Genomic DNA, 144,179 nt, shown 5'->3' on the forward strand with positions numbered 1-144,179 from the left:
AACCCACGCTACCGAATATGGGGATCCAAGTGTCTACGGCTGACTTAAAAAGCCTAAGCCCTGTTTGGCGAAAGTACAAAATTGCATCAGAGTGCGAGGTAATTTAAATTCCTTACTTCCTCCCAGCGGAATCCACTGTTCCACTATTTTCAGCTTAGAATTTTGATCTAGAATTAGTACAGATGATTGACGACCGTGGAGGATGGAGTCATGTGTAGAAGTTCACGCAAGTGAGAAAAGCTCTCTGATCGCCATTCACTTGGGAGTGGCCAGAAACGATTCTTTTACATATGACTCAAGCAGCTCACGACTTCCGGTCTTTGACCAAGTATCCTCTGGGTAGCCTAAGAACATCCGTTCGAAGGCGAGCTAAAGTGAGAAGGCGAAACATCCCCATAGGGTTGTGCGTTGGGTTTAAGACCCCCCACGTAAAAAGCTCACCCCAATAAAAAACTACCAACAGCCTCGGATGAGAAACCCCCCTTTTGATGACGACCATGGCAAACGAAATAAGGAAAGCTGCCCCCGCTACGATGTCAAAATCGTGCTTAGCGACTTTAATGCCAGGGTGGGTAAAGAAGGTATATTTGGCACTACGGTTGGTAAATTCAGCCTCCACGACGAAACATCCCCAAATGGGTTGAGGCTGATCGACTTCGCTGGGGCCCGAAATATGGTTATCTGTAGTACTAGATTCCAGCATAAAAAGATTCATCAAGCTACCTGGCTGTCTCCGGATCGAAAAACTACCAACCAGATCGATCATGTTGTGATAGACGGAAGACACGTCTCCAGTGTTTTAGATGTGCGTGCGCTCCGAGATCCTAACATCGACTCGGACCACTATCTTGTTGCAGCTAAGATTCGCACCCGCCTCTGTGCAGCAAAAAGCGCACGCCACCAAACACAAGGAAGGTTCGACGTCGAGAAGCTGCAATCACAACAGACAGAGGAACGATTTTCTACTCGGCTTGCACTCCTGCTCTCTGAGAGCACTAGTCAACACCTCGGTATAAGGGAACTGTGGGACGGCATTTCAAATTCCTTACGTACAGCTGCAACCGAAACCATTGGTTTTCGGAAAGTGCAAAAGAACAGCTGGTATGACGTGGAGTGTCGTCTCGCAGCGGAGAGAAAACAGGCTGCCTACCTCGCAATGTTACGATCGACCACAACACGTGCGGGATGGGATAGATACCGAGAGTTGAAGACGCAGAACACCAGCAGAAGGAGAACCCGATTCCCCAATCGATGACGATGGAGCAGACGTTCCATTACCCGACCATGAAGAAGTTCGAATAGCAATTGCCCGCCTGAAGAACAACAAAGCGGCAGGGGCCGACGGACTGCCGGCCGAGCTATTCAAACACGGCGGCGAAGAACTGATAAGGGGCATGCATCAGATTCTTTGTAAAATATGGCCGGACGAAAGCATGCCCAACGGTTGGAATTTAAGTGTGCTATGCCCAATCCATAAGAAAGGTGACCCCACAATCTGCGCCAACTACCGTGGGATTAGCCTCCTCAACATCGCGTATAAGGTTCTATCGAGCGTATTGTGTGAAAGATTAAAGCCCACCGTCAATAAACTAAATGGACCTTATCAGTGTGGCTTCAGACCTGAAAAATCAACAACCGACCAGATGTTCACCATGCGCCAAATCTTGGAAAAGACCCGTGAAAGAAGAATCGACGCACACCACCTCTTCGTCGATTTCAAAGCTGCTTTCGACATCACGAAAAGGAACTGCCTCTATGCCGCGATGTCTGAATTTGGTATCCCCGCAAAATTAATACGGCTGTGTAAACTGACGTTGAGCAACACCAAAAGCTCCGTCAGAATCGGGAAGGACCTCTCCGAGCCGTTCGATACCAAACGAGCTTTCAGACAAGGCGATTCCCTATCGTGTGACTTTTTCAACCTGCTTCTGGAGAAAATAGTTCGAGCTGCAGAACTTAATAGAGAAGGTACCATCTTTTATAAGAGTGTACAGCTGCTGGCGTATGCCGATGATATTGATATCATCGGCCTTAACACCCGCGCCGTTAGTTCTGCTTTCTCCAAACAGTCAGTCTTCAAACAAACAGTCGTCGCACACTCACGTCACTGTTGACAGTCATAACTTTGAAGTCGTAGATAATTTCGCCTATCTTGGAACCAGCGTAAACACCACCAACAATGTCAGCCTAAAAATCCAACGCAGGATAACTTTTGCCAACAGGTGCTACTTCGGACTGAGTAGGCAATTGAGAAGCAAAGTCCTCTCTCGACAAACAAAAACCAAACTCTATAAGCCACTCATAATTCCCGTCCTGCTATATGGTGCAGAGGCTTGGACGATCTTAACAACAGATGAGTCGACGTTGCGAGTTTTCGAGAGAAAATTTCTGCGAAAGATTTATAGTCCTTTGCTCGTTGGCCACGGCGAATATCGCATTCGATGGAACGATGAGTTGTATGAGATATATGACGACATTGACATAGTTCAGCAAATTAAAAGACGGCGGCTACACTGGCTGGGCCATGTTGTCTGAATGGACGGAAACACTCCAGCTCTGAAAGTATTCGACACTGTACTCGCCGGGGGAAGCAGAGGAAGAGGAAGACCTCCACTCCGTTGGAAGGACCAGGTGGAGAAGGACCTGGCTACGCTTGGAATATCCAATTGGCGCTACGTAGCGAAAAGAAGAAACGACTGGCGCGCTGTTGCTAACGCGGCTATAATTGCGTAAGCGGTGTCTACGCCAATTAAGAAGAAGAAGAAGATTGACGACCGTTCAGATAATTCATGGTACATCTCTTAAGCCCTGGAGGGTGTGTAGATAGACAAAATCGGGTCGATACTATCTCCTATTTCTATATTCTAACAAGTTTTATTCCGAATATGTCGATATAAAATTGCTTCAAAATATGCTCTCGAGTATACGTGAGCAATGACAAAATTAATGCAATCAGCCCATCCCTTTCTCTGCCCCAATATACCCCATAAAATGATTTCGGTCTTTCCACCTGTATTTAATAGCATAGACACTGCTTAAGCGGTTATAGCCGAGGTAACAAGCGCGCCAATCGTTTCTTCTTTCAGCAATTTGGCGTCAATTCGAGACACCAAGTGCAGCCAGGTCTTGGAGGTTTTCCCCTTTCTCTGCTTCCCCCGGCGGATACTGCGTCGCCACTGTCTTTTAATTCGCTGAGCTATGTCAATGGAATAATGAGTGATTTATTTTGTTTTTGTTCGTTGAGATAGGACTTTACTTCTCAATTATCTACTTAGTCCGAAGTAGCACCTGTTGGCAAGAGATATTCTTCGTTGGCTTTCGAAGCTGACGTTGTTGTTGGTGTTGATGCTGGTTCCAAGATAGACGAAGTTATCTACAATTTCAAAGTTATGACTGTCAACAGTGACGTGGGAGCCAAGTCGCGAGTGCAACGACTGTGTGTTTGATGACAGAAGATATTTCATCTTGCCCTCGTTCACTTCCAGACCCATTTGCTTTGCTTCCTTGTCCAGTCTGGAGAAAGCAGCACTACCGGTGCGTGTGTTGAGGCCGATGATATCAATATCATATGCCAGCAGCTGTACACTCTTATAGACGATTGTACCTGCTCGATTAAGTTCTGCAGCTCGTATTATTTTCTCCAACAGCAGATTGAAGAAGTCGCACGATAGGGTGTCGTCTTGTCTGAAACCTCGTTTGGTATCGAACGGCTCGGAGAGGTCCTTCCTGATCCTGAAGAGGTTTTGGTGTTGCTCAACGTCAGAGCCGTAGCTCGCGGGGCTACCGAATTCAGATAACGCGGCATAAAGGCAGCTCCTTTTCGTGCTGTCGAAAGCAGCTTTGAAATCGACGAAGAGGTGGTGTGTGTCGATTCTTCTTTCACGGGTCTTTTCTAAAATTTGGCGCATGGTGAATATCTGGTCGGTTGTTGATTTGCCAGGTCTAAAGCCACGCTGATAAGGTCCAATCAGTTTGTTGACGGTGGGCTTTAACCTTTCACACAATACGCTCGATTGAACCTTTTACGCGATGTTGAGAAGGCTTATCCTACGATAGTTGGCGCAGATTGTAGGGTCTCCCTTTTTGTGGATTGGGCAGAGCAGACTTAAATTCCACTCGTTAGACATATGTACTTTCGTCCGACCATATTTTACAAAGAAGCTGATGCATGCTCCTTATCAGTTCTTCGCTGTCGTATTTGAATAGCTCGGCCAACAATCCATCGGCCCCCGCCGCTTCGAGACGCCGCTCTTCAGACGAGTAATTGTTATGGCACATCCGCCCATCGTCATCGATTGGGGAATCGGGTTCACCATTTTCTGGTGTTGAGCTCTCACTGCCGTTCAGCAGGCTGGAGAAGTATTCCCTCCATAAATTTTGTATTCTCTGGGCATCAGTTACTAAATCACTTCTGAGGGTTCTAGAAGTATGCTCCGGTCTTGAAGCCTTCTGTCAGTCACCGCATTTTTTCGCAGAATTTTTTTCTCGTTATGTATCCCATCCCGCACGTGTTTTGGTCGTTTTTAACGTTGCGAGGTAGGCAGTATGTTTTTCCTCCGCTGAGGGACTTCTCGTCGTACCAGTTGTTCTTTTGAATTTCCCGAAAATCAATGGTTTTGTTTGCAGATATTAGTAAGGAGCTCGAAATGCCGTCCCACAGTTCCCTTATATCGAGTTGCTGATGAGTGCTCTCAGAGAGCAGATGTGCAAGCCGAATAGAAAATCGTTGGGCTGTCTGTTGTGATTGCAGCTTCTCGACGTCGAACATTCCTTGCAGCAAGAGTGTTTAGAAACCTCGGAGACACATAACATGATCGATCTGATTGGTGGCTTTTCGACCTTTAGTAAGCCAGGGGGCCTATTCTGTAACTCGATTCGAAAAACAATTTACTCGAATTCGGATTTTTCATATTCTGTAATTCGATTTTCGGATTGGATTTTCAAGCCAATTTTCGAATAAAATATTCGTTAGCTTTTGAGTTGTAGAAAGCAAAAACGAAAATTGTACGTATTTACTCTGGCACAGGGTGGTACAACTTTCGGATAATTATAAAGTAGATCCGAATTTCGAATAGAATACATTTTCGAATCGAGATACAGAATAGGGCCCCAGGTAGCTTGATGAATCTTTATAATGCTGAAATCTAGTACTACAGTGAATTTACCGACCATAGTGCCAAAGATACCTTCTTTGCCCATCCGGGCGTTAAAGTCGCGTAACACGATTTTGACATCGTGACGGGGGCAGCTCTCATAGACGCGCTCCAAGCGCACATAGAAGGCATCCTTGGTCATATTGTCCTTCTCTTCCGTCGGGGTATAGACGCAAATCAGCGATATGTTGAAGAACTTCGCTTTGTTGCGGATTGGGGCTAAACGTTCAACCACCGGTGAATGCCAGTACTCGGCGATGGAGCTACTCTCCTACAACGAATCCTACACAAAATTTGCGCTCCTTTATACACCCGAGCTAGTCCTTCGTCAATTGTTCTCTATTGTGATTTAATATATAAAATTCGAAGTTAAGTTATAAAATTTTAAATTATGTCTTTCAAAAGCTGATAGATTTTATTTCCTTGATTAAAAACTTAAAACTTACCGATCCAAACATGGTTAGATGGTCCAAATAACAGCCCTTGGCGGGATAAAATTCGAGTCAATTCCGGTAACACGAATTGTTTATATCTACATACTATATATACATAAAAAAGAGTCGTGTTAGTTTCACTATTTATATCTCAAGAATGGTTTAACCGATTTGACTGGAAATTGTTAGGGAGATAGTTTAGAATCAGGTGATGGACTTAGAACACTTTTTATTTTTTTATGTTAGAGATCAATAGAGATTTGAATAGCTGAAATAAAGAAAGCAAACGACCACAATTGAACGATTCAAATTATTTACAAATAAATCAATTGGAAAACAACAAAAAAATAGAGAAAACAATTTTGTACGGAAAAGTCACTTTTTGGATATTTACGCTCGTTAGTCGGTTAAAAATGAACATTTTCTGATTTTTTATGTTAGAGATCAATATAATTTATAAATTCAAAAAATATATTTCAAATCATAAGCATGTGTTCAATATTCATGTGAGAATAATTTAAATAGTTTATTACTAAATAATAATAAGTACACATACATAGCTAATGCAAGAGTGCAGTAATTTATGTATACATATAGTATGTATCTGGATTATTCTGATTGTTGCTACCATACAAGGCGGTTTTCTACGAAATTAATTTCTAGTTATAACAGTTGTTGGCAGGCTATCTGATACATTTTAAATCATTCGCTTTTGTTGTTGATGAAAACTAATGCATAAATTTTCTAGATATTCGGAGAATGACATTACACAACCTTCGGTTGAAAAATTTTCAACTATTATTATTCAGCTTAATTGCAATCCACCTCAATTATGCAACGGTTCTCGTTTGCTAATTAAAAATATTACAGGAAGTATTGCGGTAGCAACCATTTTGGCTGGAAAATTTAATGGAGAAATGTTCCTCTTGCCTCTTGCTGAATTATATTGAACTAGCTGACCCCGCAGGCGTCAAGCCTCTCCAAAGAATTTAGAAATTCCACTGGATAATTCACGGTTTCGTCTTCATTGTCAAGAGGATCGATGGATTTGTATCAGCGCAAATCTCCCGTAATTTGAGTTTGAATCTTCCAGTTGACTTTAACATCGGTATTTTTGGCAGCTAAAATTACGCGTGCACTCAAACAATCGTAGTTACGATAATTTGGACAATGTTCGGACAAACATTCGTGATGAGTTCATCTTTCGTCGATGTGAATTGACAAAATTCAGCTGGAGTTGATATCAAACCACTGAAAGTATCAACCGAAATTTGCCCATTTTCAATTCTTAGCGAATACGATGTAAAATGTCTTCGGCAATGTCATTTTTGTTTGTATCCCATTATTGCCGCGGATTGCTTCTCAAAAAGTTGCACACACCGTTCCATTCACAGTACGCAATGACTCAAATGAAGTTAAAAACTCGTCAATTTGGTTGCTGACGGTGTTTCCGCTGGCTATAATGTATTCTCTGGGTTGAAATACACTCTTTGGCCTTCTCCAAATAAACCGCGACATGCACAACAATCGGAAAACGTTCATGAATTGTAAAAGTAAATACCATACAGTCACATATCATTGCATTTGATATTTGCTCACCTTATCCCGATCAAGGATATAGCATTTATTGGCGGTTACGTCTTTTCATGACAACAAACGTATTTGATCGATTTCACCAAACTGCAATATTCAACATTAATATGAGTTTTGAATGTGAATTAGACAATAGTGGCGAATATGATACGATCCATGTGTTGTCAACTTCGATATTCACTCCTCTAAATTGAATGCTGAATGTTCTGCCATTGTCGTCTGGTGAGTAGCGCCGATAGGGTGGATATCCATCATTTCCAGTTTGCGTTTCCGAAAGAAAAGCATTTTGGCTGGAAAAAGAAAAGCATGTGAATAGTGTTTCGTGCATTTGTCAGACATACAAACCGAAGTGGGATTGTGGCGTCCACAAGGCCCATGAACTATATTGGTTTCCAATACTACGTATAATTCTGTACTATCTCCAGATCAGGAATTTTCGCAGAATTGATTTCATCAATTTGATCTGGTGTAACCACCATCAACCAACCAGCAGCTTACAGCATTATATATACGTTGCTTCAAGATAAAGTCCATCAAACATCGTAGGTGTTGTTTGAAAAGTCGTGCTGTGACATCGTGGCGATCTCTTGCTGATTGACCGCGATTCAATAATTCCGTAATCTGTGACCATTTTGCATTGCAAGTGAATGAAACAAACAAATCCGGCCGTCCATAATTGCGCACGTACATATGTATGTCCTCGCATCGTGCGAGTACTCGTACAAGTGCTTTGAGCTGCCAATGTATGTTGATAGCAAAAAGAATGCCGACCGATACTCTAACAAATTTCAATCTGTAATTGATCACTTTGTATGAAACAAGCATAAAGTTTTCACACATGTAAAGAAAGCAAACGACCGAAATTGAACGATTCAAATAATTTACAAATAAATCTATTGGAAAACAACAAAATAATAGAAAAAAAATTTTGTTTGAAAAGTCACTTTTTGGAAATTTATGCTCGTCAGTCGGTTAAAAATGAACATTTTCAGATTTTTTTTTACAAACCATCCTCATTAGATCAGCTATAGCGAACAGACAAAAACCCAATTTATTTTTTTAAATAAGATTTGAAAATGTTTATAATTCTTCTTCTTTACTGGCGTAGACACCGCTTACTCGATTTTAGCCGAGCTAACAACAGCGCGCCAGTTGTTTCTTCTTTTCGCTCCAATTGGATATTCCAAGCGAAGCCAGGTCCTTCTCCAGATGGTCCTTTCAACGGAGTGAAGGTCTTTTTATAATTAAAAACCATAAATATTATTGTTAAAAATTAAAAATGATCTACCCTCTTTTGTTATGTCAATTTCAAAATTACTAATATGTTATAAACTTGAATATAAAATTAATAAAAAAAATATATAATTATAATGTAATATAATATATTTTATTTGTGCTTTATAACAAATCGAAAGAAATTAGTATCAATCATTTTCAAATTTGGAAGTAATCCACGCTGTTATTCTAACACCGGAAATACAATCTTACTGTATTGAATAGTTTTTAATTAATGTATAGTATAATGTATGTTAGCCACACCAAAGGAATGATGCAGTTTTTCATTTTAAATAATTTTGGAAGACAAAAAATACAAATTATTTAGCACTGGGGTTAGAAGACTTACCATAAGATAATTATTAACCAGTATTAAGTAGAACTTAGGCACTTACTCTATGCAAACAATAAGCATTTTATTTAATATTTTTCTATATGCACATATTACTATTGGTTACACAAATAATTTTGAAATGAGTGTAATTGTTTATTCAGCGCAAATTGCATTATAAAAATTGAAGCGTATTACAGAATCAACTTTTCCAACTATAAAGAAATATAAAAGTATATTTACTTAACTTATGTGCTTGTAACAGATAAGTTTGTTGAGAGTGTCGCATCCTGGTCTGGTATAATAGAAACTGCCTCTTTCACATAGTCGTATATGTGTTTGCGAGTGTCGTTGACCACATCTCGAACCATTGTTTTAAAAAAAGCACTATGCCGTGGTGCTTCGGCATATCGCTCGTACTGGTCAAGCGAATCTTGGAGTTTAAGAGTGAGATCATAATTCTTACGAACCACATCTAAAATTTGGTCTTCTGTTGGCGTAGAGAGGCCTTGTTCCGCCAACCACTCTTTTATTTTATTTTGGAAATGTTTTACTATAGCCAAAATATTTACCAGCGCATTCAATAGTTTTATAACATCATCTTTATATTCACAATCTGCCATTGTGGTATAACGTAAAACTTTGGCGTAAATAAAAACACAAAATATATTAAATTGTTATTAGTAACAAGCAAATAAAATCAAAATTTCACATAAATTTTCAATAAACCTCTAAATGTGTGTGTGTATGTACCATTTATATAATTATGTGTATAAATATATATAATTCATCAGCCTGATAAGCTAAAATTGTGCAAATGTGCTTTTCTTCCCAAGAAGCTAGTCGTTTGTCGAGACCGCCGATATCAGCCTATAAATATTCACTACGTAACCTCAAAATAGTTCGAGCTGCAGAACTAAATAGAGAAGGTACCATCTTCTATAAGAGTGTACAGCTGCTGGCGTATGCCGATGATATTGATACCATCGGCCTTAACACCCGCGCCGTTAGTTCTGCTTTCTCCAGGTTGGACAAGGAAGCACAGAAAATGGGTATGGCAGTGAACGAGGGCAAAACGAAATATCTCCTGTCATCAAACAAACAGTCGTCGCACTCGCGACTTGGCTCTCATGTCACTGTTGACAGTCATAACTTTGAAGTTGTAGATAATTTCGTCTATCTTGAAACCAGCGTAAACACCACCAACAATGTCAGCCTGGAAATCCAACGCAGGATTGCTCTTGCCAACAGGTGCTAGGTGAGTCCTCTCTCGACGAACAAAAGCTAAACTCTATAAGTCACTCATTATTCCCGTCCTGCTATATTTTGCAGAGGCTTGGACGATCTTAACAACAGATGAGTCGACGTTGCGAGTTTTCGAGAGAAAATTTCTGCGAAAGATTTATAGTCCTTTGCGCGTTGGCCACGGCGAATATCGCATTCGATGGAACGATGAGCTGTACGAGATATACGACGACATTGACATAGTTCAGCGAATTAAAAGACAGCGGCTACGCTGGCTAGGTCATGTTGTCCGAATGGACGAAAACACTCCAGCTCTGAAAGTATTCGACGCAGTACCCGCCGGGAGAAGCAGAGGAAGAGGAAGACCTCCACTCCGTTGGAAGGACCAAGTGGAGAAGGACCTGGCTTCGCTTGGAATATCCAATTGGCGCCACGTAGCGAAAAGAAGAAACGACTGGCGCGCTGTTGTTAACTCGGCTATAATCGCGTAAGCGGTGTCTATGCCAATTAAGAAGAATAACCTCAAATCGACGTGAAGGTTGTTTATGTATGTATATCGAGCAATATGTCTAGAAAGTACTAGAAGAAGAAATACGTTTTATATTGGTAAGGTTCAGAAAAGTTGTCATTAAGGTCATCCAACGGTAGACCTAGGAAACGTGTTGTTTCGACGGGCTCGGACCATAGGGAGAGAGGTGTCAGATGTATAGGGTCAGCTAGATAAGCAAAGAGGTGGTTAGAGTTAAGCGGGGGATCGTTGCATGCTGAATAAATAGGCGTTTAATCTTGCTACAGTATCCAGAGCGAAGCTGCACAAGGGTCAGTCAAGATTCTAACGGCAACTTGAGCTCGTTGTCTGACGTTTTACAACAAACTCCACTTCGTTTTATATTGGATGCAATATACTTGATGTAAGCCGAATTTAACGTTTTTTCTTATTATAGTCTGATTTTGCTCATGCTCGCAATGTTTATTGGTAAGTGGATCTAATCCAGTTATCGACACGCCATTGCCCACGAGCATTCTAATATTCGCCAATGTCAATTAGAAATGAATTTTTCGGCGATCTAAAAAAAAAAGCATTCTAATATTGAGTGGAATTTAGATTTTTTCTTTATAGAATATACTTTTTGTTAGTATGAGATAGATAAGTAACATGCAGAGCTTATAATGTAGAAAGTCATTATAGAAGCTTGCACATAGAGTTGGAGAGGTATAGGGAAAGAGACAGAGAGCTTTATTTAATGAGTTTAAAAAAAAAGTAAGGCAAAAAAAAAATGAGAAAAAAAACACCTTATGAATATATGGTAGCTGTTTACTATAAGCTATCCAATATTAAAACAAATAACACATTATCCGAAACTGAATTGGTAGAGACTTGCTGAAATAATTGAACAGGCTCGGTTCCATTATCAGCCGGAACAATAACTTAAAGCACGCTTACGGAGTGCCCACAGGCAATGGGCTGCCGATCAGTGATGGTCTTATTTATACTTGAACTCAAAAGGGTAGAGAAACAGTAAAACATAGCACTAGACAAGCTTAAAAGCTCTCTCACAAACACACACTGTTAAAAAATAAAAAGTTTGAATATATAGAATGCCGACCACTGTTCTACTCTATTAGATAGCATAGTCTATTTATCAAACACCTACCTAATGCGTGTATCTCTGAAAAAACTTTTTCTTCTCTATTTAACTCGTAGTACAATTCATCGTAGCTATTCGTTGTTGCCAAGAAAGTATCTCCATATGTAATAAATAAGTTAAAAATGTTTACCACCTAAGAGAAAGGAATAAATTATTTACAAAAAATCCTTTGATTTGAAATAAGTAACAAATTTACCTGAACTGATAAATAAAATATATTACATTTCTTCACAAGTGTTTGCTCCTGATTGACAAGAAAGCGAAGTAATCCGATTAAAGCCGACCACAGCTCTTTCCATGGATAATTCAAGCGAACTCTGCACCGTTTTTGGTAGCAAAGTATTCGATGAATAACGCCAACGCAAAGTAAATATAACTCCATTGGGAATTTCTTCATTAAATGTGAAACAATAAATTCAACCAATAGATCGAGCAATGTGGCTGCCAATGGTTGAGATTTACCCACCCTATCAACATTTAATTTGCGATGACGCATTTGAGCACGATGTAGCATGACTTTAAATGTGAGGTTGCTATCATGCATCATTGAATTTGCATACTGATCCTCCGATATACATGTTAAAATAAGGAAACAAAGCTTAAGATTCGCGACACTGGATTCATTTTTGTTATCTTGCATTACAATTGAACTGTAATGTATATAAAAAGAGCACGATGAGAAAAACCATTATAATTATCTGATATAAAACTCATACCAGTATTGAAAAACTGCAACTAGCAAGTTAGTTGGATATTGTGTCATGTCTATTATCGGAGCAGTAGCCAAATCAGGCACAGGTTCTGCTAAATTTAAGGTATTGCTAGGAGACGGCGGTGCACTGGTTTCAGCTTGCGTGTGAGCTAAAGTAGTTATGAAATTACGATTTAGATGAACCGCTTCGTATAAGGCTAGTAAAAGTCCATTGTTTGCTTTAATTTGCTGCACACGTTCACAGCCTTCGTCTGATACAAACATATTTCCAACAATGTTTGATAAAGATGAAAACCAAGATGAGGACTGAACATTTGATAAACTCTGCATATACTGTCGACAGAAATCAATCAGAGATTGTGATATCATCTGGCCATAGCTAAAAAAATAGTTATATCATAAAATTAAAATGATCGAATATAAAATAAATTAAATATACAAAACCGTGTACATTTGAAAAAAACTATAATGCTTAGTTTGGCTGATCTTTTAAAACTCTTGCCACTGTCTTAATCGAAACCGAACGAAATTTTATAATTACTTCATCAAATGCTCACTGATTCATATAATTACATCTATTTTTAGATGTAAAATTTTACCCGTTTAGAGCCATTTCGTCAGCTAATATAGATAACTGAACCACATATGGATTAGCCGCTTCATGTTTTCTATAATTAACTAATACAGTCAACAAAATAACAACGTCATGGCCATGCTGTGCCCGTAGTGTAGAATCACTCAATAAACGTACAAAATCATCAAACAGGGTATACGTTGTCAAATACTCCAGCAGAACATTTTGACTGATATTGTCAGTACCAGTCACAATTATTAGCAGTAGTTTCAGGCACATAAAACGGGCTCTCTCAGCTACTTCGCCTAAAATGGAAAATAAACTAAGAGGGTAAAATTTTAAAATATTTTTACCTCACCTAATAATATTTGGTTACAGTTGTTCATTAACTGTCGAATACTTTTATCCATTCGTTCGTTACCAAAAATTTCATTTAAACAATTAAATGAAGAATCTGTTGATGATTTTTTATAAATTGCATAAAATAACGAACAGAGCGTTTGCAGGCTATTAAACAGTCGCTTCGGATGATCTGGAAGATAAATGGTGTCAGGAGAGATATTTTCATTTAATTCACATATGTCAACAAAAATGACGCTGTAGCCGACCTGTTTCCATCATTTCAATGCTTTTCTGAAATACTAAAGTCAGATTTTTGTTAACTATGATAAACTGTTCGGATGTAAGTTTTGTTATTTCAGCTTCAAGTGATTCTACATTGGGTTGTAACAAAAAAAATTCATTCCAGAATTCCGTACTCTCAGTGGTTGGATCTTCTCCACGAAAGAATAATTCGTAAATGTAAACAACTTTTTCTTTAGGACGCTTCGAAGATCCACTTCCGCTTCGTTTACGAGAAGTCATTGCTCCACTATAGTTGTGTTTGTTTGCACTTTTACTATACGAAGGATCCCTTCACTCAAATGTGTAATAATATCTGTGATATCCTGTGTAATATTTGTGTAGATTTTGTAGACAATCAGCTGTGTAAATATTAGGGTTTCATTGCAGTTTTTATGATTATTTATCGAAACAATAAGTACCTAAGCACACCAAATTACTGTTTTAAAAAAATTGGAGAAATAATATCGTGGCAGAGAATGAAGAGTTATATAGAACGTTCATGATGTGCCAATTGTCAAAACGTTCCTTTTTTGGAGCAGTACTCGTCACGATTAGAGGATTTGAGCATGTTCGGAGTTAAATGAACAAAATGATGCTAATTTCAATGTTTAGATATGTATGCTTATAGAATCGTGTATTTACGAGGATGGAGTCATGTGTAGAAGTTCACGCAAGTGAGGAAAGTTCTTTGATTGCCATTCACTTGGGAGTGGCAAGAAACGATCCTTTTACATATGGCTCAATCAGCTCAAGACTTCTGATCTTTGACCAAGTATCCTCTGGGTAACCAAAGAACATCCGTTTGAAAGCAACCCCTCCTCAGGGTTGTGCGCTGGGTTTGGGAACAGCCACGTAAAAAACGCACCCAATGAAAGAGAACAACAAGCCTCGGATGAGAGACCCCCTTTTGATGACGCCCATTGCAAACGAATTAAGGACTACGATTAAAGGGTATGCACCTGGAATATCGGGTCCGTTAATTGGGAAGATACCGCTGCCCAGCTGGTTGATGTACTCGTGAAAATAAAGGCTGACTTCACCACCGTCCAAGAAATACGATGGACGGGACAAGGACTCAGACGAGTAGGTCGTTGTGGTATTTACTACAGTTGCAATATAAAGGAGCCCAAATTTGGTGTGGGATTTGTGATAGAGAGACTCCGTCGCCGAGTACTATTGTTGTTGTTGTGTTGTTTTAACGGAAGTCTAATCCCCGTTGGGATGGTAAATGTCATTTGTGTTGTCGTCGATGTCATCTAACGGTAGGCCCAAGAAACGTGCTGTTTCGACGGGGTCGGACCAAAGGGAGAAGGGTGTTAGATGGGTGGGGTTTGTGGGGCATGCAAAGAGGTGGTCAGTACAATTCCCACGAGAGCCGGTTCTACGCACCGGAATTGACTCGGATTTCATCCGACCAAGGGCTGTTCTTTCGGCGATCTAACCCCGTTTGGATCGGTAAGTGTTAATTTGCCGAGTACTGTCATTCACTCCGGTGGATGAACGTCTAGCCACAATCCACATCAAAGCGAGGTTCTTCAACATATCGCTGATCTGCGTCCATGCCTCGACGGAAGAGAGTGCTTGACGACTTTAACGCCAGGGTGAGCAAAGAAGGTATCTTTGGCACTATGATGAAACAGCCCCAAATGGGTTGAGGCTGATCGCTTTCGCCGGGAACCCGAAATATGGTTATTTGTGGTACTAGGTTCCAGCATAAGAAAATTCATCAAGCCACCTGGCTGTCTCCCTTTCGAAAAGCCAGCTCGATCATGTTGTGATAGACGGAAGACATGTCTCCAGTGTTTTAGATGTGCGTGCGCTCCGAGGTCCTAATATCGATTCGGACCACTATTTAGTTGCAGCTAAGATTCGCACACGCCTCTGTACAGCAAGAAACGCTCGCCAACAAACACAAGGAAGGTTCGACATCGAGTAGCTGCAATCATAACAGACGGCCAACGATTTTCTACTCGACTTGCAGTTCTGTTCTTCGAGAGCACTCGTCAACATCTTGGTACAAGGGAACTGTGGAGCGGCATTTCAAGCTCTTTACGTACAGCTGCAACCGAAACCATTGGTTTTAGGAAAATTCAAAAGAACAGCTGGTACGACGAAGAGTGCCGTGTCACAGAAAACAGACTGCCTACCTCGCAACGTTACGATAGACCATAACACCTGCGGGATGGGATAGATACCGAGAGTTGAAGAGGGAAGCGAGACGCATTTGCAGACATAAAAAGAAAGAAGCCTAAATGCGTGAGACATTCGTCGACAAGCTGGTAGACAAGGGTAATGCTCAAAATTCGACGAAAAAATGCGGCAACTAACAGAAGGTTTCAAGACCGAAGCATACTCTTGTAGAACCCCCAGCTTCTCTGTAAAATATGGTCAGACGCAAGCATGCCCATGTAATTTAAGTGTACTCTGCTGAATCCACAAAAAGGGAGACCCAAAAATCTGCGCCAACTACCGTGGGATTAGCCTCATCAACATCGCATATAAGGTTCTATCGAGCTTATTGTGTGAAAGATTAAAGCCCACATTCAACAACTGATTGGACCTTATCAGTGTGGCTTTAGACCTGGAAAATCAACAACCGACCAGATATTCACCATGCTGTCTGAATTTGGTATCCCCGCAAAAATAATACGGCTGTGTAAACTGAGTTGAATAACACCAAAAGCTCCGTCAGGATTGGGAAGGATCTCTCCGAGCCGTTCGATAAAAACTAGGTTTCAGACAAGGCGACTCCCTGTCGTGCGACTTCTTCAATCTGCTCTTGGAGAAAATAATTCGAGCTACAGAAGTAAATCGTTAGTTATGCTCTCTCCAGACTGGACAAGGAAACAAAGAAAACGAACGAGGGCAAGACGAAATATCTCCTGTCATCAAACAAACAGTCGTCGCACGCGCGACTTGGCTCTCACGTCATAACTTTGAAGCTGTACATAATTTCGTCTATCTTGGAACCAGCGTAAACACCATCAACAATGTCAGCCTGGAAATCCAACGCAGGATAACTGGTTGGTAACCAACAGGTGCTACTTCGGACTGAGTAGGCAATTGAGAAGTAAAGTCCTCTCTCGACGAACAAAAACCAAACTCTATAAGTTACTCATAATTCCCGTCCTGCTATGGTGCAGAGGCTTGGACGATGACAACAAGTGATGAGCCGACGTTGCGAGTTTTCGAGAGAAAGGTTCTGCGAAAGATTTATGGTCCTTTGGGCATTGGCCACGCGAATATCGCATTCGATGGAACGATGAGCTGTATAAGATATAGGACGGCATTGACATAATTCAGTGAATTAAAACCTACGTTGGCTGGGTCATGTTGTCCGAATGGACGAAAACACTCCAGCTCTGAAAGTATTCGACGCAGTATCTGCCGGGGTAAGAAGAGGATGAGGAAGACCTCCACTCCATTGGAAGCACCAAGTGGAGAAGGACCTGGCTGGCGCCACATTGCGAAAAGAAGCAGCGACTGGCGCGCTGTTGTTAACTCGGCTATAACCGAGATAAAGAAGGAGAATTATGTGTGCATGTAAACAAATTTCAAAGAACTATTCGCATAAGGTCTGTAAATTTATCTACACATAACTTTGTACGTAAATAGCTTGTTGGTAGGGAAATTATGGCATCACTGCTGTAAATTCGAATGGGTTCATGAACTGATCGTTCATCGATACTCTCGATATTCGAGACTGAACGAGAATTGGTAAAAATGAGAAATACATAATAGAAAAATTTATAATTCATTATTATTGTAGAAAGAAGAAGAAGTTGGACACAGAAGAATTATGAATGCCGGGGTGTTGGACCGGCCCGGGTTATTTTTTATCGAGCGCTCGAATTAATTACATTTGTATTTATTTATGATTATTTATGGCAGTTAGCTTCTTTTTTTAGGTATCGTAAGTATGATAGTTATATTAAAAATAGAGTTGGTATACCTAATACCACTATGTATGTACATACCTACGATCTAAAAAGGTTATAATCGATATATAAAGTATAAAATACATACATATATTGCTAATTAACGTTTCATTGATCACCAAACATTATTGTGTACAAAGGTTTGCGCTTGGCTTCTGCCTCAGTTATTCGTTGGCCATTTTCATGTGGAGAAAATTCATCTGATTCTTCGCCGCTATCGGAAACTATATTGTACATATACGTATTCAATATCATTAGAAGTAGTTCGTAAGATGTAATGCAATACACAGCAAACAATAAACCAGTTAGAAGATAGAATATGACTTTTTCGTCCTGAATACGTATTCCTAATTTTTTGAGGGTGCCAAAGAGTTCTTTTAGAATCCCAAAGCAATGTTCAATCCTCATGCGATATATGGTATGACGCAAGTTGAAAGATTTACGCTTTGATCGCGAGATAAGAGTGGTCAGCAATGGGTAAGCAGAATCTCCTGCTAGCCATTGAGAAGAAGAAAAAGAGAATCTTTCTGAGTGGAGAGACACTAGTACGAAACATGCGAGCATCGTGTACACTACCAAAGTGTCCCGCCACTACATGCCGAATCCTTTACTGTTAATCCTGTACAATTTGTGCCTTTATGGAATAGATTCGGCTTTTTGAAAAAAAAACCCAATGGTTAACAACTAGTGCTTCTGCAAGTTTCAATTCAGTACCTTCAATATATATGTACATATATTGTAAAGCGTTTCACCATAACCTACACCAAACAGTGTAGCTACTTTACGAATCGCCGCACTTTCAGCCCATGAACGCAAACGATATAAGGTTATAGCTAGCTGTAGATCTACCGAAAGTTTCCTAATGGATTGAGCGATGTTAAACTGTGCACTGTCTTTGATCAAGGACAATAGCAACGTAAATTGATCTCTTGAGACTCGGAGCATTTATTGGACACGGCTTTCGTCTAAATAGTCAAGAAAATTAGATCTCCATTCCGAACACTTAGGCACATTTTGATAATTTCCGTGATGGTTCGATAAGATAACTGTAAGACTTTCATCCAATTCATCCATAATTTTCCAATAGCTATAATCGTCTAAAAAGTTAAAACTTTTGATTTTTTAAAGCTTAAAAAAGTGAAATAAACAATTATCATCCAGATGTAGTAGTACATATGTATATTAGAAGCAGCTTTTTCAATTATAAAATTAACACTTTTTTTTTCTCAGTAGTGTGTAGCATTTTTAAAAAATAAATTCTTTAATTTTTCGCAATTTGTTTTCTTTTTTTTTTATTTATTCATTCACAATACTCGTTAAAATAGTAAGCCATAATAGTCATTCATAGAAGTTTTGCACAATAGTAATTCACAATAAATTTACCGAATCAGCTGCTCTTATATCAATAGATTCTGCAATGGGTGATCTTGTACTCTTGTATATTTCGGTATAGGATTTTTGGATTTTGTGTCATCATGCAATCTTGCAAGAGCAAGAGAACCCCCTATTGTAAATTTTAGTAGAATTGCTTTCACAAGATTTGTCACATTAGTAAACAGCTGATTCGAATATTAGTTTTGCGTATGTTCGAAAAGACGAAAATCCAAACAGATTCTGTGACATCATTGAAAATCACAATTGGTTTGCAATTATGAGAGCTAAGCAAATAAGTCTTGGATTCCACAACACCCTATATAATTACTGATTTCTCGTACATAAGTACCCAAAGATTGGGTATCCTTTTTACCTCCTCTGTAAGTGCTATTTTTGGTTTGACAACTTTGTTTTCATTTTTTTTATTTTTTTTTCTGAACCATCAACAGCTCATGAATATTGTGTTAAAGTTTTAGGTCATTCGGAGAAAAACTAATGAAGTTACAGCAGGTTGAATAACGGTACCTCTAACTTAGGTTTGCGTGCCTTCCAGCTACCTGCGCTGAGCGGTAAAAACTTTGAATCGATTTTCCCAAATATGTAATTTTTAAAGTCGGTGACCAGCCTACAGAAAAAACTACTGCATCGATCGTTTTGAAATTTTGTACAAATATTCTACATATATGTACATATATTGTATCGGATGATGTCGAGTTTTTCAAAAAATTTTAATTACTAACAATTTTACAATAGCAAATAGGTCGATTTTTTCGTCTAAAATCGTCATTTTGGCTTGAAAATGGTACCAAAAATTGAAAAATTAAAAAGAAATCGACGTCAATTGAAAGATAGACTAATAAACTAAAGAAAGCATTTTGATTTTTTGGTTTTAGATGATCCAGTGATGCTGTAGGCTGGTCACCGCACAAAAACTTCTTTTCGAGGTGCCTGCAGAGATCGCTTATAAATCCGTTATTCCTCGCTATTTTTCGATCAAACTTTTTTTGAGTATCCTGCAAATGTTGTACTTTCATATAACAATAAGTAAAATAAACCAACAGCAATAACTTTTTCTAAAAAAATTCATGAATAAAGGTCTTTTTTCGACGAAACAAACCTTACTCCACCTCCCTTAATGATAACATTATATTTATTCTTATATGTAATATATTCAGAAGAAGATATGTTTATATTTAGCAGACCAAAAATTGCCGCAGGCTAAAATCGATGTTCTTGTGGAAGCTTCCTAAGAGCAAACAGCAATACTGAAAGGGATGTAGAAACAGCAAGGACAAATGCAGAAGGTGGCCTGCAAGTTTCCCATTCAGATCGTGAGTGATCTAAATGAATTAAACATGGAAATAAACGCCACAAACCGAGACCTCTTTTTATGTAAGAATACAATCAAGATTGTTCTTCTAATTCAAATTCTTATTTATTTTCTTCACAGTTCGATGCAGTAAATAACTTTACCATCAATGGCGGAATTTTAAAATACCTTAAAAATATTGTGGCCAGAGCTGTGATAATACCGTTGGCGAATTAACCCTATTTGCGGACATTTCATACAAAAACGGAAATGATAAGACGCATTGTTTATCTCTAAGCTGCTTTCATATTACCCTTATTTACACTGAAGAGCAAACTGGAACAATAATTCCTTAAATAAACTTTGCACTGCATTGTATATTTGGATTATTTGTTTTATCAAAAAAAAAAAATTAAAAGTATGGAAAAACTACATGTTTCCACTTTTGCACCCACTAAGTAAACGGAGGATGGAGTCATGTGTAGAAGTTCACGCAAGTGAGGAAAGTTCTCTGATCGCCATTCACTTGGGAGTGGCCAGAAACGATTCTTTTACACATGGTTCAAGCAGCTCACTACTTCCGGTCTTTGACCAAGTATCCTCTGGGTAGCCTAAGAACATCCGTTCGAAGGCGAGCTAATGTGAGAAGGCGAAACATTCCCTACATAGGGTTGTGCGTTGGTCTTGGGACCCGCCACGTAAAAAACAATACCAATGAAAAAGTTGAAACAGCCTCGGATGAGAGACTCCCTTTCGATGACGACCATGGCAAACGGAATAAGGACTACGATTTGAGGGCATGCACCTGGAATGTCCGGACCCTTAATTGGGAAGGTGCCGCTGCCCAGCTGGTTGATGTCCTCGCAAAAATAAAGGCTGACATCACCGCCGTCCAAGAAATGCGATGGACGGGACAAGGACAGAGACGAGTAGGTCCTTGTGACATTTACTACAGTGGCCATATAAAGGAGCGCAAGTTTGGTGTTGGATTCGTAGTGGGAGAGAGACTCCGTCGCCGAGTACTATCATTCACTCCGGTGAATGAACGTCTAGCCACAATCCGCATCAAAGCGAGGTTCTTCAACATATCGCTGATTTGCGCCCACGCCCCGACGGAAGAGAAGGCCGATGTGACCAGAGATGCCTTCTATGAGCGCTTGGAGCGCGCTTATGAGAGCTGCCCCCGCCACGATGTCAAAATCGTGCTTGGCGACTTTAACGCCAGGGTGAGCAAAGAAGGTATATCTGGCACTACGGTCGGTAAATTCAGCCTCCACGACGAAACATCCCCAAATGGGTTGAGGCTGATTGACTTCGCCGGGGCCCGAAATATGGTTATCTGTAGTACTAGATTCCAGCACAAAAAAATTCATCAAGCTACCTGTCATGTTGTGATAGACGGAAGACACGTCTCCAGTGTTTTAGATGTGCGTGCGCTCCGAGATCCTAACATCGACTCGGACCACTATCTTGTTGCAGCCAAGATTCGCACTCGCCTCTGTGCAGCAAAAAACGCACACCAACAAACACAAGGAAGGTTCGACGTCGAGAAGCTGCAATGACAACAGACAGCCGAACGATTTTCTACTCGGCTTGCACTCCTGCTCTCTGAGAGCACTAGTCAACACCTCGGTATAAGGGTACTGTGGGACGGCATCTCAAACTCCTTACGTACAGCTGCAACCGAAACCATTGGTTTTCGGAAAGAGCAAAAGAACAGCTGGTACGACGAGGAGAGCCGTGTCGCTGCGGAGGGAAAACAGGCTGCCTACCTCGCAACGTTACGATCGACCACTACACGTGCGGGATGGGATAGATACCGAGAGTTGAAGAGGGAAGCGAGACGCATTTGCAGACAGAAGAAGAAAGAGGCCGAAATGCGTGAGTACGAAGAGCTTGATAAGCTGGCCGACAGGGGTAATGCTCGAAAATTCTACGAAAAAATGCGGCGGCTTACAGAAGGTTTCAAGACCGGAGCATACTCTTGTAGAACCCCAAAGGTGATCTAGTCACTGATGCCCAGAGCATAGTTAAATTATGGAGGAACACTTCTCCAGCCTGCTGAATGGCAGTGAACGCACAACACCAGGAGAAGGAGAACCCGATTCCCCAATCGATGACGATGGAGCAGACGTTCCATTACCCGACCATGAAGAAGTTCGAATAGCAATTGCCCGCCTGAAGAACAACAAAGCGGCAGGGGCCGACGGACTACCGGCCGATTTCAAACACGGCGGCGAAGAACTAATAGGGAGCATGCATCAGCTTCTTTGTAAAATATGGTCGAACGAATGCATGCCCAACGATTGGATTGGATTGATTAAGTGTGCTATGCCCAATCCATAAGAAAGGTGACCCCACAATCTGCGCCAACTACCGTGGGATTTGTCTCCTCAATATCGCATATAAGGTTCTATCGAGCGTATTGTGTGAAAGATTAAAGCCCACCGTCAACAAACTGATTGGACCTTATCAGTGTGGCTTCAGACCTGGAAAATCAACAACCGACCAGATATTCACCATGCGCCAAATCTTGGAAAAGACCGTGAAAGGAGAATCGACACACACCACCTCTTCGTCGATTTCAAAGCTGCTTTCGACAGCACGAAAAGGAGCTGCCTTTATGCCGCGATGTCTGAATTTGGTATCCCCGCAAAACTAATACGGCTGTGTAAACTGACGTTGAACAACACGAAAAGCTCCGTCAGGATCGGGAAGGACCTCTCCCAGCCGTTCGATACCAAACGAGGTTTCAGACAAGGCGACTCCCTATCGTGCGACTTTTCAACCTGCTCCTGGAGAAAATAGTTCGAGCTGCAGAACTAAACAGAGAAGGTACCATCTTCTATAAGAGTGTACAGCTGCTGGCGTATGCCGACGATATTGATATCATCGGCCTCAACACCCGCGGCGTTAGTTCTGCCTTCTCTAGGGTGGACAAGGAAGCACAGAAAATGGGTCTGGTAGTGAACGAGGGCAAAACGAAATATCTCCTGTCATCAAATAAACAGTCGTCGCACTCGCGACTTGGCTCTCACGTCACTGTTGACAGTCATAACTTTGAAGTTGTAGATAATTTCGTCTATTTAGGAACCAGCATTAACACCACTAATAATGTCAGCCTGGAAATCCAACGCAGGATTGCTCTTGCCAACAGGTGCTACTTCGGACTGAGTAGGCAATTGAAAAGTAAAGTCCTCTCTCGACGAACAAAAGCTAAACTCTATAAGTCGCTCATAATTCCCGTCCTGCTATATGGTGCAGAGGCTTGGGCGATGACAGCAACCGATGAGTCGACGTTACGAGTTTTCGAGAGAAAAATTCTGCGAAAGATTTATGGTCCTTTGCGCATTGGCCACGGCGAATATCGCATTCGATGGAACGATGAGCTGTACGAGATATATGACGACATGGATGAAAACACTCCAGCTCTGAAAGTATTCGACGCAGTACCCGCCGGGGGAAGCAGAGGAAGAGGAAGACCTCCACTCCGTTGGAAGGACCAAGTGGAGAAGGACCTGGCTTCGCTTGGAATATCCAATTGGCGCCACGTAGCGAAAAGAAGAAACGACTGGCGCGCTGTTGTTAACTCGGCTATAATCGCGTAAGCGGTGTCTACGCCAGTTAAGAAGAAGAAGAAGTAAACGTTGGAATTTAGTATTCGGATCGAAATTTCTCACAGAAATTTTCAATTCTTTCTTGTAAGGGAAGAAACTAAACAAAAAGTTGAAATTTATTTAACTGCTGGGCAATCTGCTCGCGATACTGGCAAGAAGCTTAAAATATGCCACATAACAGTTTTGCGAGTGGAAAAAGTAGCAACCTGGTAAAGGCCAATATGTAGCAGGGGTTTGCGATCCATAAAAATTCAATTGCAAGAAGCTAAACGTTAGACCACAACTTACACCCAATAAATTAACTATCATAAAGCAAGAATTACCGCTTTTAACGCAAGCGTGGGGGCATTGTTTGGGATGAATGTTTAAAGATTTGGGTGTTTTACGCAGTATAAAGTCCAATCGTAAAAATCGATGACAAGATAAAAAAATAGCAATATCTGGACATTTTAAAATAAAATTTACCGATTGCCGGATTATATTCCAACATACCAATGATTCTATACTCTTCGATGAAGCAACTTGCGCAATGCCCAGACATGAACCACATAGAGAACTTATGTAGTTTTTGAAACCGTAACCCACTAAAAAGCATAAAGAACGGTTTCGTCAGATTCTAGTTTTGCTCTTCAGTGTATTTCTCTGAAAGTTGCCAAAAATTAAACATTTGGACAATCTGAGGTACTTAATGCTACAGAACCTATAACAAAGTTGCAAATTTATTCAAATCTATTTAACCCCGAAAACTTTAAATAAATTCGATTTTATTATTTTATTTATATTAGGAATTCTTGCGCAAGTCTGATCTTTGTGGTCAATTACTTTAAAAGCGATTCAGAAATATATCCGCTGACAGCTCCATCAAAAACCGTCACGGGCGTATCGTTTGCAAACGTCCTAAAATCAGGCCTAGGAAAACCCACAACAACAGCAACAGCGAGTCCTATTGAGCCGCAAGAACAGCAGCCCCACGTTCAATCAGATAATCAATCGAATATAGAAGCAATGATAGCGTCAATGCAACATAGCATGATGAACTTCATAACATTCATGCAGAACACAATGCAAGAACTTATGCGAAATCAAAACACATTGCTGCAACCGCTTGCTAACCAAAATTCAAAATAATGAGCTCGCTTAAAATTGTTTTATGGAATGCAAATGGTATACCTCGCCATAAACTGGAACTGTCAAAATTTCTCAACGACAAGGAAATTGATATAATGCTTCTTGCAGAAACTCACCTAACCAATAAATACAACTTTAATGTATCGGGATATACCTTCTATTGTACGAATCATCAGGAGTCGCATTAAACACCATTATTTAAATGGAATTGCTGAGAATTATTTGCAAGCGACATCAATATGCGTGCAGACAAAGCAAGGTGACATTACTTTGTCCGCCGTTTATTGTCCCCCACGCTTCCCGATCACAGAAAAACAATTTATAGATTTCTTCAGCTCGCTGGGAGAGTGCTTTCTTGCTGCAGGTGATTATAACGCGAAACACCCTCACTGGGGTTCCCGGTTATGTAATCCTAAAGGCAAGCAATTATATAACGCCCTTATATGTAAAGGAAACAAACTGGACTACGTGTCTCTTGGAAAGCCTACATATTGGCCGACAGACCCGAAAAAGCTGCCAGATTTAATTGACTTCGCAGTAGCTAGGAAAATTCCTCATAGCCTTATTACTGCTGAAACAATAGCAGACCTCTCATCAGACCACTCACCAGTTCTCTTCACTTTGCGGCATCAGTCACACTATAAAGAGCTACCCTATATGCTCACGTCAAAAGCTACAAACTGGTTAAAGTACAAAAAATACATCAGCACACACATAGAACTCGAACCAAATTTAAATACATCGGTCGATATTGAAAACACCATCGCAGCATTCGAATCAACCATTATAACAGCCGCCAAAATTTCAACTCCTCAAAAAGGTTATATGGAAAACAAAAAGCAAAGCGTAACTAATAGGGAAATTGAAATACTAGTATTACAAAAGCGACGCCTACGAAGGGAGTGGCAGGTTCATAGATCACCAGCCTCAAAACAACTGTTGAAAGCGGCCACACATGCACTGACGAGAGCCCTCAGAAGCGAGGAACAGCGTGCGCAGTACCAGTATATTCAAAAGCTGTCACCGACTAGTACAAAGCACCCGTTGTGGAAAGCACATCAAACCCTAAGTTCGCCAATAGAATGTGAAATGCCAATACGTGACAATAATGCAAATGGGCTCGGAGTGATGCAGAAAAGTCAGCAACCTTCGCTGCTCATCTAAAAAATGTCTTCCAGCCAAACCCAGGAACTAATGACTTTACACTTCTAACCGTACCTTATTTGATGGAATCTGAGCCAGTGAAATTCGTACCTGAAGAGATATCAAAAATAATTATGGAGAAATTGAAACCAAGAAAAGCTCCTGGGCACGACTTAATTACTCCAAAAATGATTATTGAGCTACCAAATTGTGCAATAATCTGTATCTGTATGTTTTTCAATGCAATCACAAAACAAGCTCACTTTCCTCAACAATGGAAAAAGTCAACTATAGTGGTGATACCTAAGCCTGGAAAGGACAAAACGCAGCCATCCTCCTACAGACCCATCAGCTTGTTATCGTGCATGTCGAAATTATTTGAAAGACTTCTTATGCTCCGCATTAAGCCACATCTTGAAACCCACAACATAATACCATCTAATCAATTTGGCTTCAGGGAAAAGCATGGAACGATCGAGCAAGTACATAGGATCACATCTGAAATTCGAACCGCCTTTGAAAAGGGGGAATATTGTTCTGCAATATTTCTTGATGTCGCGCAGGCTTTCGATCGAGTATGGTTAGATGGTCTTATGTACAAAATAAAAACGCTACTCCCGCAAAACACCCACGAACTGTTTAAGTCCTACCTTTATGATCGAAATTTTGTAGTTCGATGTAACACCACTACATCTGAAGCCCAAACGATTGAAGCTGATGTACCACAAGGCAGTGTTCTTGGCCCAATGTTATATGTTTTATACACTTCATATATCCCAGTATGCGACCGCTTGACTATGTCTACCTTTGCCGATGACACTGCAATAATCAGTCGCTCCAAGTGCCCAATTCATGCAAATGCGCTCCTAGGAAATCATATTGAAGCTGTGGCCAACTGGCTCGCAAACTGGAGGATAAAGGTAAACGAGCAAAAATGTAAGCACGTTACATTTACCCTAAACAAGAGCAGCTGTTCGCCTTTGACACTGAAGAACGTACAAATACCACAAAGCAATCATGTTACTTACCTAGGGGTCCATCTGGATAGGCGACTTACTTGGCGAAACCACATAGAGGCTAAAAGAACTTACCTTAAGTTAAAGGCATGTTCTTTGCCCTGGCTTATTAACTCTCGCTCAGCCCTGAGTCTGGAGTATAAAGTCATTATATACAACACTATTTTAAAACCAATCTGGACCTATGGGTGTGAGCTGTGGGGCAACGCGAGTAGCAGCAACATCGAAATTCTTCGTCGTGCGCAATCAAAAATTCTTCGTACAATCACCGGAGCACCGTGGTATATCCGAAATGAGAACATCCAATGCGACTTAAGAATTCCCGACGTACGAACTGAAATAGAGCAACGATGCGCGAAATATGCATTGAAACTTTCAGTTCACCCAAACCAACTAGCAAGATCGTTATTGCGTGTGAACAGGAGCTCAAGATTACGTAGAAACGACTTACCAGCCCAGACGTAATATATTTTAGGCCCAGTTTAAAATAATAATCACCCATGTAGGGTGTAAATTAAGTGAGTAGTTTAAGATTCGAAAACTTATTGTTAGGCTCTTAAGTAGGGTAGATTCAATAAATAATAGCAAAGTTAATAAAAAAAAAAAATATATAAATTCAGTGCTGTTATCTGTGCTCTAAATTATGCGGAGATCAGCACACGTAATACAAAATCTTGATATACAGGGTGTTGTGGAATCTGATAGTTGTCGGAATCAGAATTGAAACCGATCAAAAAAAGCAGTAGGTGTCATGAATTCAGACATTATTGGTTTGATATTCAAAACAGAATTTGTATCGGTTTTGGGTGTCACGGAAACCAATTTTATCGGTTTTGCTGTCAGAAACAAAGCAAGAAGATATTCGCACACAAATTTGAAATGTAAGTTTCTTAACTTCATGTTATTTTATTGTTATGAATTAATTTATCTTTATTTCTATAGGAGAAAACATAAGAATAAAACACGAAATGTCTTAATTATTGAGTTTTAAGGAGGAGCCTGCTTTAGAGGGTTTAAAAAATCGATTTTTTTGGGATAGAAAGAAATAATTGATTAAAGCGAAATTTCTAGGGCTTATAGTTATATATTTAAACATCATCCGAAAATTTTTTGGATACGAATTCTTTGATATTCTGTCTTAAGTGCCCTGGAGACGATTAAATAATTGCGTCAAACAGTGCATATGTGTTAGTGATGTTCAATCGTGTTTTGCCCGCAAACGTTCAAATTAACACGTCAAACATCAGTTTAGTTTTGAGGTCGTAGCGAATGGTTTTATCATTCCAGCGTCGGATGATTATACATATGTTATTGACATGTGTGTTTGTTATTTTATTTTATTTTATTATATTTTATTTGATTTTACTTTATTTATTTTATTTTATTTTATTTATTTATTTATTTGATTTTATTAGATTTTATTTATTTTAAAATTTTAGACTTATTTCAATTCACTTAATTTTTCTGTGTCCTCTCAGCTTGAAATCTTCATTGCAAATGAGCTCATGCTTGTCAAACATGAGTGGAGACGATCAAATTATCGTCCGTCAAATAGAAAAATCAAAAATTTTTCAGTTTCATCAAACAGAGCCGACAACAAGTCTGTGTAGCAGAAGTAGCGACGACACCAACACACTTAAAGTGTTTGACGCAATTATTTGATCGTCTCCAGGGCAATTTAGGGGAGCAATTGTCCAATGCATCTCGCATGTGCATTTGTCGGACGGCGGGCAGTATGCAGGTCGCAATTTCTATCGGAAACAAAAAATTCAAAGAGATTCATATTTGTTAATAGCTTTGTCCAAGTTAAACTAGGAAAATTTCAAAAAATAAGTGTAAAATTCTAAAAATTTTTAAAATTTGAAGAAACAAGTGATTTTTGACCAAAAAAATTTTACATATGTATGTTTAAAGTTAACTTTTCTTAGCTTTTTTTGTTTAAATAGAAGATAATTTAATGCCAAAGATAATAAACTTTGCCCCAATTCCATACGTTTAGTTTTTTCTATCCTGTCCGCCAATTAAGAAAAATCGTGAGAATGAAAACCGAGAAATCGCGCGTCAAAGTTTTCACTTTCTGCCCAAGCGCTCATATACATACATACATATGTATATACATATCTACCAGTGCTCGGTCACTATTTCCCTTCTAGCTTCGACAATATTTCAAATTCCCATCTATAACATTGGGGGCATATTCTTAGATAATTTTTAAAGAGATTTAAGCAAAAAAAAAATTCCCCCCTTAAAGAAGATTTAAAAAACGTATTAAACGTAACTTAACACCCAAATGCGTCTATATTCATTCGATAAATGTTGTCTCTTAATATCTTTCTTTAATTCGGAACTCATTAAAAACTTTAATAGGATTGCTTCCAAATATATTCATTTGCAAGTTTTGTCATTGCCATTGAAAATCAGAATTGGTTTGCAATTCTGACAACTAAGCAATTCTGTCTTGGATTCCACAACACCCCTGATAGTAACCAGAGCTAGTAGAACGACACCTATATACTTCTTCTTCTTAATTGGCGTAGACACCGCTTACGCGATTATAGCCGAGTTAACCACAGCGCGCCAGTCGGTTCTTTTTTTCGCTACGTGGCGCCAATTGGATATTCCAAGCGGTCCTTCTCCATTTGGTCCTTCCAACGGAGTGGAGGTCTTCCTCTTCCTCTGCTTCCCCCGGCGGGTACTGCGTCGAATACTTTCAGAGCTGGAGTGTTTTCATCCATGTCGTCATATATCTCGTACAGCTTATCGTTCCATCGAATGCGATATTCGCCGTGGCCAATGCGCAAAGGACCATAAATCTTTCGCAGAACTTTTCTCTCGAAAACTCGTAACGTCGACTCATCGGTTGCTGTCATCGTCCAAGCCTCTGCACCATATAGCAGGACGGGAATTATGAGCGACTTATAGAGTTTGGCTTTTGTTCGTCGAGAGAGAAATTTACTTTTCAATTGCCTACTCAGTCCAAAGTAGCACCTGTTGGCAAGAGCAATCCTGCGTTGGATTTCCAGGCTGACATTGTTGGTGGTGTTAATACTGGTTCCTAAATAGACGAAATTATCTACAACTTCAAAGTTATGACTGTCAACAGTGACGTGAGAGCCAAGTCGCGAGTGCGAGGACTGTTTGTTTGATGACAGGAGATATTTCGTTTTGCCTTCGTTCACTGCCAGATCCATTTTCTGTGCTTCCTTGTCCAGTCTGGAGAAAGCAGAACTAACGCCGCGGGTGTTGAGGCCGATGATATCAATATCATCGGCATACGCCAGCAGCTGTACACTCTTATAAAAGATCGTACCTGCTCGATTAAGTTCTGCGGTTCGAACTATTTTCTCCAGAAGCAGGTTGAAGAAGTCGCACGATAGGGAGTCACCTTGTCTGAAACCTCGTTTGGTATCGAACGGCTCGGAGAGGTCCTTCCCGATCCTGACGGAGCTTTTCGTGTTACTCAACGACAGTTTACACAGCCGTATTAGTTTTGCGGGGATACCAAACTCAGACATCGCGGCATAAAGGCAGCTCCTTTTCGTGCTGTCGAAAGCAGCTTTGAAATCGACGAAGAGGTGGTGTGTGTCGATTCTTCTTTCACGGGTCTTTTCCAAGATATGGCGCATGGTGAATATCTGGTCGGTTGTTGATTTTCCAGGTCTGAAGCCACACTGATAAGGTGCAATCAGTTTGTTGACGGTGGGCTTTAATCTTTCACACAATACGCTCGATAGAACCTTATATGCGATGTTGAGGAGACTAATCCCACGGTAGTTGGCGCAGATTGTGGGGTCACCTTTCTTATGGATTGGGCATAGCACACTTAAATTCCAATCGTTGGGCATGCTTTCGTCCGACCATATTTTTCAAAGAAGCTGATGCATGCTCCTTATCAGTTCTTCGCCGCCGTGTTTGAATAGCTCGGCCGGCAATCCGTCGGCCCCTGCCGCTTTGTTGTTCTTCAGACGGGCAATTGCTATTCGAACTTCTTCATGTTCGGGCAACGGAACGTCTGCTCCATCGTCATCGATTGGGGAATCGGGTTCGCCTTCTCCTGGCGTTGTTCTTTCACTGCCATTCAGCAGGCTGGAGAAGTGTTCCCTCCATAATTTAAGTATGCTCTGGGCATCGGTGACTAGATCACCTTTTGGGGTTCTACAAGAGTATGCTTCACGCATTTCGGCCTCTTTCTTTTTCTGTCTGCAAATGCGTCTCGCTTACCTCTTCAACGCTTGGTATCTATCCCATCCCGCACGTGTTGTGGTCGATCGTACGCGACACGGCACTCCTCGTCGTACCAGTTGCTCTTTTGCCCTTTCCGAAAACCAATGGTTTCGGTTGCAGCTGTACGTAAGGAATTTGAAATGCCGTCCCACAGTTCCCTTATACCGAGTTGTTGACGAGGGCTCTCAGAGGGCAGGAGTGCAAGCCGAATAGTAAATCGTTCGGCTGTCTGTTGTGATTGCAGCTTCTCGACGTCGAACCTTCCTTGTGTTTGTTGACGTGCGTTTTTTGCTGCACAGAGGCGAGTGCGAATCTTTGCTGTAACAAGATAGTGGTCCGAGTCGATGTTAAGACCTCGGAGCGTACGCACGTCTAGAACACTGGAGACGTGTCTTCTGTCTATTATAAAATTATCGATATGGTTGGTGGCTTTTCGATTGGAGGATGGAGTCATGTGTAGAAGTTCACACAAGTGAGGAAAGTTCTCTGATCACCATTCACTTGGGGGTGGTCAGAAACGATTCTTTTACACATGGCTCAAGCAACTCACAACTTGCGGTCTTTGACCAAGTATCCTCTGGATAGCATAAGAACATCCGTTCGAAGGCGAGCTAAAGTGAGAAGGCGAAACATCCCCTACATAGGGTTGTGCGCTGGGTTTGGGACCCGCCACGTAAAAAGCCCCCTCCAATGAAAGATTACCAACGGCCTCGGACACCTGTATACCGCCTTACATAATACTGATATTATTACACATAGCATTAGTTTCGAAAACTATTTCTCAACATTTCTCTAAATAAAATTCGTCGCAGTAATGGAAATGGTTTTTGAAAAAATTCAAGCTCCTTCCAACGACTTTTATCGTGAAAAAAAATTTTATAAGAAGTTTAGTATTTATTTTCAAAATAAGTAAACCGTTAAATTAGTATGTAAAAATGCGCATATTAATGATATTTTTGAAGACTTATTATATACATACATATGTATGTATTTAGCATACAATACTTTCCAATTAGTTTATGCTTATGAAGAGAACCTTAAAATTGTCTACGATCCTGTCATATTCTTATTATTGACATACAAGTATTAACCTTTATATTAATGAAATCATTCTAACAACTATACACATTTTGGGTCCTAACATATTTTGTGTTAAAATACCTAATTAAAGGCACAAATATTTTTGCACTTTTCAGCATATTGCAAACATATGGATGTAATATTGTCTGTGTAAAAATATTTTGTTATTTACAAATACACTCTGTTTTCTTTAATTACTAAATATTTGCGGATACTGATTATTGGTGGAGAAATTTCGATAGAATGACTCTTATAAATAAATACGATATTTACGTCTTAAACTAAATACAAAATTTGATATTCTAGAAATGATCCACTTTCACTGAGACTGTATGAGCAGCTGCGTTGCTTGGTAAGTCGATATTGTCCCACTCCGTATGTAAGTTTTTCTCGCTGTCGGTCGCTTTCAACGCCAATCCCAATGATGCTGTTCTGCCCGCACAATGTGGAATGTTAAGTGTTACTGGCACAAGAAATTCGAGCCCTTGTGGACCACACATTACTAAGGGAGATAACATTGTTTCACCTACGAATAAATATTAAATTTAAGTCAGATTGATGATATACATATGCGTACTATTTATTTTTGACAGTTTGTATTATTAAAGCTTTGATTTATATACAGTGTGCTAAAAAAATTTTACATACAGACATATGCTTTCGATTAACAACTTCAAAGACGTACGAAGTACATATGTATGTAGGTACATATTAATTGGCTAACACTAAAAACCAATGCTAATGGCATAACATTAATTAGAAATAAGAAATCTGCAATTATCGTGTCCCTATGTGAAAATACATAGATTAGTACAGATCATAAAAAATTAATTATCTGATTCTCTAAACGAAATTTTTAATTGAAAGGCCATTCTTTGCCGATATTTCCAAACCGAACACAAGAATTGGAAGCAATTTCACAAAACGTGTGCGAAAAGATTTAATTTCTACTGAACTGAATCAAATAATTTACAATATCGTTTTGTGCTAGTTCTTTTCAAAATTAATTCTGTCCTGATTATAGTTCCATGTCGACAAATATTCGTATGTGTATCTGCTTACAAATATAATTTGTTTTTTATGGACGTTACTACAATACCACTATTATACACATAGCAATACAAAAAGGAAAACAACAAGAGTTACGGTGCCAAATTCAAAGGCTGCGGTTGATTGGATGGGAATTTTCGTTTGCGGAATTCAATTAATTCCGTAGCATACGTTTCAAATTAATAACTAAATATTAAATATTTTATTATAAATAATGTTATTCTGTTTCAAAATTGCCATCTACGAAAGAAATAGTGTTGACATGCATTTGTTTTTTCGCAAATTTAGTGTAATTATACAGAGTATTATAGTTTCGTTCACCTAACGGTTAGTATCACCTAAAATTAAGCGAGATAGATATAGCGTTATATGTATATATGTATAAAATAGATCAGGATGTAAAGAAAAGTTGAAAGTGACAGTCTGTTTGTCTGTCCGTCCGTGCAAGCTGTAACTTGAGTAAAAATTGAGATATGTATCTCGATGAAATTTTATGTGGGTTCCTTTGGTACAAAAAAAATTACGAGTTTGTAGATGGGCGTAATTGGACCAGTGCCACAAATTGCCATTAACCGAAAACATATAAAGAGCCGTAACTAAGCCCCAAAGCCTATAAAGCTGTAATATTGACACATTGGATCGCAGTAGCAAGGGGCATCTGTGGTAAATTTTTTTTGAAAAAGTGGGCTTGGCACCCCTCTTAAGCTACAAGAACCAAATTTGCTGCGTACAAATCTTATAAGAACTTCTACCGATAGTGCTGGATGAAATTGGAGGATAACCCCGATCACTTCTCATATAACAGTGCTGTTAAAAACTACTGGAAAGCTTTATAGGAGCCGTTGTGAGAATTGGATAATGGCCGTGGCACCGCCCACTTATTGGTGAAAATCGATTTCAACAAAATTTAGTATGTGACATTCTTCTTACATTCTTATATCACATTGTTAAAATGGAGGAAAGCGGACCAAAACCACGCCTACTTCTCAGCAATTTTAACTCCGCTTGATTCGTTCAGTTTCTAGTACACAAATCTAGATGTAATTAATATAACGGGATAGAACTTTGCACGAATAATGACTTTAGTGTGCGTCATCTTATGACCAAAAATTGTTTAAATCCAAAAAACTATTCAAGCCCCTAGGTACCGAATATTCAGACCCCGGTAACTATAGTTGATTTTTGATCGAAAATCTCGGTAAATTTTGATATATACATATAACTGAAATTAAGGGATAATCCTTCTCTTATAATGGTATGACTGCATGTCAAAAATGGGTTGAATCGACTTAGGTTGTCAAAAAAGTCTTGCGGTATTTTCGCTAGGTGGCGCTGAAAGCGCGTAGTTCTAGCTCATTTCACGCGCTAACACGTGTTTGATTGATTGTTGTTTCTTTTAAGTCGTTCGTGAGTTATAGCGTCGCAAACATGGAGCAAAATAAAGAGAAAATGCGGAATATTTTACAGTACTACTACGATAAAGGCAAAAATACATCTCAGCCGCCAATAAAATTTGTGCAGTTTATGGACCCGATACAGTTTCCATTTCCACCGCACAACAATGGTTTCAACGTTTTCGTTCTGGTGTAGAGGTGGTCGAAGATGCGCCACGTTCCGGCCTGTCGTCGAAAATTGCGATAAAATCGCAGAATTGGTCGAAAGAGACCGGCATAGTAGCAGCCGTAGCATGGGTCAAGAGTTGGGCATGAGTCATCAAAAATTTATTTCAATTTCAATAAAAAAAAAAAAAATTCAATGAAAATACCGCAAGACTTTTTTGACAACCCATTATTAAGATTTTCGAATTTCGGGGTGACTTTGTACCGCATATGTCGAACAGTCTGTGAGTTATCCCAATGAAAATAAAAGTGTGTGCTTTACTCATAACAGTGTATCTTTGTGCACAAAATATGTAGATGCATTTGAGAGAAAACTTGGCCTAGCCCTTATATAACTAATATCGAACATCCAACCGACTTTACTCTATATGATTAGTTTTACACCTTAAATTATTTTCTTGGCTTTGATTATTGTAGGTTGCAAGAGTTAAAATTTTCGCTTGCACCCGAACTTAGCCCTTCCTTACTTGTTTTTAATTGCTATTGTCAGTGTATATTTACATAATTTTCTGGTATTATTTTTATTAATAATTAAATGAGTATAATACACATGCATATTTGTATCTATTACCAGCTGCATGCAGTAAAGTGTAGTAATGCGAAATTGTGCGAGAGAGTTATACAAGAAGCAGTAAATAAAATAGGTCGTGTCGCAAACGTACAGTGAATTTTTGTTATTTCTATTACACCTAAAAAGAATTGTATTCATTTATGTATGTATGTGATGAAACAAACCGTTTTCCATATCCAGTGGGGGTCCACCAACGGCTTCTCCCAACCTTGGATCACTAACTGTGAAATATATTTCTTGTCTCACGCCAGTTTGGATGGCGCCCGGTGGTATCTGGAGAGAAACATTCCAAACAGCGTCCGCTAGCGTTCCTCCACTCGAATCAAAGATTCCACGTGTGGTGCTGGGCTCACATGGGATGGATGGAAATGCATCTGTAGATGATGTAGCTGCAATAGGCGGAGCTGTTGTAGGTATAGGTCCAGCTATCGGTAACGATATGTTACTCGTATAAGGTGTACTACTTGCTTTTGGTGGGCCTACAGGTAAACTTGCTTGTGATGTGTATTGTGTTTCTAGAGATGTACGGCTGTCTGCCATAGCTGCGTTAGGTGGAGGTCCTGTGCGTTTTAAAATATTTGAAATATGAAATGGTACACGTGGTGGACGAGTGTTTATACATTTAGTTGGTTGTGGTGACTCTACAGCTTTTATTGGTGGCCCCTCTACAACTAAAGGAAATACTTCGTCTAAGAGGTCACGAGACTCGTTACTTGATGTTTGCATTACTGCATCGCTTTCTTTTAATTCGTTGCTGGGAAGTTTGCACAATGTTGCCTCGTCCTTATCTGTGCCATCTAAATCATCATCTATATCCTCACTTTGAACAAGAGGGGCTTTAGTTTCTGGATAATCGGGCGATTGTGCTACTGTATTTTCGATTATTGTGTCTGAGGATTTCTGAAGGTCTGATCGACTTAAGGCTTCGTTCATTTGATTTCCTTCAGAAATCGCACAATCAGTATACTCTTCTTTCTTCTCATCAGTCTCATTTTCACGTGAATGCAAAATACTTTCTTCCTTAGTTTCATATATAGGCTCTGGACGAACAGTCTCCTTTTTTCTGGAAACATATATTGGTTCAGCCATGCTATCTAATGCTTCCCGACGCGTTTGGTAAATTTGATCCCTTAACTGAGCACGTGTTTTTAAAGCACTGTCTTTGACTTCACGTTTACTTTGGTAAATTGATTCACGTTCGGATTTGTCATCACGCTCTGATTGACTACTACTATGTGAACTGCAACCTTGCTCCCTATTCCCTCCCTGAATCTCTTTTTTAAATTCATTCGGTGGATTTCGTCGAACATCGCGTGGCAGATCCTTGTGGTATTGATAAGTTGGTTCCACCATTTCGTTCACGGTCGAACTATAAAAATGTCTGCGTGTCATAAGTTCTGAATTTGGAGCTCTACGGTGATTTTGTGGATTAAAAGCATCCATTTTACTTTTATATACGCCCTGATTATAGCCTGACCCAATGGAAGAATCAAAAACTGGTATTTTACGACCAATGTGGTCGGCTGTCGTGGTACTATGCCGTCGTATTATTTTCCGACCGTTTCGATTAGCAGCCGCTATTGCCTCAGCCTGTCGGCGTTCCAAATCAATAAAAGCTCTATTTGCATATAAATCTTCATGTTCGGAAATTGTATACTCTTCTGTCGAGCCTCTATATTTTCGAGGAACCGTACCAATATTTCCATATATATCTTCACTTTCTAAATTTTGATATGTACTATTTATTAAGTCATGCTGGTAATGACCGTCATATCGTTGTCTATAATATTTTTCTCTTGGCATCATGTTATGGGAAGCCATCCCACTTCTCTGCGATCCATGGAAATATCGATCCTCAAATCCAGCTGGATATGTGGGGTATTCATCTGGGTAGTAGGGTCTTTGCATACCATGTTCAAGCATTGAATGCTGTCGTTTAATCAATGACTTCGGCCTTCGTTCTGGTTCAACCATACTGTTCATACGCCTTAGAGGCTTTGTTGTTTTAATAAAAGCATTTTTAATAGCCACCAAAGGACTTTTCAATACTGATTTCTTCTTCGTTTTGTGCGGTGGCAAAGGTGGAGGCATTATATTTTCTAGGTAAGACTTTTTAGGCATTTGATAAGTGTAATAATCAGCATTATGATTTGGAGACGGTTGTGGTGCAGCTATTTGACCTGGGTAACTGGAGATTGAACGTGAACATGGATGACCTGGTGGCGGGGGAGGTGGTGACATCGCATAACAACCCTCAAATCTTTCTTCATATGGCTCCATTTCGCTAAAGATGTTATTGAGTGAATCGAAAATTGAGAAATGAATTCAAGAGAAAAGGGCTTTCTGACCGGCTTCATACATACACGCAAATAAAAATGTTCTATAATATGTTAAAACCTGGTTTGACGAGAAAATTAATTCTGGGAGGTTTCTTTTTCATTTAGTTTGTCTCAATTCAGTGTATAAGAATGTGTATAGTTTTTACTTGGTTCTACTGAAAAACGACATATAAAATTTAATCGTAATGAACTTATTCAAATGCGATTAATTAAGAATGAAATTACTTTTCTTAAAATTTTAATTGATCATGATAGATTGATAACTTCTTGTTGTACTTTTTTGGACTTTGGATTGGGGCAAGAGGTTTTTACAAAACTAACTCTCACTTTTAACTTTGAGCATTTGCTATTCAATGGACTAATCGTATTGCAAATCTGCGCCATGATGTAAGGAAATACTAATTAGATATAATTACAAGAGCAATGTACGAGTATATCTGCTTATGTGTAATGAGTACAGTGACAAAAAAGTGGATACACAAAATGTATTATATAAAAGAAAGATAAAGTAGGTAGATTACAGGAAGAAAGTAGAGATTGATAGCAGAGGTGGTAATCCTTGTTTCTTGTTTTTAAATGTGAAATGTGATTTTATTATTGCCCTTATCGTATTACAAATCTCCAAAGTCTCAAAAAATACCAATTACATACTCTATTAACTGATTTTTACGGTTTAATGCCCTGAATTTGTATGTGTGCTTTTTTTTTCTTATTTAATTATTTTCAAATTCTTTTCGTATTAATATATTTTTGTGAATACTTCGGTTATGTTTATTTTATTTTTGTAAAAAATATTCCTACTCTTTATTTTGCAATACCAATCGGAGTTATTTTCATTTAAAACTTGCACCAAAAAATTATTTAAATACAAATATATGTAGAAAATCTAAGGGGGTGGAAATGGATCTCGAAAATGTTATTTATGGGTTAGTTTTGTACCATATATTAATATTTGTATGTAAACGTATTCTTAAGTAGAAGTAGATTTAAACTATTAACTATGTGAATGCATTATAACCCACAACCTCATTTTATAAGGCATTTAGAAATTAACTAATTACAAATACTAAGAAAAAGTAAATTTAGGGATTTAAGCAAGGCATATTTTCCTTTTCTAAGAATTTAATATGCAGTGAAAATGTTATCCCGAAAAATGTTTTATTTTCGTTTCTTTGGTTTTGCAAAATAAAGGTGATATCTCGTAAAAAATTATTGTTTTTATTTTTGCAATATTTATGAAAGGTTTGCTTTGCACATAATAAATTTTGATTAGCATTAACCGGAACAAATCACAACTATATTTTGTAAATAAAACAAAAATAAAAACATTTTTCGTTAACACACATCCTTGAAAGCAGTGATATAACTATGGAAAATATAAATAAATTGCTGAACTTTGAATGAACTTATTGATAATTTGATTACTTGTTCAGAGCAATATCTACGTTTTCCATTTGTAGGGAATTTGTATGTGTATATATGTCAGCAATGTAAGTATGTTATGCGCGATCATTACCTCATGTTGTGATGGTGCGCTGTTGTGCCAATTTGAGGTTTGCGGTATAATTCAAATGCGGATCCGCGCTGCTCTCGACTGCCAGCCAAATCTAGTGGGTTTCGTTCAGGTGTATGTGAGGGAATATTTCCTTAAGCAAAAGATACATTTACAATTAACAGGACGATCAATATAACTTTATTTTTTAATAAAATTAATCTTGAGTAAATGGATTTAATTCAATACAAATGCACCACTTAAATATAAGCGTATTCAGTGGAGGCAGAATAAACTTATTTCCAACTGAACTACATACATATATGTATATTTTATGTATCCATATATATTCAGTTATTCCATATCAGAACTGTACGATAGATAATTAATTGAATCCAATTTTTATACACTAATGCTTTGGTTAGCAGTTAATTTACCAATTGGAGCTGGCATGCCTCGATGTGGAGCAATATAAGGCCCTGTACCACTGCCGCCGTTGTAGTGGTGGTTACCAACATATCCGTTGACTGGAGGAGCAGAATATTGTGACTGTTGAACGTAATTGCCACCGCTGCTATATGTTGATTGCATGCAGTTGTTATTATTATTACCAGGGCCTGGTGAGCCAGGTGTTTGCTGGGAGTAATGATGATGAGAAGCTGCCAAAGACGAATAAAAAAATCCATTTGGTGAACGCGGAGAGCTCGAGTCCTAACAATGAATATTTTCTTTAAATAAATACATACATTTTAGAAAAATGTTTTCAACTTACCCCACTTTCCCACTGACCTGTGCTGTTACCTCCTTGCATTGGTGGGCGATAGTTTTTGGGTTTGGGTGGGGGAACTGGTTTAAATGGGCCAGTACCATTTGTCGATGATCCATTACTGGCGTTATTGTTTATATTCGATGTCGGTACAATCAAATGTGGATTTTTCGGCAGTTTGTTGTAATCAGCTTGTGTAACGGAGTTATTGCGGCTATTGCAAAGTATTTTTCGTAGTGATGTTATCAAAAAATTAAGATGGGGACAAGTTGAAGGACAAGTGACAACCAAATCGGGTAAACAGAGGATGAGAAAGATAAAATATTTAGATACATGGGGAAAAAAAACAAAGATAACGTAATGAGCTGATAAGAAAAAAATATATTTTGCACAGGTAAATTATAATGGCTGTTAAAATTCAAATTAAAAATCATATCTATACAAATACCGTATGTATATATGTATGTATGTATGCAAAAAAGATACAGTTTTATCTGCGTGCATGCAATGCATAAAGCTAAAGTCGACTTGAAGGCTTTGGATCAGACCATATCGGCAATCGAAATTCTACTCGACTTCTTCAGTTGTATCTGCTTTTCACATTGCATTAACGTTAAATAAGTTCAACAGCAAATGGGTAAATTGCAAATTTTTCGGTGTATGGTAGAATAAAAGAAAGAAAATATCGATAAAAGAAATTCGTACATTCGGCTTTATTCGTATTCAGACAAGTGTGTCGCAAATTGATATATTTTCAATAATATGATATTTTTGACGTTCTACAATTTTATTACAGCCGATTTTCGCATTGAAATTTGACGCTAAGTTATTACATGTAGATGTGAACAACATTGATTTACTAGCCAACATTGTCGGTTTACAAGCCATGGCTGGATGTCGATAATGCAAATGTATTGGATGTAAACGTAAATGATATCTTCTTCACCGTTTCAAAGAAGATGTTTACAAATACGTAAGTATTTAGCGGGCATGTGTACATTAAACAATGCATGTTATGCGAAGAAACATTTAACCAATCAGAAATTTCAGTTTGCATAGTTGCATATTTGATTTTGATTTGTTGTCATGCAGTTGTGTTTGTTTTTAAAGAAATAAATAAAACATACGAGTTATTTATTGAATCAGTAAACATTCAATTAGTAATACCGCGGGTATTTTAAATGCCATTCAATTGTTGCCGAATCGAAAAACAGAACCCAAATTTAATTAACAACATTTATAGTATGTATAAAATGTATTAAAATTGTCAATATTGTGTCCAATATAAAATAAGGGTACTCATTTTTTATAAAAGTCTTTATGCTAATTATGTGTTTTAAACATACACTCGATCTGATAACGGCCTAATACTACACCCGCGGTATTCACAGATTATTAGAATATTCCATTTTCTCACCTATACTTTCCATAGTCAGTTTTTGTTTCAACTACCGGTTTACGTGGACTGTTCTCAAGTCCCAAATTAGATGGTCGATGCAATTGTCCGTTACGCGAATCTGAGAAAAATTTTAACAATTCGTTTTATTATATTATAGATAACAATGTCAATTAGAAATTACCGATATTTCTAGCTGTATTGGCCTCATGGTAAGTAGCTCTGGCTGGACTTTGACGATTAAGATCATTGGGACCTGAAAAATTTCGATGGTCGTGGTTGGTGCGGGCATAGTCCACACCCTTAGAGCCAATGCCATCTGGTAGCGGACGGCTAAAAAGAAAAAACGTAATGCATATTATATCTTTCAAAATACAAACTAAGCGAAATATTAATACATATTTTATTTATACTTACCTTGCATTCGGTACTGACTTAAGATCATCGGGAGCATTCGGCCCAAGTCTGCCTAAATTTTGTACAGTTAATTGCGAAGCATTATAAGAATCATAACTGGACATACTATCGTACGAATTGACATTTGGCTGTGTGGCTTTGTTGCCAATACTTGGTTGGGTAGATATGGCTGCATTGAGAAGTGCTTGTCGCTCTAATGAAGAGTGTTGGCGATCGATTGAGTCATTAACATTGCGAGAGATGTATTCAGCTTGCACCTCGTCATTGACAATCGCTTTGCCAAACAGACGATCTTGAGCTGATCGGCCCAACGTTCCACCCGAACTATTCGTTCTAGAAGATGGGGGTATCTCTACCAAACCTGGTTTCAATTGACGATCGATACGCGGTGGTAGATCTGGCGCATGTATCCCATACAAAGATTGTGGTCGTGTTGAAGGATCGGTCACTCCGCCGCCTGTGCCAATTTTACTTGATCGTGTCGCATAAGACTCATACTTATTGGCTTCAATGTTTTGTCGAACATTTAAAGGTGAATTAACAGCATGTTCGTACGGAACCTTAGGTTTGTAAGAGATTAGTTTAATACGAATAGAAGCTTTCATTATCTGTTTTTACTATTGAACAAAGTTTTGTAAACATTTTGCTAAGTCTAATATTTTTTCTAAACGTAGTATTTATTTTTTACGTAATATTTCAATCTATGGTAATATTTGATTGAACGTACGAACAAACAAACTTAAATAATTTCCCTGATTTTAAATGTTAGAAAAATATATTACAAATAAATAAATATACGTTTGAATGTATGTATAAATGTGAATGGTTGTGTAGATGTATGCCTCTTACCGTATATGGAGGTGGTAGTCCATCACCAACTGTATCTCTATCCCTATCCAAGTTATCCTGATTAGTGGCAATTGATGGATCTGAACTCGATTTAACCAATTGCGGCAAATTGCCAAGGGATAATGATGTCGATGGCCCTGGACTTAATTCCAAATCGGACTCCGGACTCGATGCGTACGATAAACGGGAGGTGGTCATGGGGAAAAGGAAATCATCGGACAGGGACTCAATAGGCTAAGGGTAATTCATTTGGGATATGAAGTGTAAGTAAGTTTGTAAGATATTATTGTAAGACAAGGGAAGTATGATTGGTTTTGATCAGTATTTGTATTTGCCAAAAGGCGAAACAAAAGTCGCATTTTAAGACGTAAAAAAAACAAAGAATGTTTAAAAAGTAGCAATTAACATTGAGAGAGAAACATAAAACAAAAACAAAACATTGCATTACAAAGATAAACGAAATTAATTTAATGACATATACATATAATTAGCGTATATATGTATGTGTAGCCGAGCAATGATGTCCAATCAAATCAATTAAAGTCAACCGAAGCCGGACGAAGGACAATACGAGTAAGGAATAGAGGTAAAGTACATTTTATATTTATTGGGATGTATTCAGCAGTAAGGGATTAATAAAGCAGGGAAATGACCATGATGACATTTTTCGCAATAAGTATCATTAACATGGGAAAAACGAAATAGAAATATAAAAACACTTAGTTAGCAACAGTGTGATAGATATATATGAAGGTGTGTATGTAAGTACGTTTATATAAGCTTAATAAATAAATAGTACATTATTAGAATTTTGTTCACTCAACTACATACCACATATTGCACATATGTACATATGTATCTATATATTAAAACGGCCGAAAGTATATACAAGCGTTATTAAATCTAATATCCTTACATACATTTATCATATTAGAAAACCGATTTTTTAATGTCTTCAAAAAGCAAATTTACGAACTGGTACACTTACGAGCATTTATAATATATGTTAACATAAATTGGACTTAAAACTAATAACAAATTTGTATATGTGACCTGGTCTACGAAAAGGGAGCTAACGTGCGAAAACTTTTTGGATTCTATCACGTGAAAAAGCATCTCATCTTCCATCCGAATCAACTAAAATTAGAAAAGTGAAAATTGATTTTTTGACACCTAAGCCCCCCTCCCCCCCTTTCCGTAGACCAGGTCACATATATTTACATACATACATTATAAATTTGACGAACAAATCAACAAACACACATTGTAACGGAATACATGCGTAGGGAAAATTCTTAACGCTTTCAAAAACATGTACACATACTTACATACATATGTATGTATGTATATATGTATGTATGCAGCTAAAAATTTCATACAGATGAAAAGAAGTAACTGTACGCGGAAAATACGAGCCGCATTTGTGATCATAAAATACATATATTTGAAACAAAGTGGTGGCTTTCACCATTCATAACACGTGCAATTACTTCAATTCAAATAAATTAATATTAAATCTCATGCCATTCGTTCATTGCTACTGCCAAAGTTATTATTTGATTCAGCAGAAATTCTGCGTAATTTGTTGTTTGTGCAGTAGCTATTCTTGTTGAAGTTGTGATAATGTATGCTATGTGGCGATGAATTTTTAATTGAGGAAGCAGAAGGGGGGTTTAAAGTGGAAAAGTTTCTAGCAGCCGGTGTTGGGATTTCACTCCCTTCCACTTGTGCCTCAGCTTTATTAATATTATTTAAAATGTTTTTGGATGAATTGATTACAGTATGGGCTGTTAGTGGCATGGACACCTCAAAGTTACCGTTTTGATTATCTTTCCCGTTTCCTCCGTTGTTGTTTGTTAATGTAGTACTGGCGGGCATGTGTATTTGTTCATTGGGTTTACTGTTTGCAATTAAATGGGAGTTGTTTATGCCAATTTGCGAAGCTAAAGGATTATTACTCGTAACACTTTCGTCAACTGACGTTAATGACACAGGCTCCACTGATGTTTGCATTGTATTAGATTGATCGGTTGTTTTGCTATTGAAATATTCATATGTGTGATTTCCCTCCTTCTTCGTATCGCTTAGTAAATTTAACTTTGAATCAAATATAGCTGGTTTATGTATGAGCTCGTTGTAGTAGTAGGCAGTGGTTCGTGGTTCGATGGTATGCGGCGTACGTCCAATATTTCGGGAGGATGCATTACAAATGGATCCACTACTTCTGGCATTATTTAGATTGCCATCACAGCTATTGATCATTGAGAGTCCATTAATAGCAGAGGTTATATTTTCTATTGCCATACTATTATGACTTCTAGAGCTTTCTTGATTTAGCTCATCTGATGGACTTAGTAAATTTGGTTGGGAGGTGTGGTACTGTGATGTTACTTTATCAAGGGGTTCATCATTGATGTCATTCAAAAAGTGCATACCCGAAAACTTTGTGGCTAAACCACCAGGCATAGATGAGGATGGCTTTATAATTGGCACTACTTTATAAAAGCAATGTTGATGTTTTGTCTTACCGGCTGGCGTATTGGGTATGGAATTATAATTTATTTCGTTTCGTAATGGTAGCGGGCGTGGTGGTGTTAGAGACCTTTGATACGTTAATAGTGAGAAGGAATTCCTGCGACCAATGGAACAACGGGCTACTGAAGATGATGTAGGGCGACAGCAAGGAAAGTTGCATGGTGGTGCGATATGAGGAGGGAATATCACTTCATTTGGGGACTCTGGGAACTATGGGATTACGGAGGAATGTGAAAAATATTCGAATTGTTAAAATATTAATAGTTACCTCCACCAGTTAATATAGATAATAATTTAATTATATTACGTATAGTCAAACAAATTACAACATTATAAAAATATGTATCGCTTTGTTTTTCCTAATGCTAGATTCAGCTATTAGGGTGGACTTAAACTTGCAATAGTATTCTTCTACCATTGAAAATATACTCTGATTATTGAATTTTCTAAATATTGTGTTCAAAATATTCGGTACTTAACTTTTTTAATGTAATTTTTCTACTTAATTTTCATAAACCTGTTAAGTGGAGTTTGCTATTTTTAATTTGACAATAATTGTATAACTCAGTTAACCAAAATGGCACAATTAGTTGGGAATTTCATAAATATATTTTTTACTTTTTGATGATGCAATAGTTCCCGTCAGAAGATGAGGGGTTTTTGATTACAGATACGTATTTTTACTTCAATGGAAAGTAATACTTTAGCTATGTGAATTATTATTTCGTTCCCCGGATAATCATTTACAGCTCCGTACTAGCGAATCATTTGATTTAACTTATTAAAACTTAAGATTTAATCGTTTGGTTAGTAATACATCCATACATACGTATTTGAATTCGTAAGCACTAGACAGCTTGTAAGTATCGTCCTTTCAAAACACCAATCCTTAAATCATTATAATCCTTAACCGAAATTTAAAGATCTACTATGAAATTATTAGTAAATAAATCATATTTTTCAATATACAACTGCATTTATTCGCTAAATCGAGTAATTTCCTTGCAAGGCATAAAATCGATTTAAAATTCTATGTTGTTTGAGTAACTAAGTACAATCATATATATGTAGGTGTTAAACTAATGTATGATTGCTACATAAATTTTATTGTACAAAAATTATTAAGATATTGTGAATAACTGCTAGATCCTCTTACCTTCGACTCAGACATCCACACCGCTCCACTTTGCTGCAGATCAATTGCATCGCGTAGCTTTCGATACCATGATTCTTCATCGTTTAACACAATATGGGTGCTAAATATATGTGACCAAATACGTTCGAGCTTTTGACATTGTTCTAGCAATTTTTTCGAGCTCTTGTGTGCCGATTTAGGCAATCCATGTCGCAATTGCTTAATGACATGTTTACTGTCAGTCTTCAAAAATATAACAATCGGATAGAATTGCGCATAGTTTAGGCGGTCAACCGCATTCGGAGTTATATCCAGTAGGGCATGTTTGCCGCGATCCATTATATCCCGTATATTTGACAAGCGCACTATTCTACATTTTGAATTCGACTTATCGTCATCTTGTAGAGGTACAGAGAACTTGTCGCGGAAATCTTTAGCAAGCTTTTCACGTGCCAAATCAGATATTGGACCAAAAAGTACAAGCGGTCGAACGAATCCGGGATGACGCAAAACAACTCGTTCGTATGCAGGAAATTTTGATATGCTATCGGCAAAAACAACGTCATCCCAATTTTCTCTAGAAAGGCTCTTTGAGCGGCGTTGAGTGGATCTATTATATAAATAAATTTAATGTTAAAACCCTAAAAGTATAGTATATTCTAAGAGTATTCATAAAAACCCCTAAAAGTATAGTAATTCTTAGAGTATTTACATACAGAGCCTTATTATGAATGACATTCGATTTTCTAAGCTAATCGAATTAATGATGGAATCGAAAATTGAATGTGCAAAAAATGTTATGAAGTGGGAATTGTATTACGTTGTAAAATTTTCCTTGAGCGTCACCATTTCAGTCGAACAGAATTTTGTTTCGTTGCTATTGTGTTTTATTATGAGCTTCAATGAAACATGATTTTTATTCATTTTATGCACTAGGCTCAAGACAATGAAAACAAAATTTGAATGACTTAAAAAGTTAAGCGCCAGTGAAATACACTAACGCGTTGTAGTAATAGTAAACGATAATTGGTTAGATCTGCTCTTTATGTTACAGTCGAGGATCGATTAAAATGTACAAAACGCTAGGTTAGGTTAGGTGAGCTTATATTTTATAGTAGTAATAAATAAAAAAAAAAAACTTTATAAAAGTGAATTTTACCTCCTTCTTCTAAAGAAATTTCCGCGAGATTCATTTGAATTCATTTCCTTTTTGTTTGCATTGAATTGTGCAGTTGCCAATTCTTCAGCTCGGGATTTATTAGGTATAACTCCGCGCTGCATCTCTTGGTGTCCTCTACCTATTTTCAGTACTTGCCATGAGCCAACAACACCATTGTGTAGTGTATCAATTACACGAAAAACGTCTCCGGCTTTGAACGCCATCTCACCTTTCGAAGGATTGTCGCAGTGAAAGTGGGTTTTAATATGAAAAGAATCACCACGCTGATTCGTCACCACCTCATCATAGTCATCCTTGCAAAATTGCACAATTAAATCAATCCGATCTTGCAAGCTGAGTAGGAAAAGAACAGCCTCTTCACGAGTTACGCCATGCATATCCATATCATTGACTTTAAGGATCTTATCTCCAGGAGCAAGTCCCTGCAAAGATGCTGGGGAACCAGGTTGAACGGCCGTAACAAATATTCCAGATTCGTTTCCACCCGTCAGTCGTATTCCCACGCTTCCCTCTTTTTGGAAGGATATAAATCGTGGCTCCGACGACTGTCGCGAATGTGCCATTTGATCTGACTCGAATACTTGTCGACGTGTACTATAAAAGTCCTCTGTGCTCCCATTACCATTGACACGAGGAGGAGGTGGTCGCGGCGGCTCGTCGCTTCGTGCACGGTTACTATTTGGAGGAGTTACTGGACGGTCGAGCTGTAAGAGTGAAACACCATCCATGATAGGGCCACGTGAACGACCCCTTGGTGTCAGATTACTTTTTTCCTCATTTATTCCATTTGCTGCACCATTCATCATCGAACGAGTCGGCGGTTGAACATATAAATTTTGAGATGAGTAATTAGCACCTCCCAAATATGGATCATCCAAATTATTACTGCAGTTGGAAATCTGTGCTTGGTGGCTGATATATAAGTTCGATTGTGTTGCCGAGTTATTTAACTGATTGGTCATTGCTGTTACCGCCTGATTGGTGATGTCGCGTAAAACCACCAAGTTTAAACGCTCCTTACAGCCATCTATAATTTTTTTTGCCTCCTTCAAATTCATTGTGTCCCCACAATTTGTGTTATGTATTCTCGTAACTACGTCACCTTCTTGCAGCGAATAGCCATTGGCCGTTAATTGGTCACGCGCTCTCGTTGAAATTTCTTTAATGAATAATCTGCAGCCAAGCACAATGCCAAAGTCGTCCTTTTTGCTACCTTTTGAGAGGGTAACTTTGATGGGTTGCGCTGCATTATTTTGCACAAAACCGGTATTCATCGGTATCGGTGGACTCATGGCGTTAGGTATCGAGCCCGCTGCTTGAATTGGTGCGCCGTTTACATTCGACGCAATTGCCCCTACCGAGCTCATGCTATGGGAATGATGATTCTGTGCGATGGAACTAATAGGCACACGCCGTTTAACCACAAGCGCTACGGTGTTGCCGCTATCCCTTAAGACTTGAACAGCAGTGGCATATTCAACATTTTCTAAAGACACTCCATTCACCGATATTATACGATCGTTAACTCTAAAGATAAATAAATTTAATTTTGTATCATTAACATTTAACATACATATGTACATGTAAGAATGACTGTATTTATTTACATATCTACACAAATTTACATGCTTTTAGATAACGAAATTTGCATGGAAGCTCATGCAAACAGAACTAATTATCACCTTAGGCAATATTATGGTGTCATTGAAGGTTTAGTTGATCAAAGAATAACTAATAAAGTCATTTTCTCAAAACATTTTTACACTATTTCATATGTATGAGGAGTAAGTGGCCGAAACTTATGTCAATTAATATACTTGGGAGAGTATTAACAGTTAATATTCTAGTTTATTAAATTTAGTTGGAAAAATTTAATTTGTATCTTAAAGTAAAATTTGAAAGAACTATTTTTATATATAAATGAATTTTCAAATAGTTTTTATTAATAAAAGCCATTATAAGGGGGTTCCATAAGTTTTACCTAACCATTTTTACCTCCAAATGTATGGTGATATTTTGAAAATGAGATTTACTCACAGGATGAAGGAAGCCTTTTAATTTAGATGCAAAAAATTGATAAAGAATTTAAATTAAAATAATGTATTTAAATGAATTAATTCGATGTCTATTGATTATATGAGTAAATTTTATAGATACTTATTTCCTAATTTGATGTATTAATAAATTTTGTTCTCTTGAAAAGTAGTATCGAAAAAACTTTTCGATGTTTAATGGAAGCCGGGATCACACCCATGATCTAAGAAATGATACCTGCATATTTAACCATAGAACGATAGCATACTGCTTTCCTTTTACTGCTTTTATGTCATACCTAACTTTGGCCATTGCCGATGCCGATTAATCGGTCGGACACTACATAAAATATGTTATATACATATAATTAATAACGAGGTATAGAGTATATTTTATTTTACCGTCTGTCCAAACTCTTCGAAACATAGGCTTTCACAATATTTTAGTTTGTGGAAATATTAAAAGTTAGTATCAACCAGATCATTTTTCAAAGATTTTTCAAGTTAATAATATGTATTAGGGCAAACAAGAGACATAGGGCGCGAACGGACCGAAGAAACTGCAGCGCCAGAGCCAGCGCAGTGGGCAGCAATGCGGCAGTACCACACGTGCCAGTGCGAATGTAATCGTCGCGAGGCGCGCACAAAGCAAGGGCACCCGTGGACGTGCTATTCCAGAAATCGGGGGCGCCACGCTATTAGTGCGAGTCTGTCAGTCCTGTTTCTGTGCCCACTGCCGGCCGTGCCGTGTGTTGTGCTATAGGCCAGTCAGCCACAATCTGTGTTCATCTGTGATCCAGGTGACAAAACGCATGCTTTTTTCAATAACATATGATGCAATGATTAAAAATTGTGCAAATTGTAGATTTTGTTTTCCATAGACAATGAGGACTATCGGAAGGTGCTTTCTGATTTTCGGTATAACTTCTGGTTTAGCCGGAAATACTATCAATTTTGGTCTTTCAAACGACACATACATGTTTTTTCTTCAGTTTTGGAATAAACATTCATTCCCCTCTAGAATAATATACAATGTGCATAAATTCCAAGAAAATAGTATTTGAAAATTGTATCCTAATCTAGCAATATCAACTACACATCAAATTTCCTATTTATAATATCCATGGAAACTTGCCATTAGTCGTTTTACGTTATTGTATAGGATAATTAGTTCCTATTCCAAAATCAAGGAAAAAATATGTAGGTGCCATTTGAAAATCAAAAATTGGTAGTATTTCCGGTCAAAGCGCAACTCACTCAGGTCGAGCACAGATGACTAGTGACGGAGAGATTGCAAAATGTAAATGCAATTCTTTAGAAACACTGGGTTGATTCCTAATATACGGTATGTTCTTCCGGCTCTGCTCGGAGCCGCTCGACTCATAGCCGAGCGAACGTGAGTGAAAGTGCGCGGCGCGCGATTGATCTCCGCTCCCCACACTTGCGTATTCCACAAGCCGCATGGTGTAATGGCAAAGCGCTTGCCTACGGATCCAGAGGTCATGGATTCGAACCCTACCCCTCGCATTCTTTCTACTTTTTTCCTTGATTTATGATTTTTTACTCGTTTCACTGCCTTTTTTCTAGTTCTATTTTTCATTTTACTCTAGATCTCAAGATTGAATTTCTAGTCTGATAAGTATTGCAGTGGATTCATCACCATACCATATTAGTACTGCCAGGAAACATTTGGATACTTAACGGAAGAAAATTGCGAGTGAGTATACCTACTGTAACTAATAAAACATACATAGTTATTAAAATTTTCTCAACTGTATTTTGAACAATTATTTTTTATAAATATTTACTTATTTTACTTTTTTGTCAACCTCGCACCGCAAGACAAAAAACTCGATATTGCTCGTGCCGCAAAAATGATAAAAGGATTGCTGTCACAATTAACCATATACCGAGAGACTTTCTTCACAACAATTTTGCAATCATCAGTTATGACAGCTGAACAATTGCAAGTAACACCAGATTTCCAAGATACTCGAAAACGACCAAAGAAAATGATGCCGGGAGAAAAAGCGAAGGATGAATCTCCATCTATAAGTGCCCAAACTCATTTCAAAGCAGGATTGATCCAAGTTCTTGATCTTATGATTGCCCGTATGAATACCCGGTTCATCGCTTTAAATGAAGTTGCCGATGATTTCGCATTTTTGAGCGGTCAAGCAATTGTGAACACCAGTGTTACTGAACTCACCAAAATAGCGGCAGATCTCGCTATCAAATATCCTGATGACTTGGATCCGCATGAATTTTCATCAGAAATTGAGAGTTTCAAATTTCAAGCAACGACGCTGATGAGTGAAGCCACAGACATGAACCATTTGAATGTATTAGAAAAAATATTCGATCTGTCGCTCGAGGATGTATATCCGAACATAACAACAGCACTGAGAATATTCTTATGCATGCTTGTTACGACGGCTACTTGCGAGCGTTCTTTTAGTAAGCTAAAACTCATCAAATCTTATCTTCGTTCCTCTTTAGGCCAGGAACGGTTGGCGAATATCTCTATTTTGTCGATTGAGAAGGATACTACAACACGTCTCAATTTCGATAAAATAATCGATTTATTTGCAGAGGCGAAATCCAGAAAAGTATTATTCTGAACGATATAAGCGATCCTTGTATAAATTATTATTGAAAACAAGATGTACGTTCTTTCACTTGTAAATATATGATTTTTGATTTGGACAACATCGGTTTCCATTATACTATATGGTAAGGACGCAAGCAAGATTGTTGCCACAGGCGCTGAAGCAGCTAGTTCCGGCTCTGATTAGACTATACTTAAAGCGCACTCAGTTAAAGACCCAGTTAGGGACCTCGGAAACTCTGGGTATACTAATTATTGACAAAAAACATAGTTAACTATTAATTAATTTGTTGCCAAGAAATGCTTATTAGAAGATTCGTAAGTTATTTTCCCAAGTCACAACTGAACTCACTAAAGTTAATACATATACATATATGTATTTATATGATTACCACATGATATACATACATACTTATATCTACAAGTTAAATAATTCCCATAGCTTCAACTTGCACACGTTTCTTGATTTCATATTTACACATCAAGACCAACATTCCAATACAAGCATATAGTAAATGTACATACATTCATAACTCTACCAAAGTATATTTACCGTATTTTGAAAGATTTAAGGTAATACAGAAATAATAGAAAAGGCAAAAGTCAACCATCGTGACAAAGAACAAAATATAACAATGTTGTTTGTTGACTATGCATCCATATATGTATATACTACATAGTATGTAAGTATTTATATATTTTATATTAACTTTAACTGGCATACTTATAATTATTTTGAGCAAAATATTGAAATACTGAATTAGCCCATTTAATTTTACACATATTTGAGCATATACAATAGTACAATCAGTTCCGAAAGAAAACAGTTAATGGCGAACTCCATCACATTTAGTATTTTGTATTAGTGATATATTGGAACTAGGTCGATGAATGTACGTATAATAGATGAAAGGAGGGTCTTCAGCAGAGCATCAGTTTTTGTAATTTTTGTCTGTTTTGGTTTTTTACTCTATAAGGCAAATATTGTACATACGAGTAAATGCTAACGAACTCCAGGTCCATCTTGCCATGTACGTAGCTGCTATCACTTCTATTCAATACAATTTTATAATTTAACTGAAAAGTAACTCTACCGGAGAACCTTTTTAAGATTGCTCTTTCGGTGGAGTATCATTCCTCCGTTTATGGAGAAGTATTTCAAGTCAAGGAAAACATGTATTATGAGTATTTATCATAACTCTCAATACTTTGAAAAATAAGAGCAAATTTTGTACCGGTTCAGCAACTTTATTCTAGACAATCCAACGCCCTAATGGTTTCAGAGTTTTTTAAATCTATTTGTACATGACCTCCTATCGCATTTTTTGGATGTTTTGAATCGGGTATTCTGATTACGTTACTTTGCAACTAAACTACTACAATTTTGAACAAAATAAGCCTTATCAAAACCTACGCCATATTTCGAATAAATTTTAACTTGAATTTAAACTAGGAAAGTTTTCCGTGGGCGCTTATTTCTCTATGACTAAATACGTATTCCAGAGTCACTTATAGCCGCCGTGTCGAAACGCGGGCGAACTGACAAACATCTACTCGTGTACTTTACCATTGTTATCTGATTCGGTTAAATAAAAATATATAATATTTCGGACAACCAGTGTGTTACGATTTTTTTTTTATTATATATTGGGCTTTCAGTTAAAAATCTCGCATAAATCCCATGTCTACGATGTAAGTATTGTTTCTAAACTTAATTAGATAAGAAGAAATGCTGAGTTATGGACGGTTTATGTAATTGTGGTTACTTTTTTCTAAAAGTATTTACATATAGAAGGACTAAGGAAATCTATTCTTGAATTTGATATGTCTATATTACCCAAAAGTGATATGTCCCGATATTCCCTAACTTTAACAAATTAGGAGTTAAATAGAGATTCTTTTTTGATATTAATATCATTTCGTGAATATTTTAGGTATACTAAACATTACACATGTAAATATGTGTACAAAAAGTACATTTCGCTGCACAACTTCACTTACTGCAAACGATCTTCGGCAGGACCACCCTTTAGAACGTCGCTTACAGCTATAGATGGATCACCATTGGCGAAATGTGGGTTGTCGCGACCGCCTGAAACTGCAATACCAAATCCATATCCCGGAACACGTGTCACAGAAACCGTGTGGTATTCCCATGTTGTACGATCACCCTGTAAAAATAAAAAACGATGATAATAAATATTAATAGACTCATAAAATTATGAATACACACACATTTGCACATGTCATAGCTGCTCAAAAATGTATGTATGTGGGACAGCATGTACAAAAGAACGGAAATGCATGGCTCTTCCGTAAAATAAAATAAACAAGTAAGGAAGGACTAAGTTCGGGTACAACCGAACATTTTATACTCTTGCAACTTGCAAGAATCAAAGCCAGGGAAATACTTTAAGGTGTAAAACCAATCATATAAAGTAAAATCAGCCGGATGTTTGAAAATCCTGATATTAGTTATATAGGGGCTGGCCAAGTTTTCGCTCAAATGTATCTATTTTAGACACAAAGATACACTGTTATGAATAAACCACGATCTCTTATTCACATTGGGACAACTCACATATTGGCCGATATATTCAGTTCAAAATCACCCGGAGGTTTGAAAATCTTTATATTGCGTATATGGGGGCTAAAGGAAGTATTGGTCCGATTCAACCAGTTATATGTATATATCACACATTGACGTTTTCGATTGAAAGTCAACTATAGGACCGGGGTCTAGATATTCGGTGTCTATTGGCTTGAACAGTTATTAGATTTAAACAATTTTTGGTCATAAGGTGGCACACACTAAAGACATTATTCGTGCAAAGTTTTATCGGTTATATTAATTGCTTCTCGTTTTTTGTACTGGAAACTGAACGAATCTAGTGGAATTTAAAATTGTGCTATATGGGAAGTAGGCGTGGTTGTGGTCCGTTTTCGTCCATTTTAACAATGTGACATATGAATGCCACATACTAAATTTTGTCGAAATCGGTTTGACGAGTCCCGAGATATGGGATTTCACGAAAAAGTGGGCGTTGCCACGCCCATCGTCCAATTTTCATACAGGCTCTTCTTAAGCTATCTCGGTGGTAAAATTTAAAGTGTCTGGCGTATTCAGTTATTGATGAATCGCGCTTTTAGTAGTTTTTAACAGTAAGGTTATATGGTTTGATTGTCCTTAACAAATTTGGTTTGTTGTTGCTTAAGTGGCTTAGGAGATATGTACATTAAACTTGTTAGAGGGCGAGGCCTCACCCACTTAAAAAAAAAACAGTGTTTAACGCACTTTTCACACATTTTTTAAATTAATATATTTTAATTACATTGTACACATTGAAATATATCCAAAATTTACACTTATTATGAATTTTTTAAGAAAATAAATATACTCTGAAACCTGTGCTGTGCTGCCATACTCTGTGTCTTCAAAAAATAATCAAAAATTTTTCTGTTTCATCTTTAGATATGTATATAAACTACATGGTTCAAAATGAACTCTTGTTTCATACATGTGGATTGTATATTATTAAAAAAAAATAGAGAAAAATATTATTATAAAATACTTACTAAATACCCGTTTCATATTTCCAATGGAAACTCCCATATTTTTAGCTTTCTTACTATTTGGGAATTAAATGTGATATACATATTCCAAGAAAATTTTCCGTTGGATTTTTCTAATCCGTTATTGGACCGACCAGGGTTATTTTTTTGGAAGCCCGGCCGAAGGTCGCTAGTGCAGAAAGTAGTTCAACACAAAAGAACTATGAACACCGCTGTATTGGACCGATCGGTGTTATTATTTTTGCAGCGCGACCGAAGACCGCCAGTGCAGAAACAAGAACCATTGTCCCTATACCGTATTTGTTAAACAGATCGTTTTTTGGTTATTGTTTCAAAACACAATATGTGGCAACACTGGTATTGGTCATGTTATGTAAACAAACAAACTATAACAGCGAATTGGTAAGTTTATCTTATTGTAAACCAACTGAAATAGATAAATAAAGTTTTCTAAAATTATCATAATAAGTACGAAAGTTAATATGATATCGTCTCACAACAATCTCACTATTTAAATTTTATAATTTATACAGATTGCCAATTGATATTATTATTATTTTCAATAAAAATTTCATTTTAGATGCTCTGTCAACGGAAAACATATTTACCAGACTCAATAAAGAGGTACTTCTGCTTTCCACTATATTATTCGGGATATAGTCTGGGAATTTCATTTTCATGGAATGCGAATGGTCACAGATGAAAAGGCGGCGAAGACCAATATTAGATTTAGTATAAGATGTTCATAATTCATAAATGCTCTCAAAATTTGGGCCCAAAATCACACCAACAAATTGGATATTCACAAGGATTTATTCTCAAAAGTCTTTACATTTTTGATGACAAGGCACATGCCTGTTTGACCGACAAAACTATCTTCATATATAACATAAGAAATTAAATATAAATTAATATATTATTATTCACTTTTAAACACTCTAGTGTGTTAATTAACTATTTTTGTTTATTTTGCAATTTTTTTATGATAAAGTTGCTATTCGGCGAAGAAGACTGCGTTTTTGGGAAATATACGCGCAAAAAAGCCGCCCAGCAAAAATACAAACTTATGCTCACGCATTGAAACACGATACGAAACTAGACGACTCGCTTGCATGGTGTGTGGATTGAGCCCACAAAACGTGGCTCGGCGAATCGTCTGACTTCAGAGGCAAAAATAAAGAGAACAAATTATTTGTATGTGTGTGTATATTTGTGTGCATTTACAAACGCATGCTTGTGTGTGCGTGCTTATTGTACAAGTATTCGTACAAATCCAAGCGAATGCACTCGAAAAAGGAATATAGAAAAATAATGTTGAGGAAACAGTACCCACATACAAGTACACATGTACGTAATTCCGTAGAATGAAATGTAAACAAAAATGTGAATAAAAACCAACAAACAAAATGATTCTGAAACGATCCCGTTTCATGCTTACACATGTATCTTCGACATCATTCCTACAAATCGTCAGACGTTACATACATATGTACATACATACTATGTGTATATGCGAATGCTTGTGCTTATATGTAAATACCTACCGACAATTGTACAATACCAGTGTTGGATATTGGATTTTATGTGCATTTGCCTATATTAGTATGAGCACACATATGTACATATACATTGACATTAGGGTACAATGAGGGCCTGCGAAGTAGTCATTCCACATTCTTCAGCGAAATAAGCTTGGGTTAGATACCTTGTGCAAGTGTGTATGTGCAACGAATAATATTTTTTATTTTTTCCAGTTTTTTAAAATACAAGTACATATGTACATATGTAGGTAGATGCATGTTTATAGATACGCAAATATAAAAAAATGTATTGATTTTACTTAAAAAATTTTATAAGCAGTGCTCGTTTTTCTAAATGGAGGTTAAACTAACACACATATTTACATACATATGTATATGCACATAGCATGTACACACATCTACGTACATACGCATGTATTTGTTGCATTTCTTGCAAGTATATTCTATTTATGATTGTTAATTAAAATTTTAAAAATAACTCCCTTTAATTTACTCGTCCTCTTTTATTCACTATATTATTCATAATGTCAATAGGAACCCACCAATAAAAAAATATTTTACATAAACAATATTTTGTATTGTATCTTTAGTTATTAAATACATTATTCTTCCGTTGAACCCAATATACAATTTTAATGAGCTGGACTCGCATGTCAGAATGGTTAGATACATATACATAGTATATTAATAAGCTGGAATCAAATTTGAGACCTTTTGAAAAACTCGTACCCGGTAGATTTTAAAATCATGCAAGAAATTTTCATCTCTTCTTGTTTCTCAGTAGAAGCTAAAGCGTTTGAAAACAGCAAAGTAAAAGTAGGTTGAAACGTCAAACGGTCAAAACATCAAAAGCATGAATTTTTGCGCAACACTTGAGGCTATTCGTCAGACGTCAACGCTACTAAGTGCATATGAGTGCATTCATACTGGTCACAATATAAACATGCACACACATACACTGAATGAAAGCGAGCTCGGAAGATAAACATCGAGCTAAATGGGAGTGCTTAAGTGTATTTTTGAAAACATACGACCACCCTAGAGCATATAAAATAAGTGTTAGTTTAAACGCACTTATGGTTATGTCACTCACAGGATTACGCTCAATAAAGCGTATATCTTATTCTATGAGTGTATTTTATTATTCAAATAACATAGTGAAGCTTCGATATAATGCAATATTGGCAAAAAAATACAAAAATATCAAATAGAATTTATTTTTTTCGCAATATATTCAAAATGTCATTTACAAATTTGTTAAGCTTTGAGTGAGTAACGTATTTACCATTACAATCTTACTTAAAAGTCAACTTTTCCAATTTGAATAATAATACTAGTGGTACTCATTTAATGTCACAAACTTGTGGCATTTATCGCATACTTCGCAATTGGTAAATACAATACAAATACAAATTGAATATTGGTGTTATAAACTGTTTTTGCTATCATTAACATTTCTACAAGAGAGTTCAACCGGGCAAAAGAGTTATAAGTACCCGCGAAAGTATCAACGTAGACCTGCACTTGTAGAAAACTTAGTGAAATCATATGATATAGCAGAGTATATAAATAGACACCTGTCTCGATTACATAAAGTTATGATATTAAAATCAATTGTTTTTTCGTTTCTCTTGAAACTTGATAATTTGTCAGCATTACTTAACAAAAAATTAAAACTTTAGTACTTGAATAACAATAAGTTGACTAGAAAGAAACTAAATACAATTCTCCATTAAGACACTAACCCATTTTCTCGCGATATTTTGCAATGTTCGTTTAATGGCAAAATCACTATATTTAACAAAACGTTGCTCGCATACGAAACGGCAATAAGAACGCAACATTCTATCTTGTCATAACCAGATTAAATTCGCTTTCGACTGGGTGATCAGGCACGAGAGCGTTTGTTCTTTTAACAAGCATAATCAAATCAAATAAAAATCTCAATCAAATACTGCTGGAGTCAATGACGGTGCGCCAAACGACGCTATGAACTCGTCCCGGCGCACTCAACGTAGTTGCTTGAAAATAAACCAGTTTAGCCATGTTGCCAAACGAGATGCCTTTAATAAATGAATATTGTTGAACGAAACACAGATCGAGAAAAAAATCGAATTGTTCTTCATTGCCTTCTCACTTTTAAAATCGTGTGGAATAAATAAATGAGAATGATGATTTTAAGATCTAAAAGTAAATATTTTTATTAAACAATTCAAGTTCGTTTCTTTAGTCTTTAGTATCTAGCTACATTAACCCCTTTAAAAACATGCGACAAGAACTTTTCTGATTTTCGTAGCCCACATAATTTCATTATTTTAAATGTATGATATGTTACCTGTTGAGAGTCAAGCCGAAAATTATTGTTTGGCAAAGCTAGCTGATTGGTCCCAGAGGAACCGATAGCACTATTCATTATATTTATTAATCACGATGATTAGCACCAACAACTCTTTTGAAACAAGATAGCAATTATTAGTAATTTATCTGCAATTGCAACATAGTGAATATTTAAAGTACACTGATTTAGATTCCGCCGGAATTGGGCACTGACTTTCTTTTCTTTGTTACAAAATTTACAATAACTCATATTATAGAGTAAATGATTCAGCTTTTCTGTATGTGTGAGTTTTAGTTTAGTATTGGAGAGCATGACAAAAACACGCGAATAACAGGTTAGCAAAGGTTTCCTTTATTATGCAGCAAAAGTGTAAACAGGTATTTTCACATTTAGGTAGAGGACAGGAGCCACTGGTTTTGCAATATTTATCAAGCATATATATAAAATTTATGCATATGAAATATGTACGTATATACATAACTATTCGAGCAATTTCACTTAATCACTATGTATTGATGCACAATAACTCTCCAAAACTTGATTTTTATTTCTATAAACGTTTTGCAAAGATTTTAAATAATTTTTGGTTTTTTAAATTTGTTGTATCGTAAGCAGATTTCACATTCACTTTTCTTCTACTAATCATTTAAATAAGTTACAAATCATTAATTTCTTTTGTGCAAAAGCATTTCAATCACACTATCCTCGTTGAAATAAAAACTCTCTGCCAATAGTGGTACCACGTTAACGTGCATGGATGCCAATCAAAAGGCATGAACACAGCAATATTAAGTAAAAAGTACAGATCCCAATGTTACAATACAGGTAGATACTATTCCACTGCAATGCAACCCGCTTCGCACCACACCTTACATTTTTCGACGGTGCTTTACAATTTGTCCGCTGATTACAACCGTTCGCGATGAAATCTCACATGCTTTTGAAGCTACAAATGGTCTCATGCAAGCGCCTGAATAATGAATTAAAGTTGCTCAAGTGCTACAGACGCGAACACACTCAACCGAAATGTTAAACTACCTGCGACTCGATTTGCTCTCAGACACATTCCAGCGAAGTTGGCGAGCACAAGTGACGAAAACCAAAAAGGTTCGTATGGAGAACGCTTAAGCCATTGCTTCCTCTGAATAATTTACTTCGAATTCGAATCGACTGGCTAAGACTGAGTTCGGCTACAAAACTGCAAAATTGCTACTGAATAAAGCAACGGCAAATAGTACACAGTGACAAAAGTGCTCTATATTTCATGTGAAATTTTGACATAATGTATGAAAATTTTATTTAAAAAGTACGGTTGTAAAAACATGTCGAACTGGAAAAATATTTCCGGCTTTTTGTTTCGTGTCAAGAACTCGGGCAGCTTAATAAAGACCTGATTAGTTTTTGCATTATTCAAAATAAACGTTGAACTACAATAGAAAATATACTATCAGCAAAAAATATATATCTGACCTAACTTCTAAATGAAGAAATTCTTTGTGCTTTTTCGTAAAACAAAATAATATGATAAAATGCATTACAATTATTTCCGGCAAAATCGTTTTTTTTACCTACAATTCACAAAAATGTGAATATATTTTTCACCTCCAGAAAAGTTTTGGAGGAAACCTATGAGTGTTGTGGAGAAGGATTATACGTTATATTTTTTTACGCATTGTCAACAGCCAATATGTCTGTTATTTCAATGAAAATGAGAGGACGTATGTTATTCATAACAGTGTATCTTTATGCTTGAAACTAGGCGAAAACCTGACCTGACCCCTATATAACTAAAATAAGAATTACTCAGCTGACTTTATTCAAAATAGATTGGTAACGGTATGTGAGGTACCTTAATGAAACCGTAAGAGCATTTAATAAGAATGTGGTATGTTAATTGTATATACATACAAGGTGCGTTCCAAAAGAAACAGGACTCAAAAAAAAACAGAACAAATAATTTTTTCGGCAAAATCAATTTATTTTATTCAAAATAGTCTCCTTCTGCTTCAATACAGCTTTTTGCACGGTCCAAAAGCATGTCGAACGAGTGTTTTAGCTCGTTGGCCGGTATGGCCGCCATTATGCCGATGCAAGCCTTTGAATGGCCTCTACGTCCAAATGTTGGGTCAAAATGCGATAAATCGATGTTTTGGAGATGTTCAATTCCATTTCCATGAATTTCAATGATGATTTCGGCTGATATTTGATGAATTCCGTCGTACGTGAATTTCCAGTGATCACGGATTTTGATTGGCCCTCACGATCACTTTGAAAACGTTGAAACCACTTTTAAAAACAAAAATTAATGTTGGCTCTTTGTTCGAAGCTCCTTTTCGCACCGATAACACAAACACACTGACACTTAAAACGCAATAACTTCACTTCCAATCAATGAAATGTCATGAAATTCTCACTGGACAATCAATAGAGATAGCAGATTCTAACGCACTAGTTGACATATAGATGACGCCACCAGGCTTTAAGAAATCAGCCAAAGGCATTGGTGGCCTAAATATTTGTTATCTGGGTTCTTTGAAAGTTTCAAATTTCAACTAATTTTGGCCAAAAGATTAAATATCTAAAGGGCACTTGTGCAAAATTTAATCCCGATAAATTCATAGATGTTTGATTTGTATGCTGGCAATGATAAAATCAGATAGAATATAAAATTGTGTTATATGGAAAGTAGGCGTGATTGTTGTCCGATCTCGCCCATTTTCACACTGTATAATAGGAATGGCAAAATAATCTCACAAAGCAAATTTTGATCAAATTGGTTCGGAAGTTCTTCAGATATAGCATTTTAGCTAAAGGTGGATGGTGCCATGCTCATTGTCCAATTGCTACACCTGTTCAGATCCACGATCTTAGTTGCGAAGTTTACTACTTAAGGCAGATTTATTCAGTGGACAATCGCACTTACAGTATTTTCAACATAACCGTTTTATCGGAAGGGGACGTGGTTATTACCTTATATTACCCATTTTCATGGCGTATGAAGAACTATCAAAAAGATTTCTTCACAGAAAGTTTAGTTGAGTTAGACTCAGCGGTTTAGTAGATGTGTACATTAAATAATTTTGAAGGCGGGGCTACGCCCACTTTAAAAAAATGTCAGTCAAATAAAGAACATTTTTGTAATCAGCATTATCATAAACTTCGATTAAATAAATCACATCCACGTATTTATTTTATTGATAATTGTTACCAACTACAGATTTTGTAGTGAACAAATTTCATGGATTCGCGTTCCTTTACGAGTAGAGAAAGTTCACAATAAGAAAAACACAAATCTGTATTCACAAATCCATGGGGAATGGCATTCACGCAAAGTTTACGCTAAATTAAATAAAAATTAGGTTTTTAAAAAGTATTACAATTACATATAATTAATACTCTCACTCTCAAGCCAAGCAAATAGACTCCGCTTATACAATTAATTGCCATCCTTACAGTTAATTTTACCGCACTTATCTCGTACAATATAACAACTTAAATTAAAATCAATTTTTGGGTATAATATTTGTTGTTAAAAGATAAAACAGTAGATGTTCTAAACCAAGTGTATCCCTTGCGTAACAAACCTTTGAGTTTCTTATGTTTGTCAGCTTATCTCTTGCTATATAGAGTACTTTAGAAACATTGCAAATAATTAAATGTATTAAAAATCTTAATTTTTAGGCGATAATTTCTTTTCCTCTCTGCTACATGAAAGTCTGATACTTTATACAAAATAAAAATATATATTCCACAGAGTAAAAAGTTTTAAGTACCATGTCATGGTATAGTTCACAGAAAAAAAGAGTCGCCTTAATATGAAGCACCCTAATCTGCATCCTATATAAATAAAGACTTTTTCAAAGAAGAGTTTAGAGTCTTTAAACAACATAATTAATAAATTGATCTAAAAATTATATATTCTAACGCTTACAAGTGTATGATTTCAAAATTGTAAACTTCAAACAAAATTTGTTATAGTTTTATATCTCATAAAGAAAGTTGTGCACTTAACATAAATATATTTAAAGATTCGTGGTCAAGTAAAATACTCTTGTTGTTTAATTTTGGTATGAAAAAAAATCGCGTAAATCTTGGTCTGCCTACCTTTTTCCTACGTCGATTGGACATAGTGGAGTATGGGGAACCCCGTCCAGATGCATCATGTGTTTCAAATTTTTCCGAAAGTTCATTGTGAATGTAAGTTTTATCTTTGCCTTCCTTATTGCCAAGACTACGAGTCAGACTACTAGCCCGCGAGCGACTACTGTCACCATTTAAACGCTGCTTCTGTATTAAATACATTTCGTTTGCCAAACTTATTTCTGCGGCCGCTTTTCGAACATTACGACGACTTAAAGAGGAATTATTGTGGTTTTCATTCTTATGTTTATCCACTGATGCAGCTGAGCTGCTACTAGCCAAGTATTCGCCTGATATATGCACTTTAGGCGTGGTTACTAACTGTAGACCAACGGCACCAGTTTCCTCGGGAAACTCATGAAGTTCATATGGATAACGGGGATCCATTGCTTGTCCCGCTTGGCGAGGGTACATATAGGCATCGCGCAAAAACATTTTCGTTGTGGTGTAAATGCGATCGTCAATTTGGTAAAGACCGTTAGCACCTGGACCTTCCCCGCCACCTATAATGCCGTTACGTATGAAAGCGGTGGGTGTGTATCCGGCGCGTATATAGCGGGCTTGTGTATTGATCGTGTTAAGGCCAGCGCGATTGCCACTACTGCGTCGGCCCGTTGCAGACTGTGGAGGCATCACAGTTCTGCGCTGTTTAGCTTTGAAACTGTTAGGCCGTGATTTATATTGTAGAAGTTTCATTGTACCGTTTGTGGATCGCAGTTCGTTCGATATATTATAGAAAATTGTGTCATCCTAAAAGTAGGCAACATTTTGGCTTCTTCTGAATGCATACACACATTAGCACAGCAGATGTAAATCCATATATCGGTATAATTGCACTTAGGTATTTCTAACGGTTTGAATGAAATGTTTTGAAAATTTTGTCGCAGCTACATTTTCTTACCACTTTCACTCGCGAATACTTGAAAACGAATGACTGATATTATTTTCGTAATTTCGTATTTTTGTTACGGCTCTTTGATTTTACCCTACGCGACTCACGTAAAAAGCACAGTAATAAGCCAATTAGCTTATTTGGTTGCTTTCCTTCAACACTCACACGGGAGGGTGCTATGCCATTCTCTGCTTTGCCACCTCAGTTTTGTATGCCTTTTTATGTCTCTAAAGTTTTTCTAAATAACGTGTGCATCTGTATGTCTGTCTTTTGACTTTTATGCAGTTAGATTGAGTGTTTTCCAAGTCGTCACTAAAATGACACACTTTAAAAAACGCCCTTCGTAAGCGCTTTTAATTTGTTAATGATGAACCAGTCATTTTTCTCGATTTTTTGTGACTTGTTAGATTTAGTTTTCCGATTACATTTTAATTCTTTTATTGACCTGAATACCAAAAGTCGTGCCATCGTAACTGGATAGCAAATATAAACATATACAAGTACTGATATACAAATGCGTATATATACATATTTATGTGGTAATCGGATGACGTTAAGTAAATTTTTAAAGTAGTTTCAATAATATCATTTGGATACACACATATTAATGTACATATGTATGTATGCACTAACTCCTAAAAATATTTAAATGAATGTATTAATAGTGTTATCAGTAGAAAATTGCAAATCCAAATAGATACATATATGTGAATTATTAAAATATGTAATAATAATTGTTGACAGCAATGAATTGGAAAGCTAAATTAGTTTTACTTGATTTTAAAGTTTAATTTAAAAATATTTATTATAACCAGAACGCCACCAAAGCCGTTGAGCTTTTTTAATTTTTCAGAACAAAGACCTTTATACAAAATACCCGCGTTTCCGTTTAAAGCTTTCGAGCACACTTCTTTCAACGGTCAACCACGAATTGAAACTAAAACGAATTCTACTCAAATAGGCTCGAAGGAAATAACGAAATTTTAAAGAGAATAAAAACATAGTCACAATCAAGAGTTGCTGCATTTTCCAGTGGAATTGATAAGCAGTCAAAGCTATTTGGATTCCGGGGCGTATACCAAGATTGACAGAAAAATTTAGCAAAGAACATATGTACATCTGCTTTCGGTGGACAAGTATCAGTTCAGTCAACATTTTATGTTTATATTTTTGTGTGTGATAAATATTCATTCTCTGTTCGGTTTTATTACACTAATACTGAATAATTTATTTATCTTTACCCAAAAACCATGCCTTATAAAAAAAATTGAAAACCGGCCAGTTAAGTCATAATATGAAAAAGCTATTCAATTAGACGGAAACAAAGGCTTTTGTATGAGTAGTGTACATTCCTAGTTACCAATTAAAGAGCTATTTCTAAGCAATGCCATTATACCATATAAGAGGATGAAGTTAATTACAGTTTTTTTATTACATTTTTGGGATGACAGAGGTTTGAATTGGTTCATTTTCAAAATCAATTTAAAAAAGTTGCGTATAACAGCTGTTGACAACTAATTAGAATATATATAATATTTATACTATATTTTCACTTATTTTATTGAAATCTATGTTAAACTTAAACTCTAATAGTAAACATTTTGTTTAAAATTCGTTTTTGTTATGAAAATTTGAACTAAAAAATGTGGAAACAACGATTTGAGTGCGACAACTAATTCGAAACGAAAATATTTTATAAGCAAAAAAAATGATATGACAAAAATTTGCTTACATTCAGTTAGTATTTTGTTGCTAATTACAAGACGGCTGAAGGCCTCGTAGCCAGTGCTGCGTTTATGTATTTATATAATAAAACTCTTTTTGTTATATGAATTATTATAAATTAATAAAATAAATAAATATTTTATTGCTTAACACTTATACTTATGACTTCATATCCACTGAGAATTGACGTTATTAGACTTTGACAGCATACCGATGGTGTTGTTTGCCATGTCGTCTTCATATTATCAAAAAGAGCATTAACATTTGGGATATTTTTGGTACTAACGATGGCAACTCCAAAACATTGATGGATATTCATCAAAAAACTTTTGTGTGTTCGCCGTATGCTTTGGATCGTTATCATGTTGGAATTTCCATATAAGAGGCAAATTTCCCTCAGCTCATGTCAACATGACATTTTTTAGGATGTCGATGTATTTCCCCTTGTTTGAAATTCCATCAATCTTATGGAGTCAGTAGAATTCTTTTTTTGTGTCTCGTCGGGAGACTGTGGTAATTCAAAACAATATTTTTTGAGCATTTGGCCTTATTCGAAATTTCTTTGTACATCTTTCCAGACCGACGAAGATCAAAAATGTAGCTGCGAAGGGTAGGTGTTCCTCATTGAAAAACTTGAATAATACATTTTAATTTATTTTAAGCCACAATTTTGAAACACACCCTTACCAGCAATCAATAATGTTATTAATAAAAATTAACACCTTGAGGAATTTTAATTCTTTGAACAACTGTTTCTAATTAGCTGCCGCACTTAATTCACCTTCTATATCGTAACATATTTACTATATGGGAAAAAATTAACAGAACAACAACAAAACTTACCGAATTTAGTAGCTAATAGAGTAGAGTAACACAAACAATGCAAGGCTTTTAGGAATGTAAATAACGGTATTTCAAAATATTTTATCATTATACTTATAAGCACCAGCGTTGCTAATTAGCTGTCAACAGCTGTATTTACTATGAAAATTACAATCCAAAGTATTTTATGTCGCTGGACTTTTACCGCGGCCAATAATTCTAGATTATGGCTATGTTCGTAAATGCATCATGACGCGCATCATGACGATTGCATAACAAACAGAACGTTCAGAAATGCCAATATTGCAGCACTGCAATAATCAAGCGTTCAAAAATACAATACTTCTATCAGTTGTCACTCATAATTTCTATCAAAAAATTGTTTACTGCATTTAACTACGATGTCTGACGAAAAGTAAGTGCAAAACTGTTTTATTTTAATTTTTGTATTGAAATTTAGTTAAATTATGTTAATAGTAATTGTATAAATTATTATTTTTAAATTTTTAGTGAAAATCTCAGTAATGCGGAGCCACAGTTATTGCTGAGAGTACGGTAGAATATGGAGGACGAGTTTAAATCGGGTAGAAGGAAAACAAATGTATTGTGGAAGAAAGTTGTGACCGAAGTTAAAAATGTAAATGAAAATAATAAAAATTAAAATGAAGTTCATCAGAAAAAGTAATAAAAAAATTATTCAAATAAAGGAAGGTGAGGTAAAGTAAATTTTTTATGATGAAAACATAGTGGTAAAATAGTTTCTTTTATCGATTCCATTGATATCATCTGAATCAACGGGGGCATCTTGAATTCCTTCGATTTCATTGTTGGTTTCCATATCGGCATGTGTTATTGCATCGTTAATATGTTCAGAATAACCTCCCTTATTTATGATAAAATTGTGTAAGATTGCACAGTTTCTTAAAAATCCCGAAAGTTTGTTCTATAAATACTTTGTCTTTTAAAAGACAAACATTTGTACCTATAAATTTTTTTTTGACTTCAATACCCTTCTTTTTCTTAAATTTAAAGAAAATCTATCATTTCTTTGTTCAAAAATTTCGTCTAGTGTTAGATTCAGCAAAATTTCCATTTTAGTATTATACGCGTTCAAAAATGCAAACAAATGTATCTGCAAATTGTCAAAAATTGTATAAGAAGTATCAAACGTCAAACTTGCAGTGTTGCTACTGTTGCTTATGCTGAAAGTCATGATGCATTTACGAACATAGCCTATGTATTTGAATACAAAATTTAAGTGGTCAGTAGGGTAATTAAACATTTTTTTTATCCATTTTCTGTCCCCTTATACCCTTAGAATTAATGTAGAAACCCACTTTACCATTGGAAAGTGTCGAATAATAATACCTCACGACGTTCGGAGCGCTCGTAGTGCACAACTCAAACTTTAAACGCGTTTTTCTCAAAACACACTTTTTTAAACTGGCGGACATGATTCCGGTCGAACTACTCAACCGATTTGCTTAATTTTTTTTTAATGTTCACAAAACTCCTGGCTATCGTCCCTATATTTTTATAATTTATTGATAATGTTATGACAAATTTTTTGTAAAAAAAAAAATAAAAAAAATTAAAAAAAAAGTTAATTACTTTTGTTAATTATCAAAATTTTTTAATGATACTAATAAGGACGATAACGATTCACGTACTTTTTAAAAATAAATTGGGTGTTTGTGTTTCAGATGATCAAAACATGAGAAATCGTGTCCGCCAGTGAAAACGCATCTCATTCACCCAGCCATTTCTCCGATATACATTATGTGAAAAATAATAAGGACAGTGGCCTGCGGTGAATAAAGTTTATGTGGATCCAAAAATGGGAGGGAATTAAAAGCAGTGAACCAAGCTAAATTATTGTAAACAAATCGGAAAAAGGGTTTTTGTATAGTTTTAAACAGATATGGGAAATTATTTTATTTTACTTTCATTTTTCTTATAATCTGAGATATTATCATGTGAAAAAAAATAAGGACCCTTCTAGTTTAACTAAAAAAACAACAATATTAAATAAGAAAAAGGAAATAGTTTTCATTCAATTCTGTTTAAATACATTTCTAAATTGTTTAATATTTTATTGAAAATCCTTTGTTGTTTAAAACTGATCGACAACGCCTCGGCATGGAATCAACTAGATTACGGCAGACGGAAACCGGGATTGCTTTCCAGGAATCCTGAATAAGTTGCCAAAGCTCGTCACTGTTACTTGGGCACTTTCCTCTTATTGACGCTTTCATTGTATTCCACAAATTTTCTATTGGATTTAGATCCGGGGACTGCGGAGGCCACTCCATTACTTCAATGTTATTGACCCTAAACCACTCTTTTGTACACTTAGCTGTGTGTTTGGGGTCATTATCTTGCTGAAATATCCACCTAAGGGGCATATTATCTTCAGCGTACTGTAGCATACATTCTTGAAGAATTTCTACATAATCGGTTGCCTTCATAATACCCTGTATGCGATGGAGCGGCCCCACACCGTTGTATGAAAACGATCCCCAGACCATAATGTTTCCGCCACCATGTTTAACGGTTTTTATGGTATATTTAGGATAGTAAGCTGCGTTTGGTGGTCTTCTAACATGATGAATACCTCGATCAGAATTAAACAAATTTATTTTTGTTTCGTCAGACCAAAGAATATTACGCCATTTCTCCTTAGACCAAAGCACATGTTCTTCAGCAAACTTTAGTCTTTGTTGCACATTCTTTTTCGATAACATAGGCATTTTTTTAGGACTTCGGGACTTGAGATTTTCCTTAATGAGCACTTTGCGGATAGTTGACGGGTCAACATCAATATTCAAATCACATTTAATTTGTTTGGATGAGATAAATGGATTCTTTTTAACACAGTGAATTATCCTTTTTTTGGTGGACAGAGTTATTTTAGGCTTCCTGTCGCGTGTTTCAATCTTGGGAATCCACTTAACTGCTTTTTTAACCATTGTTTTTGAAATATTAAGTAAATTCGCAACTTTTCTGTACGAATTCCCCTGTTTCACCAAGTTTTTAATATGTTCTCGAGATTTCGGATCGCAGTGCTTACCCTTCCCCATATCTATTCAATAAAGAAAAAAATCTGGTTCTAAATGATTGATATTAAAACTGAAAATATTATTCTTACCTTATCTCTGCAAATAAACACGTTTTAATAAAAGAAAATTCGACATTGTCTTAAAACGACAATACTGAATATGTTAAACACAGAATGCCTAGATCCAAAATGTGTGCAAATACTTTGCGTTTGTCTAACGGAATTTGTTTATGTAAATAATGAGTGAAAAAAATATACCGTTAACTGGCGGCATTTTTCATGGCATACTAGGAATATTTTGAAGTTTTGGGTTTTGCATCCCTGTCCTTATTATTTTTCACATAACTGTATGTCATCAAAAAATTCCGACAAAATTTGTTTATACACTCCACGATATACCTCATGATACGTGAAAAAAGTTCTATTGCAGAATAAAATTTTCTATGAAAACAAATGTCAAAAAAACAGGGGCGTATAGCGAGCTAATCAATTTATTGTTTTATATGCATATAAAATATAAAAATAAAATAGCGAAATTAACAATATATTTAATGGAGGGAGGTTTGTCTCTTATCTTTGAATCGGCAGTCAATGGCGCAGCAATAGTCAAATCATCAGCACTAGTATATGATAATAATACATACTACATCGCTTGTGATTCATTACACCAATATCTATTCTCTGCAATTTCCGATGCCAGTAGCTTATTATGTACATACGTATATAGTATATCGGGAAGGACCTCTCCGAGCCGTTCGATACCAAACGAGGTTTCAGACAAGGCGACTCCCTATCGTGCGACTTCTTCAATCTGCTGCTGGAGAAAATAGTTCGAGCTGCAGAACTTAATCGAGCAGGTACAATCTTTTATAAGAGTGTACAGCTGCTCGTCCAGGCTGGACAAGGAAGCACAGAAAATGGGTCTGGCAGTGTACGAGGGCAAGACGAAATATCTCCTGTCGTCGCACTCGCGACTTGGTTCTTACGTCACTGTTGACAGTCATAACTTTGAAGTCGTAGATAATTTCGTCTATCTTGGAACCAGCGTAAACACCACCAACAATGTCAGCCTGGAAACTCTTGCCAACAGGTGCTACTTCGGACTGAGTAGACAATTGAGAAGCAAAGTCCTTTCTCGACGAACAAAAACCAAACTCTATAAGTTACTCATCATTCCCGTCCTGCTATATGGTGTAGAGGCCTGGACGATGACAACAACTGATGAGTCGACGTTGCGAGTTTTCGAGAGAAAAGTTCTGCGAAAGATTTATGGTCCTTTGCGCGTTGGCCACGGCGAATATCGCATTCTATGGAACGATGAGCTATACGAGATATACGACGACATTGACATAGTTCAGCGAATTAAAAGACAGCGGCTACGCTGGCTAGGTCATGTTATCCGGATGGACGAAAACACTCCAGCTCTGAAAGTATTCAACGCAGAACCCGCCGGGGGAAGCAGAGGAAGAGGAAGACCTCCACTTCGTTGGAAGGACCAAGTGGAGAAGGACCTGGCTTCGCTTGGAATATCCAATTGGCGCCACGTAGCGAAAAGAAGAAACGACTGACGCGCTGTTGTTAACTCGCCTATAATCGCGTAAGCGGTGTCTACGCCAATAAAGAAGAAGATATATAGTATTTTCCATCAAACTCAGAATGTGGTACTTAGTTTAATTGAAACAAGAACCAAATTAAGAAGTATCAGATCCGAGTGTTAGCGACATATATCTGTTAATTGTATGTACAATCTATTAGTGAAAAATACCGATCTAGTAAAGATTACAGAAACTTCAATATAATCACACTTCAATTCCACACCGTTCAAAAACCCTATGTGTAAGAAAGTTTCGGTTAGATTCGCCAATTCGTCCTCAACAAACTCTTAGAAACATTAAAAAAATATCTGGTATTGGGTAATTAACCAGTGATTAACCAACTAGTGGCTTGCAGGGTATTTAATTATAACAATTTATTACTACCAATAAATTTGTACATGTAGTATAGTATAGAATCAAGAGCATTTTAGCTTGTTTCAAAAATATCTGATAATTATACATTCACTTTCTAAATATTAAAAATTAATTAAAAGTTTAAAATTACCAGTTTTTGGTCGGATCTAAACCGGAGAAATACTTTAAAGTGTTAGCAAAAATTTGTCATAAAATTTTTTTTGTAAGAATTCAACATGCATTGTCTGAAGGACCAGAACGGATTATGAACCTATTTGGTATATTCTTAGTTTGAACTTGCATAGTTATGGTCCGATTTCGTTTATTTTTGGGTGTAAGATCACATAACTTAAATTTATTTTCTGAGAAAAGTTGTATAACGTCATCGGCGAACTATTTATATACTGTAAAGAGAAAGAATTATTCGAACTTTAAAATTTTATTTATGCAAACTAAGCGCAATTGTACCCCGATTTATACTATTTTCAGTGTTTGAGTTAAATGTCTATCTCAATTAATTTTAGGTGTGATAACCATTAAGTGAACAAAATTATTATTTTTCGTAGCCACATGTTGCGAGCGTATTATAAATGTAACAAAAAGTAAACTAAATTACTCATATTGATCCTTTAAAATTTAGTGAAGGCATTCGGTGACTCTAAACAATAATAGAAATGTTCTTCATTGACGGGATCAGAACCTATTGTTACTTTTGAAAAACAATAAGCACAAATAGCTAGTTTTTCAGATCTCATAACTCTTTCTCTTTTAAAAAATAAATATTAATAGTTCAATCTTATATTATTAATTAGAATTACTGGCATACACAACACACATACTAGGCAAAGACACCCCAAGAAAGCAATGCATTTATTGCGTTAATTTATCTCGTACCTTTCGTGTCTTTTTCCTTCGATTATAAGATGCAAGATGGGCAAGATTAAAACTTTATTTAAGTCTTATAGTTATAAGTATTCAAAAATATTTCCACAGATCCACAAAGGACCAAGAACTGTTTTGAAATTCTCACTGTTACAAATGATATCAAGTAATAAAATAACACGTAATGTTCTTACTGGGTATTATTACCTACGAGTGTACATAAATGTGTATTATTACTTACAAAGAATTCATCCTCTATGACGGGATCGGCAAGCATCTCAATGGCTTCAGTCATCGAACGGCACGTTCTATTAGTATTCTTTTTCTTCTTTAATTTACGGCCCAAAGTGGCAGCGTCACTAAACCGATGAAGAAGTTTCTCACGCTTTCGCACACCAGTAGGGCTGGACGCTGAGTTGGAATGACATAGCAGCGATGAGTAATTATTGCTGTTACTGACCATTGTATAGGTCTCTGAACTCCCTCTAGTGTTTACATAAAAGTTCGGCAATTGATATTGGGCGGTCGATGTTAATCCGGTATTCGAGTCGAGTTTCTGGATAAGATTATAATCAGACTGCTCGTAATTACTACGCAGGGGTGGGGTGAGCGAGACGTTTTTTACTGGCGCAAGTTGAGTCGGTTTTGGTGGTGGAGGCGGAGGAGGATCTTTCATAAGTGATATCCGACGTGGAGCACGTTGCAACGAACCAACATCGCGACTTGTACCAACATAGCTAACTGCTCGTCGATTGCGATCGTTTTCCTTTTCTCTATAAGTACAAAAATCATTTGCATAAATAAATATACATATATTATTTTTACAACTAATCTTTTATGTAGACCTAAAACGTTTATAAGACACATTTATGAACATATCTGACCTAGAACGTATTCGTTGTGAAGGTGTATTAGTTGCAACGGATACAATGTAACCAAGCTCTGACGGAGACATCATCAGGAAAGAACGACGTTGCGACGTTCTCCTGTTTTGTTCCAGATCTAAATTTTTTCTTCGCAGAACGTCGTTATATATTTTGATTTCAATTCTTGAATCTTGTGAGCTTAGCGAGGACATGCTGTCATAAGGCGTGTCATCGAAATTGTCGTCGGTAGAACACTCCGGTACAGTATAACATATAAAATTATGAGCTTCATAATTTATGTTTGCCATCTCCTTCAACAATTATGTGTGTTTTTGTAACAAATTTATTATAGTCGCTAGGTCGGTACAGAGAGTTATTTCGATAAATTACATTTTGATCAATCTATGATTGAGTGGAAGACGGTTTTGTTTATTTGAATAAAGTTTTGTCCTATTTAAATAATAAAAAGTATTTTTACTGACGCGCCATTTGTAGATTTATGATAATTGAAGAATATGACTTTATTTCAATTTATTTAGTCATTTACAGTTTATTCTGCCCTACGTACGATAAATGAAATATATAGAAAAATAACTATTCCATGAAATTTCACGCTATCGTTATGTCATTTATGGAATATTATTAAAGAAATAACTACATATATTGAGAGCGGAGCGTCAAAAAGTACCCCTAAAAACAACATGACTCCTTAAAAATTGTTGCCGTAGTAGCCAAATCCATCTCACTAATAATTCGCTCATTATTATCAGTGAAGCCTTTTCTTGCAGGATAAGTTGTATATATGTAATAACATTTCGTTAAAATTTACGAATATTTCTTTTTATTTGTCTGATAATATATTTTGAACTTAATTTGGTTAGATTAAAAAATGTATTTATTAATTAATTAAATATAATACATAACCGTATGCGCATATACATATGTATTTCAATAAGAAAAGTCTTCACTGAAAATAAGTGAGCTCACTGTGACAGGCTGTGTGTATTGCCTCTGAGATTTTCATTCATATAAGTACGTTTTTTATTATTTTTACACTAGATCACAAACTACTCTACGGGTCGGATGATAAACCAACCCCGTTTGCTTGACCAAATGAATGGAGTACGTATTATCATGGACTTTACACTCTCACGCTTCATATTTATATATACTTCAATATAAATATATATACACATTTTACACAGAGAGATTAAACGTTTAGAAGAATTGCTATTAACTATGTCGGACACATATTCCAACTGGCAGTTGCTTATAAACTAAAGATATTTAGTAAAAATCACACGCTGCATCCTAAATTAAAATACATATATACATATAAGCGCTTGAGTCTGTACATAAAATAAACTGGGTGATATACGAATTTATTTTCGAATTTACCCATGTCTGTAGATATTCGTGTAAGGCACGAGAGGAAATGAGCGATCTATTGTGTGGTGACTGTGAGCATCAGACATTGGTAGCCTGAACTGAGAAAACATTGATAGAGAGCATAAATGTAGACTAGATTATTTCTTAACAGTGGAACAGATTAGGTACGTAGGAAATCTAAATTAAAAATTATAAATAATGAAAGTAAATAGCCGAAAGTTGCATTTTTGTTCATGAAAACCCAAAAACAATTTTCTTTATCAGCGGACATATGCATTTACATTATCATATGCTTTAAATATATTATAAAGTGTTAATAATTCAATATAATTTCTTAAAAACCTTACCGCTGGTGGGGGATAGAAAATATACCAAGTGAGGATATTTTCATTCTGATTTAATCATTGTTTTAGATGTCTTTTCATAAAATTTCTAAATCTAACTTAACTATTTACATGGGATTGTTTTTAATTGTACAACTCCATATGTACATATGTTCGTATGTATATTTTACCATATGAATTATTTTCAAATGCACATATTTATAATGCCTAAATGTATTGTTAGAAACAATATTTTATCAATGCATACATTTATTTATGTATGCATGCGTAAAATGCAATGTAAATGCATCGCATTTTACATGTTTGTTGTACGTTTTGTATTCTCCCAGCATATTCTATGACAAGCATGCTCAAAGATATCTAAACATAATGTATCAAGCCCTTAAGGTTTTAAATTGCAGCCTCTGTTAGATTTAAATGCACGTAGACTTAAATTATTACGATAAATCCAATCTGAGTTCATGCCATTTTGAATATAAAAATATTGTTTTCTTATCTGCTGTTTAACATAGACCACAGATAGGTGACACAATGAAAACAATAAAAAATACTTTCAGGTGTAGCAAAACCTTGTATTAAAAGATGTTGCATAGAAATTTCAACCAAGGACGATAAACTTGTTACATTTGGCACTTGAGAAAATCATCAACCAGAGGAAGGTATGGACTTATTGCATCAACTTTTGACGTTACCCAAGTATAATCGAGAACATGTTCCAAAACAGTTCTATGAAGTTACGATATTGGTCGTCAAATTTGCTTAAAGCCTGCTACAGTGAAAATTATGAAACGTAACATATGGGAACTGACAAAATTTATAGACCGATTTCAAACAGTTTTAGCATTAAACTACATTACGTTCTGTATTACAAGTCCATTTTAGGAATTTTTTAAATCAATTTTCGATACAAGGGTTTGCTGTTATCCAACAAATAATTTTTCAGCATCGAACCTAGATCTCACGGTTTGGCCGCTATGGCCGGTAATAGGCACAGGGGTACACATATTTGGTATCTAGGAGCTTAAAAAGTTATGCTCCGATTTCAAAAATGTTCAGGCGTATGACAGAATACTCCAAAAATGCTATTAGTTTAAAGTTGCTATATGTGGGAAGTAAGCATGGTTGTGGATAATGTAATTCACTAAAAGTGGTTAAAATTGTTAAAGTAATTACTGAGATATAGGGTTTTTGTCAAATTTTTCCATCGGGTCCTGTGAGACCTTACTTTTTTATATACACTGTGAAATTTAATGCTATCGTATTTAAAATAATTCGGTAAATTCGGTTTATACAGCTTTATTGGTTTGTGAGGTATATTCATTAAAAAGCTTTCGTATAATTGCATTTTGTGGGCGTGTCCGTGGCCCAAGTTTCATCAAGATATCATAAATTTTAACCAAATATTCTTCTTCTTCTTAATTGGCGTAGACACCGCTTACGCGATTATAGCCGAGTTAACAACAGCGCGTCAGTCGTTTCTTCTTTTCGCTACGTGGCGCCAATTGGATATTCCAAGCGAAGCCAGGTCCTTCTCCACTTGGTCCTTCCAACGGACTGGAGGTCTTCCTCTTCCTCTGCTTCCCCCGGCGGGTACTGCGTCGAATACTTTCAGAGCTGGAGTGTTTTCGTCCATCCGGACAACATGACCTAGCCAGCGTAGCCGCTGTCTTTTAATTCGCTGAACTATGTCAATGTCGTCGTATATCTCGTATAGCTCATCGTTCCATCGAATGCGATATTCGCCGTGGCCAACGCGCAAAGGACCATAAATCTTTCGCAGAACTTTTCTCTCGAAAACTCGCAACCTCGACTCATCAGTTGTTGTCATCGTCCAAACCTCTGCACCATATAGCAGGACGGGAATTATGAGTGACTTATAGGGTTTGGTTTTTGTCCGAAGTAACACCTGTTGGTAAGATTTATTCTGCGTTGGATTTCTAGGCTGACATTGTTGGTGGTGTTTACGCTGGTTCCAAGATAGACGAAATGATCTACAACTTCAAAGTTATGACTGTCAACAGTGACGTGAGTGCCAAGTCGCGAATGCGCCGACTGTTTGTTTGATGACAGGAGATATTTCGTCTTGCCCTCGTTCACTGCCAGACTCATTTGCATTGCTTCCTTCTCCAGTCTGGAGAAAGCAGAACTAACGCCACGGGTGTTGAGGCCGATGATATCAATATCATCGGTATACGCCAGCAGCTGTACACTCTTATAAAAGATTGTACCTGCTCGATTAAGTTCTGCGGCTCGAACTATTTTCTCCAGAAGCAGGTTGAAGAAGTCGCACGATAGGGAGTCACCTTGTCTGAAACCTCGTTTGGTATCGAACGGCTCGGAGAGGTTCTTCCCGATCCTGACGGAGCTTTTGGTGTTACTCAACGACAGCTTACACAGCCGTATGAGTTTTGCGGGAATACCAAATTCAAACATCGCGGCATAAAGGCAGCTCCTTTTTGTGCTGTCGAAAGCAGCTTTGAAATCGACGAAGAGGTGGTGTGTGTCGATTCTCCTTTCACGGGTCTTTTCCAAGATTTGGCGCATGGTGAATATCTGGTCGGTTGTTGATTTGCCAGGTCTAAAGCCACACTAATAAGGTCCAATCAGTTTGTTGACGGTGGGCTTTAATCTTTCACACAATACGCTCGATAGAACCTTATATGCGATGTTGAGGAGACTAATCCCACGGTAGTTGGCGCAGATTGTGGGGTCTCCTTTTTTATGGATTGGGCATAGCACACTTAAATTCCAATCGATGGGCATGCTTTCGTCCGACCATATTTTACAAAGAAGCTGATGCATGCTCCTTATCAGTTCTTCGCCTCCGTGTTTGAATAGCTCGGCCGGCAATCCGTCGGCCCCTGCCGCTTTGTTGTTCTTCAGGCGGGCAATTGCTATTCGAACTTCTTCATGGTCGGGTAATGGAACGTCTGCTCCATCGTCATCGATTGGGGAATCGGGTTCTCCTCCTCCTGGTGTTGTGCGTTCACTGCCATTCAGCAGGCTGGAGAAGTGTTCCCTCCATAATTTAAGTATGCTCTGGGCATTAGTGACTAGATCACCTTTGGGGGTTCTACAAGAGTATGCTCCGGTCTTGAAACCTTCTGTAAGCCGCCGCATTTTTTCTTAGAATTTTCGAGCATTACCCAAATCCAGCGCACAACCCTATGCAGGGGATGTTTCGCCTTCTCACTTTAGCTCGCCTTCAAACGGATGTTCTTAGGCTACCCAGACTTGGTCAAAGACCGGAAGTAGTGAGCTGCTTGAGCCATGTGTAAAAGAATCGTTTCTGGCCACTCCCAAGTGAATGGCGATTAGAGAACTTTCCTCACTTGCGTGAACTTCTACACATGACTCCAACCAAATATTACTTGTAGATAAAAACAACCGTTAAGTTTACTCTGTTATATATATATACTATATATATGTATATATACTATATATATGTATATATACTTATATTTATTGAGAGATTATACAAATGTGTTTCCTGAATTTCCTTATAACTAACTTGTTGACTTGCTTACAAATGTAAGACTCTAAAGTTGGTGTTTTCTTCAATTATTGACTTTATTTTGCAAATTAAATAGCACTAACGTTAGATAATTTAAATAACGCACTTTTTCAGTTCGAAAAATTTTGAAGTAGCAATTCACTCGAACATATGGACAATATTGGTAAATATATTAGTACAAGTGGAATATGGTTAATGTAAAGTCAAATAAAAAAATATATATCAATTTTTTTCTTAGCGAAATCAAATTCACAAATACAAGAAACTTTTTAAAAATGTACTTTTTGTCGAAGTGAAGTTAAAAAATACCAAATTTTTCACGTGTATGCTACTTTGATCAAATTGAAAGGTGAATTTTGTCCATTTCATCTCCTTAAAAGTAATCCTCTCACGTTGCGATACACTTATGCCAACGAATTTTCCAGTCATCATAGCACTTGGAAAAATCCTCCGTCGTAATGGCCATCAGAGCCTTCTTCAATTCAGCCTTTACATCCTCAATTGAGTCAAAACGGTGTCCTCGGAGTGGTCATCTGAATTTGCTGAATAGCCAGAAGTTACACGAAGGTAAATCAGGTGAATGCGACGACTGCGCCACGATATTAGTTGAAAATGTGGCAAAATGTTCACGAATAACCAATGCAGTATGAGATGGTGCAATTCGTTGTTCAATAAATTAAGGCATAGTAAAAATCGAAGAATTCAATTTTAGAGCTTCACAAAACCACGCTTTCTCAAATACTAATAAATATTTTGACGTGTATTTACTGATTCGAAAAACATGCGAAGTATAAATTACAAATTCACCATTTGAATACAGTAGCAGTTCTGAAAATTTAAAAATGCTTCTTTTGATACAGATCATGTCATGATCATGTCAAAGGTAATGTAACTCTATTTAGGTAGATTAGGTAGATAACCATCTAACGCACTTTCACTCCCCGTTCATTACGTAGCGTTCAATAAATTATGTTCACACCCTTTCGCTGGCTAAACATTTGGCGCCACCCAAGTAGTAGCGAGTAGATAAAAAAAAAATCGAAAGTTTTTTTTCGCAAACTGAGCAAACGATATACTATATTACAATATTGCATATAAGATTACACATTAATATGTGTACCTACAAATATGCGAGTAAATCAGTGAAAATATGGTAATAGTGCCTGATAGAGGACTCACAACAGTTATAAATTCACTCATATATTAAAATACCTGACTGTGTGTTTAGTTTGAAAAATGTTTTGTTGTCGGTTAACACAAGTTTCATATTGGGAAAGGCCAAAACGTTGTTTATTCGATATTCATGAATATTTACATATGTACATATGTATGATAGTTTTGTTCATATGAAAAAGTAGCTTAAGTCGAGTGAATCGAAAAATTATGTATTGATTAGTGTTCGGTATTTATAGTTTAATAGAAAAATAGAAAAGGTTTCTGCTATAAATATTTGAATGGAATTGATGGTTGGCTTATGAATAAGAAAAAATCGCCATATTAAGGCTCTCTTTTAATTATGGTTTATAAAAACTTATATATAACTAACATTATTTATACATATTAGTGGATCCGGCCACGCTTTGCTGTGGGATTCATATAATAAACTATTCAATACAGTGAAAATTTTATTTACGAATAAAGGTAAGGTTTTGTCGGTATAAGAATCCAAGGTTTAATTTTGAATATGTTCATACAAATTAATTTCATTGGAAAAAATAACGAATTTAAGGCTTCTTTCTCAATGTCTGGTTATCAGCCATTCTGTCCAGTTAATAGAGTTGTCCGTTTATAGATTATACTCAAAAAACATCAACAATGTGCATAGATAAAGGAGATGTCCGCTTAATAGAGCATTTAATAGAGCTTTCACTGTATTTTTATAATTTTTTATTTCACTGTATATCTAGAATCGGTTTAGTAGTTTAGGACAAACAACGTGACACGTTATTTTTATATATAAAGATATATCGTTGAAAAATAATTTAAGAGATATTATACGAATAAATCATATTAAATATGAGGTATTGTTGAGCTTATTCAGCATTCAAGACCTATTTATATAACTGTTGTATACATATTTATGTATATGCTTACTTCTCTATGCAATCGATGGGCTCCAAATCCTTTTGAATTTTATTTTCACATGGTGAGGTGTTATTAACTGCAGCATCTGAAAATAATTAAAGTTTATGTAAATTATAATAGCTATTTAATTGTTGGGCAAAATACATATGTATTCTTTTTGAATATATTATTTGTAGAATATTTCATAAACGTATAAGTTTATCATTGAAGATAGGTAGGCAAATACGTGCATACATTATTGTAAAATTCTAAAAAATTATCTTTTTTGAAACTATTAAAAGCGATATTACTTCTACTGTCGGAAATTATAGTAAAATTCATGAACATGTAATAATTATTATTTTACTGTTTATTTCAGGCAGGATAAATTTTCAATCTAATCCAATGACCACTAATCTCTTGCCAACAGGCGCTACTTCGGACTAAGTAGGCAATTGTGAAGTAAAGTCCTCTCTCGACGAACAAAAACAAAATTCTATAAGTCACTCATTATTCCTGGGATAAATTTTCACTCTAATCCAATCACCCCTTGCTATCTCTTGAATCTCTTCAGCTTGCTCTTCGTTCCAAATGCGGCAACTCAGCTTGTTCGCATAAAAGGGCCTCATAATTGAACAAAATTTGGCTTAAAATTTGGGATCTTTCAATTTAAGATCTCGAAGAAAAATATGCCATCTTGTTTTATACTTCAGGCCGGGTCTTCTTGTATACTCTCAGCTACGGCTGCTACAGGGTTTGTCCGGAAAGGAATAGGACTGAGTCGATTTAAAAAAAACTTTCAAAATAGACTCCTTCTGCATCGATACAACGCTGCTTGCAGGCGTCACGGAAGGCATTCTACGGAATAGCCTTGAGAGCTGAGGTGCATGCTGCTTGGATCCCCTCTATCGTCTCAAATTGCTTGCCTTTCATCGGTCTTTTCAGCCAAGGAAACAAAAAAAGTTCGGGGGAGCCACATCTGATCTGTAGGGAGGCTGTGAGAGCGTTGGGATGCCGGTCTTGGTTGGATAGCTGTTCACAAGAATGGCGGTGAGCCGTGCCGTTATTGTGGTGCAACTTCCAATTGGCAGCCATCTTTGCGCAGACCTTGCGTATGTTCAAGTACTCCGTCATAATGTCATGAACTACAGCTTTTGATAAATTTAACATCTGGGCAATTAAATGAATTCTTAGTCGACGGTCTGAGTTCAAATCTTTGCGCACACGAGACACGTTATCGAAGTTTATCGAAATCACAGGTTTCCCAGCACGGTTTTCATCAACGACCTCTTCCCGGCCATCCAGAAAGGCCTAGTGCCACCGAAACACACCTCTTCTTGCTAAAGCATTATGTGGATAAGCCTGCTTAATCATATCGAACGTCTAAGTCGCAGATTTACCGAGCTGCTTCTTCTTCTTAATTTGCGTAGACACCACTTACGCGATTATAGCCGAGTTAACAACAGCGCGTCAGTCGTTTCTTCTTTTCGCTACGTGGCGCCAACTGGATATTCCAAGTGAAACCAGGTCCTTCTCCACTTGGTCCTTCCAACGGAGTGGAGGTCTTCCTTTTCCTCTGCTTCCCCCGGCGGGTACTGCGTCGAATACTTTCAGAGCTGGAGTGTTTTCGTCCATCCGCCAGCAGCTGTACACTCTTACAGAAGATGGTACCTTCTCTATTTAGTTCTGCAGCTCGAACTATTTTCTCCAGAAGCAGGTTAAAGAAGTCGCACGATAGGGAGTCGCCTTGTCTGAAACCTCGTTTGGTATCGAACGGCTCGGAAAGGTCCTTCCCGATCCTGACGGACCTTTTGGTGTTGCGCAACGTCAGTCTACACAGCCATATTAGTTTTGCGGGGATACCAAATTCAGACATCGTGGCAAAAAGGCTGCTTCTTTTCGTGCCGTCAAATGCAGCTTTGAAATCGACGTAGAAGTGGTGTGTGTCGATTCTCTTTTCACGGGTCTTTTCCAAGATTGAAGATGAAAGCCACACTGAAAACGTCCAATCAGTTTGTTGACGTTAGGCTTTAATCTTTCACACAATACGCTCGATATTACCTTATATGCGATGTTGAGGAGGGTTATCCCACGGTAGTTGGCGCAGATTGTGGCACACTTAAATTCCAATCGTTGGGCATGCTTTCGTTCGACCATATTTTACAAAGAAGCTGATGCATGCTCCCTATCAGTTCTTCGCTGCCTTGTTTGAATAGCTCGGCCGGCAATCCATCGGCCCCCGCCGCTTTGTTGTTCTTCAAGGGGGTAATTGCTGTTCGAACTTCTTCATGGTCGAGCAATGGAACGTCGGCTCCATCGTCGTCGATTGTTCCCTCCATAATTTAAGTATACTCTGGGCATCGGTGACTAGATTACCTTTGGGGGTTCTACAAGAGTATGCTCCGGTCTTGAAACCTTCTGTAAGCCGCCGCATTTTTTCTTAGAATTTTCGAGCAGCTTGTAAAGCTCTTCGTACTCACGCATTTCGGCCTCTTTCCTTTTCTGTCTGCAAATGCGTCTCGCTTCCCTCTTCAAATCTCAGTATCTATCCCATCCCGCACGTGTTGTGGTCGATCGTAACGTTGCGAGGTAGGCAGCCTGTTTTCTCTCCGCTGCGACACGGCACTCTTCGTCGTACCAGCTGTTCTTTTGTACTTTCCGAAAACCAATGGTTTCGGTTGTAGCTGTACGTAAGGAGTTTGAGATGCCGTCCCACAGTTCCCTTATACCGAGTTGTTGACGAGTGCTCTCAGAGAGCAGGAGTGCAAGCCGAGTAGCAAATCGTTCGGCTGTCTGTTGTGATTGCAGCTTCCCGATGTCGAACCTTCCTTGTGTTTGTTGGCGTGCGTTTTTTGCATCTTGGCTGCAACAAGATAGTAGTCCGAGTCGATGTTAGGGCCTCGGAGCGCACGTACATCTACCGAGTTTACCACAGAATTTAATCGCGTACCTCTCCTCTAACGGGCTTGCTCCACTCACAGAAACACGTCGCGCGAAAATGTTTGTCCTGACTCTCCAAGTGCTCGGAGACAACTGATCAGACGCTCATTCGTTAGCTATGAACGCTCTCTACCGAATCCACAATACAGTCGCGGCGGATTTGAAATCCGGATGACTGTCTGTGCGTCCGCCCGTTTGTAACGCGAGTAAAGTGTAAAGCGTGATTTGAGTAAAAATTGAAATATTGCAATGTAATGCAATGATCAAATTGTTACACCTCTTCCTTGGCAAAAAAAGGAAGAACGAGTTCGTAGATAGTCGTAATGGAACCACCGCCACGCCCACAAACGTCATAAATCGAAAACCTATAATTTGCTATACCTACATAAGTCGAAAATTAAGATACAAAACTGTTTTTTGGTACAACGAATTGCAAAAATCTTTGATTTGAAATTTTTTAAAAGTGAGCGTGGTCCCGCCTCCTAATAGATTTAATGCTTATATCTCCCAAACCATTCAAGCTATATCGTAACACAAATCATTTGGACAGCTTTTGCGACAACGTGACAATAGGTGTAATCGGATGGTAACCACGCCCTCTCCCCACGTAAACTGCATTATTTTCACATCTCCAAGTTACAAGTATTGCCTTTGTTTGTTTTTTGCAGAAAATATTTTAACCATTTTGTGAATTTACATATGTATATATAATAAGGCAATAATAATAACTACTCCTACTGTTGCTTTATCTTCGGATATGTTGTGTACCATTTCTTTTTATTTTGAATTTTAAGTTCCTCCATGCCTTAAATATAAAGATACATAAATGTTAAAACCCTTAGATAGATATAGATATGTATAAAAATATATTTTTACAAATTTTATTTATTTTATGTTAATTATCTACGTCCAAGCATGCACCTATGTATTTTATTAAGGTTTTTCGAAATATCCCTTCAAAAAATATTAAAATTAAATGGTTTATCCCCTTTCTTAACCCTTTGACACACTCAGGATTTTTTTAAATTCTGACACTAAAACACGAATTTATTTTCTATAAATGACGAAAACGTCGACAGGAATGCCAAATAGTCATTCTTATTTCGTTTTAAAACGACAACGGGAATAGAGCCGCAAAAATAGATAAAATTCATTCATGATTTTGTCGAATAATGAATGTTGAATTCATTCGCAACATTTTTTAACCCATTCAGGACCAATGTGACGTAGACGTCACGACAGCATAGCCCTTCTTTATTTGCCGTAAAAAAAATGGCTAATGCTAATTAAATTTAAAATGCAACATAATCTCTTCTTAAGCGGTACGATCAAGTTTGCGTCAGTTGCAGTTAAGTTTTGCTTGTGAATAGATACTTTGGCGTTAGTTTGGTTTTGTGTGTATATCGAAAACAAGAAAAATGTCGAGAAGGGCAAAGGCCAAAAAGTAAGTATATATATATTTTTTACTTGCGTGCAACTAAAAAAAAAATAATGTATGTAGTATTACTAAAAAATATGTGTAGACAAATAGTGCGAAATAAAAACTTACAAGTTATTATGTTTTACTAGTGTCTGGTTAAGTTTTTTATTGGTGTGACGTACACGTTACGTTGGTCCAAATACCCTGGTAGTACATATATTGATTTGTTTATATTATTAGATACTTCGAAAATACGGATGAAATGCTAGATTACCTAGAGAGTTTACAGAGTGACGATGAAGATATTGATAAAGTGTACCTAGAGCCGCCCGATGAAGGTCAGGTGTCCGATGAAGATCCAGGTGAAGAAGACTGCGGCGGCACCATCGAAAATTTAAGCAAGAAGCAGTTGCAAGCGCCATGTGAATTAGTGTGTACTACCAACGACGATGACATACCTGTAGATGATGCACTAAACTACACGGATGACGATATTGCCAATTTATTTATTTTATTTATTTATAATAATTCATATAACAAAAAGAGTTTTATTATATAAATACATAAACGCAGCACTGGCTACGAGGCCTTCAGCCGTCTTGTAATTATAACTAGGTGAAAAATTCTAATTGCTAAGGGTTAATAAAGATGTAAGTTGCTTAAATATATTTTAACAAATCGTTGGTTTTTAAGAATCTATATACAATCATCACGTTTTTTTCTGAAGGTTCACTTAGTAGTTTTATGAGATCAATGTTGCCAGAATTGTGGGCTGTTGGGTGAAGCATCGGACAGAGTGTGAGTAAGTGTTTGATAATAGCGGTGTCATCGCAAAGGGGGCAAATGGATGGGCTTTTACCCGATAGTAAGTGGGCGTGTGTTATGATAGTGTGTCCAATCCTTAATCGAGTATATGTCTTCATTGCGCTAGTTGGAACTGTTGACGAGTAGATTATACGATTTCTGGCTGGGTTTATGACCGCGTAGTGATGTTTAAATGTTTTCCATTCGCTTGCGTTTTTTTGATGCCTTTTGTGCTTAATAAGGATAAGAATGTCTTGCTTGGATGAGACGTAGTATGTTAAGGCAGGAGTCCTGGCTACATTTTTCGCAGCGAGGTCTGCAAAGTGGTTGCCTGTAATACCAGCATGGCCAGGGATCCACATTACTTGGATTTTCTGAGGGGCACCAATGACCGCGTTTCTGATAACTTCTATTATGGGATTGCGATTGGAAGGAGACGTTATTGCAGACATACACGATTTGCTGTCTGTACAGATGAGGAACTTTCCTTTAGTCTTTGCCAATTTAATTGAAGATGTTTTTCAAAATTCGTTTCAAAACATTGGAACAAATTTATTGACAGAACCTCCATCTTCCTCAATTCAAAGACCACCAGAAATTCTGAAGTAAGAACCAACTATGCGTACGTCTAACAAAACTCCTGATCAAAACCTTTTTTCCCTGAGCCAAATTACACAGATTGTAGCGGGCTTTTTCCACATCAGCAATTTGAAAAGTTTGTTGATGATGAGGTCCTACAGATTTTATATGATGAATCCAATGCTTACTCGGTTCAAGTAGAAGGTCAAAATCCCAACATTACCATATATAAGATGAAGGTGTTTATTGGTATTATGATTGTCACTGGGTATACATCTCGACCAAAAAAAAGTGACTACTGGTGCGAAGATTCAGATATGCTGTGCTCTATGGTTAGCGAAAGCATGCGACGCAATAGGTTCGAAATCATTTTTCGTTATATGCACTTCAAAGATAACAGCTTGGAAGATCGGGGGGGACAAAATTTGGAAAATCCGTCCAATTACTGATGCAGTGAAAAAGCAAGTCTACGGTAAAGTATTACGGTCGACACGGTTGTAAGCAGTTTATTAGGGAGATGTGGTGTCTCAATACGCCCCAAAGATACCTTGTAAATTTTGAGATGTACCAAGGCATTAATCCACGTATAGCAGAAGAATATCCGAAAATGTACGGAAAGAACCATGCGCCATTGTTTTCCGTGCTTGATGATCTAAATGACGAAAAAAGGCAATTACCCCATTGCATATATATTGAAAATTTATCTACTTCAGTTTGAAAGAGCGGGGCTACGATGGCACTGGAACGATGCGAGAAATTATGATTCCCAGGTCTTGCCCTTTGCCTCATAAAAAGGCTCTAAAAAAGAAACAAAGTGGACACATAGAGAGCAAAAACTGGAAGGTGCAAAAATATACATAACCAAATGGACTGGCAACTCTGTTGTTACTGTAGTTTCAACGATTTACGGAAAAATCATGTGTACGAGGTCTGTCGATATTCATGAGAACAACGCCGAAAAATCGACGTCCCACGGCCATATGCGGTAGCCATGTACAATGCTTCAATGGGAGGTACAGATCGAATGGATCAGAACGTAAATGCTTACAGAATTGCCACTAGGGGTAAAAATGGTGGTAGTCTATATTTACGTGGCTTATAGACGTTTCAATTCAAAATGCTTGGATTCTGCATCGGAAAAGCGGTTCAGGCATGACCCAAATTGATTTTCGTCGAGCAATTTCCAGACACTATTGTGGTAGTCTTGGCATTAGAAAGCCACCTGGAGGTTTTCGAAGACCGAAAAGTGAAGCTGAATGTGCGAACGAAAGATACGATGGCATCGATCACTTTGTGGAGGTAGCTCCTTGTAATCAACGTCGACGTTGCCAAGGTCATAATTGCAATACAGTGTGCATAACGATGTGTGGAAAATGCAATGTGGGCCTGTGTACTAAATGCTTCAAACGCTATCATTTTATAAATATTAACTAATCTTTTTTACTCTTCCTTACTTTATCTCGAAATATGAATGTTCCTTTTTATTTTAAGTGAAATGTAAAATACAAAATAAAAAAGTATGAGGACCAACGTGACGTATACGTCACAGGCTCCTGGCACGCCCCCTGTGAACATTTAGATTTTTTCTTTTCGGATTTTAATTTAGCAGCTCAAAATTAGTATTTCAATATTTTACGTAAATTTTAAGCGTTCTGTCCTTAATGGGTTAATATAAAGTTATGCCACCGAAGGTATTTTCCCAGCTTTGATCCTTGCAAGTTGCGAGGATATAAAATGTCCTTTAGTTCAGTGAATTAAAAGACAGTGGCTACGCTAGCTAGATCATGTCGTCCGAATTGACGAAAACACTTCTTATTCTTTATTGGCGTAGACACCGCTTACGCGATTATAGCCGAGTTAACAACGGGCTAAAAACTCATAAGCGGTGTCACCCCAGTAAAGAAGAAGTCGTATTGTGGTGATTGTTTTACATATTTTTGTGTGGAAAAATCGCATCCTAAAAAACTTAATACTTAGTTTATTTTTGTTTACCGCACTATTGATCGGATTTCTCAAATATATAGTAGATGACAGAAAAAAGAGAAATTGGTAGCACTGGTAGGTCAACGCCGATGAAAGTATCTTTTTTTACTGATGAAAAACTTACTCGGTTGATGAAGTTTTTATAAGTACAACAATAAATCTACGCAATAATTTCCAAAGATGCCAAAAATATTGTTATTGCGTTATCTACTATAAATATAAGTATGTGTCTATTACAATAAATATGTAACTTACGGTCTTTGTACATTTTACTTCCTTCTAGGAATGAATAAAAGGACATATACATATTTATGTTTAAATAATTTGGATAAGATTTTATTTGCAAATACGTATGTATTTAATACATATATGTATGTGCAAATAAAAATATCTTAATGTTTAAATAATATTTTCTAATGCTGATATTGTAAGTGCTGCGGCACCTGGTTCTTTCACTTTTTGAAATCCTGAAAATAAGTGAAATTATTATATGTATATGCAACAAATTTAATATATTGGCAAAATTACTCACTTTTCTTGGTTGTCCATTTTTTTATTTTGACTTGTTTGTTTTTTAAAACAGCTGGTTCATAGCAAAGTGTTTTTCTTCATGTGGTCAGTTTTATGTGTTTTTTTCTTGTGAGGTTTGAGCAAGAATAACCTCATAAAATAAACCTCACAACAAACCTCACAAAATTTTTCTTCACAAATCAGTTGTGAGGTTTTCTCAGAATAGGGCAGTTAATATAACTTATTAAGTGTGAATTCCCCTTGAATATCAAAATAATGTTTGTATTTTCTTGTGTGCAGTACGTATGTAGTACATACTATATATTTCGCTAGACTAGATCTAGTAAAGAGGAACACTCAATTTATATTCATAATTGAATTACACTTAAAAAATTAAGAGACATTAATGTGATTTGCTTTCTGCAAAAAAGCATTACATTCTTAAACGGAAATTGAATCGAGGTTAATCAATTGTCGCTCTTTGCTCTTAAAACACAATGCAACGACCAATTATACGTACATACATATGTACATATATGAATGAATTGCAGCGACTATGTGTTATAACAAAGGGAGTACAAAAACACCGGTGAAATAAAACAACGAATGACAATATGGCCATACATTAATTGTAATTGAATTACAATTCGCGGACAAGCCCATGCAAGTGAATGACACGAGCACAGAAAACGCTGGTCAGAAGCTTTTCAATATGAGTCCAGTATTCTCGCAAATAATATTAAACGTTCGAAAACTCAGTAAATAAAATGGGCAATAGTATTATGATTCTTTCTTAGTGAAAAATTTTGTTTCACTTCAAAAAACGTTTACAAAACATTAACTTTTGTTTTATAAAAATTCGTATAATTAATTTTAAGTCTTAAGTTTTAAAAATACAAAACACAAAAAAAAAATATGTACGTCCATTTGTCTTTTGAACAAAAAAAGCTAAGCTAAAATTAAGCTAAATTATGCAAAACAAAACGTGGCAACATTGAAGAGTCGTCGTTTTTGAACCATCCCCTCACATGTTCGTCGCAAACTCATCTTCTGGCACAGACGGAAAAATGCGGTGATGGTAGTAAAAGGCGGGATCGCAACTCAATCTCGCAGGTTTGCCTCTGTAAAACACACGCGCTCGCCATGGGTCACAGCTTTTCATGTAACGTAAACCAAGGATTCTCCCTCCCGGTTTGTTACTACTTACAAATCGGCACATCCTTTGGGTCAATCGAAGCGTTACTTTCCTGTCTTACGGTAAAAATGGTCTGGTCTGGTCTAGTCATTGTCTTTATTTTTGTATTTCAATATACATATATATTTGATAGCCTGGACCGCGCTGCAGAATTCCACATTTACGTGAGCGTTAAAAACTTTGCAAAGCACCAGTGAATATTGAACCACCCAGCTTTTGTCTAGGGATACGTTTTCCGCGTTGGTCTCAGATTAATTTTAACAATAGGTCGCCTTCCTGGGACGTCTCGTATTTTAAGAGCGCGTATGGATATTTCTTGGGATATTTTATTTCCGTTATGCAAAGGGACCGTATGGTTTAGTACGCCGTCAGTTTTTTTTTCTTCGTCGTTCTCTTTTAGTCAGACTAATAAAATAATATGCGGCAGCCCGCGTTTTTGCCACTCAATAGAGTCTATAAAACACTGTACTGTTACCGAACACCTGATCTTTTTTGGTTTTAAGCGGCCATAAAATCGAGTATGATTATGCATTTTGAGTATACTCTTGCAAATAGAAAAAATTTTAATAGCAATTACCCGTCTGAAGAAGAAAAAGCGACGGGAGCCGATGGATTGCCAGCCGAGCTATTCAAATACGACGGCGAAGAACTGTTTGAAGAATATGGTCGGATGAAAGCATGCCCAACGATTGGAAATTAAGTGTGCTCTGCCCGATCCACAAAAGGAAGGACCCCACAATCTGCACCAACTTCCGCGGGATAATCCTCCTCAACATCGAGGGTACTGTGTGAAAGATCAAAGTTCACCGTCAAAAAACTGATTGGACCTTATGAGTGTGGCTTTAGACCTGGAAAATCAACAACTGATCAGATATTCATAATGCGTCAAATTTTGGAAAAGACCCGTGAAAGGAGAAACGACACACACCACCTCTTCATCAATTTCAAAGCTGCTTTCGACAGCACGAAAAGGAGCTGCCTTTATGTCGCTATGTCTGAATTTGGTATTACCGCAAAACTAATACGAATGTGTATGCTGACGTTGAACAATACCAAAAGCTCATTCAGGAACGGGAAGGACCCCTCCAAGCCGTTTGATACACAATGAGGTTTCAGACAAGGCAACTCCCTATAGTGCGACTTTTTCAATCTACTCCTGGAGAATATAATTCGAGCTGCAGAGATATGCAATAGCAGAAGACGAGAATAGTATAAAGCATAGTATTATTAAATAATATCCTATAATTTTATAACACTCAGTACCAATTTTTAACCATAACATTTTCCTTTTTTAATAAACATCGATTACAATGCTTTTCTATGTCAGTACGCTAGGTTTTACCTAAACGAGGAATACGCGTAAGTAAATTATTAATGAGTTTACATCTACTGGCTTTTTAAATTTACTGCAGTTCGAGTTTGTTTATGAATATAAATGAATTTGAATTTATTCATAAATATTGTATAAAGTATGTTTATACATACTATATATCAAATTCTAATTTTAGTTCCACTATTTTTATTAGAAAATATAGAAAAGTTTTCCACACAGTTTCAACTCAAACTTAACCACATAACTCAAGCCAAGAAAAAAATTTAGATAAAACTGAAAAAAATCTTAAGCCATTGCTTTGATTGTTTTTCAACAGATTTGTTTAAGTATGTGTAATAATCGATATGTGATATAATCGATATCTAAGGTTATAAAAATGTGTCTTGTGTTACATACATGTCCTATATACACATAACCATTCTACAAGGTGCGTTCCAAAGAAAACAGGAAAAAAACAAACAAATGAATTTTTCGGCAAAATCAATTTATTTTATTCAAAATAGTATCCTTCTGCTTCAATACAGCTTTTTGCACGGTCCAAAAGCATGTCGAACGAGTGTTTTAGCTCGTTGGCCGGTATGGCCGCCAGTATGCCGATACAAGCCTTTGAACGGCCTCTACGTCTGCATAACGCTTTCCTTTTATGGGCAAATGCATTTTTCCGAAAAGGAAGAAGTCGCATGGTGCCATATGAGGTGAATACGGGGAGTGGTTAACGGTTAAAAAGTTTATTTTTGGTCAAATAATCGGTCACAATGATGTCGTTCGAATGTTGGATTCTGAGCAATTTTTGGTCGTCAGTCAATTTGTGCGGAACAAACTGTCCACACACCTTTCGTAAGCCCAAATGTTGGGTGAAAATGCGATAAATCGATGTTTTGGAGATGTTCAATTCATTTCCATGAATTTCATTGATGATTTCGGCTGATTTTTGATAAATTCACGTTCGATAGAATTTCCGGTGATCACGGATTTTGATTGGCCCACATGTTGATCGTCATTTATGTCCTCACAACCACTTTGAAAACATTGAAACCACTCGTGCACTCTGAAACGTTTCGGTAAAAGTTTTACCAATTTTAAAACAAAATGTAATGTTAGCTCTTTGTTCGAAGCTCATTTTCGCACCGACAACACAAACGTCCTGACACTTAAAACGCAATAACTTCACTTCCAATCAATGAAATGTCATGAAATTCTCACTGGAGAATCGATAAAGATAGCAGATTCTATCGCACCAGTCGACATATAGATGGCAAAGATTCAAAAAGTCCTGTTTACTTTGGAATCGATGAAGATAGCAGATTCTATCGCACCAGTCGACATATAGATGGCAAAGATTCAAAAAGTCCTGTTTACTTTGGAACGCACTTTGTAGATATTAAAATAAACTGAAAGGCTTTTTCAACATCTGAACAATGCCAATACGTTGCTACAGAGTACAATAGTTTTGTTACTTAACGGTTCTACGTATCACCTAAATCTAATCGAGATAGATATAGGGTTATATAAATGATCAGGATGAAGAGGCGACTTAAAATCCGAGTGACTGTCTGTCTGTCGGTTCGTCCGTCCATGCAAGCTGTTGAGCAAAAATTGAGATACCTTTATGAAACTTGGTCTGCGCGTTCCTTAGTGAATAAAAACTACGTGTTCGCAGATGGGCGTAATCGGACCATTTCCACGCCCACAAAACGACATTAGTCGAAGTGCCGTAAGTAAGCATAAAATTACAATATAAAACTCTAATTTTGTACAGGGGATCGCAGTAGCAAGAAGCACCGGTGGCCAAATATTTTTGAAAAAGTGGCACGGCCGTGTAAAATGTTCAAGGTACATGTCACATAAACCAATGATTTCACAACAACCAAATTTGCCCAAGACAAATATTATAAGAACTCCTAACAACAGATTAGAAATGGATGAAATCGGTTGGTAACGCCTCTTACTCCCCATAAAACGGTACTGTTAAAAACTACTAAGAGCGCAATAAATCAGTAATTAAATACGACAAATACGTTAAATTTTACACCCGAAATGTAATAACATGTCTTTATTAGAGCTGGTGTGAAATTAGGACGATGGGCGTGGCAGCCCCCACTTTCTGGGGAAATCACTCAACTCGGGACCCGTTCGACCGACTTCTATGAAATTTACTACGTGGAATTCTTCTTATATTTCTATGTCAAAATTCAAAAATGGACGAAATCCTACTATAACACGCCTACTTCTCATACAGCAGAATTTTTAATTCCATTTGATTTTTCATTTTCCAATACACAAATCAAGAAGCAACTGATATAACCGGATAAATGTTTGCACTAATAATTCCTGTTAAGTACGCAACTTTGTGATTAAAAGTTGTCCAAATCCAATCAAAAACAAACCCCTAGGTACCGAATATGTGGACCCCAGTATCTGTAGTTGACTTTTGACCGAAAATATCAGTCAATTTATGGGATATACAATTGAGATTCAGAAAGAATCCTTTCCTGATAATAGTATCTTTGCGTATGAAAAATAGATTGAATCGGGAGCAATGTCAAGTTTTCGTCCAATTTTATCAATTAGGTACAAAGGAACACTGTTATGAATACACGCTTTTTCACTTTCATTGAGGTAACTTACATTTGGCCGATAAGTGCGGTATAAATTCATTCGGAAGTTCGAAAATCTTTGTTAAGGTATATGGGAGCTTAAGTATTGTAAGGAAGTATTGACCCGTTTAAACCCATTTTTGGCACACAGACAAACCATTGTCAGGAAGGGATTATCACTGAAGTTCAATTATGTATCTCACACATGGACCGATATTTACGGTAAAAATTATAGGTAATGGGTCCAAATATTCTTTGCCTAAGGGCTTGAACACTTTTGGTTGGAACAAATTTTGGCAGCTTCCGATAGATGTAATTTCTTCCACATCATCAAATTTTACCCAGGTTCGTATAACGCCCTCTCATGCCATCTCGGTTATAAAATTTTATGGAGAATTTAGTTATTTGTTTATCGCGTTTTTAGTAGGTTTTAATAGCTTTATTGGTTTAGGACACATTAAACATTTTAGAGGGTGGTGCCACGACCATTTTTTCAAATTTTTTAGATCACAGATGCCATTTACTAATGTGATCCCCTGAGCCAGTTCTATAACTTAAGTATTTAGTGCTTACTTATGGCATTTTATATGTTTTCGCCTATCGCGGATTTCAACTCTTCTCGTCATCCTGATCATTTATATATCTATGTCGTTTAGTTTTAGATGATACAAACTACCGTTAGGTGAACAAAACAATTATAATTTGTAGCAACATGTTGCAAGAGTATCAAAGTGGGTAATTAAAAGCACATAATATTGGATAGGTATAAGAAACCTAACTTAGGTGTTGTCAAATTTGATTACTTTTTAACATCTTTGTAAATGTCTAATTCGACATATCAACCTTTGCATATCATATTTTGCCTCTCATTTCGGTACATTTGCATTCTTCTTTGTATTCCCCTCATTAACAACTGGATCAAATGTATACACATAAACATACATACTATACATACATATGTATCTTTAAATAGTTTATAAGTGAGTGCGCTCAACCTATTTATTTTAAATTGTGCAACAATTTGGAGAACTTTCTCTTTTCACTGCATACCCACAAATACTATATACATACATACATATGTATAGATACTTATAGTATATATAAGTGGGTACGTTTGTACATACATACATGTATATACATAGGATTGTGTATTCAGATTTAAATGCAAGATTCACTTAGTAGTACTGAGCTTAAAATGTACAGGGCTGTGCCTATATATTCGTACATTAAATGTAAACAATACATTATACTATATATGTACATACATTATGTACATAGACCAATTTTACTGTGCGATTCTGTACTGTGATACAGTCTCCAGTCTCTAAATTTGAGATTTTGAGTTAGAGACAATTTTTGAGACTTGAGACGATTCTGCTATTAAGTGACATTCACAAAATCTATTACATTTCATTATTCAGAGATGTTTTTACACTTGAATGAAAGTAAATATGTCGATAACAAATATTAAATTTTCTATAACATAGTCAAAAAACATAATCTATATACATAAGAGAAAGTGACGTTAAAGACTACGCTTATAACTGGAGAACGCCTGGACCGATTTCGGTGATTACCATCAATTCGGACAGGTATCCGCCCAAACAAGGAGAATACTTAAGAAAATTCTGGAAAATTTTCCGAAAAAAAAATATGAAGAAAATAAATTTCCAAATACGATTTTAAAAAGGAAATAAAAACGAACATGATTTTAAATGCTGGCGCATAACTCAAAAACGCCTGGACCAATTTTGCCAGTTCTTTTTTTTTAAATGTTCTTTGGGCTCAAGGATGGTTTTTATGGCGAAAAAAATTCAAGTAATTGCCGGAAAACCCCTAAAAAGAGCCCTTTTCTTTTTCCCATACACACGAATGAATGCTGTTAGTAACGCTAATGCTCGAGAACAGCTGAATCAATTTTGATGAAATTTTCAGAGGTTGTTCGCTGTGGATCGAGGAAAGTTTAGAAATAAAAAAACCGTATGCTTTTCGTGAGGAAAAGTCGGAAAGTTGGACAATTCCAAAAAAATAACTTTTTTCATACAAAAATTTTTTTTCAACTTTTTTCCTTTTGTTTTTCAATTGTCAAATTTGTCGTTTGCTTTCTTTATTCCGGTTATTCAAAAAAAAAATATTGAAATTTATTTCGTGAAAACGTTATGTGTGTTTCACACAAAGTGCTCAATTACAGATTGAAATTTGTTACGATGCCACGAAGAGGTCGCGTTCGTTTTGGCATCAACATAAGTATGTATGTATATTAACAGCTCATGGCACATGACCGAGTATTCCCAGGATGCGATGACATACGAATGAAATTATGGATCGCGGGCAATCAGCAAGCGATCGTCACGATGTCAGAGGACAACTTTTCAAACAACAGTTGCGATGTTTTGTAAACTTTATTTTAAAGCAACGTATATGTGGTGCTGTTAGATGCTGGATGTACTCTGTTGAGTGGCAAAAGAGAGGTTTGCCGCACGCACATATTCTTCTTTGGATGGTGGATGGTGGTTACACCAAATCAAATTGATGAAATCATTTCTGCGGTAATTCCTGATCCAGAGATAGAAGCAGAATTATACGAAACCAATATGGTTCATGTACCTTACGGACATCACAATACCACTTCGGTTTGTATGTCTGACAATAAATGTACGAAACACTATCCAGGTGCTTTTCTTTCGGAAACACAAACTAGAAATGATGGATATCCAATGTATCAGCGTCGCTCACCAGATGTCAATGGTAGAACATTTAGCATTCAATTTAGAGGCGTTAATATCGAAGTTAACAACACATCGAAGTCGACAACATATGGATCGTACCATATTCGGCACTGTTGTCTAATTCACATTCAAAAGTCATGTCAATGTTGCGTATTGCAGTTTGGTGTAATCGATAAAATACGTTTGTAAATACGTCACCAAAGGAAGCAACATGGCGGTTACTGATCTTGAACGATACGGTCGATACGTAAACTGCAATAACTGCGCTTTGTATGATATTTACTTTTGCGATTCATGAACGTTTTCCGACTGTTGTGCGTCTCGCAGTTAATTTGGAGAATGACCAAATAGTATATTTCAGCACAGAGAATACAGAACAGACAGAGAAAACACCCCCAGCAACAAAATTAACATTTATGAGTTTTTTCTCAACTTTCGTCAGTGAACCGTTTGCGAGAACTTGCTCTATTCGGAAATATCTTGATATTATACATACAATTACAATTACAATTGCTGGAACATGATAATCACTGGAATGAAGTTCGCACACTTTTCGCGATGATCAGCCATCAAATTAGCGTCAATTATGGAATACGAACAAAAATGACATTGCCGAAGACATTTTACATCGTATTCGCTAAGAATTGGAAATGGGTAAATTCCGGTTGATACTTCCGGTGGTTTGATATCAATTCCATCTTCCCTTTACCAATTCACCAAAGATGAACTCATCACGAATATTCGGACATTGGACAAATTATCGTAACTAAAATTCCTTAAGTGCACGCGCAATGTCAGCTGCCAAAAATACCGATGTTGTTGACTTAAACTGGAAGATTTAAAGTCAAATTCCGGGAGACTTGCGCTCATACAAATCGATCAATCGTCTTGACAATGAAGACGACGCCGTGAATTATCCAGTGGAATTTCCAAATTCTTTGGACAGGCTTGGTATGCCACCGCATCATTTGCGTCTCAAAATTGGATCTGTCGTTATTATGTTTCGCAATCTTCATGCGCCGAAACTGTGTAATGGAACCTGACTGATTGTGACGCAGCTATCGAATACAAAGGATGCTTAATTCTACGAATTCCTCTGAGTTCTAACGATTTGCCATTTCAGTTCAAACGTCTTCAGTTTCCAGTAAAAATTGCATTTGAGACACAAGGATAGTCGCATAGTGTATGGTATGGTTTTTCACTCGGGCAGATATATGTACGTGGCCTGCTCACGAGTTGGAAAATCATCTTTTCTATAGTACACCGGAACAGAAACCAAAAAATGTTGTTTATCAAGCTGCGATGCATTGAAAAAAAGTGAAATGATAAATTCAACTTTTTCATTTCTAAACACATAATTTCACGCAGGACAACGACTGCGGGGTCAGCTAGTTATCAATAAAAATAAAAATATATGTTCACTTTGTTTCACAATATTTACGAAGTTCATGTAAAATTTATTTATTTTTAACATTTTCGTGTTTGAGTTGCTTACAAAATAAAAAAAAACGACAATCAAAATGACAGACAAGAGTTATTTTTAGTTTTGTGTCCGGCTAGCTATCAGGTCTCGAATTTGAGGCAATATTTTGAGACTAACTCTAGAGACTGTTTAGTGAATAAATAGTAACTAGTCACAAATTGAGACTTTACTTCAAAATGTCTCAAATAAAGACTAGAGACTGGTTACAGAATCCCGCTATTAATCTTACAAATGTACATATGTACATACATATGTGCAAATGACACAGGGCAAAGCTGTGAAACAAATCTACACATTACTGTTATACATATACATAATACTTTTTGCATTACAAAATTCTTATAATTTAATTACAAACACGTAAAATACTATCAAAATTGTTTCTATTAAAAGTTATATTAGATATTTAAGAGTGAGCAAATAAGCTTGTATTGTTAGGGATTCACACTCTCAGAAAAAATGGAAAAACCACAGACAGAGAAAAGGTGACTTAACCTTATAGTTTTTAATTATTTGAATAAAGACACCGTTTGAAGTTAGTAATTTTTTTCATATGCATATCTCCTAAAACTACTTTTTATCTTAATAATTTTAGCTATTTATACTCCAAATCACCCCAAATTTCTACTTTTACCGTATACCATATCTATTGGTAATTTAAAGAGTAAAATTAAATTCCTTACGGTTTTGTATGATTAAATATTTCAGTAGTTTTATAATATACATAAAAATATACCTCTTTGGTGCAGTCTAGTACGCTGTAAGTCATTTCGAAATGTCTGTACTCGTATTTCGATAGTTTTGGTCACTTTGAAACTTTAGTTTTCGTAATTAAGTACTGGAAAGGGTAAACGTATTACTCCGAACCATCTTTCGGATATTCAAGGAGGAGACCACATTGCTAAAAGACATACGATTTTTGAAATTAGAAACTAAATTGCTCTAATTTTACCTCTTTTCTAAAAGTACATACACCAATTCTTCAACCAACTATTATGTGAAAAAGCTAAAAAAAACCCATTGTCGTCTTCTTCTTTACTGGCGTAGACACCGCTTACGCGATTCCATTGTAGAAAAAGTTTTTGTCGGATATTGAAATATCTATCTTATACTGAAGATATGTATGTACATTAGTTCCCAAGATTTTGAAATATCGATCTGGAATTTTGCACACGTCCTTTGCCCCAGAAAAGCTGCTCATTTGTCGGACCACTATAATATATAGCTGCCATATAAACTGAACGATCGGAATCAAGTGTTTGTAGGAATTTGAAGAACTAGAAAACAATCACACGGAGCTAAATCTGGTGAATACGGTGATTGATCGATGGTATTCATTTTGACTTTAAATTCGATTACAATCATACTCTTTTTGAAAAAAATTCATCTTTATAGGGACGAGTCGAGCAAGAACGCGTTTTATATGTTCTTCACTTTTTTAATATTTTCATCAGTTGAAAAGGTCAAAGATCAGTTGAAAGAGTGGCTGTATACCACTCGTACGCTTTTGCTTTTGAATCACCGTATGCCTTTTCTTACATTCGCAACGATTCTGCACACGAAAGATGAGACAAATTCTTTGTTTGATATTTTTATTAAAATTATTATTTTATTAAAATCGCAACGCTCTACTGTGGTGTAGCGACTTAAGCAACTGCTGTAAACAAAGATAACGCTAATATTTGGCACAGCAATTAAGGACAGGAGGATGGAGTCATGTGTAAAATTTCACGCAAGTGAGGAAAGTTCTCTGACCGCCATTCTCTTGGGAGTGGCCAGAAACGATTCTTTTACATATGGCTCAAGCAGTTCACGACTTCCGGTTCTAGACCAAGTATCCTCTGGATAGCATCCGTTTGAAGGCGAGCTAAAGTGAGAAGGTGAAATATCCTCTCCAGAGGGTTGTGCGATGGGTTTGGGACCCGCCAAGTAAAAAACGCCGCCAATGAAAAAGTTTAAACAGCCTCGGATGAGAGACCGCCCTTTTGATGACGACCATGACAAACGAATAAAGGATTAGCAATTGAAGACATGCACCTTGAATGTCTGGCTCCTTAATTGGGAAGGTGCCGCAGCCCAGCTGGTTAATGTCTTCGTTAGAGTGAAGGCTGACATCACCTCCGTCCAAGAAATGCCATGGACGGGATTAGGACTGATGCAAGTAGACTCTTGTGCCCTTTACTACAGTGGTCATATTAAGGAGCGCAAATTCGGTGTGGAATTCGTGGTGGGAGGGAGACTCCGTCGCCGAGTATTGTCATTAACTCCGGTGATAATTTCCGGAGCCCGAAATAGGGTTATCTGTAGATTCCAGCGTAGAAAAATTTACCAAGCTATCTGGCTGTCTCCGGATCGAAAAGCCACCAACCAGATCGATCATGTTGTGATATACGGAAGGCACGTCTCCAGTGTTTTAGCCATGCGTACGCTCCGAGGTCTTAACATCGACTCGGACCACTATCTTGTTGCAGCCAAGATTCGCACCAACCTCTGTGCAGCAAAAAACCCATGTCAACCAAATCAAGGAAGATTCGACGTTGAGAAGCTGCAATCACAAAAGACAGTATAGATACCGAGAGTTTAAGAGGGAAGCGAAACGCATTTGCAGACAAAAAAGAGAGAGGCCGAAATGCGCGAGTACGAAGAACTTGACAAGCTGGCCGACAGGGATAATGCTCGAAAATTCTACGAAAAGATGCGGCGACTAACAAAAGGCTTCAAAACCGGAGCATACTTTTGTAGAACCCCCAGAGGTGATCTAGTGACTGATGCCCAGAGCATACTAAAATTATGGAGGGAACACTTCTCCAGCCTGAAGAACAACAAAGCAGCAAGGCCCCACAATCTGAGCCAACTACCGTGAGATAAGCCTTCTCAATATCGCGTATAAGGTTCTATCGAGCGTATTGTGTGAAAGATTAAAGCCCACCGTCAAAGAACTGATTGGACCTTATTAGTGTGATTTTAGACCAGTCAAATCAAGAACTGGCCAGATAAATTGTACTGCAGAATTAAACCGAGAATGTATCATCTTCTATAAGAGTGTATAGCTGCTGGCGAACGCCGATGATATTGTTATCATTGGCCTCAACACCCGCGCCGTTTGTTCTGCTTTCTCCAGAATGGATAAGACAACGAAGCAAATGGGCCTGATGGTGAACGTGGGCAAGACGAAATATCTGCTGCTATCAAGCAAACAGTCGTCGCACTCGCGACTAGGCACTCACGTCACTGTTGACAACGTCCGGTGTGTTTTACGTGGGTACCTGCTGACGACAGCCTTACTCCACGGCGCTCAAAAGCACAACGAATCAAATCAATGCCTTGATCAGCGCCCTGAGAATGCTAAGCATTTGCAGTACCAATTGGCAGTGTGGAATGTGGTTGGAGTACATCGGGTACTCGGCAATTAAATGCGACCAATTTTCTGACCCCGACCCACAAAAACACCCCGACGTATCCGATAGGTGGCTCTGATGCAAAAATGCATTCAGAGGCCCATGCCTCGTAAGCAGGAAACCCAGACTCAGACAAAATCTGAAGTCTTGGTTATGTACTCTTCTTAGAAATTTGTTGTGTTCAGGTAACTAAATCTTTATATTTTTATTTTAATTACGTTACTATTAAGAAATTAAATAATTTTAGTGAATAAAAATGAGAAAGCACAAATCTTGTGATAAGGACACTAGGGCTGTTATCGTACAGATGTACAAGGATGGGAAATTTCAGGGAGACATTGAAACGACCCTAAATTTCCCCAAGAGGTTGGCTTTTAATTAATGCAGTTAGGTATTTCAACTAGAATAAAATGACAAAACAAGCTCAAAGAAAGAAGAGAGGTCGAAAATCTACTCTTCAGAAGGACAAGTTAATTATCCGCGATTCAAAAAAGGATCCCCACAAGACGGCAAAACAAATTCGAGTTGCAATTTTTGGAGAAAACCCAGATGCACTATCTGTAGTTACCGTAAAAAACGATTACGCGAGGCAGGACTCTTTGGAAAAGTTTCAAGGATGAAGCCATTACTCTCTGAACGCAATCGAAGGAGCCGCTTAGAGTTTGCAAAGAAATACCGCCATTGGACAACAAAAGAGTGGAAAAGAGTATTATTTTTCGATGAAAGCAAGATAAATAGGATTTCTTCAGATAGAAAAACTTATGTCCGCAGGTATGTAAAATGTATGGGAACCCAAAAGAAAAAATAGCGACCCCTTAGAGTTAAGCTACAGCGCCTGGCTTGAGGGAGGATTTTTTGTTTGTCAATCAATAACATTTGAGGGGGTAAGAGTTGAAAAAAAAATTCAAAATTTTTTTTGAAGCACCCTAATGTATACCATAACACAGCAACGGGTGGTTGAGACTACTAGGATATATGTACTTATACAGGAAGTCCCAAAATTAATGCAAGATTTGAATTTGCCGTTATTTCCAAATCTCTTCACAGTTTACGTAGTTAAACTGTCAGCTTTCGATGTGAGTGTTAGAGTTGTCAACACTTTACCACATAAATGATTTAAGTCTTCCGTTAATTTTGGGGTCCCCTGTATTTAATTTCAACCTAGGTTTAATTATGAAAAACCCTTTGTTATATAAGTTCTACAGCTTTAGCTAAAACGGACCTCTTAACCACTGTCTGAACTGATAAAAGCATATCTGATTGCAACTATAAAACTTACGATCAATGGCAAAAGTTCAGATGTAATACCTAAATACATACATATGTATCAGTTTTATTTCATACATTTACGTGTCCATACGTTGATAATAAAACTTATGTACATATAATTGTAAACTGGCTTTCTGATGATTCATACTTGAGAGCAATTTTTTATGGGCTCATACATACCTACAAAACTGTGTAGGTGTGCAAAAGCATACAACATACAAACGTAAATAGCAGTATGTATTCATAAGAATATGATCACATATTTACAAAGGTATACATTTGTATTTATGAAAATAAAGCCCAGCCAAAATAGTGCTAATCGAAGCGAAACAAGCGAAATAAAACTAAAACAAATGGAACATCAGCTTCAGCACGTATGTACATACATATGTAAGTATGGATTGCAATATTAAGGTTAAATGTTTATATAATCAAATTCTCACTAAATATTTCTGTTTATTGTATAGATATGTATATTGTTCCTAAAAGTGAAACGCAGACTTTAATTATTATAAATATTCTCAATCTTGGTATTTCTATTAAATATAACCGACTTATACTTCTATTATTCTATGCCTGTAATCGTGAATTGAATTTAACAAGCATTCGCCATAAAATATATTTATTCTGTACTAAGAGATCATTTCTTGACAATAAATACACACACATACGTAGGTAAATAAAATTTGTTTGAGAAATACTTAAACCGTGCCTTGAGGGCTTGAAATTAATAAAATGAATTGCCCACTTACAATAAGAAATAAGTTTTAAAAATACTTATTTTGGTACAATTGACCCAAACTTCTATAAAGGTGCTTAAAAACAATTCATCTATTACATTGCATTAACATTCAAATGGGGTCGGCTTTAGTTAAAAGTGGCATGGTTGGATAGGGCTGATGCTCCAGATTAAGAAAACATATAATTATATATATTATATATTTTTTTTATTCGTTTGATAAATGTGTAGATATGGCAACACTTATTATTTGACAACACGTAACATTTATTGTTATTGTGCGTGTATTAATATTTATGTAAATTATAAAATGCTTATTTTAAGCAAATATCTAAAATATTAATAAAAAATAAATATGTAGAAATAGTGTAGTGAAGTGTAAGTGTATAAAAAGTGCATAATATGAAAGAAAAAGTTACTGTAAATCGAGAAATTGCAAAATTAAATTTGCGAAATTTTCAACTTTAAATGCATATATCTCGAAAACTATAAGTTTGCGGCGGCTATAATTATATATTTTCTTAATCTGGAGCATCAGCCCTATCCAACCATACTTTTAACCCTGAAATCGTGGGATGGTATACTAAAGTTTCCCCTTCAAATGTATTATAAACGAAATGTCAGCATTTAGCAAAATTTTATTTATTTGAGAAAACTTATCGCATTTATTTCGAGTTAATTTTTCTTATTGGTCAATTCCACGAAACTGTTATAACCAATCTCACTTTTTATACCCTGAACAGGAGTTTGTAATCTTATACATACATGTATAGATGATCAGCATGTCAAGCAGGGACGATTTAACTACATCGTCTATCCATCTGTATATACGGGAACTAGTTCCTCAGTATTTGAGATATCAATTTGAATGTTTTTGGAATACAGTTACCATACAAACTGATCGGCCCTTGATTTTGGCCTGTTGTATGCAAAACTTTTTTATTTTACAATATGCAACTACCATGCAAAATGACCGATCAAAATCAACATAAAAACTTTTTTATAACCTTTTATGCTAAAATAAAAACACATTTGAAGGGCATTAATGCTTCGGTGTAGCCGAAGTTAACGTTTTTGTTTGCTTTTATTTACTTGCAGTGCTTGTGTGGAAGAAACACTCGCGGATGACTAGTTAGACGTGCTGTTTATATAAGAAAATATTTTCTATTCTTCAGCTTATAATAATTTTTAAAACCGTGATGTATATATATAGCTATATATATATACATATATACAGATACATATACATATATACATATTTATAGTATATCATTTTATTACTTACCACATTTCTCCTTATCATTGAATAGATCCTCAATAAGTTTCGGGCATTCATTGTCGATTGCATAACAGAACTGCTTGAATTTAATAAATCCACCTTTAGCGATGATTTCTATTAATTTTGTAGATTGTTCTTGATATATGTCAGCATCATTTAATGAATTTAAATTTAATTTCAAATCTTCTTCGCAATTATTTTCACTACTTTGGTCAGCACTAGTACCAATGATGCCATCTGTTTCACTAATATTCACAAGTGACGGTGTAGCAGAACGATTATCACTTTGTGCGTTGTCGCCTATCACAGTAGCACTATGAGAATTATTACTACTCCATCCAGCTGTACTGGTGCAGACGTCCTCACCTAACACACCATCACCGTAACTAGTAACTGTGCTGCTGCTACTGCCGCTGCCGCTGCTAACAGCAGTGCTTAATTTCCGTTTAATAACAACGGCGCTAGGTGGAGCACTGGACGCAGCAGATGCTGCAGAATGTGTTCTCAAAAGCAAATCTTCTTCGGCCTGCGTTAACACTGTGTTCTTTACAAGGATCGTCAAAAGGTCCGTTTCACACAAGTCGAGCATTATACGGTCCTTATGCCGCAAAAGCAGTGAACGAACTTCCTCTTCTTCCTCTTCCCTGGACATTTTGTAATAAACACTACGCGTCAAATCACAAAAATGGTAAAACTCACACACAGCTGCACAACTCGCACACAAACAAACAATTCACATGTATTTTTGCTTATATTGCAAGCACACACGAATTATATATGCAGGCATCCATATGTATGATTCGTAGTATTGAATATTTACTTTACATTGTATTAAAAACACGAAGTTTCTTTCTGATTCGGTATTTCTGTTATGCATATTTTTAATAGCATTTTTATGCTTGCATTCTTACACAAATGTCACTAGACAGTTACAGTATGAATATACATATAACTTTTTTAATAATTGATAGATAAATGTATTTTCAATTGAAACGCCTCAACAAACACACTTCCAATCTCTAGAAACTTAAACACCACACTGATCCAAACACCAAAATATCTATATCTGAATTACGTTCCAAACCGGCTTCCCTTGAGTTGGCACTGAAACAACAACAATAGCAATGCTAAGCAAAATGTTCGAGCATAACAAATGGATTGTAATAATAAAGGCACAAATCAACACTAACAACAAGCACTGAAAATCCAAATGTGAAGAGAGGCTAGCAATATGGTGAACCCTAGTTAAGTAAGTATATCTATATTCTCTCGAGTATCTATGCCTGCTTGCGTTTGAAAGTATATAAACGAATACGCATACATTGTATACACTTGCATAGGTATATACATACATATGTATGTATTTTTGTGCCAGAGTGCATATGAAATGCATGGACCTAACAGCCCTTTGGCTATGTGCCTACCTGGCTGATTCATTGACAACAGTGGTGAATTTTTTATATACTCGTACTTATGTTTGTAATAGCTAACTGTTGCTTTAACAAATTCACCTCTTTGCTCTAGTGTTGGAAATGGAATTTTCAATATTGACTATATTTTCACTATATAGCCGTAGACACTGTTGGGCAATTATTTAGATGGAAGAAGTATACCATAATATTAGACAAATATGTAAAATTAATTGAAAACAAATAATTCGGTTGAACCATAGCTTCACAAATACAAAATATATAATTTCTTCGACGAAATGTGGACAATGGCATAGCTAGGTAACCAAGGGCCCTAGGGCAAATTAAAAATTGGGGCCACATACTTTGTAAACTGATTAGGTTTTATCAAATGCAAGTTTGGTGTGGGATTCGTAGGAGAGAGACTCCGTCGCCGAGTAAATGAACAATCCGCATCAAAGCAAGGTTCTTCAACATATCGCTGATTTGCGCCCACGCCCCTACGGAAGAGACGGACGATGTGACCAAAGATGCCTTCTATAAGCGCTTGGAGCGCACCTATGAGAGCTGCCAGGGTGGGCAAAGAAGGTATCTTTGGCACTACGGTCGGCAAATTCAGCCTTCATGACGAAACAACCCCAAACGGGTTGAGGCTCATCGACTTCGCCGGGGCCCGAAATATGGTTATCTGTAGTACTAGATTCCAGCACAAGAAAATACATCAAGCTACATGGATGTCTCCGGATCGAAAGGCCACCAACCAGATCGATCATGTTGTGATAAACGGAAAACACGTCTCCAGTGTTCTAGACGTGCGGACGCCTCGAGGTCCTAACATCAACTCGGACCACTATTTTGTTGCAACCAAGATTCGCACCCGCCTCTGTGCAGCAAAAAACGCACGTCAACAAACACAAGGAAGGTTCGACGTCGAGAAGCTGCAATCACAACAGACAGCCGAACGATTTTCTACTCGGCTTGCACTCCTGCTCTCTTAGAGCACTCGTCAACAACTCGGTATAAGGGAACTGTGGGACGGCATTCCAAACTCCTTACGTACAGCTGCAACTGAACCCATTGGTTTTAGGAAAATGCAAAAGAACAGCTGGTACGACGAGGAGTGCCGTGTCGCAGCGGAGAGAAAACAGACTGCCTACCTCGCAACGTTACGATCGACCACAACACGTGCGGGATGGGATAGATACCGAGACTTGAAGAGGGAAGCGAAACGCATTTGCAGATAGAAAAGGAAAGAGGCCGAAATTCGTGAGTATGAAGAGCTTGATAAGCTGGAAGTCAGGGGTAACGCTCGAAAATTCTAAGAAAAAATGCGGCGGCTTACAGAAGGTTTCAAGCCCGGAGCATACTCTTGTAGAATCACACACTGATAAGGAGCATGCATCAGCTTCTTTGTAAAATATGGTCGGACGAAAGCATGCCCAACGCTTGGAATTTAGGTGTGCTATGCCCAATCCTCAAAAAGGGAGACCCCACAATCTGCGCCAACTACCGTGGGATAACCCTCCTCAACATCGCGTATAAGGTTCTATCGAGCATATTGTGTGAAAGATTAGACCCTCCGTCAACAAACTGATTGGACCTTATCAGTGTGGCTTTATTCCTGGCAAATCAACAACCATCTAGATATGTACCATGCGCCAAATCTTGGAAAAGATCTGTGGAAAGAGAATCGACACACACCACCTCTTCGTCGATTTCAAAGCTGCTTTCGACAGCACGAAAATGAGCTGCCTTTATGCCGCGATGTCTGAATTTGGTATCCCCGCAAAACTAATATGGCTGTGTAGACTGACGTTGAGCAACACGAAAAGCTCCGTCAGAATCGGAAAGGACCTCTCCGAGCCGTTCGATACCAAACGAGGTTTCAGACAAGGCGACTCCCTATCGTGCGACTTCTTCAATATGCTGCAGGAGAAAATAATACGAGCTGCAGAACTTAATCGAGCAGGTACAATCTTTTATAAGAGTGTACAGCTGCTGGTGTATGCCGATGATATTGATATCATCGGCCTCAACACCCGCGCCGTTAGTTCTGCTTTCTCCAGGCTGGACAAGGAAGCAAAGCAAATGGGTTTGGAAGTGAACGAGGGCAAGACGAAATATCTCCTGTCATCAAACAAACAGTCGGCGCACTCGCGACTTGGCACTCACGTCACTCTTGACAATCATAACTTTGAAGTAGTAGATAATTTCGTCTATCTTGGAACCAGCGTAAACACCACCAACAATGTCAGCCTGGAAATCCAACGCAGGATTACTCTTGCCAACAGGTGCTATTTCGGACTGAGTAGGCAATTAAAAAGTAAAGTCCTCTCTCGACGAACAAAAACCAAACTCTATAAGTCACTCATTATTCCCGTCCTGCTATATAGTGCAGACCTGGCCTCGCTTGGAATATCCAATTGGCGCCATGTAGCGAAAAGAAGAAACGACTGGCGCGCTGTTGTTAACTCGGCTATAATCGAGTAAGCGATGTCTACGCCACTTAGGAAGAAGAAGAACTACGAAATATACAAATACTTTAAAAATGCTAAGGTACACTGCAGGGTAGGAAATAAAAATATAAAAAAGAAACAACATAAATTGCAATTAATACTTAAAGTAGGTTTGACTAATACAAGTCGAACGAAATAGAAAATATTCAATGGTTTATTAAAGGTTGGGCCAACAACTGACTAAATAACAATTATATTTAGAATTTTTTCTTAGCTTTAGTTTTCGCAAAAGTATCAATGACCTCGTTTAAATCTAGCTTTGATGCGGTTCTGTTTTTAACTGTTATTAGCGATAAATGTCGGAGTCGAGTTGTTCCGTTTTGTTTCGTTATTTTTAATTTGCTAAATGAACTTTCAGTTGCTGCAAAAGAGACAGAATTGTAAAGCAAAATAACATTGCTGTAGAAACTTGTAAAAACTTGCGTTATATATTTTGTTCATTATTTCCTTACATAATTTGTGAACAGTCCATGCTTGAGTTAGTTGAGGTAAAACTAGGTGGTAAATATTATTGTTATTATAATTGAAGTGACAAACTAGGACCTGTTATATCTGAATATTTCCTTTAGAGTTCGTCACTCTTTTGTTATAAAGTTGCTTCATCAACATTTAATAAAAATGTGTGTGAAAATCAATAAATATTTTTTCTCGGTTTGGAAATCAGTGATCAGCTGCTAATTCATCAAATTGTTTTTTAACTTTTCTTTCACGATTTATTGACTTATTTATCTGGAAGCTTTTATCAAGAGCATAGTAGAGGGGTTTTGAGAATTTCGAAAAAGTGGGGGTACTAAACAACTGTTAAAACGCCACTTTTCTCGGAAAGGCGCTCTATCACGCACTTGAGTATACAATTTTTAAAAAAATACGCTTTAGTTCAAGTAAGTTGGTTAAATATTTCGCTCGCAATTTTGACGGCCGGATTAAAAAACTTAGTTTCGAGGAAACGTCAAAGTTTCGGTACCTATACAGTCGCTGTATGAAGTGCAGTGGTTCTGTGGTCTATTGGCAAATATTCGGAGTAAACTAATGAAACTTCGAGACTATATTTTTGAATAGTTTTTCAATTAATTAGAGCAAATTTTTTTTTTAATTTTCTGATTTACTGAGTTGTAAAATCAAATAGAACTTAACCACCATATTGACCAGTAGAAAAAAGTTTATTGATATTAGCTTACTTACTCTTCATACAGCACTAATTTTTTAACCGTTCACGATAAAAATCTTAATTCGAATTCACAAAAAAACGTACATATCATTATTCGTCAAATTGACAACACTGCCAAGCTACAGAAAGAATTTAGGGGAATTGCCTAGGCATAACTTTTGAATTTCTCTCAACTAAGTTGTCATGATTAAAGTGAGGTTGCAACCTGTCACATTTATTTTGAAAATGGTAAAAATTTTCAAAAGCTCAGTGCGATCGAGATTTCGGGTAGACAAAGGTTTATGCCGTTTTCATTCATATGCAGCGCTTAATTGCGTTACGTTTTCAAAAAAAAAATATTTCCGTGGGATTTCATTTAAATATCACATAGTACATATACTTACCAACAACGATTTATAAGGAGCTGGAAAAACATGCTTTCAGCATAAAGCCTGTTATAGTAACCAAAATCAACAACATTGAGATCCCCATATTAGAATGCAGGCTAAGGGAAGTATAAAAAAAGGATGCTCTCTGAATTTTTCTAAGATATCTTGCCTATGTATACGGTATAAATTCAAAAGGGGGTTTAAAAATAGAAAATGGGAGAACTACTGAACCGGTTTTAGAAGGAATTTTAAATTGTGCTATGTGGACCGAGAATTTAAAAGCAGGATAGATTTTCAAGCGTCGAGATCTAAAATTGCACGAGTACAGATATAAAAACGTTGAACATTTAATATTTAAAGGAACATAAGTATGTATGTTAAAAGAAAGATTTTTATTAAAGGAAGATAATATAGTGTTTTGTTACTGATAAAAATTAGCGTGACAAATGAATTATGATAATTGCAGCGTAAGGGTTCATTCAGTTCAAAATTTGTTCCAGATGATTTTAAAAGCGTGGGCCTAAATGCGAACCGAAATTAATTTTAACTTAATTATCAACAAAGCATGTTTTTTATTACCATACCAATCAGATGAAAGTGAGTCTCAACGGATAAGATGATTTAAAAAAAATAGGTTATCCTTTTCAAGTTGTCCCAAGGCAAAATCAGTAAATTCACGACGTTTACTCAGTTCTTGAGTCAGAATAATTTTATACGGATTCAAGCCCAAATCCTTTTCAAAATCCGCCAAGTTGTAGTTTGAGACCGTCCCAATTCTTGAGGAGAAATTATGACATTTAGAAATCATATCATCCCTATTGAAAAACCCGGTAGTTTTTTTTACATCCTAAATAATTATATTAAAATCACAATATTCCTAGTACTAGTTCTCTGGGAAAGTACTTAATGTATCAACAAATTTTATTACCGAATAACATAATTTTAAGCAAAATATCTACGCTTAAGGGGCTATACCAGTGTGACACTTTCAAAAAATCGTTTTTTTTTTTTACTTTTTCTATAGTATATATTTTCAAAACTATACTTGCCGCTTTCACAGGAATTTTTGGAAATATAAACTATCGAAAAAGTCTAAAAATATATATTTTTTTTGAAAGTGTCACACAGGTATAGCCCCTTAATGATAAATATCTCCACTTAATTTTATTAAGATACATATGTACATATTGAGGGATATACGGTATAAAATCTACTGGAAGGTAGAAAATCACTGTATTAAGTATATAAGAAGCAGAGGAAGGACTGGACGTAATAATTTACTTTAGTCTCAAAGGAAATCTGATAGAATTCAAAATGGTGTTGTCTAATTTAAAACTGTAATGTAATGAAGTAAATGGTTTAATAACATCTACTTCATTAGGTTAAATATGGTTCAATAGTTACTGATGTGAAATTCCACCAAAAAGTGAGTGATGCCACAAACATTGTTTAATTTTGCTACTGATTTACATATGTACACGCAAGTATGCTGTGCTACCATTATCGAAAAATTTAATGTTTCTTATTCGTTGGCAAGTTATTGAATATTTCATTTAAGTTATGGCTTAATCAATGAATAAATTATTCTTACAATCTTGATAGTTTCGATATTCATACATATGTAACTCTGAATTTATTTCGATTATTCGACGAAACTGTTAACTATAACATGTTTAGAGTGTCTAAAAAAAGAATAAATAAAAAGTTTGTGTTGAAATTGCATATTACGCAATTTTCCAAAATGTTTTAAATGGATATAGCACAGATAAGAAACTACATTAGAAAGCAAGTTTCATAACTTACTAAAATTGAATGTGTACATCAAAGTTGGTAAAGATAATTCAATTCTGCTTGATCAGAGAAATTAAAAAGCACAACAACTAACGAAACTTACATACATATGTACATAAGTATGTGCATAACACATAGAGTAAAACATACTGAGATGTTTGTTGTGTATAAAATTAAAAATGCGTTTACAATATTTGAAATGAAAGAGCAGTACTTGATCTCAGCATAAAACACTAGAGACCAATCAAAATGAGAACAAGAGCAATAGGTTGTAAATTATTGGTATCCCATTATTCATTGAAGAAGCGAAAACAACCGTTTCGAGAATGAGAGCAATGGGTTGTACATTTTTGTCTCCATATCAATCATTCAAAAAACAAAAACAACCGTTAAGACTCTCAATACCAGCATTAGGAATCTGCAGTGAAGAATCAATCAAAGCCAATTCACGTTTTTGTTATCTTTTACCTATGTACATACATACATACATCATGAGTCCATGAATCTGCTAAGTAAAAGTATTTGCATTGTGATTCGAGAAGTTACCAACTACGGGAAGCGCGCTTTACCACGTGGTTCATCCAAAGAATTTTCTCTAGTATTAAGAGGAACATATACGATTTCTATTTGGGGTTCTCAGTTTTAATAACGACTACAAGTTTTAACATTAAAATATTGTGAATATTTTTATGCGCAAAAATTTACGGAAAAGAGTTCGAAATTTCAATAAAACACACAATAACGAAATCCAAAAAACCCAGCGGAACTGAATATTTTCACATTATAAGCAATATTTTGTCTTCTACTTTTATATCAAGTGCCGCTTCGTCGGTTATTTATGCAGATTTCTACAACAGCTGTAATTATCAGGCGATTATGACAATTATGCATGAAGCTTTCCTAGAATTGCGAAGCGCGTTTCCTGATTTGGACGCAGAGGTGCGGAGCATATTGCTTACGCGCTCTCAGGATGGGGCAACTATCTCCGATATAAAGGGTAAGTAATTTAAATTTTTATTTTCACGTTTTTCTATTAAAACATCTCATTGAACTTAAGTGTATATTGAGTTTACCAAGGAGAAGGAAACGTCGGAGACCCAATAAAGTTCTTATACATATAACTACTCATACTTATAACTGATCAGCTGATAGCTGAGTCGGTTTGTTCATGTCTGCTTATTTGTCGGACCACTGTTACATAAACTGAACGGTCACAATCATGAAATCCTACACGGAATATCATTTCAAGTCAAAACCAAGTCCTTGCGTGGAAAACGTTATAATTTGAGAAAATATCTCCACGAAATTTTGCATGGATTGTTGTCCAAGGCAACGGTACATTCATCGAAGAAATTGTTTAATGCATGCTGCTATAGCATATATAATAGCCTCCATAAAAACTGACCGATCAAAATCTAGTTCTTGTGTGGAAACTTTTTTATTTGTGAAGAGTATTATACATACCTTAAGTCCAACCGAAGTTAACGTTTTATATCTATACTTTTAAGAGGTAAAATACAGAATTTTGAACTAACCATTAAAATTATTCAGTAAGAAACGTAAGTTCAAAACGCAAAAATTTGTGTTTTTGGATTTCGTAAATCAGTTAAGTTTTAGTGTACTCTCTTTGTGCCGAAAAGTTATTGTCGTTTTCTCATACGGCTTAACAGTTTTATTCTCGTTTAAAAGCTGTACTTATTTATTTATTTAATTTCTAGATGATTATAGGAAAACTACTGGTATAGTGTTTCCAATATTTCAAAACATTACCGAGTTCCTTCTCTCAATACCGTTTGTTACTGCATTTTGTAATGAAAATGGAAAGCTCATTTTTAATGTCCAACCTTCAGCAAGAACAAAGCACATCTATGATTTAGTACAACAACAAAAACCTCAACATCAACTTCAAACTCAAAAACACCAACAATTTGTTCAATATAATAACCAAAACCGAGTCGAACCTTTTGTAAACAATATTTCATCTAAGGAAAACGAACGTGATGAATTTTGGTACCGCAACAATAAACAGATTGATTACCAAAAAAATAACGAATATACTAATAAGAAAAACATTGATAATAATGAAATCAGCGAATCGGCAAATATTGATGTAGTAAAAACAAAGGTGGGTCTTGAAAATTTAACATCGTTGCAAACTAACGCTCATAAAGGTGTTTCCAATTACACTGAAGAAACGGGAAGCAATAATTATTATCAAGACAACTGTAATCATCTGTAAGTATGATTCATTCATATTTTCCTATATATATATAAGTACACAATATATAAACATACACATTATATTGTAAAATATATGAAATTGTTCGATAAAAGGATGAACACGGTTTATGTAGCCTGAATTGATTAATCTACCATTTGTGGGGAGCAAACGATTGACAGTTTAGATGTCCTTAACAAGGTTCAACTGGATTACACTCGGTTAGGCCATAAATCCTGACGACCGTCATTTGTCAAAGTTGTGGAAGGGTAGACGGTGTTGGAAAACCTTGGCACTTTCTCCCTAATAGCCCAACTAACTCGCTATCCTAAGGTCGAAACATCTCGGTGTTTAATAAGATTGTGATGGGTTCAATTTGTGCATATTGACACATATTATTATCTTACATGTATATAAAAATGAAACGCCTTTTTTGTATATCCGCGCATTTCGCCCAAACCACAGCACGGAAAGACGTGAAAATTTGCACGGGTATATCTTTAGTCCGGGAGAAGGTCCTAACTGCGGCCTTTTTCTGCAAAATCACCCTCGATTTCGCAATTTATGTCTATATTTATAACCCAAGAACGGCTGAGCCGATTTGGCTGAAAATTGAAGATGAGTTAGCTTGGAACCTCGGGACGGGCATAGGCTACTTTCTATCAGTTTATGTTAAAAGTCACAACAATTCATAAATATAAGAAATTATATTTCAAAATATAAGAATGTGTCCAATATTCATGTCCGAATCTTTTGAACATTTTTTTCTTTAAAAATACAAAATAAAATCACACAGCTATTGGCAGGGTACAGAATTTTTTGTTTACATACACATATGTATATATGTACATATATGAATTATAGTGATAGTTGTAACTTAATAAGAAAAGGTTAAATCATAATTTGAGATGAGTGCATAATAGCTGACAAATATTCCTATGTTTTCTTACGTGTAGTATCTGGGTTTTAACAGTCGATTTTGCAATTACATTCGATGAATGTTAAACAAAACATTAACATATGATTAGATAGGGGGCGCGAGAAGCGCCCTCTTCTGCTCTACTCCTGCGGTGTTATTCACTATAAAAAGAAGCATATATGTACATGTATGTGTATGTGTGAGACTGTGAAGATGTTGTTACATCATACATATTTATGTACTATTCCTTAAGGGACGGTCTCAGTGTTTTTTTTTTAATGTTGGAATTAACAAATCAGTCCGATTTTTTTATAAATAAATACGTTCATGACGAATACAAAATAATTTTTTTATGTTTATTTAGTGGGTGTACAATAGTTAAATAATTGGTTAAAATGACACATAATAAAAGAAAAGGTCCTGTAGAAGTCTGCGATTGCGGCCCCAATTTTGGTCTAAAGAAAAAATGTCAAAAAAAGTATTAAGCTGTAGAAAAGTCGCTATCGCACTATGGAAGCTTTTTTGTTTTTTTAATTTGACGAAATAGCGGAAGTTTGAACAAAAACCATCGAATTTTGACCTTTTTTCGACAGTTTTTCGTTGACAAAAATAGTAAGATTTCAAAAAAAAAAGCTTCCACAGCGCGATATCAAATTACGTTAAAAATTTTTTTCCAAATTGGAACTAAATATCTTCAAAACTCTTCCCCTACGCTATATTCCCCACTCTGTTCCCTTTCTACAAGAAACGCTGTAGCGACAACAAAAATGCAACAAAAAATATATTTCTCGAAAATTTCACACTGACACCATCCTTAAGTGATTTGCGAAGTCAACAAAATATGTAGATTACCAAGTTAACTATTCCATTAAATTGCTATCACGGTAAATGATATCCTTGACAACAAGGAACGAGCGGAGCCGCTGGCTTATACTAGTTATATTTAAAAAATTTTGAGAGCACTATAAGAAGTAAGTTATCGCGAAAGGATTTCCCAAGTCAGACAAAGCGTTATAGACTAAGCTGAAATACTTATACATACTTATAAAAGTGTTTTGTCAATAAAGAATAGAATTGAAAACACTAAAAAGTCATTGTACCAATTATGCTGTATACGTGTGCTTTCTTGTGCGTTATTGAAAACGTTCTTTTTCAATCATCGGCAGGAAAAGTTATTAAAATGATGTAAATAATCGCATATTCAGTTTAGTTACCTGTATAGTGTTACACCTTAAATAAAAAATATGTTTACTGTACCGAGTTTAACTAATCAGATCCACGAATTTTTTGCTAGTTTCAACAGATTATGCAATCAACCAAAAATGGCATCACAGAATCTTGGACACAACTTCAATAACATTCATTATTCAAATCAAAATAATCGAATAACGAAACAACAATCTACATATTCACAAGCAAAAACAATAAGTCAAACATCTCAATTTAGATCAATTCAACAGCAGAACTATTTGAATACGAATAAACTGGAGAAGAAGCCTAATCCATACAAAGAATCTATGGCTAAATACATACCTCCAAGTACGAGTCGACCCATCTCACCATCGTGTACCAAGAGTAGTCGATATAATGATTCGATCTATACGACAGATTCCGACTATGAGGCACACCTCTTGGACTTCCCCTTGTTGGGCGATGATTTTTTTTTGTTTTTGGCGCGAATGGAATTAAGATGCAAATTCAAAAAATGTAAGTTTAACACAAATTATGGCCCAATTACACGTCTGAATTGTTATACTAGTATACGTAATAGTCGGTCGGACTCCGATATTGTGCGTTCATTAATACTATTACGAGTATAATAAGCTAAAGCCTTATATACTATTTATATGTACTTTTATAAGCTTTTTATAGTCTTTAACAAACGAAATCAACCCACTTTATAATTTGAAGTTATTATAACTTTTTTGCTTTCTTCTGTTATCAAAATAAATTATTATAATTATTTTATCGAATACATGTGAACGTTGTTGATATATGTATCATCTAAAAGATTGGATATGAAATTAAGATGTTTTTTTTATTATACGCTTAGATAAAGTTAAATGTAAGACATAAACCTCGCTAAGATAACCGAATTATTGACCAAGATATCTATTATGAAAGACAGAAAAAAAGAGGACGAGGAAATCTTTTGAAAGGTGACGTTATATAACAAATAGCAATCGTGGAGTTTAAGCTTCCTCATATATTCTGATATAATATTTTCAATTCAGCGTATTAATATATTTCATATCACCTCAGTCAATTCACTCACAATAATATGATTTGAACGAAGTTCCGTAAATTCAAGCATATTTCTGAATATAACAAGTAAGGAAGGACTAAGTGTAGATGTTACCGAACATTTCATACCCTTGCAACTTACCATGGTCAATTCTGGGGAAATATTTTCAGATACAAAACTTGATTTTAAAAATGCTGCGAAAGAATTCAACATTTATTGTTCGACGAAATCGTGAATGGATTACAATTAAACTTGTATATTATTAACTTATAAAATATTATAGGTCATAGACTAAACTAGTTTTATAACTATATTTTACTTCCCATCAGCGAAAATTATATTAAAACCATCCCCAAATTAGATATGTGAGATAAAATCGCCCGAAGAGGCTAAATTTAATATACTTACATATGTATGTAAGTATTAATTTGATGTGAAAAACGTCAACCAGAGGATCGAAATCTATCATATTAGGGATATGAGGCTTGGACCAAGGTTTAAATCAAATCCAATCATATTAAGCTAAACTATATAAGTTTTAAGAAAACTTATCCATTTAATTTCACTAAAACATCACATATTTTGATCATTCTAAACGGTTTAAGGATAGGTGGGAAATCGGAAGTCAGAAAAGATCTGGGCTGATTGCACAAACTTTTGACATTACTCAGGTATACTTGATATATACTCATATTTTCAAACAATTTTATAAGTTTATAACTCATACACTTCATATTCGGCATAAGATTTATTAAAATAACGAAGATCATTAAATATAATTCGTAGGAGATTGGGTAATTCGTGAACCAAAACTACAAATTTCGGCATTATACTACTGTGATCAAATTGAAAGATATAATTTTTTAATTTATATTTTTGTCTCACAACTAATGGTTACATTTTGATTTTTATTTTTCTCTTACAAAATTAGAATTATTTCATAAATTTTATTTATTGCTCGCTAATAATAGTTATGCGGTGAGTTTTAATCAACTCTTACGCAATAAAAGTTGAAAGGTAAGCTTTTTCTTTTGCCTTGACAAATAATACTCTCACGTTGAAATAACTCTTATTTTGTAAGCTAAAAATAATATCAAAATATAATATAAACATAATATATAATATAAATATAATATTTTATTAGGAAAGAGAAATCAAAATTTAAAAGTTTTTGACATACATATGTACATATTTGTGTACTCCTTAAAATAACCAAAAATTTCTATTACTACATTACAGAATTACATTTAGGTACAAAATTGTATCCATAAAAACTATAAACTATTAAAGATAAGTAAATTATATATGTAAATACATATATAAAAGAAAGATACACTATTTATAACTAAGAACGGCTGAACCGATTTGGCTGAAAATTGGTGAGGAGGTAGATTAGAACCAGGGGATGGACATGGGATATTTGCTTGTTAAAAGTCAATACAATTCATGAATATAAAAAAAATTGTAAAAACCATTTGAACATTTCATTACTTAAACAAAGTTCAACTATTATTATTCAGCATAATTTCAATCCACCTCAATTATGCAACGGCGCACTTTTGGGGAAATATTATTGAAGCAACCATTTTGACTGCAAAATTTAATGGAGAAATGATCTCCTTGCCTCTTGTTGAATTAAATTGAATTTGAAAATGTTTATAATTAAAAAGTATAAATATTATTGTTATTATATATAACAAATCGAAGATAATTTGTATCAAACATTTTCCAATTCGGAAGTAACCCGCGGTGTTATTTTTACAAATTTTGTTCATTAAAACATTTCACTGTATTGAATAATTTATAATTAATGTAAACAGTACCTTAGCTTAATGGTGTTTTGTGGGCGTGGCAGTGGTCCGATTACGCTAACCGATTATATCAACCTTTACGATGGCGAGGAATATGTTTACAAAGTTTCATTAATGTTTACTCAAGTTACAGCTTGTTCAGACGGACGGACATAACTCTATATCTAAGGCGATTAGTTTTAGGTGATCCAATCAACCGTTAGGGGATCAAAACTAGTATACTCTGTAGCAACGTGTTGCAAGATTCTCCTTTTTCTGGCGTAGAAACCGCTTACGCGTTTATAGCCGAGTTAATAACAACGCGCCAGTCGTTTCTTCTCTTCGCAAGGTGGCGCCAATTGGAGATTCCAAGTGAAGCCTCTTCCTCTGCTTACCCCGGCGGGTACTGCGTCGAATACTTTCAGAGCTGGAGTATTTTCGTTCATTCGGACGACATAACCTCTGTCTGTCTTTTAATTCCTTGAACCATGTCAATGTCGTCATACATCTCATAATTATCGTTTCATCGATCGGTTTCAACTTGATAGAATTTGAAAAAGTTAATAATTTTAAAAGTAATGGCTGTTTATGTTGATCTAGATTCAACCAAAGCTGGAGCTGGAGCGTTTTCGTCCATTCGGACAATATTCGGCCAGCATATGATCTCAATATCATCGGCATACGCCAGCAGCTGTACACTCTTATAGAAGATATTACCTTCTCTATTTAGTTCTGAAGCTGGAACTATTTTATCCAGTAGCAGGTTGAAGAAGTCGCACGATAGGGAATCGCCTTGTCTGAAACCTCGTTTGGTATCGAACGGCTCGAAGAGGTCCTTTCCGATTCTGACGGAGCTTTTCGTGTTGCTCAACGTTAGCTTACACAGCCGTATTAGTTTTACGGGGATACCAAATTCAGACATCGCGGCATAAAGGTTGCTCCTTTTCGTGCTGTCGAAAGCAGCTTTGAAATCAACGAAGAGGTGGTGTGTGTCGATTCTTCTTTCACGGGTCTTTTCCAAGATTTGGCGCATGGTGAATATCTGGTCAGTTGTTGATTTTCCAGGTCTAAAGCCACACTGATAAGGTCCAATCAGCTTGTTGACGGTGGGCTTTAATCTTTCACACAATACGCTCGATAGAACCTTATATGCGATGTTGAGGAGGCTAATCCCACGGTAGTTGGCGCAGATTGTGGGGTCTCCTTTTTTATGGATTGGGCATAGCACAACTTAAATTCCAATCATTGGGCATGCTTTCGTCCGACCATATTTTACAAAGAAGCTGATGCATGCTCCCTATCAGTTCTTCGCCGCCGTGTTTGAATAGCTCGGCCGGCAATCCATCGGTAAATAGAAATAATAAAATCTATTTAAAACTTACCTTCGTCAACAATTTAACGACGTAATATGTCTTTATGTAAAATGACAGCTAAAACAGGGTTGCAATTATACTTTTACGTGACATTGCATTCAAATATACATAGGTTTTGGTCTGACATATTTTACAGCCATTGCAAATAATTTTCTGCGTGTATTCGTTGTTGTGCCGGTGCACCAAGAGGAAATATATGCAATTCTTGCACCGTGCAGGGGTTTTGCAAGACCAAGAGAATACCCCTTATATATTTTTCCGACTAACGACACTTTATGGACGGGGCAATATTCTAATGTTGCCCATATGCAATACCAATCTTCTTAAAGTACCAATGAAATAGTGTATCAAGTTAAATTAATTCCCCTATTACGCACATATATAATTGTGCGAGTACACCTTCATACAAAAACATGAATATCATCAAAAGTTAACTTAAATATAAGTGAATATTAATAAAAGATATCAATATAAGGAAATATTTTATAGTGAACATTTACCTACATATTCATTTAATGGTATTTTCGTTGTATTATTTAATTTTGTCTCTTTGCTGTGTTTGTTTCAACTATACACATTTATGCAAATAAAAATATTGAATATTTTGTGACCAACTATCAATTTATTTTCTTATTTAATTTTCTTTTTTTGCTGTACATATGTATTTTCAATTAAGTTTTTATTTAAGGAACGAATCCTAAAATACATTCTAGCTCTGAAAAACAATTATTTTACTTTGGTACAATTTACAAAATTACTTAAATTTAAGTGCTTCTGGACGTAATTTGTACATATACATATGCAAATCAGTACCATTTAAGTCGTCAAATACTGCTTGCAAGCCTCTCATATGCTCCATCATATGGTTTTGAGAGTCCTCCTTCAGATAGGTGATCCACCCAAGTATAAGACGAACAGTTCTTTGAATTGGCACAAATTTCGGGGTTGTCTTTACCAAGTTTGTGGCAGATGTACTCTGCCAAATTTTCAAGCTCGTCGTTGTTGAGAATCTTCAAGTCATCATTTTTTTCAATTGGGTCAGAATAGATCAACTGACACACGTTGAAAAATATTGCCTGCAAAAATGTAATAAACATACATACGTGCGTATAAATAAATGGAATAAATTGTTAGTTAAGATTATTATTACAATTAGGATAAGAAACAGTGGTTTAAACAAGACTCCATCCTTTTCTGCCGTTCATTAGCCTCTGCAGGAGTTAATCTGGTTAACGTGAGAAAAGCGCTAGGTAGCAACTTCGTTAGACTCCGCGAACTTAAACCTGCAAGAGTGTTTGGTTATAAAAGTAAAATTATTGTAATCAAAATGCTATAATTACCCATTTCAAACTGCAAATTTCTTTCACATTCAAAGGCGCGGGCGAATAATAAGTCAACCGTGACGTCAGCAAGAACAGCTGACTGAAAGCAAACATGCGCATTGCGCAATCTTGTTTCTATCATTCTTGGTAATGCTTGATATTTTTGATGATACACATACCGATAACGTTTTGATATACGACCGCTATTTTTGTTGTTTACAGTAACTTGAAATATATGTACATCTCGGCAAATAAATAAAATTAAATTAAATTAAAACAGGGAACATTTGCGAACAATTATTTTTGAACTTAACTTAGTTTTTTGCAATGAGGCTCCATCAAGGGCCTGGGCTTATCGAGGTTATGATGAAATCAATCGATGTGGTAGATCACCTCGGGATGGATTTGGTAAAGGTCGTCCAAAATCAGTTATCGATTCCGATTACTTTGGCGGTCAAGAAAAAAAACGGATTTCGGTATGAATGGGGTATGTACGGTTAGAGGAGCTCCAGAGGAGGAATATGCAAAAATAGTGTTGCTAACACTTATATTTTTTAAAATATTCCCGATTAAAAATTCAAAAATTTGTATTAATATACACTCTAAACATTGAAATAAGTTAACATTTCACTTTTATTTACTTATATTTTAGCTTAATTTAAAAATCACTTAGCGCACTCATCGTTGAAAAGGTTAGATTGTTTGCATTTATGAAGAAAACGAGCGTTGCTACATCTTAAACACCAAATATGTAGGATTTTCAACGATTTTTCTTTGTTTGTATTTTCGAGTGTTGTTATTTTTCTTAAAGAAAGTATATTCGCGTGATTCTTCTTTCTATATTAACCACAAGTATAATAAAAAATACTTTCCAACATTTTTCAAGCTATAATTGTGTTGTTAACCACTTTTCCATTACATACGAGTATGTATATAGTATATGTGGGCAAAATCAATTATGTAGACAAGATTAATTATATTTAACAAATTAATAATGTGGTTTATTAAACAAAACTATTGATTTCAAGAATACAAAGAAAAAACGATTTATATTAAAATTAAGTCTCGCAGATCTTCTTCTTCTTCTTCTGCCTTTACTGTGCTGCCATATCGTTTCATTCCCACATATATATAATATGTGATTAAATTTAATAAGCACAAATAAGTAAAACTCTATAATAATAAATTATAAATTATAAAATTTACATCATATAGGTTTAAATGAAGTACTTTCGCGTAGTACTCCTTTTTGCGTAGGCTGCCTTCGGCCGCGCTTTAAAAAAATACCCCTGGTCGAGCCAATACCTGGGGTAACCTAAGTATTTTATAACGTAATAAAAAATCCATATGCATGGAAAGATTGTTTATACTCATTTAAATTTGAAATAAAATTTATAGACACACTTGTTTTTATTAGAACTAAGATTGCTAAATAAAGAAGTTATATCGGAAATAGAGAAATTCAGCGAATTGCTCATATTTGCTTATTATCACATGGCAGGGCCCATTTCCTCAGTGTAAAAAGTGATTTTTAAAATATAGATTTCTTGTTTATAAAACCTGCAAAAAGTGTAAATTGTGAATTTGTTTAAATGTTTACAGTTTAATTAAATGAATTTGAAGTAAAAAATGTGCATACAGTGTGTTAAATGTGGTAAAATAGCTTGTTGAAATGTTCGAATTTTGGGAATTTTTGAACTTTCAATTATATCTCGTAAACTAAGCGTTTGCGGTACCTATTACCCTGTGTATATATTTTATAATCAGGAGGACTTCCTCTTTCCAATCGGAATTGTACCATTCTGTGCACAAACTAACATTGCCACATCGTCATGTAACCTATCTTGAGAGGCTATTGTAGGTTTAATGGCACCAGCATATATTCAATATTGCATGGACATTTCACTGTAAAGAACTTTTTTGACGTTGGATCATACACAATTTCTCGATCGCTCAAAAAAGGCTCGTGCACTTCTAAGCAAATAATTGCGTGCTTTTTCGAAACAACTGGATATATTGCAACCATAAAACTAGAACAAAGCGGAACCTGAAATTCTGAGTGATAATAATAATTTGCTTGTCATTTGTCTTTCAAGAAATCAGATGTGTGCGAACTCGCACACATCGACTAAATAACTACATTTTTGTGTACTCAAAACATCAATTTGATGAGTCATCCACCGTATAGTCCTGCCTTGGGGGACCGAATGACTTCTTTTTATTCCGAAGAAAGAAGTGCCGTTCGATACGTTCAGAATACATGTTTGGAGATACCTCAATCAGAGTAGCAGAAATTGGTTCGAACGGTAATTAAAATTTGTTTTCGTTCTCTAATCCCGAAACATAAAAGGCAGCTTACGTGTTATAGAAGGAGAAATCAAAAAAATGTTCCAGAACAGTTGTCTAACTTATTATCGAGTATGAATAAATTGAACATCTTTAAAGAAAATGTGTGTACTTTATTTTTTATTTATTTACGAACGTTTATAATTGAAAATTTACCAAAATTGATCCTCAAAGAAATCGTTGCTTTTTAAACACTCTATTTTTGAAGTAATATACAATACATATTCTTATCACTTTTTTTTGTGAAATATTTTCATAAGAATTTACATAGTCTATTGATGGTTTATAATGATTAAAATAATATTTATATGTAATATGTGTCAATATCAATTATACCAAAAATAACTATTTTAAATTCTAATGAACGTCATTGTTTTTCATTTCTTTACATTTCATTTTACGATTTCTGCCAAATCGTTTGAACAGCGCTTCCAAAAATTTTAAACTGAGGTTTGTTACACAGAATACAGGCTGTGATAATTGTTAGAAAAAAATTGCACTATTCGGCCATGTTGTCATGTAACACTTTTGAGTTGAGAAAAAAAAAGCATAAAAAGAATATAAATTGCCAACAAAAGGTTAAATACTCTTGTTAATTAGTGAAATAAAATTAATTTAAGTATTAGTTTTAAGTGAACATTTATAGTGAACCAATAGAATAACGTTGCATCTATTTATTTCGGCACGACTGACATTATACAAAAATTTTGTTTTAGGTTTTCTAATTTTTATAATGTAAAATGAAAATAATAATTTCAAAATAAAGGAAAGCAAATCTCACAATAACATTAATAGTTTCAGGAACTGTGGGCGAAATTAGGTAATTGCCTTTTATATTTCGGATTTTGGCAACCCCACTTTTCAATGACGACTCACAACTTTATCGTAAAATTTGTCATTTTTGATGTACTCAGAATGTTTTGACATATGAGCAATTTTTTTGTTGTTTACAGTTACTTAACATATTTATTTTCGCGCAATTATTTTTTACAACTTTTGATAGGTAGGTAATCTCAGCAAAACCGATCATCTTAATTAAATTTTTGATGACAACATGACAGGTGATAATGAATCGTGGATTTATACATGTGAGCCCAAAAGTTAGCAACAGTCGACTGTATGGATGTTTCAAATTGAGTGGAATCCAACAAAAGCTGTTCGCTCACGAAGCACGTCCAAGAAATGTTTGCCTGCTTTTGTGAAAAAACTGGACTTCGTCGCAACCATACCACAAGAACATCGCAGAAAAAACGCATGTAAAACTGTATAGATCTTAATGGAGTATTCTCAAGTTTTGAGAAACATTAAAGCGTTTTTCGATTATTAATATTTGTTTGCGTTCTCTAATCCTGAAATATAAAAGGCAACCTACATACGTATATCCAGAATTGATTTTATATCAACAAAATCAATTTAGAGTATAATAGTTTTGTTAGCATAAAACTTATAGTTATAGATATAGGCACGTGACATTCTTCTGACAGTCCTATGCAAAAAATCCAACTACAACCACGCCTACTTCCCATAAAATATATATTAGTCAATGTGTTTTGGATGACTTTATACTGCATATATCGGCCAATATGTGAGCCATCTCAATGAAAATGAAAGAGTGTGTTTTACTCATAAGAGTATATTTATGTGCCTATGACGAATAAAATCGGGCGGAAACTTGACTTAGCCCATATAAGGGGATATTCTCATGTAATCATTTCGAAAAATCGATTTTTTTTTTATTTTGACAGTAAAACCTATTGAAAACATTTGAAAGTATGTGAAACCCAAGGAACATTTTATTAGTATGTGGCATTTTAATAGTATAGATACAATCATGCCGATACTACCCCCAACACTTATATACTTCATATAATGATTTTCGTTTTTCAAAAACCTTATGAAGAATAAGTCGGTCAGTGTGTGAATTGTATATCACGTATAAAGTTATGTGGTTTACCTCTGAATACAAACCAATTCCTTACATAGTATGAACTTTATGATAATATAAAGAGTTTCGATACTCTGGTTGACATTTTCCACATTCACTCAATATATTAAATTTAGCCTCTTCGGTCGAGTTAATATCTCATACATATGAACGAATTTCTTTGCTTTGATTCTTACAAGTTGCAAGAGATTAAAATGTTCGGTGGCACCCGAACTTAGCCCTTCCTTAGATTTTTTAATTTATATTACATTACTAGCTTTTTACCCGCGGCTTCGCCTGTAGTGGAGCCATAAAATAAGTATGAGAGATAAATGGTAAGGGTATAATAATAGAAATGAGTCAATATGGTAACTAAATTTTATTGCTTGGCTGAGATCAACAATTTTTAAAAAATACTACAGACAATGAAGTTGCAAAACCTTAAAATATGCGTATTGAAATGCAACAACAAATGTTAAAATATATTTCACCGTAACTAAAATAAATAATTCTGAATTTTAACAATTTAAAAAAATAAAATACAAAGTATTAATCTAGGACATTTTTTGTAGACATGTTATAAGTTTTCCCGTCGGGTGCAAATATGTGTAAATTCCGGGCATTAGATACACGTGAACAGGCTACATAAAGTTGACCATGAGAGAAGCATGGGTTTTCTAAATGCACTCCTGCTACCTGTAATGTTTGTCCTTGTGCCTTGTTTATAGTAACAGCAAAGCTAAGCTTGACGGGAAGCTAAACCCTTTTAAATTGGAATGGAAGCTCAGTAGGAATAATCCGAGGTATTATAACACTATTTCCCTTACCGACACCTGTTAAAATAGTAGCACCAAATATGTTCTGTCAGAATTTTTTTTATTCGAAGCTTTGTTCCATTACATAGCCGAGAAGCATCTAGATTTCGCATAAGCATTACTGGTACATTGAGTTTCAATTGAAGATTATGTGACGGTGCACCCGATAGTTCAAGTGAATTTAAACACTCCCGTATCTATAATGTATCCATTGATAAATATCCCTTCACTTCTCCTTGAACCTCGTTTAAAATGTCAGTGTTCATGGTTGAAACTTCCTTACTGTAATGTTAGATGGCGTTGAAGTAGCTAAATTTGACGATTTTTGACACATTTTTTATCTTTCTTAAAATTTTATTTTAATATAAAGTACCCTATTTTACTTCTAATACCTTCAGGAGTATATGAACAAAGTTTCATAATGATCGGTTAAGTAGTTTTTGCGTGAAAGCGTAACAAACAAACTTACATTCGCATTTATAATGTTAATATGGTATGATTTTTAGATGACAAAATACTGCAAAGTGGGCTTTGTGTATCCGGACAAACTATTTGCGGTGCAATTAAAAGAGTTCGACAATTAGAAGGTCAGTGTAAGAGTATTATCGTTAACATTGGATCTGTGGATATAATGAAAGGTCGGCCTTTGGTGCAAATAGAACATGATTTTCGCGAGCTCATCAACTTAATGTTCAAAAAGGGATTTACACCAATTCTAACGACACTGGCTCCCCTTGCCAATTTTGCACACGATGAAATTACTAAAACTAAATTGGAGCGCTTCAACAATTTCATAAAAAAAGAAGGTGAATTCTTATTAGTTATGGACATATGGGCATGCTTAGTAAATGAAAGAGGCCACATCCTATTCGACTGTTTTCAGAAGTAAGTAACTACCAATGCAACCAAAAAAATTAGCGTTTCTAATATATATACAACATTGTTTCTTCAGCGAACCAAGAATAGTAACTGGTACCTCAGAGCCGTACGTGTTTTGGAACAAAATTGGTCGACAACGAGTTTTGCAATTAATAGAATCTCAACTGGAGTATTAATATTTTATATCTGATTTGAAATTGAAAATTTTTGAGTTATCTATAAATTTTAACCATGAATTGTGTATTGCATTATTAATTGTTTTAAAATGTGTTACTGTTTATATAGAAACGTTATTGATTATTAATATTATAGGTGCGTCAATTTTTGTTAGATATAACCTAAATTTATTTCTTTCAATGTAATTATTTTATAGCAATATATATTTGTTCATTTGTATAGCATATACTCGTATCAAACGTTGTAAAGCCAACAAAACCTGTATTCGTTTTTTTTTGTTTTTGGAAACAAATACAGTTTTTTGACGCGCTTTAAAAATTGTATTCAGATATATATCAGTGCACAATATATATTGGTGAATAAGATTTTTGAAGAATGATATTCCAACAATAAACCGTTATTGTGAAAATGTAACAATTTAGCTTCTACAAAATCAATACCGGTGTTGATTTGTCGACAGTTGTAGAAGCTGAAACATTTTCCACATAATAACATTTGTAAGTATTTTATTTAAGTTTAAATATTGTATGATTTGAATGTGATTGATTAATTGATTAGGAAAATATGAACGAGCTACAACATTTTATTAACTTTAAGGTAATAATAATATGCCAAACAACTGCACTCCAATCTCTTTACACAACTGCTTGTCTGAAAATGTAAATTTGTCGTTATGTAATTGCACTTTAAGCGCAATACAAATATGTAAGCTGATTAGTAAATATAATAAAATAAGTATATTTCTAAGTAAATGTATTTATTCAATGTACGATGTACTTTAGAGCTAAGTGTCTCGAGATTATATAATTACAATAACTGAAACTCAATTAAATAAAATAAAAAACTGTAATAAAAATAATACTAAGACAATAATTATAATGTTGTTACTACAAGGAGAGCGAAATGTTTTAAAATTGTCTTCTTCTTTAGTGGCTTAGACACCGCTTATGCCGTTTCTTCTTTTCGCCAATTGGAAATTCCAAGCGAAGCCAGACCTTTCTCTACCTGGTCTTTCCAATGGTATGGAGGTCTTCCTCTTTCTCTGCTTCTTCCGGCGAGTATTGCGTCGAATCCTTTCAGAGCTGGAGTGGTTTTGTCCATACGTACGACATGACTTAGCCAGCGTAGCCGCTGTCTCTAACATCGACTCAGACCGCTATCGTCTTGCAGTCGAAATACGCACCCGCCTCTGTGCAGCAAAAAACGCACGTCCATAAACACAAGGAAGGTTCAACGTCGAGAGGCTGTAATCACAACAGACAGCCGAACGATTTTCTGCTCGGTATAAAGGAACTGTCAGGCCGCATTCAAAGCTCGTACTGTTGCAAATGAAACCATTGGTTTTCGGAAAAGGAAAAGAACAGGTGGTATGATGATGAGTACCATATCGCAGTAGATAGAAAAAAAACTGTCTCGCAGCGTTATAAACGACGGCAATACGTGCGGGTGGGGCAGACACCGAAAGCTGAATATGGAAGCGAGACACATTTGCAGACAGAAAAAGAGAGAGGCCGAAATGCGTGAGTATGAAGAGCTTGACCAGCTGGCGGACAGGGGGAAAATTAGCAACTAACAGAAGATTTCAAGATCGCAGCATACTTTTTTAGAACCTCCAGAGGTGAGAGAAGGGAACTCTTCTCCAGCCAGCATGGCAGTGAAAGCATAACACCAGGAGATGGTGAACCTGATTCCCTCAGGGTTATTCCAGACTATTAAGTATCCTTTTATAAAAATCAAGCTTATTCACAAATTCCTTTGCAGTTCTTAAAAATAAAACCACGATTGTAATATAAGAGAAGAAAAGCAATCTGATCTTTTATTTCAACAGAGAAAATTAAAATAGATTATTGCAACACAAAATCTATGTATTATTGGCGCAGTCGGCAAACCGAATATAGCAAAGAAATTCTTTTTTCTTTTGAGCTAAGGATAATATTCTTTGGATTTGACCAAAAATCCAATATAGAATATTAAAACAAATAAAGTTTGAGAGAAAGAAAGAATTGGATCCGGTAAAAAAAGTGTGAAAGATTCACTTGTGTATAGTATATTGAGAAGCAAGGCGAATGAATAATAAATATCATTTGTCGGCAGAGAGATCGATAGATAGAACGTCGGAAAGTAATGAAGAATCAATTTTAAATTTATTCATAGAAAAATACCAACTAATGCAGCGAATATTATTATATCGCGAAACGTACATAACTACATTATTTGAAGCTTACAGATTATTCGAACAGCACATTTGTACGTGGTTCGATAGTAAAAATAAAATTTCAGAAATACTTGGAATTTCAATAAAGGAAATTACGCAAATGCAAATAATAATAGTCAGCAACACAACGAATACAGATATCCACAAAACTTTCAACAATATGGATATCAACAAAATTTTCAGAGGCGAACACAATTTTCAAGGCAAACAACAACACTAGACAGACGAGAAGACAGCCAGTGGAACCGATGGAGATAAATAATATAATAATAATTAACTAAAAATTTTCCGAAACCAGCCTCGAAGGACGAAATATACCGATGACTGATGTAACAATTGGAGGAATTAAGGTAAGATTATTAATAGATTCAGGCGCGGAAGCATCAGTGATAAAACCGGGAGTAAAAGTATAAGTAAAAGAAAATATAGAATACCGAAAAATGTCATAATAGGAAGGAAGGAAGGCAACAAGAAATAGCGGACAAATATATCAAAACTTGGTTACCCAGTGAATGTATGAAGTTATAAAAGATTTATTTAGAAGAAGATTTATTTTGAAGAAGATTCAAGTGCATGCATTAATGAAATATTAAAAACTGAAGTGTTAACCTTTGAGAAAGATGAAAACAAAGATATTTTTAATAAATTATAAAACGCGAAAATTAATTCAAATTACAAAAATTTATTAATAAAATTGAAGAGTTATTTTTCAAAGAAGGAGACGTGTTAACAAATGTGAAAGACGTGCAACATAATATTGATACAAGTACAGATAGACCGATATATGTACATATACGAAGTTGTATAGATACCCGAAATACACAAAAGTGAAATAAAAAATCAAATTACTGAAATGGAAAAGAACGGAATAATACAAAAAAGCTGTTCACGGTATAATGCCCCCTTATGAATAGTACCAAAGAAAATGGACAATTCAGGAATGCAAAAGTGGAGAATAGCTATTGATTATCGCAGATTGAATGAAATCACAATTGAAGACACATTTGCAATACCTAATATCGAAAGTATTTTTGATAAGTTGGGTTTTCATCAAATTTTAGTAAATCCGAAAGATAGACATAAAACAGCATTTTCAAGAGAATACGGACAATATGAATACATTCGAATGCCATTTGGACTAAAGAATGCACTTGCAACTTTTCAGAGGATGATGAACCATGTCTTACAACCATTCATTAAGAATATATGTGTAGTATATCTCGACGACATATTAATTTTCATTACAAGTCTCCAGGAACACGTAAGTTCAATTCAAAAGATGCTGCAATACATACAAACATATACACATACACATATATTTAGTTATTTAAGATAGTTTTAAAAATTGTATATAAGCAACGAAAATACCAAATAAAAATTAGAATGAATAAATTCTCACTCAAACAAAGACGTTTCGTTTCCCCCCACCAGTGGTAAGGAATGACAAATTCTTTTTGAGGTCAATGTTCGATGATACAAATCAAACAAATACATTAAGGGTAAAGAAAATAACGTTGCACATTTTCTAAGTAGACTACAGGTAAATACTTTAGAAGGCACGAATGTTGACGAAACAACTTGTGCAACTATTCATAGCGCAATCGAAGACACAGACGACCTTATTTGGATAGCAGAAGAACCAATAAATCTATCTAGAACTCAAATAATAATTTCTGAGAACAAAATAAAGGGGAAAGATATTTTTGAAACAACAAACTTTAAAAATAGACGAATTTTCATTTATGAGGGTATAATAGATTTAAAAATTTAAATTAAAAAAACGTTACAGTATCTTGTCCGAAAGAAACAAAATACATACAATTTCAAAGACATTTTATAAAAGAATTCGAAAACTCTAAAAACTCTTAAAGGAACATTTTTAGATGATATCGAAAATGAAAAAAAAGCCTTCGAAATCATAGAAAAGGAACATTTAAGGCTTAATCATTACAAGATTTATAAATAATGGTGAAACATGTCAATTAGCAAAACATGATAACCATGAAGAAAAATTAAATTTGAGAGATTCCCTGTCCCCACACAAAAACTAATTTTTAACAGTACACGTCCAACACCTATTTTTGAAATTATATTGCTGTAGGCGTTTTTAGAGGTTATCGATGAATTTTTGAACTATCCCACACATTTTGACAGCGATATAACGGTAACAAAACATTTGTATCAGCTATGATACACGAACGTGTCACTACGAAGTTGAATTGCATACGCTCAATGTATCATCAGTGATACATATCATATATTTTTTTAATTTATTTGTATATATATATCATATATATGTATCATATGTATGTGGAAAGCGATGACAGGACAACACGTAGTGGACACACCTATTAATACGAACGCATACTCACCTCACTTACAAAGAGCAACACTGACCTATGACAATAGGCAGCACTGATAGGGCACAACCAACTTAACAAACAGGACAAGAACACAGTCGTTAAACAGCTCAGTATATACAGTAATAAACCTTTTCTTTGTTTACATACATATACTCACCTCTAGAAAATCTTAGGGTGTTGTGTTACACTTTTTTTGCTACTTTCATGGTAATGAGGGTGTTGTGTTAGCATTTAAACTACATATAAATTTTAAATTTTGATGACCGAGATGCAAATAATGCAAGTGTTTACGTTATTTAAATGATTATATTGAATTACTTTGCATATCTGTTCAATTTTATTGGGGTATTAGTTGTTGTTTAATGTTAAATCAGTAGTTTTTTTTTTTTTGTGCAATTTTTAAACACGCTTCAAGTATTTCCAAATTTTTGCATGCAGTAGGATACATTCCTGGGTGGTAATTTGTCGTTTGACATATACAAATTGACAACTCGTTAGCCGTTATAGGAAAACATCAATTGGAAATTGAGTTTGAAATGAAAGATATGTCGAAGTTTTTAATAAGAATACATATTAGTGTTAATAATAAAGTTTGTATTAAAAATTGTAGAGCCTTTTTATTGCTACGAAAATTCACAACCCGACGTTTTAAAATACTTTTTATAAGAATTAGAACATGTTTTTCTTTAAGAATTTTTAATAGGCAGGCAGCCAGCCCTCATTTTCGGCACATCAAATTTTTGAGCATTTCACATAGGTAACTACCTCCCCCTTCTAAAAGATAGCTTCTGTATTTTAATATATTTAATAGAATTGTAGGATTTTGGATGCATCTATTGTGAGAGCTTAACAATTTTTATTAATTATTAAATTATTTTGTGCAATATTTTTATTAAATTTTTATGTAAATTATTAATTATTTTTATTTTAAGTTGAAAAGTCCTAGGCCTACCGGAGAACCGAACACCTAAAAAAGTCTGTAACGCGCTTTATTGCAAACCTTTGGGGTGGTGTGGAAAATGCAAAACTTAAATATTCAAAAATAAATTATCAAAAATAGTATACGGATGAGAATTAGAACGATGTATTAAAAATTCAGCTTCAAATGCCCAAATATCTTCTTTCCAAATTAAAATTATTGGTAATAATATTTCAAAAACTTACGAATACAAACCGTTTTATGTTTTCTGTCTGTCAAGTGAAAACAAATACATTCAGAAGAAAACTCACCACCGAGAAATCTAAGAACAGGGCTGCTTTTTATTAATAAGAACTCACTACATAAAGAATATCTGACTATCAGTAAATGATACATATTTTTATGGGCAAAACATGACACACTATGGCGTTTAAATCAAATATTAGTAAATATATGTCATTAATAAATAATTTCCTTTTATATTAAGCAACAATATTTATAGTTTTTGTTATTTACTAGAATAAATTTGCTAAGTATTTACTGCTTCAATATATACAGCACAGCGTTGCTACCTCTGAAAATCCAAGATGGCCACTATTCACCCCTCAGAAAGCTACCACGAAAACGTTATCTACTGTATATACTGTGTTAAACAGTCATCACACATATAGGACGGTCAAACGGACGGACTTCACATATTCAGTTTGTACATGAACATTTAACATTTATGTATTTTAAATAAAAGTGTATGCTAATTATAAAGTTGAACCAAGTACGTTTATTTGGAAGGGCTATCCTACAAATATGGTGTCAGAGTGGGATGGTAGCCCCGCGGGAAAAAAAAACTTTTAAATTGACATTTTTTATATTTCAAATGTGAAGTGCGCGTAAAGTTATTAGATAAATAAAAACGTTTCCGTCAATGTGTAAATTTTAAGGTGTCGGATGGTGCCATCAAGAGGTACGGAGGAGAATCAGAGTCAGAGAAGCACGTGGAAGAAGATAGTGGACTTCGCACACATGGAAGAGGGTCGAGTGGAACAATAGAAAAGTACAGCGTAAGCGTAAAGGAGCGCTTAGTTGCAGAGTCAACAACTAATAAGCGAGCCCAAGGAGCTTATAGTATGAAGCGTGGCGAGGCATCAACGTCATTATACGGAAGTGCCGATGTATGCGCTGTGAAGAGGAACAGTATGGAACAAGATGAGAATCGGATTAATGAATTGATTGGCGAGTTTGGAGACATCTTTTTGGCTTCTGATATGAGTGTAGCATCACATATCGATCTGCAGCATCTCAGTCACACACATGCGGTGACGATAGATAAGTTGATAACCGAGTATCGACCAGCGAAGAACGTGAAGTCGCCTGTCGAGATGAAAATTGTAATGAAAGACGAAGAGCCGGTATACGAGAGGCCGAGGCGAGTATCCTACGTAGATAAGATTTGGGTCGATGAGCAAGTTGGACGATGGTTGGAAGAAAGGGTCATTAAACCCAGCACATCGGAATATGCATCACCAATTGTTCTGGTACCTAAAAAGAACGGTGAAAAGAGGATATGCTGCGATTATAGGAGATTGAATGCGAAAATACTAAGGGACAATTTCCCGATGCCATTGATGATAAAGTAGTCGAGTGTTTGCAAGGTGCCCAGATATATACGACACTTTATTTGGTAAATGGATTTTTTCACGTGCCCGTAAGCGCCGAATCCACAAAATATACGTCATTTGTTACGGGTACCGGACAGTATGAGTTTTTGTATGTACCATTTGGAATTTGTAATTCACCAGCAGTGTTTGTGAGATTCATTCGAAATTCAGATATGGGGCAGTACTATTGCAGAGGAATAGACATGATCAGAACTTTCATCCAGTCCAGTATATGAGTCGGAAGACAAAACCGTGTGAGGAGTTTTACCATTCGTACGAACTCGAAGTCTTAGCCATCATCGAAGCACTCAAGAAATGGCGTGTATATCTGATAGGTATTAAATTCCGAATAGTAACCGATTGTAATGCGTTCGCCATGACGATGAAGAAACGAGACGCACTCTTAAGAGTTTCATGCTGGGCAATGTATTTACAGGATTTTGATTACGAAATAGACCATCGAAGTGGCATTAAAATGAGGCACGTAGACGCGTTGAGCAGAGTTTCCTGTCTACTCATGGACGATTCATTGCGAAACCGGTTAAAGCAAGCTCAAGAAGAGGACAATTGGGTTAGAGCTGTACGGAAGATTTTAGAAAAGGACGAATAAGAGGATTACTATATGAAATATGGCCTTTTACACAAGGACCCCATCAAAGAGTTGATAGCAGTACCTTCACTCATGGAGGAGGAAGTGATAAGGATTACACATAAACAAGGTCACTTCTCCAGTAAGAAAACCCAAGACATAGTGGAGAAAACATATTATATTCCACAGTTGAAAGCGAAAACATCTCGCGTAGTAGAAAGCTGTATCGAATGTTTGGTAAACGAAAATAAAGTAGGGAAAAAGGAAGGCTGGCTGAATCCAATTAACAAGGAGGACTGTCCTTTAGGTACATACCACGTCGACCACGTTGGACATATGGAAATGTCGAAGAAATCTTATAATTAATTGCTTGTGGTTGTCGACGCATTTTCCAAATTTGTTTGGCTTTATCCAACAAAAAACACGGGAGCAGAGGCAGTAGTTGACAGACTTAGGAAGCAGTCGTCGGTATTTGGAAATCCAAAGCGCATAATCAGCGACAGAGGCTCCGCATTTACGTCAACTCTTTTCAAAGAGTACTGTGTGAAAGAAGGTATTCAGCATCTAACAATTGCCACGGGTGTTCCAAGGAGGAACGGACAGGTTGAGCGAATACACAAAATCGTGATACCTATGATATCGAAATTATGCCACGAAAGTCCTGGTGAGTGGTACAAACATGTAGAACGCGTACAACAGACTATAAACAAATCTCCACCTCGTAGTACAAAAATATCGCCGTTTAAGATATTAACTGGATTAGAAATGCGAGTGGCTGAAATGCCGAATCTGCAAGAGCTTTTAGAAAACTTCGCAACAGAAGAAATCGACTCAGAGCGTGAGAAAAGCCGTCTTCAAGCGAAAGAGAACATAGTTCGTTTACAAGAAGAAAATCGCAAGGCCTACAATGTTCGTCGTAAAGCTGAAGTTGACTACAAAATTAATGAACTGGTAGCAATCAAACGTACACAGTATGGATCTGGGCTGAAGCTGAAGCCAAAATATCTTGGACCGTACAAGATCATTAAGCAGTTGAAACATGGCAGATACGAAGTTGTGAAAGTTGGAGATCACGAAGGACCCGGACGCACGACTACCGTCGCGGAATTCATGAAAAAATTTGATCCTTCATTCGGGTCGAATGAAAGTGCAGGATGTCCGATTGTGGGAAGCGATGACAGGACAACACGTAGTGGACACACCTATTAATACGTACGCATACTCACCTCACTTACAAAGAGCAACACTGACCTATGACAATAGGCAGCACTGATAGGGCACAACCAACTTAACAAACAGGACAAGAGCACAGTCGTTAAACAGTCATCACACATATAGGACGGTCAAACGGACGGACTTCACATATTCAGTTTGTACACGAACATTTAACATTTATGTATTTTAAATAAAAGTGTATGCTAATTATAAAGTTGAACCAAGTGCGTTTATTTGGAAGGGCTATCCTACATGTATCATATATGATACATGGACGGCGTCCATTGGACGCTGTACACATGGTACAACAAAATAATTTTGTATCACATGTGATACATTGGACAGGGAACCTGTTAAAGAACAGAAATTCCAAATTCTACTAACGAAATAATACACGGAGATTTATACAAGTATATAGCAGAAAAACAAATATTTTTTACTTTCATCGACAAATTTAGCAAACATTTGTTTGTAGTACCAGTAAATGACAGAAATAGTCAAACGTTTATTGAAATTTTAAATTATAGACATTTAATATTTGGAAAACCGAAAAAATATGTTTTTGATAACGAATTCAATAAATCATACATGCGGGAATATTTTAATAATGAAGAAATTAATGTACACTTTACATCACCAGTAGTAAAAACAGGTAATGATGATATATAGAGAGTACACGGTACAATAAACGAACACTTAAGACTTTTAAAATCACAAAATAATAAAGAAGGCACCAATTACCAATAATAAAATTAGTGCAATATTATAATAACAGTATTCATTCAACCACTAATAAAAAAAACCAATTGAAATAATGAATACAGATTTTATAAAAATAAAAGAACAAATGGAAACTAAACAGAATACATCTATAAACAACTAAAATTTTAAAAGAAAAAATATACCAGAAATATATAAAGAAGACATATTTATAAAAGCGAAAAAAATAAAGAAATGTGAATCAAAATACAAAAAAATAAAAATGCAATTAAAGAATGGTGAAATATTAAACAAAAGAAATAGAAACGTACACCCACAAAGAGATAAAAGAATACATAAATATACAAAATAATTAATAATTTTTTTAATTAATTTTTTTACTTTCAGTTTAGCGTCACCTTTCCAACTAAGGGACCGATTATTCCAGGTGCATGCTTTTAAATCGTAATCCTTAACACGTTTGCAGGGGTCGTCATCAAAACTGTTTTCTTCTTTTCACTGCAAGTTTTTTTTCACTTGGCGCGTCCCAAACCCAGCGCACAACCCTTTGGAGGGGATGTTTCGCCTTCTCACTTGAGCTCGATTTCAAACGGATGTTTTCTGGCTACCCAGAGGATACTTGGTCAAAGTCGAAAGTGCCATATGTTATAGAATCGTTTCTTGCTACTCCCAAGTGAATGGCAATCAGAGAACTTTTCTCACTTTCGTGAACTTCTCCATATAATCCAGAAACTCTGTATAATCAGAGAATGTTCGTATTATTACCTAAATATTTAATTAATATCTAAGTTATATATAATTATTTGCTTTGGACATTAAAATTTTGATAACATCTCAAAAGACCAAGCGGTCGCACATATGCACATATGTATGTAAATCTTAAAACTATTTAAATCTTTTTTTATGATTTTGTGGTATATTAAAACAACTGACTTTTGAACTTTCAATACTTAATAAAGTGAATTGAGTAATACCATATATTGTTTGTTTAGGTTTGTTTACATAAATCTTAGTGCTACTTATACTATTGAGATGCTGGCTTTTTACTAGTAAAAAACTATTTGGGTTGTTATTGTTTGTTGTACTGATTGTGCACTTCTATTGTTCCAAGATAAGGTTGTTTTGATGGTTGTTTGTTTAGGATATTTTGAAAAGATACTATTATAAGGAATACGTTCCTTAAGAGCGCTATTACACGAGGCAACTTTTGTTGCGGCAACTCTTGGTTTATAGGCGAGGGGGCGACGAGGAGAGGGGAATCGCGCCGAGTTTCCAGTGTTCAGCAACTCGCTTTGTGTTCTTAGTCGTAACAGTTCGCTGCGATTTTTTCGGCATTCGTGTTCTCTCTTTCGTAGTACATAGTTGCATTTGCGTATCTTTTTTTGAAATTAATATTTTGAATATATTTAAAAAAATTAATTTCATCTTTTGGTAAGTAATTTGCAAATATGTATACAAATATACATAATATAATATATATATTTTAGAAAATGGAGTATGACGAAAAAATCTAATTAATTAAAGATATTGTGAAATGTATGGAGGAAGCCATACAAATTGATTCAGACGATAGTAAAAAGGGTGATATATGTTTGTTTTAATAAATAAAATGTATTTCTTAATTGACAGAGCTGATTAATATATGTGATAGAGTGGCCCAAATACCTATAAGGAAAAAGAAACGACAATGGGTTAAAGTAAAGTGAAATGGAATGAGAAAAAAACTCGAACAGAGTTGCGCAACACAAGTTGCTCGTGTGAAGGTAATGGGTGACAGCAAAAGAGAATCGCCCGAGAATTAGCATCAAAAGTTGATTCATGTAATAGCGCTCTAACTCGCGCTACTTGTTATTACTGATAAGGGATACTATGATTTGAATTCGCGAAAGCGAATATAAACACATATGGTCATGATACATGTGAATATAAGTTTTTAATGATAAAATCTACGATTTATGTACATACACTATTGTATTATATTTAATTTTTTAATATATTATGATAGGCTGTTATATACATACAGCTAAATGGCACAAAGTTTCATCATATAAATGTTAAAATTGTTTAAGTTAAAGTTGTTTAAAATGTAAAAATTTTACATTCAATTTGGTGCTACTGTACTAGAGTTGTACTGTACTGCCAAATTTTCCGTTATGTTTTGCTTTTAGTATACCGTTATCAATTATGCGTAGCCAATGTTGATTTTGAATAGACACTTAAACGGCACAGATTACTTTGCAAAAGTAGTACTCAAGCAGATTTTAATTTAAGGGCATAATTTTTGCGTTGTTGAAAAATAAATAATTAAAAGTATTTCAGTGAAAGAAATAATATAAAATGGGATCCGAAAAGCATGCTACAATAGAAGAGAGGGGAATAATTTGGAACATGTATAAAAAAGGGCAAAAAGTGGCCGAAAATGCTAAACTAATGGAATTTTTCGTAAAAAAGTAATCCAATCATGTTTGGAGAATTCCTAAGTATTGGTCAAAGGCAGGATTCGGAAGCCGAGACCAAGTAAAAAGGAGCCGCGTACAGACGCTGCTATAGTAAGCCAAAGCTCATCAAGAGAAAAGCTTAAATTTTTTGGAAAAATGTATTGTAGAGTGACGAAACAAGGGTTAACGGATAGGACCAGAAATCAGAATATTTGTACATCGTCCTAAGTGCCAAGATATTAACCTAGGTACACTCAGACGACGATAAAGCATTGTGGCGGAAATATTGTGGTTTGGGGAGCATTTTCTTGGCATGGTGTAGGTCCGTTCGTAAGAATCAATAGAAAAATGGTCAAGTTTTAGTACTTACACAGTTTAAAAAGCCATATGGAATTAAATATGCCAATTAAATGGAAATTTATGCAAGACAACGATTCCAAACACGCCTCAAAGCTAGTAAAAAATTGGTTTTCTACAGTGATGATAGATATTCTGGATTGTCCAGCGCAAATTCCTGACTTAAGTCCAATTGAAAGTCTATGGAATGAAGTCAAGACTGAAATTGCAAAGGTTAATTATAAAAATATGGACGACTTTTTGGTCTGCTGTTAAAAAACTTGGTACGCTATACCTAAAGCTAGGTGTCAGAATCTCGTAGAAAGTATGGGTTGCAGGTGTGAAGCACAAAATATTAACAATAAAAACGTTTGTATGGAACAAAATTTATAAAAATGCAAAAATATGTATAAGATTTTTGCTATCCGCAATCTTGCAAGAGCAAGAGAATCCCCCTATTGTAATATTAACTTGCTAGAATAGGAAAGAAGAATAGCCAATTTTTCAAGAAGAGGAAAAGACGAGAAGCGCGGTATATTTTGGATTTTAAAGAGGTAAGTTCGTTACTTGATATAATAATTTCATAATTTATATTTAATTTCTGTTACATATACATACATATACATATATGTATATAATTCATTTATTTTATTTAGAGAAGGTTATTATCGGAGGATGGAGTCATGTGTAGAAGTTCACGCAAGTGAGGAAAGTTCTCTGATCGCCATTCATTTAGTAGTGGCCAGAAACGACTCTTTTACATATGGCTCAAGCAGTTCACAACTTCCGGTTTATGACGAAGTATCCTCTGGGTAGCCTAAGAACATACATACGTTTGAAGGCAAACAAAGTGAAAAGACAAAACATCCCCCATAAAAAACACCCCCAATGAAAAATAACAATCAGCCTCGGATGAGAGACCCCCCTTTTGATGACGACCATGGAAAACGAAATAAGACTACGATTTGAGGGAATGCACCTGGAATGTCCGATCCGTTAATTGGGAAGGTGTCGCCGCCCTGCTGGTTGATGTCCTCGTGAAAATAAAGGCTGACGGCTTCATTGCCGTCCAAGAAATGCGACGGTCAAGGATTGAGGCGAGTTGGTCCTTGTGGCAGGTTTGGTGTGGGATTCGTGATGGGAGGAGACTCCGTCGCCGAGTACTATCATTCACTCCGGTGGATGAACATCTAGCCACAATCCGCATCAAAGCGAAGTTCTTCAACATATCGCTGATTTGCGCCCACGCCCCGACGGAAAAGAAGGACGATGTGACCAAAGATGCCTTCTATGAGCGCACCTATGACAGCTGACCCCGCCACGATGTAAAAGTCGTTCTTGGAGACTTTAACGTCAGGGTGCGTAAAGAAGGTATATGCAACGCAACAGTCTGTAAATTCAACCTCCACGAAATATGGTTATCTGTAGAACTTGATTGCAGCACAAGAAAATACATCAAGCTACCTAGCTATCTCCGCATCGAAAAGCCACCAACCAGATCGATCATGTTGTGATAGACGGAAGACACGTCTTCAGCGATCTAGACGTGCGTACGCTCCAAGATCCTAACATCGACTTGGACCACTATCTTGTTGCAGTCAAGATTCGCACCCGCCTCTGTGCAGCAAAAACGCACGTCTACAAACACAAGGAAGGTTCGACGTCGAGAAGCTGCAATCACAACAGACAGCCGAACGATTTTCTACTCGGCTTGCACTTCTGCTCTCTGAGAGCACTCGTCAACAACGGCACTTCAAGCCACAACACGTGCGGGATGGGATGATTTGGATGATACCCAGAATTGAGGAGGCGAGCGAGACGGATTTGCAGCCAGAAAAAGAGAGAGTCCGAAATGCGTGAGTATGAAAAGCTTACCAAGCAGGCCGACAGGGGTAATGCTCGAAAATTCCACGAAAAGATGCGGCTACTAACATAAGGTTTCAAGACTGGGGCATACTCTTGTATAATCCTCAGAGGTGATTTAGTAACCGATGCCCAGAGCATACTAAAATTATGGAGGAAACACTTATCCAGCCTGCTGAATGACAGTGAATGCATAACGCCAGGAGAAGTCGAACCCGATTCCCCAATGGATGTTGATGGAGCAGACGTTCCACTACTCTTCCATGAAAAAGTTCGAATAGCAATCACCCGTTTGAAGAGCAACAAAGCCGAGGGGCCGATGGATGACCGGCCGAGCTATTCAAACACGGCGGCAAAGAACTGATAAGGAGCATGCATCAGCTTCTTCGTAAAATATGGTCGGACGAAAGCATGCCCAACGATTAGAATTTAAGTGTGCTCTGCCCATTCCACAAAAATGGAGACCACACAATCTCCGCCAACTACAGTGGGATAAGCCTCCTTAACATCGCGCATAAGGCTCTATCAAGCCATTAGACCTTTTCAGTGTGGCTTTCATCTTCAATCTTGGAAAAGACCCACGAAAAGAAGCAGCCTTTTTGCCACGATGTCTGAATTTGGTATCCCCGCAAAACTAATATGGCTGAGTAGACTGACGTTGAGCAACACCAAAAGGTCCGTCAGGATCGGGAAGGACCTCTTCGAGCCGTTCGATACCAAACGAGGTTTCAGACAATGCGACTCCCTATCGTGCGACTTCTTCAATCTGCTGCTTGAGAAAATAATACGAGCTTCAGAACTAAATAGAGAAGGTAATATCTTCTATAGGAGTGTACAGCTGC

The 144,179-nt window shown here is 36.2% G+C and overlaps 3 protein-coding genes and 2 long non-coding RNA genes across 16 annotated transcripts; 2 read left to right on the forward strand and 3 right to left on the reverse strand.

The window, feature by feature from the left end:
• Window positions 1-8,846: 8,846 nt before the first annotated feature.
• On the reverse strand, window positions 8,847-13,938 carry LOC120782318 (armadillo-like helical domain-containing protein 3). Its single transcript, XM_040114539.1, has 7 exons — window positions 13,575-13,938; window positions 13,325-13,498; window positions 12,992-13,271; window positions 12,397-12,771; window positions 11,877-12,330; window positions 11,687-11,813; window positions 8,847-9,426 (listed from the first exon to the last, which is right to left on the reverse strand). The coding sequence occupies exons 1-7, from the start codon at window positions 13,828-13,830 to the stop codon at window positions 9,035-9,037; spliced, it is 2,058 nt and encodes a 685-aa protein (XP_039970473.1). The 5' UTR covers window positions 13,831-13,938; the 3' UTR covers window positions 8,847-9,034.
• Window positions 13,939-32,213: 18,275 nt separating this feature from the next.
• LOC120773793 (tight junction protein ZO-1) lies at window positions 32,214-106,930 on the reverse strand. Of its 11 annotated transcripts, XM_040102903.1 has the most exons (16): window positions 105,771-106,923; window positions 81,537-81,612; window positions 73,571-74,102; window positions 54,411-54,580; window positions 47,748-49,295; window positions 46,610-47,198; window positions 42,919-43,152; window positions 42,176-42,629; window positions 42,070-42,121; window positions 41,837-41,985; window positions 41,674-41,773; window positions 40,263-40,470; window positions 39,928-40,201; window positions 39,515-39,644; window positions 35,824-37,943; window positions 32,214-32,945 (listed from the first exon to the last, which is right to left on the reverse strand). In XM_040102903.1, the coding sequence occupies exons 1-16, from the start codon at window positions 106,414-106,416 to the stop codon at window positions 32,722-32,724; spliced, it is 7,506 nt and encodes a 2,501-aa protein (XP_039958837.1). In that variant the 5' UTR covers window positions 106,417-106,923; the 3' UTR covers window positions 32,214-32,721. The 11 variants fall into 11 exon arrangements, with proteins under 11 accessions (XP_039958837.1, XP_039958828.1, XP_039958850.1 ...); XM_040102894.1 differs by having other exon boundaries at window positions 42,070-42,629; window positions 105,771-106,416; XM_040102916.1 differs by lacking the exons at window positions 81,537-81,612; window positions 105,771-106,923 and adding exons at window positions 74,214-74,645; window positions 75,292-75,416 and having other exon boundaries at window positions 42,070-42,629.
• LOC120773845 lies at window positions 41,144-51,669 on the forward strand. Its single transcript, XR_005705193.1, has 3 exons — window positions 41,144-41,229; window positions 51,412-51,518; window positions 51,644-51,669. It is a non-coding gene; the product is annotated as an uncharacterized LOC120773845 (long non-coding RNA).
• Window positions 106,931-113,507: 6,577 nt separating the features above from the next.
• Window positions 113,508-129,694, forward strand: LOC120782358 (maternal effect protein oskar). Its single transcript, XM_040114597.1, has 5 exons — window positions 113,508-114,013; window positions 114,735-115,251; window positions 117,448-117,860; window positions 128,475-128,853; window positions 128,921-129,694. Exons 1-5 carry the CDS (start codon window positions 113,893-113,895, stop codon window positions 129,021-129,023), a joined length of 1,533 nt encoding a protein of 510 aa, XP_039970531.1. The 5' UTR covers window positions 113,508-113,892; the 3' UTR covers window positions 129,024-129,694.
• LOC120782359 lies at window positions 122,596-123,426 on the reverse strand. 2 transcript variants are annotated; one of them, XR_005706248.1, is made up of 4 exons: window positions 123,063-123,426; window positions 122,902-122,983; window positions 122,712-122,844; window positions 122,596-122,637 (listed from the first exon to the last, which is right to left on the reverse strand). It is a non-coding gene; the product is annotated as an uncharacterized LOC120782359 (long non-coding RNA). The 2 variants fall into 2 exon arrangements; XR_005706247.1 differs by having other exon boundaries at window positions 122,902-123,423.
• Window positions 129,695-144,179: the final 14,485 nt, after the last annotated feature.

Source organism: Bactrocera tryoni, chromosome 1 (genome assembly GCF_016617805.1).
Source record: "Bactrocera tryoni isolate S06 chromosome 1, CSIRO_BtryS06_freeze2, whole genome shotgun sequence".
NCBI classification, from domain to species: Eukaryota; Metazoa; Arthropoda; class Insecta; order Diptera; family Tephritidae; genus Bactrocera; species Bactrocera tryoni.

Bases quoted from the DNA above. Each gene is read 5' to 3' on its own strand.
- LOC120782318 (XM_040114539.1), bottom strand. From the start codon at position 13,830: ATGACTTCTCGTAAACGAAGCGGAAGTGGATCTTCGAAGCGTCCTAAA. The intron at 12,772-12,991 runs GTAAAATTTTAC...CTATTTTTTTAG, and splicing joins GACGAAATGGCTCTAAACGG to CTATGGCCAGATGATATCAC. The intron at 9,427-11,686 runs GTAGGTGTTTGA...TTTACGCCAAAG, and splicing joins TTCAGAGATACACGCATTAG to TTTTACGTTATACCACAATG.
- LOC120773793 (XM_040102894.1), bottom strand. From the start codon at position 106,416: ATGTCCAGGGAAGAGGAAGAAGAGGAAGTTCGTTCACTGCTTTTGCGG. The intron at 40,202-40,262 runs GTAAGTTGAAAA...ATTCATTGTTAG, and splicing joins CAGGTCAGTGGGAAAGTGGG to GACTCGAGCTCTCCGCGTTC. The intron at 39,645-39,927 runs GTAAATTAACTG...CTTTTGCTTAAG, and splicing joins AGGCATGCCAGCTCCAATTG to GAAATATTCCCTCACATACA.
- LOC120782358 (XM_040114597.1), top strand. From the start codon at position 113,893: ATGACAATTATGCATGAAGCTTTCCTAGAATTGCGAAGCGCGTTTCCT. The intron at 115,252-117,447 runs GTAAGTATGATT...ATTTTTTGCTAG, and splicing joins CAAGACAACTGTAATCATCT to TTTCAACAGATTATGCAATC. The intron at 117,861-128,474 runs GTAAGTTTAACA...TATGATTTTTAG, and splicing joins AAGATGCAAATTCAAAAAAT to ATGACAAAATACTGCAAAGT.